This window comes from Tachyglossus aculeatus, chromosome 14 (assembly GCF_015852505.1).
Source record: "Tachyglossus aculeatus isolate mTacAcu1 chromosome 14, mTacAcu1.pri, whole genome shotgun sequence".
Lineage (NCBI taxonomy): Eukaryota > Metazoa > Chordata > Mammalia > Monotremata > Tachyglossidae > Tachyglossus > Tachyglossus aculeatus.
Window position 1 is genome coordinate 47,448,754 of NC_052079.1, and position 120,081 is coordinate 47,568,834.

The 120,081-nt window shown below is 47.7% G+C and overlaps 2 protein-coding genes across 4 annotated transcripts; both read left to right on the top strand.

Moving 5' to 3' along the window:
* Positions 1-2,609: 2,609 nt before the first annotated feature.
* HMOX1 (heme oxygenase 1) lies at positions 2,610-22,074 on the top strand. The gene is made up of 5 exons (XM_038756376.1): positions 2,610-2,674; positions 6,485-6,602; positions 11,826-12,317; positions 14,650-14,749; positions 21,398-22,074. The coding sequence occupies exons 1-5, from the start codon at positions 2,649-2,651 to the stop codon at positions 21,529-21,531; spliced, it is 870 nt and encodes a 289-aa protein (XP_038612304.1). The 5' UTR covers positions 2,610-2,648; the 3' UTR covers positions 21,532-22,074.
* Positions 22,075-26,990: 4,916 nt separating this feature from the next.
* On the top strand, positions 26,991-62,566 carry MCM5 (minichromosome maintenance complex component 5). Of its 3 annotated transcripts, none has more exons than XM_038756549.1 (17): positions 26,991-27,038; positions 34,358-34,532; positions 40,213-40,339; positions 40,419-40,547; positions 43,253-43,425; positions 43,579-43,734; positions 43,877-44,046; positions 44,655-44,826; positions 46,390-46,501; positions 50,906-51,049; positions 53,430-53,495; positions 54,069-54,245; positions 56,383-56,495; positions 56,757-56,885; positions 59,190-59,332; positions 60,414-60,541; positions 62,465-62,566. In XM_038756549.1, exons 2-17 carry the CDS (start codon positions 34,366-34,368, stop codon positions 62,564-62,566), a joined length of 2,208 nt encoding a protein of 735 aa, XP_038612477.1. In that variant the 5' UTR covers positions 26,991-27,038; positions 34,358-34,365. The 3 variants fall into 3 exon arrangements, with proteins under 3 accessions (XP_038612477.1, XP_038612478.1, XP_038612479.1); XM_038756550.1 differs by lacking the exon at positions 26,991-27,038 and adding an exon at positions 31,731-31,735; XM_038756551.1 differs by lacking the exon at positions 26,991-27,038 and adding an exon at positions 33,146-33,165.
* Positions 62,567-120,081: the final 57,515 nt, after the last annotated feature.

Here is a 120,081-nt window from a genome sequence, read left to right on the forward strand (position 1 = left end):
AGGCGCTCAATAAATAGGATGGAATGAATAAATGAGTGAATGCTCTGCACCTAAGTAGGCGCTCAATAAATACGATGGAATGGAATGAATGAGTGAATGCTCCGCACCCAAGTGGGCGCTCAATAAAAACGATGGAACGGAAAGCGCTTAGTCCAGTGCTCTGCACCCAGTAGGCGCTCAGTAAATACGATTGGAATAAATGAGTGAATGCTCCGCACCCAAGGAGGCGCTCAATAAATAGGATGGAATGGAAAGCGCTTAGTACAGTGGTAAGCGCTTAGCCCAGTGCTCTGCCCCCAGTAGGCGCTCAGTAAATACGATGGAATGGAATGAATGAGTGAATGCTCCGCACCCAAGTGGGCGCTCAATAAATACGATGGAATGGAAAGCGCTTAGTACAGTGGTAAGCGCTTAGTCCAGTGCTCTGCACCCAGTAGGCGCTCAGTAAATACGATGGAATGGAATGAATGAGTGAATGCTCCGCACCCAAGTAGGCGCTCAATAAATAGGATGGCATGGAAAGCGCTTAGTCCAGTGGTAAGCGCTTAGCCCAGTGCTCCGCACCCAGTGAGAGCTCAGTAAATACGACGGAATGGAATAAATGAGTGAATGCTCCGCACCCAAGTAGGCGCTCAATAAATAGGAAAGCACGGAAAGCGCTTAGTACAGTGGCAAGCGCTTAGCCCAGTGCTCTGCACCCAGTAGGCGCTCAGTAAATGCGATGGAATGGAATGAATGAGTGAATGCTCCGCACCCAAGCAGGCGCTCAATAAATAGGATGGAACGGAAAGCGCTTAGTACAGTGGTAAGCGCTTAGCCCAGTGCTCTGCACCCAGTAGGCGCTCAGTAAATACGATGGAATGAAATAAATGAATGAATGCTCCGCACCCAAATAGGCGCTCAATAAATACGATGGAATGGAATAAATGAGTGAATGCTCCGCACCCAAGTAGGCGCTCAATAAATAGGGTGGAATGGAAAGCGCTTAGTACAGTGCTCTGCATCCAGTAAGCGCTCAGGAAATACGATGGGAATAAATGAGTGAATGCTCCGCACCCAAGGAGGCGCTCAATAAATAGGATGGAATGGAAAGCGCTTAGTCCAGTGCTCTGCACCCAGTAGGCGCTCAATAAATACGATGGAATGGAATAAATGAGTGAATGCTCCGCACCCAAGTAGGCGCTCAATAAATAGGATGGAATGGAATAAATGTGAGTGCTCAGTAAATACGATTGGAATAAATGAGTGAATGCTCCGCACCCAAGTAGGCGCTCAATAAATAGGATGGAATGGAAAGCGCTTAGTACAGTGGTAAGCGCTTAGCCCAGTGCTCTGCACCCAGTAGGCGCTCAGTAAATACGATGGAATGGAATAAATGAGTGAATGCTCCGCACCCAAGTAGGCGCTCAATAAGTAGGATGGCATGGAAAGCGCTTAGTCCAGTGCTCTGCACCGAGTAAGCGCTCAGGAAATACGATTGGAATAAATGAGTGAATGCTCTGCACCCAAGGAGGCGTTCAATAAATAGAATGGAATGGAAAGCGCTTAGTCCAGTGCGCTGCGCCGAGTAAGCGCTCAGGAAATACGATGGAATGGGATGAATGAGTGAATGCTCCGCACCCAAGGAGGCGCTCAATAAATAGGATGGAATGGAAAGCGCTTAGTACAGTGGTAAGCGCTTAGCCCAGTGCTCTGCACCCAGTAGACGCTCAGTAAATAGGATGGAATGGAATGAATGAGTGAATGCTCCGCAACCAAGTAGGCGCTCAGTAAATAGGATGGAATGGAAAGCGCTTAGTCCAGTGCTCTGCACCGAGTAAGCGCTCAGTAAATAGGATGGAATGGAATGAATGAGTGAATGCTCCGCACCCAAGGAGGCGCTCAATAAGTACGATGGAATGGGATGAATGAGTGAATGCTCTGTACCCAAAAAGGCGCTCAATAAATACGATGGAATAGAAAGCGCTTAGTACAGTGGTAAGCGCTTAGCCCAGTGCTCTACACCCAGTAGGCGCTCAGCAAATACGATGGAATGGAATGAATGAGTGAATGCTCCACACCCAAGTAGGCGCTCAATAAATAGGATGGAATGGAAAGCGCTTAGTCCAGTGGTCTGCACCGAGTAAGCGCTCAGTAAATACGATGGCATGAATGAGTGAATGCTCCGCACCCAAGGAGGCGCTCAGTAAATAGGATGGAATGGAAAGCGCTTAGTCCAGTGCTCTGCGCCGACTAAGCGCTCAGTAAATAGGATGGAATGGAATGAATGAGTGAATGCTCCGCACCCAAGGAGGCGCTCAATAAATAGGATGGAATGGAAAGCGCTTAGTACAGTGGTAAGCGCTTAGCCCAGTGCTCTGCACCCAGTAGGCGCTCAGTAAATACGATGGAACGGAATAAATGAGTGAATGCCGGACTGCCCCGCCCCCTCGGCCCCCGGGGGGTGGCAGCCGTCCTCTCCCGAGCGCTTAGCACAGGGCCGCGCACCCCGTAGGCGTCCAATGAGTAGTCGGGCCGGGGAGGGGTGGGACCGCCCCCCGCCCGCGTGACCCAGGCGCGCTCTATAAAGAGGCCTGCGGGAGGGACTCGGCCAGTCCTTGAGCCGCTCGCCTACGTGCTGGACGCCCCTGCCCGCGGAGCCCGCTGCGATGGACGCCCCCCGGAACCCGCAGAGGTAAAGTCCGGGCTCCCCTCCTTTGCCCCCTTTCCCTTGCCAGCCTCTCTCGGGGTTGGCCTTCCGGCCCTTGAGTAGCCAATCGATCCATCAATCGTACTTATTGAGCGCTTACTGTGTGCAGAGCACTGTACTAAGCGCTTGGGAAGTCCAAGTTGGCAACCTATAGAGACGGTCCCTACCCAACAGTGTCCGGAGTGTCATCCGGACAGTAGTCGTCCGGAGGAGCCACCACAAGAAGGGGGGGGGGGGGGTTGCTAAGCGCTTACTATGTGCTAGGCACTGTACTGAGCGCTGGGGTGGAGACGACCAGAGCGGGTTGGATAGAGGCCCTGTCCCCTGTGGGGCTCGCAGTCTCGGTATAAGAGCGGAGCACTGGGAAAGGAGCTAATAATTGGGGTGGTACTTGTTAAGTGCCTACTATGAGCTAGGCACTGTGTTGAGCGCTGGGGTGGAGACGACATTATTATTATTAATCCCCATTTTACAAATGAGGGAACTGAGGCCCAGAGAATAGTAATAATAGTAACAATAATGACATTTATTAAGCGCTTACTATGTGCTAGGCACTGTGTTGAGTGCTGGGGTGGAGACGACTTATTATTATTAATCCCCGTTTTACAAATGAGGGAACTGAGGCCCAGAAAATAGTAATAATAATAACAATAATGGCATTTATTAAGCACTCACTATATGCAAAGCACTGTTCTAAGCGCTAGGGAGGTTACAAGGTGATCAGGTTGTCCCACGGGGGGCTCACAGTCTTCATCCCCATTTTACAGATGAGGGAACTGAGGCCCAGAGAAGTGAAGTGGCTTGCCCAAAGTCACCCAGCTGGCAAGTGGCGGAGCCGGGATTCGAACCCATGACCTCTGACGCCCAAGCCCTGGCTCTTTCCACTGAGCCACGCTGCTTAAGTGCTTACTATTTGCTTGGCACTGTAGTAAGCACTGGGGTGGAGACGAGCAAAGCGGGTTGGATAGAGTTCCTGTCCCCTGTGGGGCTCGCAGTCTCTGTATAATAATAATAATAATGGCATTTATTAAGCGCTTAGTATGTGCAAAGCACTGTTCTAAGTGCTGGGGAGGTTACAAGGTGATCACAATCTTAATCCCCATTTTACAGATGAGGGAACTGAGGCACAGAGAAGTGACTTGCCCAAAGTCACTCACCTGACAATTGGTGGAGCCGGGATTTGAACCCACGACCTCCGACTCCAAAGCCCGGGCTCTTTCCACCGAGCCACGCTGCTTCTCTATATGAGCAGAGCAAGGGGAAAAGTGCTAATAATTGGGGTGGTATTTGGTAAGCGCTTACTACGTGCTAGGCACTGTACTAAGCAGTGGGAGGGATACTCTTTTAGACTGTGAGCCCACTGTTGGGTAGGGACTGTCTCTGTATGTTGCCAATTTGTACTTCCCAAGCGCTTAGTACAGTGCTCTGCACGTAGTAAGCGCTCAATAAATACGATTGATGATGATGTTACAAGCAAATCGGGTTGGGCACAGTCCCTGTCCCTCATGGGGCTCGCGATCTCAACAGAAGAACAGAAATTGGGGTGGTATTTGTTAAGGATTTATTATGTGTTGGCACTGTACTAAACACTGGGGCGTATAATAATAATAATAATGATGTTGGTATTTGTTAAGCGCTTACTATGTGCCAAGCACTGTTCTAAGCGCTGGGGTAGATACAAGGTAATCAGCTTGTCCCACGTGGGGCTCACAGTCTTCATCCCCATTTTCCAGATGAGGGAACCGAGGCCCAGAGAGGTGAAGCGACTCGCCCGAAGTCGCCCAGCTGACAGGGATTCGAACCCATGACCTCTGACTCCCAAGCCTGGGCTCTTTCCACTGATTCCTGCTGCTTTTTGTCTAAGTAAATCGGGTTGGACTCCCAGTCTCGATAGAAGAGCAGAGCGCTGGGAAAGTGGTTTAAAATAATAATTGTGGCATTTGTTAAGCACTTAGTACGTGCTAGGCACTGTACTGAGCGCTGGGGTAGATGCGCGAGGCTCTGTTTTACTCTTTCAGGCACTTAGGATGCTCTGTGCAAAGCAGGGCCTCAATAAATAAGAGCCCGGGCTTTGGAGTCAGAGGTCATGGGTTCGAATTCCGGCTCCACCACACGTCTGCTCTGTGACCTTGAGCAAGTCACTTCACTTCTCTGAACCTCGTCTGTAAAATGGGGATGAAGACTGTGAGCCCCACGTGGGACAACCTGATCACCTTGTATCCCCCCAGCGCTTAGAACAGTGCTTTGCGCATAGTAAGTGTTTAACAAATATTATTATTATTATTAAATACCGTGGATTGATTGATCAATGTACTAAGCACTGGGAAAATTACTGTAGTATACTCTCCTAAGCTACTGGTACGGAAGGAGTGCTCAATAAATGCCGGGGGTTGATTGATTAATTTCCCCAGGGCTTAGTACGTGACTGTTGTGTACTCTCCCAAGCGGCTAGTGAAGAGTGAGCGCTCAGTAAGTACCACTGATCGATTGGGAGAGTTAGACCCAATCCCTGGGTCTCCCGAGCCTCAAAATCCAAGAATAAGTTGGGAAAGGTTTGGAGTCAGAGCCCTGAGGAAGGCAGGAGAACTGGGAACAACTGGGAAGCCTGGCTCTCCTCTTAGCTCTGCCACCGGATCATGCCCTTTCCTCTCCCGTGCCTCAGTTTCTCCAGCTGTTAGGAAACCAATCCCTTCCCCTTCTACCCTCTGGGAAGAGAGGTTAAAATCAGCTGACTTCCTGTGGAAGTGCCCTTTCCTTTCCCGTGCCTCAGTTTCTCCAGCTGTTAGAAAACCAATCCCTTCCCCTTCTAGCCTCTGGGAAGAGAGGGTAAAATCAGCTGATTTCCTGTGGAAGTGCCCTTTCCTCTCCCGTGCCTCAGTTTCTCCAGCTGTTAGAAAACCAATCCCTTCCCCTTCTACCCTCTGGGAAGAGACGGTAAAATCAGCTGATTTCCTGTGGAAGTGCCCTTTCCTCTCCCGTACCTCAGTTTCTCCAGCAGTTAGAAAACCAATCCCTTCCCCTTCTACTCTCAATCAATCAATCAATCAATCAATCGTATTTATTGAGCGTTTACTGTGTGCAGAGCACTGTAGTAAGCGCTTGGGAAGTACAAGTTGGCAACATATACAGTCCCTACCCAACAGAGGGCTCACAGTCTAAAAGGGGGAGACAGAGAACAAAACCAAACATACTAACAAAATAAAGTAAATAGAATAGATATGTACAATTAAGATAAATAAATAGAGTAATAATAAATAAATAGAGTAATAATAAATAAACAGAGTAATAAATAAATAGATTAATAATAAATAGAGTAATAATAAATAAATAGAGTAATAATAAATAAATATAGAGTAATAATAAATAGAGTAATAAATAAGTAGAGTAATAATAAATAAATAGAGTAATAATAAATAGAGAAATAAATAAATAAATAGAATAATAGTAATACTCTCTGGGAAGAGAGGATAAAATCAGCTGATTTCCTGTGGAAGTGTCCTTTCCTCTCCCGTGCCTCAGTTTCTCCAGCTGTTAGAAAACCAATCCCTTTCTCTTCTAGCCTCTGGGAAGACAAAGGGTAAAATCAGCTGATTTCCTGTGGAAGTGCCCTTTCCTCTCCCGTGCCTCAGTTTCTCCAGCTGTTAGAAAACCAATCCCTTCCCCTTCTAGCCTCTGGGAAGAGAGGGTAAAATCAGCTGATTTCCTGTGGAAGCGCTTTGGAAATCCACGGGCTAAGAAAACAGTTATTTTTTTTGTCGTTGTTCCTGTTTTAAATTTATTTTTCTCTCCCAACAGCTCTCAAGACTTGTCAGAGGCCCTGAAGGAGGCCACGAAGGAAGTCCACGCCCAGGCGGAAAATGTGGAATTCCTGAAGAACTTTCAGAAGGGACAGGTGTCTCGAAGCGGCTTTAAGGTACCTTGGATTAGGGTTAGGGAACGTCTCGATACTCTCCCAAGTGCTTAGCCCAGCGTTCAGCACATAGTAAGCCCTCGATAAATACACTTGATTGATATTGGTTGGGATTCAGAACCGATAGACTTTTAGACTGTGAGCCCGCTGTTGGGTAGCGACCGTCTCTATATGTTGCCAACTTGTACTTCCCAAGCGCTCAGTACAGTGCTCTGCACACAGTAAGCGCTCAATAAATACGATTGATTGATTGATTGATTAGTCCCATCCACCTCCAGCCTGGGGGGATCTTGATGAAACGCTCTTACGGAAGATGACACTCTTGACTTACAGCTAATATGACTTAATAACTTAATATGTTTGGTTTTGTTCTCTGTCTTCCCCCTTTTAGACTGTGAGCCCACTGTTGGGTAGGGACTGTCTCTATATGTTGCCAACTTGGACTTCCCAAGCGCTTAGTACAGTGCTCTGCACACAGTAAGCGCTCAATAAATACGATTGATTGATTGATTGATTGATTATATTGTACTCTCCCAAATGCTTAGCAGCATGGCTCAGTGGAAAGAGCACCGGCTTGGGAGTCAGAGGTTGTGGGTTCTGATCCCGGCTTCACCACTTGTCTGCTGTGTGACTTTGGGCAAGTCACTTCACTTCTCTATGCCTCAGTTCCCTCATCTGTAAAATGGGGATTGACTGTGAGCCCCCCGTGGGACAACCTGATCACCTTGTAACCTCCCCAGCGCTTAGAACAGTGCTTTGCACATAGTAAGCGCTTAATAAATGCCGTTATTATTATTATGGAAGATGGAACTCTGACTTACAGCTAATGACTTCAGAACAGATAATAATTGTGGTGGTGAAGTGCCTCCTAACCAGAAGCAGCGTGGCTCAGTGGAAGGAGCCCGGGCTTTGGAGTCAGAGGTCATGGGTTCAAATCCCGGCTCCGCCAAATGTCAGCTGGGTGACTTTGGGCAAGTCACTTCACTTCTCTGGGCCTCAGTTCCCTCATCTGTAAAATGGGGATTGACTGTGAGCCCCCCGTGGGACAACCTGATCACCATGTAACCTCCCCAGCGCTTAGAACAGTGCTTTGCACATAGTAAGCGCTTAATAAATGCCATCATCATTATTGCTATGTGCCCAGCACTGTACTAAGTGCTGGGATAGACAAGATCATGAGAGAAATGGTATCGAATCCCCATTTTTGCAGATGAGGAAACTGAGGCCCAGAGAAGGGGAGTGGCTTGCCCAGATTCGCGCAGCAGAGCCGGGACTAGAACCCAGGTTTTCTGACTTCCCAGGCCGGTGTTCTTTCCATTAGGCAACACTGCCTCTCATTTTTCTTATTTTTTTAAGCCCTAGTAATAATAATAATAGCATTTATTAAGCGCTTACTATGTGCAAAGCACTGTTCTAAGCACTGGGGAGGTTACAAGGTGATCAGGCTGTCCCACAGGGGGCTCACAGTCTTCACCCCCATTTTGCAGATGAGGGAACTGAGGCCCAGAGAAGTGAAGTGACTTGCCCGAAGTCACCCAGCTGACAAGTGGCGGAGCCGGGATTTGAACCCGTGACCTCTGATTCCAATAATAATAATAACAATAATAATAATAATGGCATTTATTAAGCGCTTACTATGTGCAAAGCACTGTTCTAAGCACTGGGGAGATTACCAGGTGATCAGGTTGTCCCACAGGGGGCTCACAGTCTTAATCCCCATTTTACAGATGAGGGAACTGAGGCCCAGAGAAGTGAAGTGACTTGCCCAAAGTCACCCAGCTGACAAGTGGCGGAGCGGGGATTTGAACCCGCGACCTCTGATTCCAAAGCCCGGGCTCTTTCCACTGAGCCCACAGAATCTTTGAATATAAGATAACTTCCATCCATCTTATGCCTGACTTTCACTTCTGTCTAATGGACATTTTAGGTTTTCTCCAGAAGATGAGAGGAGGTTGAGTGGGTCGGTTTTGTTACTAATTAGCAGCACTGAGTAAACTTGATCTTCCCGCAATTATTTGCTAAGCCCCCGTGCCAGTTGAATAACTCTGTTCCAGTGAGGGTGAGCGCTAAAGTTTGCATCGAAAGTAAAGTATGGGGGGATTCTCTGTAGATTTCAGTTATCCATGCTCACATTCCTTTCCATAGCTAGAGAATAATAAAAAAATCGGCTAGCCTCGTGTAGAGGAGGAGAAAACGTTATTGAAGATGTGGTGGGGCGGCAGAGGGGGGATGCTCTTGGGTTAATAATAATAATAATAATTGTGGCATTTAAATTCTATGTGCCCGGCGTTTTTGTTTTTGATGGCATTTATGAAGCGCTTACTATGTGCAAAGCACTGTTCTGAGCACTGGGGAGGTTACAAGGTAATCAGGTTGTCCCACATGGGGCTCGCGGTCTTAATCTCCATTTTACAGATGAGGTAACTGAAGTACAGCGAAGTGACTTGCCCAAAGTCACCCAGCTGACAATTGGCGGAGCCGGGATTTGAACCCATGACCTCTGACTCCAAAGCCACTGAGCCACGCTGCTTCTCTTAGGCGTTGTACTAAGCCCTGGGGTGGATAAAAACAAATCACGTTGGACACAGTCCCTGTCCCACGTGGGGCTAACAGTCTCAATCCCCATTTTCCAGACGAGGTAACTGAGGCCCAGAGAAGTGAAGCGACTTGCCCAAGGCCACACAGCAGACAGCAGAGCCGGGATCAGAACCCATGACCTGTGCTCTACCCACTATGCCATTCATTCATTCATTCAGTCATATTTAGTGAGCACTTACTGAGTGCAGGGCACTGTACTAAGCACTTGGGAAGGACAAGTCGGTAACGTAGAGAGACGGTCCCGACCCAACAACAGGCTCACGGGCTAGAAGCGGGAGACGGACAACAAAACAAAACCGGCTCCGGTTCGGTCGATGAACGCAGTGAGATGGCTTGTGGATAATCAAAATCCACGGATAATCCAAAAGCCTTCCGTCAGCCATTTCTCCCAGGCCAAGCTTTGCCACTGTTTCCCGCCCATCCTCCAGGTCCCCGGCACAGATTATGGCCCCCAAAGAATCCCCCAACTGGATTCCCCATCCTCTGGATAAATGAGAACTCATCCGCCCAGCAGCAGGAGCAAACGGGGAAGGATTCATTCATTCATCCAATCGTATTTATTGAGCGCTTACTGTGTGCAGAGCACTGGACTAAGCGCTTGGGAAGTACAGGTTGGCAACCCAGCCTCTGGATAAATGAGAACTCATCCGCCTAGCAGCAGGGGCAAACGGGGAGGGATTCATTCAATCGTATTTATTGAGCGCTTACTGTGTGCAGGGCACTGTACTAAGCGCTTGGGAAGTCCAAGTTGGCAACATATAGAGACGGTCCCTACCCAACAGCGGGCTCACAGTCTAGAAGATGGATGGGCGGTCCCTCTAGACCATAAGCTCATTGTGGAAAGGTGAGCAGCATGGCCTGGTGGTTAGAGCCCGGGCCTGGGAACCAGAGGACCTGGGCTCTAATCAATCAATCAATCAGTCGTATTTATTGAGCGCTTACTGTGTGCAGAGCACTGGACTAAGCACTTGGGAAGTACAAGTTGGCAACATATAGAGACAGTCCCTACCCAACAGCGGGCTCACAGTCTAGAAGGGGGAGACAGAGAACAAAACCAAACATACTAACAAAATAAAATAAATAGAATAGATATGTACAAGTAAGATAAATAAATAGAGTAATAAATATGTACAAACATATATACAGGTGCTGTGGGGAAGGGAAGGAGGTAAGATGTGGGGGATGGAGAGGGGGACGAGGGGGAGGGGAATCCTGGCTCGGCCACTTGTCTGCTGTGTGACCTTGGGCAAATAATAAAAATAATAATAATGGTGGTATTTGTTAAGCGCTTTCTATGTGCCAAGCACTATTCGAAGCGCTGGGGTAGATACAAGGTCATCAGGTTGCCCCACGTGGGGCTCACAGTCTTCATCCCCATTTGACAGATAACTGAGGCATACTCTCCAAGTGCTTAGTACAGTGCTCTGCACACAGTAAGCGCTCAATAAATACGACTGGTGGTCGGCCGTGCCCTCTGAGTGCGGACGAGGGTCTCCAACCCGCCCTTGTTCTGTCTAAGAGCTGAGTACAGTGCTCTACACACAGTAAGCGCTCGATAAATACAACTGGTGGTTGGCCGTGCCCTCTGAACCCAGACGAGGGTCTCCAACCCTCCCTTGTCCTCTCCAAGCGCTTAGTACAGTGCTTTGCACACAATAAGCTCTCGATAAATATGACTGGTGATTGGCCGTGCCCTCTGAGCACGGATGAGGGTCTTCAACCCATCCTTGTTCTCTCTAAGAGCTTAGTACAGTGCTCTGCACACAGTAAGTGCTCGATAAATACAACTGGTGGTTGGCCGTGCCCTCTGAACGCAGATGAGGGTCTCCAACCCGCCCTTGTACTCTCCAAGCACTTAGTACAGTGCTCTGCACACAGTAAGCGCTCGATAAATACAACCGGGGGTTGGCCGTGCCCTCTGAACGCAGATGAGGGTCTCCAACCCGCCCCTGTACTCTCCAAGCGCTTAGTACAGTGCTGTGCACTCAGTAAGTGCTTGATAAATATGACTGGTGATTGGCCGTGCCCTCTGAGCGTGGATGAGAGTCTCCAACCTGCCCTTGTACTCTCCAAGCGCTTAGTACAGTGCTCTGCACACAGTACGCGCTCGATAAATACAACTAGTGATTGGCCGTGCCCTCTGAACGTGGATGAGAGTCTCCAACCCGCCCTTGTCCTCTCCAAGCGCTTAGTACAGTGCTCTGCACTCAGTAAGTGCTTGATAAATATGACTGGTGATTGGCCATGCCCTCTGAGCGTGGATGAGAGTCTCCAACCCGCCCTTGTCCTCTCCAAGCGCTTAGTACAGTGCTCTGAACACAGTAAGCGCTCGATAAATACAACCAATGATTGGCTGTGCCCTCTGAGCACGGACGAGGGTCTCCAACCCACCCTTGTACTCTCCAAGCGCTTAGTACAGTGCTCAGCACACAGTTAGCGCTCGATAAATACAACCGATGATTGGCTGTGCCCTCTGAGCACGGACGAGGGTCTCCAACCCGCCCTGGTACTCTCTAAGAGCTTAGTACAGTGCTCTGCACTCAGTAAGTGCTTGATAAATATGACTGGTGATTGGCCATGCCCTCTGAGTGCGGACGAGGGTGTCCAACCCGCCCCTGTGTGTTTCAGCTGGTGATGTCGTCTCTGTATCACATCTACGGGGCTCTGGAAGAGGAGCTGGAGCGCCACAAGGCCCACCCGGCTCACGCTCCCGTCTACTTCCCGGAAGAACTGTCCCGCCAGCCGGCCCTCCGGGAGGACATGGAATACTGGTACGGCCCCAGCTGGAGGGAGGAGATCCCCTTCCCCGAGGCCACCCGCAAGTACGTGGCCAGGCTGCGGCAGCTGGGCCGCGAGGAGCCCGAGCTCCTGGTGGCCCACGCCTACACGCGCTACTTGGGAGACCTCTCTGGGGGCCAGATCCTGAAGAAGATCGCGCAGAAGGCCCTGCACCTGCCCGGCAGCGGGGAGGGCCTGGCCTTCTTCAGCTTCCCCGCCATCGCCAACGCCACCAAGTTCAAGCAGCTCTACCGTTCTCGCATGAACTCCATCGAGATGAGCCCCGAAACCAAGATGAAGGTCCTCGAGGAGGCCCGGGCCTCCTTCCTCTTCAACATCCGAGTGAGTCCGGGGATCCATCTTCGGTTTTCCTCTTTTGTCGGTGGGAAGAGCTTAATACGGTGCTCTGCACACAGTAAGCGCTCGATAAATACAGCGGGTGATTGGCCGTGCCCTCTGAACGCAGATGAGGGTCTCCAACCCTCCCTTGTACTCTCCAAGCGCTTAGTACAGTGCTCTGCACTCAGTAAGTGCTTGATAAATATGACTGGTGATTGGCCATGCCCTCTGAACGCAGATGAGGGTCTCCAACCCTCCCTTGTACTCTCCAAGCGCTTAGTACAGTGCTCTGCACTCAGTAAGTGCTTGATAAATATGACTGGTGATTGGCCATGCCCTCTGATATGTATATAAGTTTGTACATATTTATTACTCTATTTATTTTACTTGTACATATCTATTCTATTTATTTTATTTTGTTAGTACGTTTGGTGTTCTCTGTCTCCCCCTTTCAGACTGTGAGCCCACTGTTGGGTAGGGACTGCCTCTATATGTTGCCAACTTGGACTTCCCAAGCGCTTAGTACAGTGCTGTGCACACAGTAAGCGCTCAATAAATACGATTGATTGATTCGCTGCCCACAACGAGCTTACAGGGTGTATTTAGTTCCGGTCGGGGAACTGGGCTGACTCACTCGGTCTCATGATGAGCATTACTATAGATTGCTCATTATCAAATTGTATATTAGTAACTGCCTAATTGAGACTGCCCTGTCGACATCCGGACTGCCTGGAAACATCCATTAAGTAGGGCACAGCAGCTAGGGAGCTGCCACTGAGTTCTTGCCTGCAGCCTGCTTCGTTATTATTAATAATATATTTTTATATATGGTATTTCTTCAGTACTTACTGTGTGCCAAGCACTGTACTACTAATAATAATGATGGCATTTTTAAGCGCTTACTATGTGCAAAGCACTGTTCTAAGCGCTGGGGGGGGATACAAGGTGATCACATTGTCCCACATGGGGCTCTCAGTCTTAATCCCCATTTTGCAGGTGAGGTAACTGAGGCTCAGAGAAGTTAAGTGACTTGCCCAAGGTCACACAGCAGACACGTGGGGGAGCCGGGATTAGAGGGTAGGTAAAAGATCATCAGGTCAGACGCAGTCCCTGTCCCATATGGTTTCATAGGGTAAGACAGAGAACGCGTATTTTATCTCCATTTTACCTATAAGGAAACTGAAGCGGGGGGTATTAATAATAATAATTTAGATATCATCATCAATCATATTTATTGAGCGCTTACTGTGTGCAGAGCACTGTGCTAAGTGCTTGGGAAGTACAAATTGGCAACATATAGAGACAGTCCCTAACCAACAGTGGGCTCACAGTCTAAAAGGTCAAGATATTTGATATTTGTTAAATATCTTAACAAGATATTTGTTAAGCGCTTACTATGTGCCAAGCATTCACTCACTCATTTATCAATCAATCAATTGTATTTATTGAGCACTTACTGTGTGCAGAGCACTGTACTAAGCGCTTGGGAGAGGACAACACAAAAATAAGCAGACACAATCCAGGCCCAAAACGAGCTTGCAGTCTAAAGGTCTGATGAGACAACACTGTCCCTTTCCCTTCTAATTGGGGAAGCAGCGTGGTTCAGTGGAAAGAGCCCGGGCTTTGGAGTCAGAGGCCACGGGTTCAAATCCCGGCTCTGCCGCTTGTCAGCTGTGTGACTTTGGGCAAGTCACTTCACTTCTCTGGGCCTCAGTTCCCTCATCTGTAAAATGGGGATGAAGACTGTGAGCCCCTCGTGGGACAACCTGATTACCTTGTATCTACCCCAGTGTTTAGAACGGTGCTTTGCACATAGTAAGCGCTTAACAAATACCAACATTATTATTATTAATTCCCTCTAAACTCCACCCATTCATTGCAGATTGTCCTTCCCTGGGAAGGAATCGAAGGGGGAGCAGAAGAGTGCTAAGCATTGCCCTTATGTGGATGTGGGATGGAGGAGCTCAAAAAAGCAGGCTGGGGTGGTCTGCTTCATGGCTCAGTGGAAAGAGCCCGGGTTTTGGAGTCAGAGGTCATGGGTTCAAATCCCAGCTCCGCCAACTGTCAGCTACGTGACTTTGGGCAAGCCACTTAACTTCTCTTTGCCTCAGTTACCTCATCTGTAAAAGGGGGATTAAAACTGTGAGCCCCCCGTGGGACAACCCGATCACCTTGTAACCTCCCCAGCGCTTAGAACAGTGCAGTGCACATAGTAAGCGCTTAACAAATACCATCATTTTTTTTTTTCCCAAAGCCCTTTAAAATGTGGAATTCCGGCTCTGGATGTCTAGAAACCCCTCCAGCTAGAGACAAGTGTTTTGTCTTTCATTCACAGGTGTTCGAAGAGCTGCAAGAATTGGAGTCCCAGAGTGCTGAAAATGACACCAAGCAGCAGAAAGCAGAGCTGCGCAAGAGAAGCAACGACAAGGTGCAAGGTGAGATGCTTTTTTTTTTTTAAAAAAAGGAATTTTTTAAGCGCGTGGAAATGTGCCAGGCACTGTATTAAATACTGGGGTAGGTACAAGCTAATCAGGTTGGGCACAATCTATGCCCCGCATGGGGCTCCCAGTTTTAATCCCCATTTTCTAGGTGAGGTGACCGAGGCCCAGAGAAGTGAAGTGACTTGCCTAAGGTCACACAGCCGACAAGCAGAGGAACCAGGATTAGAACCCAAGTTCTCTGATTCTCAAGCCTGCGCTCTTTCCACTAGGCCACACTGTTTTGCTTTCTTGAAGCGATGAGCATTTTCCTGATGTTTCCGTTGAGGTTGTTGGCTGAAGGGGGAAAAAGTCTTAAGCTTTAACCCCGTCTCTGCCATGCTGCTTCCTTCTCGGACACAACTGTTTCAAAATTGACCCCAGTGCGGGGGAAGCAAGGTAGAGTGACAACAATAATTGTGCTATTTGTAAGTACTTATTATGTGCCAAATCCAGTACTAAGCATGGGGGTAGTTACAAGATATCCAGGTCAGATGCAGTCTCTATCCCACATGTGACTCACGGAATAAGGGAGAGGGAAGAAAAGGTATTTAGTCCCCATTTTATGGATGAGAAAACTGAGGCACAGAGTTGGCAAAACTCACCTGGTGTTCTCTCTTTCTCTCTGTCTCTCTCTGTTTCTCTCTGTCTCTGTTTCTCTCTGTCTCTGTTTCTCTCTGTCTGTTTGTTTCTCTCTGTTTCTCTCTGTCTCTTTGTTTCTCTCTGTCTCTTTGTTTCCCTCTGTCTCTCTGTTTCTCTCTGTCTCTCTGTTTCTCTCTGTCTCTCTTTCTCTGCCTCTGTTTCTCTGCTTCTGTCTCTTTGTTTCTCTCTGTCTGTTTCTCTCTGTTTCCCTCTGTCTCTTTGTTTCTCTCTGTTTCACTGTTTCTCTCCCTTTGTTCTCTCTGTCTCTTTGTTCTCTCTGTCTCTTTGTTTCTCTCTGTCTCTCTGTTTCTCTTTGTTTCTCTCTGTCTCTGTTTCTCTGTCTCTTTTTTTCTGTCTCTGTTTCTCTCTGTCTCTGTTTCTCTCTGTCTCTGTTTCTCTCTGTCTCTTTGTTTCTCTCTGTTTGTCTCTTTGTTTCTCTGTTTCTCTTTGTTTCTCTCTTTCTCCTTGTTTCTCTCTGTCTGTTTCTCTGTCTTTGTTTCTCTCTGTTTCTCTGCCTGTTTCTCTGCCTCTGTCTCTCTGTTTCTCTCTGTCTCTGTCTCTCTGTTTCTCTCTGTCTCTCTGTTTCTCTCTGTTTCTCCTGTTTCTCTTTGTTTCTCTTTGTTTCTCTCTGTCTCTGTTTCTCTGTCTCTTTGTTACTCTCTGTTTCTCTGCCTCTGTTTCTCTGCCTCTGTCTCTTTGTTTCTCTCTGTCTCTTTGTTTCTCTCTGTCTCTCTGTTTCTGTTTCTTTTTGTTTCTCTCTGTCTCTGTTTCTCTGTCTCTTTGTTTCTCTCTGTTTCTCTGCCTCTGTTTCTCTGCCTCTGTCTTTGTTTCTTTGTCTCTCTTTGTGTGTGTGTGTGTGTGTGTGTGTCTCTCTCTCTGTCTCCAGCTGAAACCTGCACTAGAAAAGGTATTTAATCCCCATTTTATGGATGAGGAAACTGAGGCACAGAGTTGGCAAAACTTCCGTGGTGTTCTCTCTGTGTGTCTCTCTCTGACTCTTTGTCTCTGTCTTTGTTTCTCCCTCCCTCTCTCTCTCTCTCTCTCTCTCTCTCTCTCTCTCTCTCTCTGTCTCCAGCTGAAACCTGCACTAGACTTCCTGTTTCCAGAAACGCCAAACGTGTCTGCCCAGCGAAATCTCTGACCTGTGACTCCCCCCCGTATCTCGGGGGACACTGGATTCCCCTTCCAGGGTGCTTGTGTGCAAAGGCTGACACAACCGTCTTTGCCACCCTCTGCTTTCGGGTTCATTTCACAGTTCTCCTTTGCTCATAGATCTCCCAGCACATTGGGCTCCTTCCACCCCAACCCCCTGCTCATCAGTGGAGAGCCAAATAGGCCTTGACAATTCTGCTCCTTTTGAAGTCTGCAGAATTTGTGGCCATTGTCCCTCTTCTGTTGAGGCGCTAGTAGTGCTGTACATCCCCTGTCATTGGCCTGCCTGTCTCTCTCTCTTTTAAAAAAAAAGGTATTTGTTCATCAATCTGGTATTTATTGGGTGCTTACTATGTGCAGAACACTACTAAACTGTTGGGAAAGTACAACACAGCAAGACTAGCAGACATGTTCCCATAATGATCTACGCATTTACTATGGACCGGGCACTGTTCTAATAATAATAACAATGTTGGTATTTAAGCACTTACTATGTGCCAAGCACTGTTCTGAGCACTGAGGAGGTTACAAGGTGATCAGGTTGTCCCACGGGGGGCTCACAGTCTTAATCCCCATTTTACAGATGAGGTAACTGAGGCTCAGAGAAGTTAAGTGACTTGCCCAAAGTCACACAGCTGACAAGTGGCAGAACGGGGATTTGAACCCATGACCTCTGACTCCAAAGCCCAGGCTCTTTCCACTGAGCCACGCTGCTTCTCTAAGCACTGGGATAATAATAATTATTATTATTACGGTATTTGTTAAGCACTTACTATGTTCCAAGCGCTGAGGCGGATACAAGCAAATCCGGTTGGACACAGTCTCTGTCCCACATGGGACTCACACACTTAATCCCCATTTTACAGAGGAGGTAACTGAGGTGCTGAAAAGTGAAAGTGACCTGCCCAGGGCCAAGTGGCAGACCCGTGACCTTCTGACGCCCAGGCTCTATCCACTACGCCGTGCTGCCCCTCATAGTGGAGAAGCAGTGTGGCTCAGTGAAAAGAGCCTGGGCTTTGGAGTCAGAGGTCATGGGTTCAAATCCTGACTCCGCCACTTATTGGCTGTGTGACTTTGGGCAAGTCACTTCTCTGTGCCTCAGTGACCTCATCTGTCAAATGGGGATGAAGACTGGGAGCCCCTGTGGGACAATCTGATCACCTTGTATCTAGCCCAGCGCTTAGAACAGTGCTTTGCACAAAGTAAGCGCTTAACAAATACTATCATTATTATTAGTGTCAGCTGTGGGACCTTGGGCAAGCCACTTAACTTGTCTGCGCCTCAGTTACCTCATCTGTAAAATGGGATGAAGACTGTGAGCCCCACATGGGACAACCTGATCACCTTGTATCCCCCACCCCCAGGGCTTAGAACAGTGCTTTGCACAAAGTAAGCGCTTAACAAATACTATCATTATTATTATTAGTGTCAGCTGTGGGACCTTGGGCAAGCCACTTAACTTGCTGTGCCTCAGTTACCTCATCTGTAAAATGGGATGAAGACTGTGAGCCCCATGTGGGACAACCTGATCACCTTGTATCCCCCCCCTCCAGCGCTTAGAACAGTGCTTTGCACAAAGCAAGTGCCTAACAAATACCATAATCATCATAGATACAAGTTAATCAGGGGTGGACACAGTCCACGTCCCGTATGGGGAACTGTCTTAATCCCCATTTTACAGATGAAGTAACTGAGGCACAGAGAAGCAAAGTGACTTGCCCAGGGTCCTACAGCAGACAAGCGGCGGAGTTTGGATTAAAATTCAGGTCCTTCTGATGCCTAAGCTGCGTTTTATCCACTAGGCCATATTTCTTGCCCCTGCTGCACTTTTAACGCCCGTGGGCTTGGTCCAAGAGACGAAACTGGCTATGCAGCACATAAATAGAGGAAACAGATGGTGGCCCATTTTGACGAAGGGCCAAGTTTCCAAAGGAACTAAAATACTGGAGTGGGAGAATGGCCTAGGCTGAAGAAGGCAGTTCTAGATTGCTATCCTGTGATGAGGCAGCATAAACTCGTGGGAAAATCACAGGACTGCCATCCCTAGTGCTGATGTGTTTTATTCCTATCCTCAGGTCTTACGCACATGTAGATTTATTTCTACATTCATTTACCCTCCCCCCGCCAGACAGTAAGCCTGCTGTGGAAAGGGAACTTGCCTACCAACTCTTTTACGTTGCACTCTCCAAGTGCTCAGTACAGAGTCCTGCCCGCAGTAAGCGCTCAATAAATATGATCGGCCGGGAGTCGGGAGACCTAGTCCCGCCGTTTTTCTGCTTTGTGATCTTAGGCAAGTTACAACTTCTTTGGGCCTCATCTCTAAAATGAGGACAGACATTACAGACGGAGGACTGTATCCGAATCACTTTGATTGCGTCAATCTCAGTCCTTGGAATGGTGTTTGGCACAGAGCAAGCCCTTAACAAATACCGCAACTATCATTAGGGTACCAAGCACTTGGGTAAACATGGGCCTGAATCCAGGGCCGACAATCAATCAATCAATCAATCAATCAATCGTATTTATTGAGCGCTTACTGTGTGCAGAGCACTGTACTAAGCGCTTGGGAAGTACAAGTAGGCAGGCTTAATGTCCATGGACTTTACCATGCTTCTCTTTTCAGCCGACCCACACGAAGTGCTTTTTTTATGGTATTTAAGCCTTACTATGTGTCAAACTCTGTTCTAAGCCCTGGGGTAGATACAAGTGAATTCGTTTGGGCCCAGTTTCTGTCCCACATGGGGTTCACAGCCCAAGTAGGAGGGAGAACCGAGGCGGCGGGAAGGGACGTGATTCGCCCAGTCTCACAGCAAACGTATGGCAGAGCCAGGATTAGAACATATATACCTGTATATATGTTTGTACGTATTTATTACTCTATTTTATTTGTACATATTCATTTTATTTTGTTAATATGTTTTGTTCTCCATCTCCCCCTTCTAGACTGTGAGCCCACTGTTGGGTAGGGTCCGTCTCTATATGTTGCCAACTTGTACTTCCCAAGCGCTTAGTACAGTGCTGTGCACCCAGTAAGCGCTCAATAAATACGATTGAATGAATGAGTGAATGAACCCAGGTCCTCCTTCTCTCCGCTTTGCTCCTCTACGCTGTACAATGGAGTCGGTAGACAAGATTCGTTATGGAGAAATCTGTGATGGTGTGGGGCGGGAGATGGTTCTCGGGTTGGGGGGAGAGGAGGTGAGCTAGTTCTCGTGATCGGAGCCGGAGGAGGCCTAGTAGTCATCAGAAGCGATTTGCTTCTGGGCAAATGCCTGCCAGAGAAGTCCCTGCTGAATCACCTTGCCCCCGCCTGTGCCACCTCGTTACCCTCCTATTAAAACCCAGCCCACACACTTGGCTCCTCTAACGCCTGCCTACTCACTGTACCTCACAATCTCGTCTATCTCACCACCGACCTCTCACCCACATCCTGCTTTTGGCCCGGAATGCCCTCCCTCCACACATCTACCGAGCTAGCTCTCTTCCCCCCTTCAAAGCCCTACTGAGAGCTCACCTCCTCCAAGAGGCCTTCCCACACTGAGCCCCCTTTTTCCTCTCCTCCTCCCCATCCCCCCGCCCTACCTCCTTCCCCTCCCCACAGCTCCTGTATATATGTTTGTACAGATTTACTACCCTATTTTACTTGTCCATATTTACTATTCTATTTATTTTGTTAATGATGTGCATTCAGCTTTAATTCTATTTATTCTGATGACTTGACAATGCCCTCCCTCTGCCCATCCGCCAAGCTAGCTCTCTTCCTCCCTTCAAGGCCCTACTGAGAGCTCACCTCCTCCAGGAGGCCTTCCCAGACTGAGCCCCTTCCTTCCTGTCCCCCTCTCCGTCCCCGGCATCTTACCTCCTTCCCTTCCCCACAGCACCTGTATATATGTATATTTATTACTCTATTAATTTTACTTGTACATATCTATTCTATTTATTTTATTTTGTTAGTATGTTTGGTTTTGTTCTCCGTCTCCCCCTTTTAGACGGTGAGCCCACTGTTGGGTAGGGACCGTCTCTATATGTTGCCAACTTGTACTTCCCAAGCGCTTAGTGCAGTGCTGTGCACACAGTAAGCGCTCAATAAATACGATTGATTGATTGACACCTGTCTGCATGTTTTGTTTTGTTGTCTGCCTCCTCCTTTTAGACTGTGAGCCCGCTGTTGGGTAGGGCCTGTCTCTATATGTTGCCAACTTGTACTTCCCAAGCACTTAGTACAGTTCTCTGCACACAGTAAGCACTCAATCAATCAATCGTATTTAAAAAAAAATACTCAAATACTCAAAAAAATACAATTGAATGGATGCGCTCCCTCCTCATAGTCAACAGAAAATTATTCTCCCCCCGCCCTTCAAGGCCTTATTGAAGGCCCATCTCCTCCAAGAGACCTTCCTTAACTTAAGCCCCCCTTTCCTCTTTCCCACTCCCTTCCACATCACCCTTACTCCCTTTATTCATCCCCCCCTGCCCCAGCCCCACAACATTTATGTTCATATGTCATTTTATTTATTGCTATTAATGCCCATCTCCCCTTCTAGACTGTCAGCTCATTGTGAGCAGGGAATAGGGACTGTCTCTATATGTTGCAAACTTGTACTTCCCAAGCGCATGGTACAGTGCTCTGCACACAGTAAGTGCTCAATAAATACGATTGAATGAATGAAAATGAATGAATGCGTCTGTTTACTGTTATATTGTGCTCTCCCAAGTGCTTAGTACGGTGCTCTGCACACAGTAAGCGCTCGATAAATACGACACAGTGCTGCCGCTCTTACCTTGACACGGTTTGTGTTGTGGTTTCTTTAGGTTCGGCCTCCGGGAAAGGGAATGAGGAATCCCAGAAGCAGCCTCACGTCCTCTCCCCCGTGCCCTTCCTGCGATGGATCCTGACCTTCAGCTTCCTGGTGGCCACAGTCGCCGTGGGCTTTTACGCCATGTGAAGAGGGGTGATCCCCGGCTTCTCTCCATCGCCGACAGACTATCCCCATTGGAGACCCCGTTTCCGCTCTGGACGCTCCCTCCCAATCTTGCCCGTTCCCCCGGCAGCGTATCTGGGACATCTGGAATGATTTTGATTTCTAAAAGAACCACTCCGTCTTCCGGCCAAGGAGGCTCCTCTGCCCTGAACTTTATGAAGCGGGACGTAAAAGTCTCGATGCCAGACGCCCAGTTCTGGCACTGCTTCTCTCCGTTCCTGCAAAGAGCCTGAAACGTCAGTGCCAATGTAGCAACTTCTCCGGGTCTGCCGCCACATTTTGGGCCACAGGCTGATCTAACCCCTCTCCTCCTCACCGTTTGCCTTTTCGGTTTCACCTTAAAATGTTAAAGACTGTTTTCCACCAAGGCTCTGTGCTATTCACTGGTCTCTTTGGGAGAGAGGGATTTTGTTTGTTTGTTTTTTAACCACACCTGTTTTGATATGTCCCTGTCTCCTTTTCCCTGTGTAATTTATATGTATTAATAAATTCCATTGTTTAACAGATGAGTCTTTTTCCTCAGGCTCCAGTTTTTTTTCTTTACCTTCTCCCCCGCCCCCGACCCAAGACCAAGAACGATTCCTTCTCCATCAGTGCTGTTCCTTCTTTGGGAAGCAGACTGGTTCCAAATTCCTTAAATGAGTGGATACTTCAAGCGTTGTTGACGTTTCCCACAGAGTCCGACTGTGAGGTTCAGGGAAGGTGGAGGGGATTCTATCTACTGTGATTGAGCAGGCTGGACTGAGCCAACTAGGAAAAAGCACCACGAAAACCAGAGGGAGGCCAGCAAAAATATTTCCGCCAGATCTGATGTTCCAGTCATTTTGACCTGGGATTTAGCAGGTCTAAAATATTGGCACCCCCTGAAGCATCCTTAAGGCCTTTTGCCCTCTAGGTTATCATTAATAATAATTATTAGTACAGCACACGGTAAGTGCTTAATAAAAAAGACTACTAATAATAGTACTTGTTTACTTATTTTGTGCCAAGTATTGGGGTAGATGAAGATAACCAGGTTGAACAGAGTCCTTGTCCCACATGGGGCTCGGAGAGCCCAAGAGCTAAAAACCTTTTGAGTCGGTCAATCATATTTCCTGAGCACTTACTGTGTGCAGATCCCTGTACTAGGGGCTTGGGAGAGTAAAGTATGACAATAAACATGCATTCCCGTAATAATCTACCACTACTGTTTGTTGTTTTGGCTGAATTTCTCTTATTATTCCTTAGTCTGTCCTCCCCCTGCCCCCGTCCCCAGCCCAATTCCAATGATGAGCTCCTCGGGCCCAGCGACCGGGTTTAAATCAATATCCTTGAATTACCCCAGGGTTCAGAAGAGGGCTTCAGTCCTTCAATAATCAATCAATCAATCGTATTTATTGAGCACTTACTGTGTGCAGAGCACTGTACTAAGCGCTTGTGAGTCCTTTTAGACTGTGAGCCCACTGTTGGGTAGGGACTGTCTCTATATGTTGCCAACTTGTACTTCCCAAGTGCTTAGTACAGTGCTCAGCGCACAGTAAGCGCTCAATAAATACGATTGATTGATTGTGAAGTACAAGTTGCCAACATATAGAGACAGTCCCTACCCAACAGTGGGCTCACAGTCTAAAAAGATAATAAAGATCATTACTATTTCTGCTGTTTCCCCACACACGCAGAAGGAGCCACAGCCCAAAGAAGGCAACAATGCTTTGGGCTCTCAAGATGTTGTTATGATTAATCGGGTTCTTATCCATTATATCAACGAGGGCTTTAAGTAGTACTGAAGTAGCAAAACCATATTTACTCACGTAATTGCCCCCGCTCCAATTTTTCAGGAAGAAATAAAAGATTGGTTTTTTGTAGCACATAATCAATCAATCGTATTTATTGAGCGCTTACTGTGTGCAGAGCATGCATAATCATAAGCAATGTAAGCCAGAGCGGGAGTAGCAGAAGGATGAGAGAGGGGAGTGGATTCATTGAGACTTTTAGACTGTGAGCCCACTGTTGGGTAGGGACTGTCTCTATATGTTACCAATTTGTACTTCCCAAGCACTTAGTACAGTGCTCTGCACATAGTAAGCGCTCAATAAATACGATTGATGATGATGATGATGATTGAGGAACCACTGTACGTAGCACTTGGGATTAAATGGAAATAAAAGGCAGACACTTGAGACTTCCTCTTTCACACACGTACCCTCTTTTTCCATCATCTTTTTTTTCTCCCCCCGGACTTCATTTTGATTTGACCGTGCAAAAGCTCCACCCTCATTTTAATATTATAAAATATATTCCAAAGAGTGAGGCAATTATGCTGAGTAAGAGCAGTAGCATTAGTAATTATGCTAAGTCGGCAACATATAGAGACGGTCCCTACCCAACAATGGGCTCACTGTCTAGAAGGGGGAGACGGACAACAAAACAAAACATTTATTCATTCAATCGTATTTAATATTGAGCGCTTACTGTGTGCAGAGCACTGTACTAAGCACTTGGAAAGTACAATTCAGCAACAAAGAGAGACAATCCCCAGTCTAGAAGGGGCTGGGGGGACAGACCTCGGGACAAGTAAACAGGCCCATTCATTCAATGGTATTTATTGAGCGCTAGCTGTGTGCAGAGCACTGTACTAAGCGCCTGGGAAGTACAATTCAGCAGTCGAGACAATCCCTGCCCACACCGGGCTCACAGTCTAAAAGTGGGGAGACAGACCTCAAAACAAGTTAATAGACATAAATATGGTGATGACGATGGTATTTGTTAAGCGCTTACTATGTGCAAAGCACTGTTCTAAGCACTGGGGGGCTATAAGGCGATCAGGGTGTCCCACGTGGGGCTCACAGTCTTCATCCCCCTTTTACAGTTGAGGTAACTGAGGCCCAGAGAATGATAATAATAATAATGGCATTTATTAAGCACTTATTATGTGCAAAGCACTGTTCTAAGTGCTGGGGAGGTTACAAGGTGATCAGGTTGTCCCACGTGGGGCTCAAAGTCTTCATCCCCATTTTACAGCTGAGGGAACTAAGGCACAGAGAAGTTAAGTGATTTGCCCAAAGTCATACAGCTGACAAGTGGCAGAGCGGGGATTCGAACCCATGACCTCTGCCTCCAAAGCCCGGGCTCTTTCAGAGAAATGAAGTGACTTGGCCAAAATTACACAACTGACAAGCGGTGGGGCTGGGATTAGAACCCAAGACCTCCGACTCCCAAGCCCGGGCTCTTTCCAGTGAGCCACGCTGCTTCTTAAATGAATATTTATTTTATTATTATAATTGATTATATATTACACAGCGTGGCTCAGTGGAAAGAGCCCGGGCTTGGGAGTCAGAGGTCATGGGTTCTAATCCCCGCTCCGCCACTTGTCAGCTATGTGACTTTGGGCAAGACACTTCACTTCTCTGGGCCTCCGTGACCTCATCTGTAAAATGGGGATTAAGACTGTGAGCCCCCCGTAGGACAACCTGATCACCTTGTAACCTCCCCAGCGCTTAGAACAGTGCTTTGCACACGGTAAGCACTTAACAAATGCCATCATTATTATTATTATTAAAATGGGGATGAAGACTGTGAGCCCCACCTGGGACAACCTGATTACCTTGTATCCCCCTGCGCTTAGAACAGTGCTTGGCACATAGTAAGCGCTTAACAAATGCCATCATTATTATTATTAAAATGGGGATGAAGACTGAGACCCACGTGGGACAACCTTATCACCTCCAGCGCTTTGAACAGTGCTTTGCACATAGTAAGCGCTTTATAAATGCCATCATTATTATTATTATTGCATCCCCCCAACGCTTAGAACAGTGCTTGGCGCATAGTAAGCGCTTAACAAATGCCATCATTATTATTATTATTAAAATGGGGATGAAGACTGTGAGCCTCATGTGGGATAAGCTGATCACCTTGTATCCCCCAGCGCTTAGAACAGTGCTTGGCTCGTAGTAAACGCTTAACAAATGCCATCATCATCATTATTATTATATTAAAATGGGGATAAAGACTGTGAGCCCCACGTGGGACAATCTCATTCATTCATTCATTCAATCGTATTTATTGAGCGCTTACTGTGTGCAGAGCACTGTACTAAGCGCTTGATAATAATAATGACATTTTTTTATTAAACGCATACTATGTACAAAGCGCCGTTCTAAGCTCTGGGGAGGATATAAGGTGATCAGGTTGCCCCACGGGGGGCTCACAGTCTTCATCCCCATTTTACAGATGAGGTCACTGAGGCCTAGAGAAGTGAAGTGACTTGCCCAAAGTCACACAGCTGACAAGTGGCGGAGTTGGGATTTGAACCCATGGCCTGTGCCAACTTGTACTTCCCAAGCGCTTAGTACAGTGCTCTGCACACAGTAAGTGCTCAATAAATACGATTGAATGAATGAATGAATGACCTCTGACTCCAAAGCCCAGGCTCTTTCCACTGAGCCAAGCTGCTTCTCTAGCGCTTAGAACAGTGCTTTGCACATAGTAAGTGCTTTATAAATGCCATCATCATTATTATTGTTGTATCCCCCCAACGCTTAGAACAGTGCTTGGCACATAGTAAGTTTTTAACAAATGCCATTATTATTACTATTATAAATTTAATATTTATATTAAAATATAAAGAATAGAACTATAGATCTCTACACTGCCGAGAACAAGAAAAGCAGGCATGAATATCAATAAGCTGTGTGACTTTGGGCAAGTCACTTAACTTCTCTGTGCCTCAGTTCCCTCATCTGTAAAATGGGGATGAAGACTGTGAGCCGCCCTGTGGAACAACCTGATCACCTTGTATCCCCCCAGCGCTTAGAACAGTGCCTTGCACATAGTAAGCGCTTAACAAATGCCATTATTATTATTAATTTAATATTTATATTAAGAATATAAAGAATAGAATTATAGATCTCTATGTACACTGCTAACAAGAAAAGCAGGCATGAATATGAATAAAATGTGTGACTTTGGGCAAGTCGTTTAACTTCTCTGGGCCTCAGTGACCTCATCTGTAAAATGGGGATTGACTGTGTCCCATGTGGGACAACCTGATCACCCAGTATCCCCCCAGCGCTTAGAACAGTGATTTGCACATAGTTAGAGCTTACTGAATGCCATCATTATTTTTATTATTATTATTAATAAATAGAGTTATAGCTCTGTGGGTGTGGCCTATGAGGCCCCATCCGCCATCTTTGGAGCAGCCGGGCTCCTCTCCCTCTCCCTTCTCCTCAGCGTTTTCGCGCCAAATTTCAGGGACGCACAAAATGGGGGCCGGGGTGGGGGCGTGTCAGTGACGTCACCTACCCCCACCAGCCAATCCTCTTCACGCCTGAACCCGGCCCGGAGCCCCCGGGCTCCGTTCGACCAATCAGCGCCCTCCGAGTTCTGGAGAGCCAATGAGATCGCAGGTCGCCTCCGCGGCCGAACGCGCCGGGTCTTTTTTTCCCGCCAAACCCGGCAACAACGGGATCTGTGCTTGGAGGGGAGAGGTGAGTTTTTCCAAATAATAATAATAATAATAATAATAATATTTGTTAAGCGCTTACTATGTGCCAAGCACTGTTCTAAGCGCTGGGGGGGATACAAGGGAATCAGGTTGCCCCACGTGGGGCTCACAGTCTTCATCCCTTTTTAAATAATAATAATAATAATAATGATGGCATTTGTTAAGCGCTTACTATGTGCAAAGCACTGTACTAAGCGCTGGGAAGGTTACAAGGTGATCAGGTTGCCCCATGGGGTGACTCACAGTCTTAATCCCCATTTTCCAGATGAGGGAACTGAGGCCCAGAGGAGTGAAGTGACTTGCCCAAATCAATCAATCAATCATATTGATTGAGCGCTTACTTTGTGCAGAGCACTGTACTAAGCGCTTGGGAAGTACAAGTTGGCAACATATAGAGACGGTCCCTACCCAACAGTGGGCTCACAGTCTAAAAGTTACACAGCTGACAATTGGTGGAGCCGGGATTTGAACCCATGACCTCTGACTCCAAAGCCCGAGCTCTTTCCACTGAGCCACGCTGCTTCTCTTAATAGTATTAATAGTATTTGATAAATACTATTATAATTGTAATAATAGTATTTGAGCCCCCTCCTTCCTCTCCCCCCCATCCCCCCGCCTTACCTCCTTCCCCTCCCCACAGCACCTGTATATATGTTTGTACGGATTTATTACTCTATTTATTTTACTTGTACATACTTATTCGATTTATTTTATTTTGTTAATATGTTTTATTTTGTTGTCTGTCTCCCCCTTCTGGACTGTGAACCCGCTGTTGGGTAGGGACCGTCTCTGTAGGTTGCCAACTTGGACTTCCCAAGCGCTTAGTACAGTGCTCTGCACACAGTAAGCGCTCAATAAATACGATTGATTGAATGAATGAATGAATGAATACTTGTTAAGCTCTTACTATGTGCCAAGCACTGTTCTAAGCGCTGGGGGGGATACAAGGTAATCAGGTTGTCCCCCGTGGGGCTCACAGTCTTCATCCCCATTTTAATAATAATAATAATAATGATGGCATTTGTTAAGCGCTTACTATGTGCCAAGCACTGTTCTAAGCGCTGGGGGGGTTGCAAGGTCATCAGGTTGTCCCACGTGGGGCTCCCAGTCTTCATCCCCATTTTCCAGATGAGGTCACTGAGGCCCAGAGAAGTGAAGTGACTGGCCCAAAGTCACACAGCTGACAAGTGGCAGAGCCGGGATTAGAACCCACGACTTCTGACTCCTAAACCCGGGCTCTTTCAATTAATCAATCGTATTTATTGAGCGCTTACAGTGTGCAGAGGTGCATCTTACCTCCTTCCCTTCCCCACAGCACATGTATATATGTTTGTACATATTTATTACTCTATTTATTTATTTTACTTGTACATATCTATCCTATTTATTTTCTTTTGTTAGTACGTTTGGTTTTCTTCTCTGTCTCCCCCTTTTAGACTGTGAGCCCACTGTTGGGTAGGGACTGTCTCTAGATGTTGCCAATTTGTACTTCCCAAGCGCTTAGTACAGTGCTCTGCACATAGTAAGCGCTCAATAAATACGATTGATGATGATGATGATGATGCAGAGCACTGTACTAAGCGCTTGGGAAGTACACAATGCTTCTCAGTAATTACGGTATTTGTTAAGCGCTTACTATGTGCCAGGCGCTGGGGTGGATACAGACTAATCAGGTTGGACACAGTCCCTTGTGGGGCTCGCCGTCACCATCCCCATTTTACAGATGAGGGAACTGAGGCCCAGAGAAGTGAAGTGACTCGCCCAGGGTCACACAGCAGACCGGTGGCGGAGGCAGGATTAGAACCCATGACCTTCTGACGCCCAGGCCTGTGCTCTGGCCGCCCCGCCAGGGCGAGAGGAGGAGGAAGTTAGAGATCATTTGCCCCTGTGGAATCAATCAATCGTATTTATTGAGCACTTACTGTGTGCAGAGCACTGTACTAAGCGCTTGGGAAGTACAAGTTGGCAACATGTAGAGACAGTCCCTACCCAACAGTGGGCTCACAGTCTAGAAGGGAGAGGCGAAGGGTCTGGGGTGGGGGTCTTTCTGGAAGGACTGGGTCTTAGGGTGTTGATGGAGCAAATAATAATATTAATAACAGTATTAATAATAATACTTATTAAGCGCTTACTATGTGCCCCCTTCTTCCTCTCCTCCTCCCCACAGCACTTGTATAGATTTGTACAGATTTATTACTGTATTTTACTTGTACATATTTACTCTTCTATTTATTTTGTTAATGTTAATGATTTATTGGGCGCTTGCGGTGTGTAGAGCTCTGTACTAAGCGCTCAGAAAGTACATTCGGCAACAGATAGAAACAATCCCTAGCCAACAACGGGCTCACACTCCGATCCAGTGTCATCTTCACCAGCCTTTTCCCTTTGGGATCTTGTCTGTGTGCATTGTGTTTGTAATTGTTGTGATATTGTTTAAGCGCTTACTATGTGCCAAGCACTTACTATGTGCCAAGTGCTCCGCTGGGCACTGGGCCCTACTGAGCGCTCACCTCCTGGACCGAGCCCCCTTCTTCCTCACCTCCTCTCCACAGCACTTGTATAGATTTGTACAGATTTATTACTGTATTTATTGTACTTGTACATATTTACTATTCTATTTATTTTGTTAATGATGTTAATGATTTATTGAGCGCTTGCAGTGTGCAGAGCTCTGTACTAAGCGCTCAGAAAGTACATTTGGCAACAGATAGAAACAATCCCTAGCCAACAACGGGCTCACACTCTGATCCAGTGTCATCTTCACCAGCCTTTTCCCTTTGGGATCTTGTCTGTGTGCATCGTGTTCGTAATCATTGTGATATTTCTTAAGCGCTTACTATGTGCCAAGCGCTTACTATGTGCCAAGCGCTCCGCTAGGCACTGGGCCCTACTGAGCGCTCACCTCCTGGACCGAGCCCCCTTCTTCCTCACCTCCTCCCCGCAGCACTTGTATAGGTTTGTACAGATTTATCACTGTATTTATTTTACTTGTACACGTTTACTATTCTGTTTATTTTGTTAATGATAATGATTTATTGAGCGCTTGCGGTTCGCAGAGCTCTGTACTAAGCGCTCGGAAAGAACAATTCGGCAACAGATAGAAACAATCCCTAGCCAACAACGGGCTCACACTCTGATCCAGTGTCATCTTCACCGGCCTTTTCCCTTTGGGATCTTGCCTGTGTGCATTGTGTTCGTAATCGTTGTGATATTGTTTAAGCGCTTACTATGTGCCAAGCGCTCCGCTAGGCATTGGGCCCTACTGAGCGCTCACCTCCTGGACCGAGCCCCCTTCTTCCTCACCTCCTCCCCGCAGCACTTGTATAGGTTTGTACAGATTTATCACTGTATTTATTTTACTTGTACACGTTTACTATTCTGTTTATTTTGTTAATGATAATGATTTATTGAGCGCTTGCGGTTCGCAGAGCTCTGTACTAAGCGCTCGGAAAGAACAATTCGGCAACAGATAGAAACAATCCCTAGCCAACAACGGGCTCACACTCTGATCCAGTGTCATCTTCACCAGCCTTTTCCCTTTGGGATCTTGCCTGTGTGCATTGTGTTTGTAATCGTTGTGATATTGTTTAAGCGCTTACTATGTGTCAAGCGCTTACTATGTGCCAAGCGCTCCGCTAGGCACTGGGCCCTACTTAGAGCTCACCTCCTGGACCGAGCCCCCTTCTTCCTCACCTCCTCCCCACAGCACTTGTATATATTTGTACAGATTTATTACTGTATTTATTGTACTTGTACATATTTACTATTCTATTTATTTTGTTAATGATGTTAATGATTTATTGAGTGCTTGCAGGGCGCAGAGCTCTGTACTAAGCGCTCGGAAAGTACAATACAATAGAGACAATCCCTGCCCGATAGGGGTCAGAAGGGCATGAGTTCACTCATTCATTCACTCAATCGTATTTATTGAGCACTTACTGTGTGCACAGCACTGTACTAAGCGCTTGGGAAGTACAATAATAATAATAATGATGGCATTTGTTAAGCGCTTACTATGTGCAAAGCACTGTTCTAAGCACTGGGGAGGTTACAAGGTGATCAGGTTGTCCCCCGGGGGGGCTCACAGTTTTAATCACAGTTTTGAAGCAGCGTGGCTCATTGGAAAGAGCCCGGGCTTTGGAGTCAGAGGTCATGGGTTCAAATCCCGGCTCCGCCAATTGTCAGCTGTGGGACTTTGGGCAAGTCACTTCACTTCTCTGGGCCTCAGTTCCCTCATCTGTAAAATGGGGATTAAGACTGTGAGCCCCAAGTAGGACAACCTGATCACCGTGTATCCTCCCCAGCGCATAGAACAGTGCTTGGCACATAGTAAGCGCTTAACAAATGCCATTATTCAAGGCCCTACTGAGAGCTCACCTCCTCCAGGAGGCCTTCCCAGACTGAGCCCCTTCCTTTCTCTCCCCCTCGTCCCCCTCTCCATCCCCCCATCTTACCTCCTTTCCTTCCCCACAGCACCTGTATATATGTATATATGTTTGTACATATTTATTACTCTATTTATTTTACTTGTACATATCTATTCTATTTTATTTTGTTAGTATGTTTGGTTTTGTTCTCTGTCTTCCCCTTTTAGACTGTGAGCCCACTGTTGGGTAGGGACTGTCTCTCGATGTTGTCAACTTGTACTTCCCAAGCGCTTAGTACAGTGCTCTGCACACAGTAAGCGCTCAATAAATACAATTGACTGATTGATTTAATCCCCATTTTCCAGATGAGGGAACTGAGGCCCAGAGAAGTGAAGTGACTTGCCCACAGTCACCCGGCTGGCAAGTCGCGGAGCCGGGATTTGAACCCCTGACCTCTGACTCCAAAGCCCGGGCTCTTTCCACTGAGCCCCGCTGCTTCTACTGCAAGTCGGCAGCAGTTTCACTGAGTTATATGTTTTATGTTGCCAACTTGTACTTCCCAAGCGCTTAGTACAGTGCTCTGCACACAGTAAGCGCTCAATAAATATGATTGATGATGATGAGTTCCAGTCCTGCCTCCTCCACTTTGCTGCGTGTCCTGGGGCTCACAGTCTAGAGGGGAAAGGAGACCAGCTGTTTCAACCCCCATTTTACAGATGAGGAAACTGAGGCCCAGTGTTGGGTAGGGACCGTCTCTATATGTTGCCAACTTGTACTTCCCAAGTGCTTAGTACAGTGCTCTGCACACAGTAAGCACTCAGTAAATACGATTGATTATCTCTGTTAGGGCAGGTGAATTCTGATTTTTAATGAGGAAGAGTTTTAATAAATGCAGGCTTCAGGTAGGGAGTAGCGGCAGGGGAGTTTCAGCTCGGCCAATCCCCATGAACATCTTTTTCAATGCCACTGATTGATTGATAAGAATAATAATTGTCCTTTCCAAGCGCTTAATCAATCAATCAATCAATTGTATTGAGCGCTTACTGTGTGCAGAGCACTGGACTAAGCGCTTGGGAAGTACAAGTCGGCAACATATAGAGATATATAAATATTTATTTATTATTACTCTATTTATTTTACTTGTCCATATTTATTCTACTTATTTTATTTTGTTAATATGTTTTGTTTCGTTCTCTGTCTCCCCCTTCGAGACTGTGAGCCCGCTGTCGGGTAGGGACCGTCTCTAGATGTTGCCAACTTGGACTTCCCAAGCGCTCTGCACACAGTAAGCGCTCAATAAATACAATTGATTGATTGATAAAACCGTGAGGCCCCCCCATGGGACAACCTGATCACCTTGTAACCTCCCCAGCGCTTAGAACAGTGCTTTGCACATAGTACACATAGCACATAGTTTGCACATAGTATATGTTGCCAACTTGTACTTCCCCAGTGCTCAGTACAGTGCTCTGCACACAGTAAGCGCTCAATAAATACGATTGATTGATAGTAAAGGCTAAACAAATACCATTATTATTATTATTACTCTATTTATTTATTATTACTCTATTCAATTATTATTACTCTATTCATTTTACTTGTACATATCTATTGTACTTATTTTATTTTGTTAATATGTTTTGTTTTGTTCTCTCTCTCCCCCTTCGAGACTGTGAACCCGCTGCCGGGTAGGGACCGTCTCTATAGGTTGCCAACTTGGACTTCCCAAGTGCTCTGCACACAGTAAGTGCTCAATAAATACGATTGATTGATTGATTGATAAAACCGTGAGGCCCCCCCCCCCCGTGGGACAACCTGATCACCTTTAACCTCCCCAGCGCTTAGAACAGTGCTTTGCACATAGTAAGCGCTAAACAAATACCATCATTATTATTATCACTCTATTTATTATTACTCTATTCATTTATTATTACTCTATTTATTATTACTCTATTTATTTATTATTACTCCATTTATTATTACTCTATTATTCTGTTTATTTATTTTACTTGTACATATTTATTCTACTTATTTTATTTTGTTAATATGTTTTGTTTCGTTCTCTGTCTCCCCCTTCTAGACTGTGAGCCTGCTGTCGGGTAGGGACCGTCTCTATATGTTGCCAACTTGGCCTTCCCAAGCACTCTGCACACAGTAAGCGCTCAATAAATGCGATTGATTGATTGTTGATTGATAAAACCGTGAGGCCCCCCCGTGGGACAACCTGATCGCCTTGTAACTTCCCCAGCGCTTAGAACAGTGCTTTGCACATAGTAAGCGCTAAACAAATACCATCATTATTATTATTACTCTATTATTACTCTATTCATTTATTACTCTATTTATTATTACTCTATTTATTTTACTTGTACATATTTATTCTACTTATTTTATTTTGTTAATATGTTTTGTTTCGTTCTCTGTCTCCCCCTTCTAGACTGTGAGCCCGCTGTCGGGTAGGGACCGTCTCTAGATGTTGCCAACTTGGACTTCCCAAGCGCTCTGCACACAGTAAGCGCTCAATAAATACGATTGATTGATTGATTGATAAAACCGTGAGGCCCCCCGTGGGACAACCTGATCACCTTGTAACCTCCCCAGCGCTTAGAACAGTGCTTTGCACATAGTAAGTGCTGAACAAATACCATCATTATTATTATTACTCTATTATTACTCCATTTATTATTACTCTATTTTATTTGTACATATTTATTCTACTTATTTTATTTTGTTAATATGTTTTGTTTTGTTCTCTGTCTCCCCCTTCTAGACTGTGAGCCCGCTGTCGGGTAGGGACCGTTTCGATATGTTGCCAACTTGGACTTCCCAAGCGCTCTGCACCCAGTAAGCGCTCAATAAATACAATTGATTGATTGATTGACTGAGGAAACTGTAGTTTTCTTGCTCAGCTTGACCGTCTCTCTTTCGTGGTCAGGTTCGATCATGTCCGGCTTCGACGACCCAGGCATCTTCTACAGCGACAGCTTCGGGGGGGATCCCGCCACCGATGAGGGCCAGACCCGGAAATCCCAGCTGCAGCAGCGATTCAAAGAGTTCCTGAGGCAGTATCGGGTGGGCACCGACCGCACTGGCTTCACCTTCAAATACAGGTAAATACAGGATTGTCTTCATCCCCATTTTACAGATGGGGGAACTGAGGCACAGACAAGTTAAGTGACTTGCCCGAGGTCACACAGCTGACAACTGGCGGAGCCGGGATTCGAACCCATGACCTCTGATACACCTAGAGCTCTCCACAGCAAACAAATATCCTCACTAGTCCCCTGTAAAGAGATGAGCCGAATAATAGTATTTATTGAGCACCTACTGTGGGCAGAGCACTGTCCTAAGGGCTTGGGAGTGGTAGAAATAATAATAATGGTGGTATTTGTTAAGCACTTACTATGTGCAAAGCACTGTTCTAAGCGCGGGGGAGGATACAGAGTGATCAGGGTGTCCCACGTGGGGCTCACAGTCTTAATCCCCATTTTACAGATGAGGGAACTGAGGCACAGAGAAGTGAAGTGACTTGCCCAAGGTCACACAGCTGACAACAGGCTGAGCTGGGATTCGAACCCATGACCTCTGATACACCTAGAGCGCTCCACAGCAAACAAATATCCTCACTAGTCCCCTGTAAAGAGATGAGCCGAATAATAGTATTTATTGAGCACCTACTGTGGGCAGAGCACTGTCCTAAGTGCTTGGGAGCGGTAGAAATAATAATAATGAAGGTATTTGTTAAGCACTTACTATGGGCAAAGCACTGTTCTAAGCGCGAGGGAGGATACAAGGTGATCAGGGTGTCCCACGTGGGGCTCACAGTCTTAATCCCCATTTTACAGATGAGGGAACTGAGGCACAGAGAAGTGAAGTGACTTGCCCAAGATCACACAGCTGACAACTGGCGGAGCTGGGATTCGAACCCATGACCTCTGATACACCTAGAGCTCTCCACAGCAAACACATATCCTCACTAGTCCCCTGTAAAGAGATGAGCCGAATAATAGTATTTATTGAGCACCTACTGTGGGCAGAGCACTGTCCTAAGGGCTTGGGAGCGGTAGAAATAATAATAATGGTGGTATTTGTTAAGCACTTACTATGTGCAAAGCACTGTTCTAAGCGCGGGGGAGGATACAGAGTGATCAGGGTGTCCCACGTGGGGCTCACAGTCTTAATCCCCATTTTACAGATGAGGGAACTGAGGCACAGAGAAGTGAAGTGACTTGCCCAAGGTCACACAGCTGACAACAGGCTGAGCTGGGATTCGAACCCATGACCTCTGATACACCTAGAGCGCTCCACAGCAAACAAATATCCTCACTAGTCCCCTGTAAAGAGATGAGCCGAATAATAGTATTTATTGAGCACCTACTGTGGGCAGAGCACTGTCCTAAGTGCTTGGGAGCGGTAGAAATAATAATAATGAAGGTATTTGTTAAGCACTTACTATGGGCAAAGCACTGTTCTAAGCGCGAGGGAGGATACAAGGTGATCAGGGTGTCCCACGTGGGGCTCACAGTCTTAATCCCCATTTTACAGATGAGGGAACTGAGGCAAGAGAAGTCAAGTGACTTGCCCAAGATCACACAGCTGACAACTGGCGGAGCTGGGATTCGAACCCATGACCTCTGATACACCTAGAGCTCTCCACAGCAAACACATATCCTCACTAGTCCCCTGTAAAGAGATGAGTCGAGTAATAGTATTTATTGAGCACCTACTGTGGGCAGAGAAGTATCCTAAGGGCTTGGGAGCAATAGGTAATAATAATAATAATAATAATGGTATTTGTTAAGCGCGTACTATGTGCAAAGCACTGTTCTAAGCGCTGAGGAGGTTACAAGGTGATCAGGTTGTCTCTAGATGTTGCCAGCTTGGACTTCCCAAGCGCTTAGTCCAGTGCCCTGCACACAGTAAGCGCTCAATAAATACGATTGATTGATTGATTGACAGCTGGCAGAGCCGGGATTGGAACCCATGACTTCAGACTCCAAAGCCGGGGCTCTTTCCCACTGAGCTAGGCTGCTTTAGTAATCATTCTAAGTAATTAATGAAATAAATCGGAGTAAATGTGTGCAAATAAAAAAGCCCGTGCGCTTTCCACTGAGCCACGCTGCTTCAATAATCACTCTAAGTAATTAAATAAAATAAATCTAATAAATATGTGCAAATAAAAAAGCCCCCGCTCTTTCCACCGAGCCAGGCTGCTTCAGTAATCACTCTAATTAATGAAATAAGTGGAATAAATATGTGCAAATAAAAAAGCCTGCCACTTTCCACTGAGCCAGGCTGCTTCAATAATCACTCTAAGTAATTAATGAAATAAATGGAATAAATATGTGCAAATAAAAAAGCCCGCGCTCTTTCCACCGAGCCAGGCTGCTTCAATAATCACTCTAATTAATAATAATAATGATAATGAGGGTGGCATTTATTAAGCGCTTACTATGTGCAAAGCACTGTTCTAAGCGCTGGGGAGGTTACAAGGTGATCAGGTTGTCCCTCAGGGGGCTCACAGTCTTAATCCCCATTTTACAGATGAGGTAACTGAGGCACAGAGAAGTGAAGTGACTTGCCCAAAGTCACACAGCTGACAATTGGCAGAGCTGGGATTTGAACTCATGACCTCTGACTCCAAAGCCTGTGCTCTTTCCACTGAGCTATGCTGCTTCTCCAATTAATGAAATAAATTAATAGATGAAATTCACTAATTCGTTAATTAATGAAATAAATCGAATAAATATGTGCAAATAAAAAAGCCCGCGCTCTTTCCGCCGAGCCAGGCTGCTTCAATAATCACTCTAAGTAATGAATGAAATAAATGGAATAAATATTGCAAATAAAAAAGCCCACGCTCTTTCCGCCGAGCCAGCCTGCTTCAATAATCACTCTAAGTAATTAATGAAATAAATTGAATAAATATGTGCAAATAAAAAAGCCCACGCTCTTTCCGCCAAGCCAGGCTGCTTCAGTAATCACTCTAAGTAATTAATGAAATAAATCGGAATAAATATGTGCAAATAAAAAAGCCCCTGCTCTTTGCTCCGAGCCAGGCTGCTTCAATAATCACTCTAAGTAATGAATGAAATAAATCGAGTAATCACTCTAATTAATTCATGAAATAAAATAAATCAAATAAATATGTGCAAATAAAAAAGCCCGCGCTCTTTCCGCCAAGCCAGGCTGCTTCAATAATCACTCTAAGTAATGAATGAAATAAATAGGAATAAATATGTGCAAATAAAAAAGCCCGCGCTCTTTCCACCGAGCCAGGCTACTTCAATAATCACTCTAAGTAGTGAATGAAATAAATCGAGTAATCACTCTAATTAATTCATGAAATAAAATAAATCAAATAAATATGTGCAAATAAAAAAGCCCGCGCTCTTTCCGCCGAGCCAGGCTGCTTCAATAATCGCTCTAAGTAATGAATGAAATAAATGGAGTAAATACGTGCAAAGAAAAAAGCCCGCGCTCTTTCCGCCAAGCCACGCTGCTTCAATAATCACTCTAAGTAATGAATGAAATAAATCGAATAATCACTCTAGTTAATTAATGAAATAAAATAAATCGAATAAATATGTGCAAATAAAAAAGCCCATGCTCTTTCCGCCGAGCCAGGCTGCTTCAATAATCACTCTAAGTAATGAATGAAATAAATGGAATAAATATATGCAAATAAAAAAGCCCGCGTTCTTTCCGCCGAGCCAGGCTGCTTCAATAATCACTCGAAGTATTGAATGAAATAAATCGAATAATCACTCTAATTAATTCATTAAATAAAATAAATCAAATAAATATGTGCAAATAAAAAAGCCCACGCTCTTTCCGCCGAGCCAGGCTGCTTCAGTAATCACTCTAAGTAATGAATGAAATAAATGGAGTAAATACGTGCAAATAAAAAAGCCCGCGCTCTTTCCGCCGAGCCACGCTGCTTCAATAATCACTCTAAGTAATTCATGAAATAAATGGAATAAATATGTGCAAATAAAAAAGCCTGCGCTCTGTCCGGAGCCAGGCTGCTTCAATAATCACTCTAAGTAATTAATGAAATAGATCGGAATAAATATGTGCAAAGAAAAAAGCCCGCGCTCTTTCCGCCGAGCCACGCTGCTTCAATAATCACTCTAAGTAATTAATGAAATAAATGGAATAAATATGTGGAAATAAAAAAGCCCGCTCTCTTTCCGCCGAGCCAGGCTGCTTCAGTAATCACTCTAAGTAATTAATGAAATAAATGGAATAAATATGTGCAAATAAAAAAGCCCGTGCTCTTTCTGCCGAGCCAGGCTGCTTCAATAATCGCTCTAAGTAATTAATGAAATAGATTGGAATAAATATGTGCAAATAAAAAAGCCTGCGCTCTTTCCGCCAAGCCAGGCTGCTTCAATAATCACTCTTAAGTAATTAATGAAATAAATGGAATAAATATGTGCAAAGAAAAAAGCCCGCGCTCTTTCCGCCGAGCCAGGCTGCTTCAATAATCACTCTAAGTAATGAATGAAATAAATCGAATAATCACTCTAATTAATTCATGAAATAAAATAAATCAAATAAATATGTGCAAATAAAAAAGCCCGCGCTCTTTCCGCCGAGCCAGGCTGCTTCAATAATCACTCTAAGTAATGAATGAAATAAATAGGAATAAATATGTGCAAATAAAAAAGCCCGCGCTCTTTCCGCCGAGCCAGGCTGCTTCAATAATCACTCTAAGTAATGAATGAAATAAATCGAATAATCACTCTAATTAATTCATGAAATGAAATGGAATAAATATGTGCAAATAAAAAAGCCCGCGCTCTTTCCGCCGAGCCAGGCTGCTTCAGTAATCACTCTAAGTAATGAATGAAATAAATGGAATAAATATGTGCAAATAAAAAAGCCCGCGCTCTTTCCGCCGAGCCAGGCTGCTTCAATAATCACTCTAAGTAATTAATGAAATAAATGGAGTAAATACGTGCAAATAAAAAAGCCCGCGCTCTTTCCGCCGAGCCAGGCTGCTTCAGTAATCACTCTAAGTAATGAATGAAATAAATCGAATAATCACTCTAATTAATTCATGAAATGAAATGGAATAAATATGTGCAAATAAAAAAGCCCGCGCTCTTTCCGCCGAGCCAGGCTGCTTCAGTAATCACTCTAAGTAATGAATGAAATAAATGGAATAAATATGTGCAAATAAAAAAGCCCGCGCTCTTTCCGCCGAGCCAGGCTGCTTCAGTAATCACTCTAAGTAATGAATGAAATAAATGGAATAAATATGTGCAAATAAAAAAGCCCGCGCTCTTTCCGCCGATCCAGGCTGCTTCAATAATCACTCTAAGTAATGAATGAAATAAATGGAATTAATATGTGCAAATAAAAAAGCCTGTGCTCTTTCCGCCAAGCCAGGCTGCTTCATTAATCACTCTAAGTAATTAATGAAATAAATCGAATAATCACTCTAATTAATTAATGAAATAAAATAAATGGAATCAGTATGTGCAAATAAAAAAGCCCGTGCTCCTTCCGCCGAGCCAGGCTGCTTCAATAATCACTCTTAAGTAATGAATGAAATAAATGGAGTAAATATGTGCAAATAAAAAAGCCCGCGCTCTTTCCGCCGAGCCAGGCTGCTTCAATAATCACTCTAAGTAATGAATGAAATAAATGGAGTAAATATGTGCAAATAAAAAAGCCCGCGCTCTTTCCGCCGAGCCAGGCTGCGAGTTCGAAGCACGTCTCCTCTTCCTTTATCTGCTTCTCGTTGTCTTTCCCCGTCCGTCCCCTCCGGCCCCGGCGCAGGGATGAGCTGAAACGCCATTACAACCTGGGCGAATATTGGATCGAGGTGGAGATGGAGGACCTGGCCAGCTTCGACGAGGACTTGGCCGACCACCTGTACAAGCAGCCCGCGGAGCACCTGCAGCTGGTGAGGACCCCCCAGTCCGCGAGCAGGGAGGGACGGGGCGGGAGCGGGGGTCGGTGACGTCCAGTCCACCCTCCCGCAGCTGGAGGAGGCGGCCAGAGAGGTAGCGGACGAGGTGACCCGCCCGCGGCCCGCCGAGGAGGAGACCCCGCAGGATATCCAGGTCATGCTGAGGTCCGACTCCAGTCCCGCCAACATCCGCAGCCTGAAGGTGAGCCGGGGCAGCTTGGACTTCCCAAGCGCTTAGTACGGTGCCCTGCGCGCAGTAAGCGCCCAATAAGTACGATCGAATGAATGAATGAATGAAGGTGAGCCGGTAGCGGGCCGGGACAATCGAGCGGAAGGACCGTCTCTGTATGTTGCCAGCTTGGACTTCCCAAGCGCTTAGTACAGTGCTCTGCACGCAGTAAGCGCTCAATAAGTACGATTGAATGAATGAATGAAGGTGAGCCGGTAGTGAGCCGGTAGCCAGCCGGAGGGCCGGGGCAGTCGAGCGTAGGGACCGTCTCTATATGTTGCCAACTTGGACTTCCCAAGCGCTTAGTAATAATGTTGGTATTTGTTAAGCGCTTACTATGTGCAAAGCACTGTAGTACAGTGCTCTGCACGCAGTAAGCGCTCAATAAATACGATTGAAATGAATGAATGAAGGTGAGCCGATAGCCGGCCGGAGGGCCGGGGCAATCGAGCGGAGGGACCGTCTCTATATGTTGCCAGCTTGGACTTCCCAAGCGCTTAGTACAGTGCTCTGCATGCAGTAAGCACTCAATAAATACGATTGAAATGAATGAATGAAGGTGAGCCGATAGCCAGCTGGAGGGCCGGGGCAATCGAGCGTAGGGACCGTCTCTATATGTTGCCAGCTTGGACTTCCCAAGCGCTTGGTACAGTGCTCTGCACGCAGTAAGCGCTCAATAAATACGATTGAATGAATGAATGAATGAAGGTGAGCCAGTAGCCAGCCGGAGGGCAGTGCCAATCGAGCAGAGGGACCGTCTCTATATGTTGCCAGCTTGGACTTCCCAAGCGCTTAGTACAGTGCTCTGCACACAGTAAGCGCTCAATAAATACAATTGAATGAATGAATGAATGAAGGTGAGCCGATAGCCAGCTGGAGGGCCGGGGTAATCGAACAGAGGGACCATCTCCATATGTTGCCAACTTGGACTTCCCAAGCGCTTAGTACAGTGCTCTGCACGCAGTAAGCGCTCAATAAGTACGATTGAATGAATGAATGAATGAATGAATGAAGGTGAGCCGGTAGCCAGCCGGAGGGCCGGGGCAATCGAGTGGAGGGACCATCTCTATATGTTGCCAACTTGGACTTCCCAAGTGCTTAGTACAGTGCTCTGCACACAGTAAGCGCTCAATAAATACGATTGAATGAATGAATGAGCGGGCCCGGACAGTCGGTTTGGGCGGCAGTGGGGGAAGCACGGTAGGTTTGGAGAAAGTTCGGAGGATAAGGGGGCGGGGGGTTCGTTCATTCATCCAATCGTATTTATTGAGCACTTACTGTGTGCAGAGCACTGGACTGAGCACTTGGGAAGTACAAGTCAGCAACAGATAGCGACGGTCCTTACCCAACCGCGGGCTCATGGTCTAGAAGGGGGAGACAGAGAACAAAACAAAACATATTAACAAAATAAAATAAATAGAATAAATATGCACAAATAAAATAAATAAATAAGCATTCATTCATTCAATCGTATTTATTGAGCGCTTATTGTGTGCAGAGCACTGGACTAAGCGCTTGGGAAGTACAAGTCGGCAACATATAGAGGCGGTCCCTACCCGACAGCGGGCTCACAGTCTAGAAGGGGGAGGCATACAGCAAAACAAAATAAATAGAATAAGTATGTACAAATAAAATAAATAGATATTCATTCATTCAATCGTATCTTTTGAGTGCTTACTGTGTGCAGAGCACTGGACTAAGTGCTTGGGAAGTACAAGTTGGCAAAATATAGAGATGGTCCCTACCCAACAGTGGGCTCTCTGGGGAAGACAGAGAACAAAACCAAACATATTAACAAAATAAAATAGAATGAATATGAACAAATAAAATAAATAAATGAATAGAGTAATAAATCCGTACAAACATATATACATATATACAGGTGCTGTGGGGAGGGGAAGGAGGTAAGTCGGGGCGGATGGGGAGGGGGAGGAGTAGGGACAAGAGACGCTGGGGGACTATGATCTGGGCAGCGACGTCTAGTATAGGGTGAAGGTGGGGAGGAGCTGGAGGCTGACGGATTGATTCATTCATTCAATCGTATTTATTGAGCGCTTACTGTGTGCAGAGCACTGGACTAAGTGCTTGGGAAGTCCAAGTGGGCAACATGTAGAGACGGTCCCTACCCAACAGTGGGCTCACAGTCTAGAAGGGGGAGACAGAGAACAAAACCAAACATATTAACAAAATAAAATAAATAGAATAGATATGTACAAGTAAAATAAATAGAGTAATAAATCTGTACAAACATATATACATCTATACAGGTGCTGTGGGGAGGGGAAGGAGGTAAGGTGGGGGGAATGGGGAGGGGGAGAGGAAGGAGGGGGCTCAGTGTGGGAAGGCCTCCTGGAGGAGGTGAGCACTCAGTAGGGCCTTGAAGGGAGGAAGAGAGCTAGCTGGGCGGATGGGCAGAGGGATTGGGGGCATTCCGGGCCAGGGAGAGGACGTGGGCCGGGGGTCGACTTAGGGACAGGCGAGAACTAGGCCTAATGGTGAGGAGATTAGCGGCGGAGGAGCTTAGGGTGCGGGCTGGGCTGGAGAAGGAGAGAAGGGAGGGGAGGTAGGAGGGGGCGAGGGGATGGACAGCCTGGAAGCCTGGGGTGAGGAGGGTGAGGCGGATTCACGCCGTGTTGTGACGAGAGCTCCCGATGCCCCGTGGCCTCTCTGCCCGCTAGTCGGACATGATGTCCCACCTGGTGAAGATCCCCGGGATCATCATCGCGGCCACCGCCGTCCGGGCCAAGGCCACCCGCATCGCCATCCAGTGTCGCAGCTGCCGCAATACGATCACCAACATCGCCGTGCGGCCCGGCCTCGAGGGCTACGCCCTCCCCAGGAAGTGCAACACGTGAGGCGCACGGGGGGCGCGGGAGGAGGGGGACATGGGAGGGGGTGAGCGGCCTGGCGGGCCAGCCTGCCTCCCCCTGCCCAGGCTGGGCGCCCCGCCAGGGGCGGGGGGTACGCCGGCGCTGGGGTGACTTCCGGGGCCCGGTTCCCATAGAGACGCGGCGGGTCGCCCCAAGTGTCCCCTGGACCCCTACTTCATCATGCCGGACAAATGCAAGTGCGTAGATTTCCAGACCCTGAAGCTGCAGGAGTCGCCGGACGCCGTGCCCCACGGCGAGATGCCCCGCCACATGCAGCTCTACTGCGACAGGTGACGGCCCGGAGGGCGGGGGGGGTGTAGCCACCGGCTCCTCCTTCGTTCCTCTGCTTTTTCTCCCTCCCGTTCCAGTGCCCTCTCTTCCCACCCCCTCCAGTGCCCCGTGTCCAGCCTGACCCGCTCTCCCTTGGCCCAGGTACCTTTGCGACAAGGTGGTCCCCGGGAACCGCGTCACCATCATGGGCATCTACTCCATCAAGAAGTTCGGCCTGTCTGCCTCCTCCAAAGGCCGAGACCGCGTGGGCGTGGGCATCCGCAGCTCCTACGTCCGGGTCTTGGGGATCCAGGTGGACACCGACGGCTCGGGTGAGGCCCCTCCCAGAAGGCCTCAGGAAGGCCTGAGTTGCCAACTTGTTGCCGCCTTGTACTTCCCAAGCGCTTAGTACAGTGCTCTGCACACAGTAAGCGCTCAATAAATACGATTGATTGATTGATTGAAAGGAGGTGGGGAGAAGGGCCACTGACTGGCCAGTCTGGGGCCCAGGCTGGTCCGGCACCACGCTGCTGCCCAGTAGGCATCAGATGGGATTTGGGTACCTCTGGGATCCCCCTCTCACCCCGTTTTGTGAGTTTGCTTCTAAGGAGCGGGCGGCTCGGTTTCCCCCAAGTGGCTTTTTGGCAGTCACACTTGGGGTTTCTGGAACTAAACTTCCCATCCACCCATAAGGCCGCCTCCCGAACACGGGACTTGGGGAATCCCGGGCAAGACGGCCTCAGCTCTGCCTCCCATTCCCTGGAATGGCGATTAGCAGAGCGTCAGGGTTTGGGTGATTCCGGGGCCGATCCCCTCTGTGGCCGGAGATCCCTGTCGGGAGCGGCGTGGCACTTTGGCGGATCCTGGGTCGGGCAGAAGTGCCAGGGCCGGGGACCCGGGCCGGGGGGCTCACCCCATTCCTGCCTCCCGCACTGTGCAGGCCGTAGCTTCGTGGGCACAGTGACCCCTCAGGAGGAGGAGGATTTCCGCCAGCTGGCAGCCCTGCCCGACGTCTACGAGACCATCTCCAGGAGCATCGCGCCCTCCATCTTCGGCGGCACCGACATGAAGAAGGCCATCGCTTGCCTCCTCTTCGGAGGCTCCCGCAAGAGGTCATTGTCGGGGGCCGATCGATGGGCCGGGGGCGGGGGGGCCTGATGGCTTCTCACTCAATTTAGGGGAGCCCGTGTCCAGGACTCTGGGGCTTGTGGGGAGCCACGGGCTGGGGAGGGATGCAGGAACTGGAGCCCCAGTAGTTTACTTTCTTTTCCCCCCCTTCCTCAACAGTTCATCCTTTTTTTTTTTTTTTCTTTGCTCTGCACCGTAAAAGGGATTTTAGAAATTCAGGAAACATCCTCCTTTGTCTTGCCATAGTTTCAAATTCAGAAATGTGGGTAGTCCAGTCGAAACAGGCAGCTTTGAAGGAGACTGTGAGCCCTCTGTTGGGTAGGGACCGTCTCTCTATGTTGCCAACTTGGACTTCCCAAGCGCTTAGTTCCAGTGCTCTGCACACAGTAAGCGCTCAATAAATACAATTGATTGATTGATTGACAGGGCTTGGGGTCGGCCGGCGGCTGAGGCAGAACGGGCCCCCGTGTCCGGCAGGCAGTGCTGCCCTGGGAGTTGCCACTTGTCCCTTCCTCCTCTGCCTCCGCTTCAGGGTCTGGACCCCGGCTCTGGCCTCGGGGCTCCCCTTCGGCTCGGTGACCAGCTGCTTAGAGGTGCTTAATTTGGGGACAGTTGTATGGAGACCCCTCCCACCGCACCGGGCCTTTGTCCTCAGGGGGCTTCTGACCCTGTGAGACCTTCCCTTCTGCGTCCCCCTGACTCGCTCCCTTTCTTCATCCAGCCCCACAGCACTTTCATTCAGTCATTCATTCATTCAGTCATGTTTATTCACTCATTCAATCATATTTATTGAGCTCTTACTGTGTGCAGAACACTGGACTAAGCGCTTGGGAAGTCCAAGTTGGCAACATCTAGAGACGGTCCCGACCCAACAGCGGGCTCACAGTCTAGAAGGGGGAGACAGACAAAAAAAAAACCATAAAAACAAAATAAAATTATGTCTATTGAGCACTTAACTGGGTGCAGAACACTCTACTAAGCGCTTGGGAAGTCCAAGTTGGCAACATCTAGAGACGGTCCCGACCCAACAGCGGGCTCACAGTCTAGAAGGGGGAGACAGACAACAAAACAAAACATATTAACAAAATAAAATTAAGTTTATTGAGCGCTTAACTGGGTACAGAACACTCTACTAAGCGCTTGGGAAGTCCAGGTTGGCAACATCTAGAGACGGTCCCGACCCAACAGCGGGCTCACAGTCTAGAAGGGGGAGACAGACAACAAAACAAAACCTAATAACAAAATAAAATAAAGTTTATTGAGTGCTTAACTGGGTGCAGAGCACTGTACTAAGCGCTTGGATATTACAATTCGGCAGCAGATAGAGACAATCCCTCCCCAACAGCGGGCTCACAGTCCACGTCTGTCATGTCTTCATTTTTATTAACAGCCGTCTCTCCCCCTCGACTGTAAATTCGTTGTGGGCAGGGAATGCTTTTGTTATTGTTGTATCGTGCCCTTCCAAACGCTCAGTACGGTGCTCTGCGCATAGTAAGCGCTCAATAAATGCGAATGAATGAATGACCCTGTTCCTCGTGTCTCCGCAGGCTCCCTGACGGGCTGACCCGCCGTGGGGACATTAACTTGCTGATGCTGGGAGACCCGGGCACAGCCAAGTCTCAGCTGCTCAAGTTTGTCGAGAGATGTTCTCCCATCGGGGTACGTTCTTCCCTTCTCCCCGACACCGCGGACCGCTCCTGCCTGTTTCCCTCTTTTTCCTGTCGCGTTTCACCTCTCCGGGGCCAGGGGAGGAGAGAGGGGGAGAAAGTACAACGCGAAACAGGGACTGTGGCCATCCCGATTGTCTTTGCACTTAGTGCGGAGCCTGGCAGAAAACTGGCACTAAAAAACTACCATAGTTTATGGCTGTTATCATTATTAAGTCCTGCCAGCTGCCGAACGGAGAGATAATAATAATTGTCGTATTTGTTAAGCACTTCCTGTGTGCCAGGCGAAGGTCTAAGCGCTGAGGTGGATACAGGCAAATCGGGTTGGACACAGTCCCGGTCCGACATGGAGCTCCCAATCTTAATCCCCATTTTGCAGATGAGGTAACTGAGGCCCAGAGCAGTGAAGCGACTTGCCCAAGGTCGCGCAGCAGATCCGTGGCAGAGGCCTGGTGGCACCATCCCTGGATTTGTTCATTCAGTCATTTATTGAGCGCTTACTGTGTGCAGAGCATTCATTCATTCGTTTGTGTTTATTGAGCGCTTACTGTGTGCAGAGCATTCATTCATTCATTTGTGTTTACTGAGCGCTTACTGTGTGCAGAGCACTGTACTAAGCGCATGGGAAGTACAAGTTGGCACCATGTAGCCAGGCTTCAGCAGCGTGGCTCAGTGGAAAGAGCCCGGGCTTTGGAGTCAGAGGTCATGGGTTCAAATTCCGGCTCCACCAACTGTCAGCTGTGTGACTTTGGGCAAATCACTTCACTTCTCTGGGCCTCAGTTTCCTCATCTGTAAAATGGGGATTAAGACTGTGAGCCCCCCACGGGACAACCTGATCACCTTGTAAACTCCCCAGCGCTTAGAACAGTGCTTTGCACATAGTAAGCACTTAATAAATGCCATCATTATTATTGTTATTATATGGCCACGCTTCAGCAGCGTGGCTCAGTGGAAAGAGCACAGGCTTTGGAGTCAGAGGTCATGGGTTCAAATCCCGGCTCCGCCAATTGCCAGTTGTGTGACTTTGGGCAAGTCACTTAACTTCTCTGGGCCTCAGTTACCTCATCTGTAAAATGGGGATTAAAACTGTGAGCCCCCCCGTGGGACAACTTGATCACCTTGTAGCCTCCCCAGCGCTTAGAACAGTGCTTTGCACATAGTAAGCACTTAATAAATGCCATCATTATTATTGTTATTATATGGCCACGCTTCAGCAGCGTGGCTCAGTGGAAAGAGCACAGGCTTTGGAGTCAGAGGTCATGGGTTCAAATCCCGGCTCCGCCAATTGCCAGTTGTGTGACTTTGGGCAAGTCACTTAACTTCTCTGGGCCTCAGTTACCTCATCTGTAAAATGGGGATTAAAACTGTGAGCCCCCCGTGGGACAACTTGATCACCTTGTAGCCTCCCCAGCGCTTAGAACAGTGCTTTGCACATAGTAAGCACTTAATAAATGCCATCATTATTATTGTTATTATATGGCCACGCTTCAGCAGCGTGGCTCAGTGGAAAGAGCACAGGCTTTGGAGTCAGAGGTCATGGGTTCAAATCCCGGCTCCGCCAATTGCCAGTTGTGTGACTTTGGGCAAGTCACTTAACTTCTCTGGGCCTCAGTTACCTCATCTGTAAAATGGGGATTAAAACTGTGAGCCCCCCGTGGGGCAACTTGATCACCTTGTAGCCTCCCCAGCGCTTAGAACAGTGCTTTGCACATAGTAAGCGCTTAATAAATGCCATCATTATTATTGTTATTATATGGCCACGCTTCAGCAGCGTGGCTCAGTGGAAAGAGCACAGGCTTTGGAGTCAGAGGTCATGGGTTCAAATCCCGGCTCCGCCAATTGCCAGTTGTGTGACTTTGGGCAAGTCACTTAACTTCTCTGGGCCTCAGTTACCTCATCTGTAAAATGGGGATTAAAACTGTGAGCCCCCCGTGGGACAACTTGATCACCTTGTAGCCTCCCCAGCACTTAGAACAGTGCTTTGCACATAGTAAGCGCTTAATAAATGCCATTATTATTGTGAGAAGCAGCATGGCTCAGTGGAAAGAGCCCGGGCTTTGGAGTCAGAGGTCGTGGGTTCAAATCTGGGCTCTGCCAAGTGTCAACTGTGTGACTTTGGGCAAGTCACTTAACTTCTCTGGGCCTCAGTTCCCTCATCTGTAAAATGGGGATGAAGATGGTGAGCCCCCCGGGGGACACCCTGATCACCTTGTAACCTCCCCAGTGCTTAGAACAGTGCTTTGTACATAGTAAGCGCTAAAAAATGCCATTATTATTATTACCACCCCTGGATTCATTCATTCAATCATATTTATTGAGTGCTTACTGTGTGCAGAGCATTCGTTCATTCAATCGTGTTTATTGAGCGCTTACTGTGAGTAGAGCACTGTACTAAGCACATGGGAAGTGCAAGTCGGCAACATATAGAGTTCCAGACTGTGAGCCCACTGTGGGGTAGGGACTGTCTCTATATGTTGCCAACTTGGACTTCCCAAGCGCTTAGTCCAGTGCTCTGCACACAGTAAGCGCTCAATAAATACGATTGATTGATTGATATAATCAGAGATATAGAGATGGTCTCTACCCAACAATGGGCTGTCAGTCTAGAAGGGGGAGACAGACAACAAAACAGAACAGGAAGACAGGTGTCAGTACCGTCAGAATAAATAGAATTATAGCTGTATTCACTAAGCACTCGGGAAAGTACAATTCAGCAATAAAGAGACAATTCCTGCCCACACTGGGCTTACCGAGTGACAGTGGGCAGGCCCTTAGTTTCATGAAATCATTGGTGGTGGAGAGGTCTTCTCAATCAATCAATCGTATTTATTGAGCGCTTACTGTGTGCAGAGCACTGTACTAAGCGCTTGGGAAGTCCAAGTTGGCAACATATAGAGACGGTCCCTACCCAACAGTGGGCTCACAGTCTAGAAGACTCCTTTCACCGAAGGTGGAAGCTTAGCGAAGTCTCAGTCGGGAAAGGGCTCTGGGCTCCAGGCTCTTTGGAGGAAAAATTTCACAGAAATGCAAACTAGAATCGGTGACCCTTCGCTCTCGTGCTTGGATTTGTACCCTTGGGAGCCCGAGGTCACAGGTTCTAATCTTGGCTCCGCCACGTGTCTGCTGTGTGCCCTTGGGCAAGTCACTTGACTTCTCTGAGCCTCCGTTCCCTCATCTGTAAAATGGGGCTGAAGACTGTGAGCCCCACGTGGGACAACCTGATCACCTTGTATCCCCCCTCAGCGCTTAGAACAGTGCTTTGCACATAGTGAGCGCTTAATAAATGCCATCATTACTATCATAAATGCCATCATTACTTTTAGACTGTGAGCCCACTGTCGGGTAGGGACTGTCTCTATATGTTGCCAATTTGTACTTCCCAAGCGCTTAGTACAGTGTTCTGCACATAGTAAGCGCTCAATAAATACAATTGATGATGATTACCCTTTAGTCGCCCCACGGCACTTAAGTCCATACCCACAATTTAGCGTAATGTTTCTCCGTCTAGACCGTAAGCTCTCTGTGGGCAGGAAATGCGTCTGCTGTATTGTTTCATTGTGTTCTCATTCATTCAGTCGTATTTATTGAGCGCTTACTGTGTACTAAGGGCTTGGGAAGTCCAAGTTGGCAACATATAGAGACGGGCCCTACCCAACGGCGGGCTCACAGTCCAGGAGCCCAAACGCTTAGTACAGTGCTGTGCACACAGTAAGTGCTCAATAAATACTGCAGATTGATTGATCCCGGTGAACTAAGCGCTTGGGAAGTCCAAGTTGGCAACATATAGAGACGGGCCCTACCCAACGGCGGGCTCACAGTCTAGAAGCCCAAACGCTTAGTACAGTGCTGCGCACACAGTAAGTGCTCAATAAATACTGCAGATTGATTGATCCCGGTGAACTAAGCGCTTGGGAAGTACAAGTTGGCAACATATAGAGACGGGCCCTACCCAACGGCGGGCTCACAGTCTAGAAGCCCAAACGCTTAGTACAGTGCTGTGCACACAGTAAGTGCTCAATAAATACTGCAGATTGATTGATCCCGGTGAACTAAGCGCTTGGGAAGTACAAGTTGGCAACATATAGAGACGGGCCCTACCCAACGGCGGGCTCACAGTCTAGGAGCCCAAACGCTTAGTACAGTGCTGTGCACACAGTAAGTGCTCAATAAATACTGCAGATTGATTGATCCCGGTGAATTCCCGGCCTCACCCGGGCCAGGGGAAGGGGGGGAATTGATCCATCCTCACTGTGTCTCTGAGCCTGCCCGGAGTGAGCTCAGCAGAGGGGTTTGGATGGAGGCCAGAAAGCTCCCCGTGGGTCCTTGGTCACCTCTCACTGACTACTGGCCATCTTGTCCTCCTCCTCCTCTTCCTCCCGTGTCCGGCTGTCGCAGGTGTACACCTCGGGGAAAGGTAGCAGCGCAGCGGGGCTGACGGCGTCCGTGATGAGAGATCCCGCGTCCCGGAATTTCATCATGGAGGGGGGGGCCATGGTCCTGGCGGACGGAGGCGTCGTCTGCATCGACGAGTTCGACAAGGTGAGGCCCGGCGTGATGGAGGGGTCGCCGTAGGGGTGGCGGGACCTCCTGAGGCCTGCCCAGACGGGGAGGCGGACCAGCCGGGGACCAGGTGGGGGAGAGGGGCAGGACAGTTGTACCCCAGAGGGCCCTTTTGTGGTGTTGTGGCTTTTAATGGTATTTGTTAGCGCTTAGTACAGTGCTCTGCACACAGTAAGCGCTCAATAAATACGACCGATGATGATGTTAGGCGCTTACTGTGTACCAGGCACTGGGATAGGTTTAAGCTAATCGGGTTGGACACGGCCCGTGTCCCACATGGGGCTCACAGTCTTCATCCCCATTTTACAGCTGGGGTAACAAGCCCAGAGAAGCGAAATGACTTGCCCCGGGTCATCCAGCAGACAAGTGGCGAAGCCGGAATTAGAGGTTTAATTTTTCTGGAAAAGGACAGGAAAGAAAGGGAGGCATGAAGAGGGAGGAGCAGGTGGCGAGTTAGGGGAGAAAGAGGGGCTCCTGGAATTCCTCTTCCTTCTCTAGGAAGACTTTGGCTGGAAGAGGAAGCAATGCCACCCAAATCCCATCTGGGATCTCTACTTTGTATTTTGTGTTTGCCTGCGGCTTGAAATCCTTGGCACGATTATATCCTCGTCAGCGTCTCCTTCGTGGAGGGCCCCTGTGGGACATGGCATGGCCCTCTTCTAGTTCCTTGTGGTCTGGGATGGGCTAGACTAGACACAGCACCTGCCTGCCGAGGAACAGGATTGCCTAGTGGGTACAGCACAGGCTTGGGAGTCAGAAGGACCTGGGTTCTAATCCCGGCCCCTCTACTTGTCTGCTGTGTGACCTTGAGAAAGTCACTTCGCTTCTCTGGGCCTCAGTAAAATGAGCATTAGGACGGTAGCCTCGTGTGGGACGTGGACTGTGTCCAACCTGATGATCTTGTATCTGTCCCAGCGCTTAGAACAGTGTTTGGCGCGTAGGAAGCACTTCATCATCAATCGTATTTATTGAGAGCTTACTGTGTGCAGAGCACTGTACTAAGCGCTTGGGAAGTACAAGTTGGAGCACTTCACAAGTACCATTAAAAAAAAAAGAAAGACACCGGCCTGAGGATCAGGAGATCTGGGCGCTAATCCCAGCTCTGCCATTTGACTGCTGGGTGATTTTGGGCAAGTCCATTTACGCTCCTGTGGGCAGGGAATATGTCTGCCAACTCTTGTAGTCTCTCAGGTGCTTAGTAATAATAATAATGATGGCATTTATTAAGTGTGTACTATGTGCAAAGCACCGTTCTAAGCGCTGGGGAGGTTACAAGGAGATCAGGTTGTCCCTCGGGGGGCCCACAGTCTTAATCGCCATTTTACAGATGGGGGAGCTGAGGCCCAGAGAAGTGAAGTGACTTGCCCAAAGTCACACAGCTGACAATTGGCAGAGCTAGCATTCGAACCCATGACCCCCGACTCCAAAGCCCGGGCTCTTTCCACTGAGCCACGCTGCTTCTCTAATACGATGCTCTGCGCACAGTAAGCACTCAATAAATCCATCGATTAATTGATTGACCTCAATTCTCTATGCCTCAATTTCCTCACCTGTAATATAATAATAATAATAATAATAATGATAGCATTTATTAAGCGCTTACTATGTGCAAAGCGCTGTTCTAAGCAGTGGGGAGTTTACAAGGTGATCAAGTTGTCCCATGGTCTTTATCCCCATTTTTACAGATGAGGGAACTGAGGCAAAGAGAACTGAAGTGACTTGCCCAAAGTCACCCAGCTGTCCAGTGGCGGAGCTGGGATTTGAACCCATGACCTCCGACTCCAAAGCCGGGGCTCTTTCCACTGAGCCACGCTGCTTCTCTGGGCCGTCATTTTACAGACGAGATAACTGAGGCCCAGAGAAGTGAAGTGATATGGGGATCAAATACCTATTCTCCCCTCGTGTTCAAAGTCCAATGAGGGGCAAGGGACTCTGTCCGATCTGATCATCTGGAATCTACCCCAGTGCTTCATAAGTGCTTAACTGATGCCATCATTCAACCGGTGGTATTTATTGAACGCTTACTGTGAGCAGTCCAGTGCAGGCATCGTTAGTAGTATCGCTGTTATCATATTATGAACTCAACAAACGGCTCCACAGCCGTGACTGCAATAGCCTTTTTACAAATAGATAAGAATAATAAATAATGATGGCATTTATTAAGTGCTTACTGTGTGCAGAGCACTGTTCTAAGCGCTGATGGTCGGACTCATCGCAGGTCCGGGCTGAGCCGGGCAGTAGGGAGAGGGGATGCCAGGCGGGCGCTCTGGGCCATGGCACGGATGCCCTGGTCGGGACGGGGGCCCTGGGGCTGGCGTGAACGAGAGCCCCATTTCCCGCCCCGCTTCCCCCCGGACAGATGCGGGAGGATGACCGGGTGGCCATCCACGAAGCCATGGAGCAGCAGACCATCTCCATCGCCAAGGTGATTGCCCTGCCCCTCCTCTGTGTCCCGCCTCCCTCCCTCAATGCCGGGTTGATTCCCGTACCCCCTCCTGTGCCCCGCCTCCCGCCCTCATTGCCGAGGTGATTCCCCTCCCCATCCTAATGCTAATAATAATAACGACTGTACTTCAAGCGCTTACTATGTGGCAAGCACCCTTCTAAACGCTGGGGTAGATAAAAGGTAATCAGGTTGTCCCACGTGGGGCTCACCATCTTAGCCCTCATTTTACAGGCGAGATCACTGAGGCCCAGAGAGGTGAAGTGACTTGCCCAGAGTCACACAGCTGACAAGTGGCGGAGCTGGGGTTAGAACCCACGACCTGATTCCCAAGCCCGGGCTCTTGCTGCTATGCCACGCTGCTTCTCACGCTGTCCTCTCTGCCCCCCTGCCCCTCCTCTGTACCCTCTGACCACCCCGGGCTGCTCCCTCGCCGCCACCGCCTCCCCCGTTGCGGGGGCCAAGGCGGGGTGAGACCCTCCCGGGCAGGCCGGGCAGCCCGTGCCCACGGTGCCAGGAGGCGCTGAGCGGGATCTGGGTCTCCCCCCGCCCCAGGCCGGCATCACGACCACCCTGAACTCCCGCTGCTCGGTGCTGGCCGCCGCCAACTCGGTGTTCGGGCGCTGGGACGAGACCAAAGGCGAAGAGAACATCGACTTCATGCCCACCATCCTGTCGCGGTTCGACATGATCTTCATCGTCAAGGACGAGCACAACGAAGAGCGAGACATGGTACGGTGGGACCACCCCTGCTGTAAGAGGGGGCTCCTCTTTCTCTCTAACCTCCCTTTTTTCACCTCAGAGCACTGCCCTGCTTTATACGGTGCTCTTAGTCCAGTGCTCTGCGCACAGTAAGCGCTCAATAAATACGATTGATTGATGGATTGATTGCCCTGGACTTTCTCCTGAGGTGACAAGGTGAAGCAGCGTGGCCCAGTGGATAGAGCGTGGGCCTGGCAGACAGGAGGACCTGGGTTCTAATCCCGGGTCTGCCACTTGATGGTGATGATGGTATTTGTTAAGCGCTTACTATGTGCCAAGCACTGTTCTAAGCACTGGGGAAAATACACGGTAATCAGGTTGTCCCCCGTGGGGCTCACAGTCTTCCTCCCCCTTTTACAGATGAGGTGACTGAGGCCCAGAGAAGTGACTTGCCCGAAGTCACACAGCTGACAAGCGTCGGAGCCGGAATTAGAACCCACAACCTCTGACTCCCAAGCCCGGGCTCTTTCCACTGAGCCACGCTTGTCCGCTGGGTGACCTGGGGCAAGTGACTTCACTTCTCTGGGCCTCACTTAGCTCGTCTGTAAAATGGGGATGAAAACTGTGGGCCCTGTGGGAGACAGGGACGGGGTCCAACCTGATCAACCTGTATTGACCCCAGCGCTTAGTACAGTGTCTGGCACATAGAAAGTGCTTAACAGATGCCATTTAAAAAAAAAAATGGTGCCACCCCCAGCCGTAGCCCGGGGCGGCAAGGTTTGGGAGCGGTGGCAGCCGTGCCACTTGGATGGCAGCGATGGCTCGTGGGAATCTCCCGCCCACTTCCGCCCACTCCCGCTGGGAAGAGAGAGCAGCTCCCAGATGGAGTCACTGTGGGGTTCGGGGATCCTGAACAGAGCCCGGATAGCGGGGTGCCCCTCAAAACCTCCGGTTGGCCAGTGGGAGATCAGTCAGTCCATCAATCAGTGGTATTTACTGAGTGCTTACTATGTGCAGAGCACTGTACTAAGCGCCTGGGAGAGTACAGTGCTCTGCACACAGTAAGCGCTCAATAAATACGATTGAATGAATGAATGAAGTAGCAGGCACGTTCCCGGCACGTAACGAGCTTACGGTTCAGAGCGGGGACTGTACGCTCTAGACTGTAAGCTCGTTGTGGGCAGGGAATGCGTCTGTTACAGTGTTCTGTTGTAGTCTCCCAAGCACGTTGTACAGTGCTCTGTGCACGGCGGCTGCTCAGTAAACCGACTGAGACGGATATTAAAATGAATAAATAAGTAATTTGTAATCGGTCAAACTGATTCTCCTGTCCATCCAACGTGCTCCTGTATATATGTATATATGGTTGGACATATTTATTACTCTATTTATTTTACTTGTACATAGCTATCCTATTTATTTTATTTTGTTGGTATGTTTGGTTTTGTTCTCTGTCTCCCCCTTTTAGACTGCGAGCCCACTGTTGGGTCGGGACTGTCTCTATGAGTTGCCAATTTGTACTTCCCAAGCGCTTAGTCCAGTGCTCTGCACATAGTAAGCGCTCAATAAATACGATTGATGATGATGATGATGGTGCTCCCAGCTGGCAGTCTGTCTCTGTTCATTGGCACCTCCAGCTTGGAGCAGGGGAGAGCAAGGGGATAATAATAATAATAATGGCATTTATTAAGCGCTTACTATGTGCAAAGCACTGTTTTAAGCGCTAAGTAAGTAATCAATCAATCAATCGTATTTATTGAGCGCTTACTATGTGCAGAGCACTGTACTAAGCGCTTGGGAAGTACAAATTGGCATCACATAGAGACAGTCCCTACCCAGCAGTGGGCTCACAGTCTAAAAGGGGGAGACAGAGAACAGAACCAAACATACCAACAAAATAAAATAAGTAGGATAGAAATGTGCAAGTAAAATAAATAAATAAATAGAGTAATAAATATGTACAACCATATATACATATATACAGGTGCTGTGGGGAAGGGAAGGAGGTAAGTAAGGCTCATCTGATGGTCATTGATGGGTTCTGGGGCGCGGGGGTGGGGAATTTTGAGTACATTCGGGGACCAAAGAAAGGGTTTTGGCGGGAGAGATGGGGTGTTGGGGGGGACACCTCCGTCCCGAGCTGCCTGTGGGTGTCCCCCCCCCGCAGACCCTGGCCAAGCACGTGATCACCCTGCACGTGAGTGCCCAGACGCAGACGGAGGCCGTGGAGGGCGAGGTGGACTTGAGCAAGCTGAAGAAGTTCATCGCCTACTGCCGCCTGTGAGTCTCCCCCGAGGAGCCGGGGGCACCTCCTCGCATCCTTCGCCGTGCGCCCGCCGGGGGGGAAAGCTCTCGGTCACCAGAACTTTGGCTCTGGGGGCTTTTTGGGCACTGAGGGCCGCCTCGCCAGAATCGTCCCGCCGGCCCCGTGGCCGGGAAAGAGGCCGGAGCGACCAGTTCACGGATTGGATCGGGATCGGGGAGGGATTTTCCGAGCCTCACGGCCCCCCTGGTTGTCGTCCTCGTGTTCCCCCGGCACAGGAAGTGCGGCCCCCGGCTCTCGGCCGAGGCGGCGGAGAAGCTGAAGAACCGCTACATCCTGATGCGCAGCGGGGCCCGACAGCACGAGCGTGACAGTGACCGCCGGTCCAGCATCCCCATCACCGTCAGGTGAGCGGCGGGCACGGGGTGGCACGGGGCACCTCGGAGTCCCGGGGGGGTGGCCCCCTTCGCCGCCGCTCCGGCATCCCCATCTCCGTGTGCTGAGCGGCGGGCACAGGGCAGCCACCTTGGCCACCGCCTTTCCAGCCTCCCCATCACCATGCGGTAAGCGCTGGGTAAGAATAATAATGCTAATGATGGCCTTTGCTAAGCGCTTACTGTGTGCCAAGCACTGATCTGAGCGCTGATGCAAGACGGGGCTAGAAGCCAGGAACAGAACACGGGCATCTTGGCAGAATGTGACTGCTTCATAATAATAATGATGGGATTTATTAAGCACCTGCTATGTGCAGAGCACTGTTCTAAGCGCTGTGGAGGTTACAGGGTGATCAGGTTGTCCCACGGGGGGCTCACAGTCTTCATCCCCATTTGACAGATGGGATAACTGAGGCCCAGAGAAGTGAAGTGACTTGCCCAAAGTCACACACCTGGCAATTGGCAGAGCCGGGATTCGAACCCATGGCCTCTGACTCCAAAACCCAGGCTCTTTCTGGGCTGCTTCCAGGGAAGCAGCGTGGCTCCGTGGAAAGAGCCCGGGCTTTGGAGTCAGAGGTCATGGGTTCGAATTTCGACTCCACCACATGTCTGCTGTGTGACCTTGGGCAAGTCACGTCAAATGGGGATGAAGACTGTGAGCCCCTCGTGGGCCAACCTGATCACCTTGTATCCCCCCCCAGCGCTTAGAACAGTGCTTTGCACATAGTAAGCGCTTAATAAATGCCATCATTATTATTATTATTATTATTATTATTATTATTTCCACTGAACCCCGCTGCTTCTCTCCTTCATGGTGCTGGCTCCTCCCCTTCCCCATTCTTCCCTCTTTAGTCTGTGCCTCTGTCTCTCCTTCTCAGTGGGCCTCTCAGGTTTTCCGAGTCCTGAGCATTCCCTTACCTTCCAACCTCAGGGATGACCCGTGTTTCTCCCCAGAGCCTGGCTCAGCTTGACCGGCCCAGTTCCACAGGCTGGACTCAGCTGTGGCCTTTCTTCTCCCCACCCCTCCTCTCTGCCAGAGCCAGGCTCATGATGACAAGTTTGGAAGAACCTCGGGGGATTGGGCTCTAAGTTCCCCAAGGAGGAAGTTGAGAAGCTGGTCTCAGGACCATTCCCTTTCCCTCAACACAGGGGCAAATGGGACAAGGGCACAGTATCCCCACCCATCCTCCTGTCTCCCCACCCCTCTTCCTCCAGTTTCTCGCCCTTAATACCACCCATCCTCCCATCTCTCCACCCCTCTTTCTCCAGTTTCTCACCCTTAATAATACCACCCATCCTCCCATCTCCCCACCCTTCTTCCTCCAGTTTCTCTCCCTTAATACCACCCATCCTCCCATCTCCCCACCCCTCTTCCTCCAGTTTCTCGCACTTAATAATACCACCCATCCTCTCATCTCCCCACCCCTCTTCCTCCAGTTTCTCGCCCTTAATAATACCACCCATCCTCCCATCTCCCCACCCCTCTTCCTCCAGTTTCTCGCCCTTAATAATACCACCCATCCTCCCATCTCTCCACCCTTCTTCCTCCAGTTTCTCTCCCTTAATACCACCCATCCTCCCATCTCCCCACCCTTCTTCCTCCATCATCATCATCAAACGCATTTATTGAGCGCTTACTATGTGCAGAGCACTGTACTAAGCGCTTGGGAAGTACAAATTGGCAACATATAGAGACGGTCCCTACCCAACAGTGGGCTCACAGTCTAAAAGGGGGAAACAGAGAACAAAAACAAACATACTAACAAAATAAAATAAATAGAATAGATATGCACAAATAAATTAATTAAATAAATAAATTTATTTATTATAATGAATATTATAATATATATATAATTATGTATATGATTATAGTAATAATTTATTACTATTATAATAAATAACACCATCCATCCTCCCATCTCCCCACCCCCCTTCCTCCAGTCTCTCTCCCTTAATAATAATAATAATGGTATTTGCTAGGTGCTTACTAGGTGCCAAGCACTTTTTTTTTCTGGTTTTTTTGATGGCATTACTATGTGCCAAGCACCGTTCTAAGCACTGGGGTAGATTCAAGGTAATCAGGTTGTCCCACACGGGGCTCACAGTCTTCATCCCCGTTTTACAGATGAGGTCACTGAGGCCCAGAGGAGTGAAGTGACTTGCCCCAAACTGACAAGGGGGCGGAGCCGGGATTAGAACCCACGACCTCTTGACTCCCAAGCCCGGGCTGTTTCTGTTAAGCCTCTCTCTCTCTCCCTCCCATCCCTTTGGTTCCAGGCAGCTGGAAGCCATCGTGCGCATCGCCGAATCCCTCAGCAAGATGAGGCTGCAGCCCTTCGCCACCGAGGCGGACGTGGAGGAAGCGCTGAGGCTGTTCCAGGTGTCCACGCTGGACGCCGCCATGTCGGGGACCCTCTCGGGTAAGGGAGGACTTGGGCTACGCCTTCCCTGGCTCTAGGTCGCTCTCCCCTCCCACCTCCCCCCTGTCTGGGCGGACCAGGCCCCGGCACGTGCCCACCCAACCCATCCCCTGCCCTCAGAGTGGCCCTGGCACTGTGTCTGACAGCATAGAGAAGCAGCGTGGCTCGGTGGAAAGAGCCCGGGCTTTGGAGTCCGAGGTCATGGGTTCAAACCCCGGCTCCGCCGCTTGTCAGCTGTGTGACTTTGGGCAAGTCATTTCTCTGAACCTCAGTGACCTCATCTGTCAAATGGGGATTAAGACTGTGAGCCCCACATAGGACAACCTGATCACCTTGTAACCTCCCCAGCGCTTAGAACAGTGCTTTGCATATAGTAAGCGCTTAACAAATGCCGTCATTATTATTGTTATTATTATTTTCCATGCCTCAGTTCCCTCATCTGTAAAAGAGGGATGAAGACGGTGAGCCCCCTGTGGGACAACCTCATCACCTTGTCACCTCTCCAGCGCTTAGAACAGTGCTTTGCACATAGTTAGCGCTTATCATCATCATCATCATCAATCGTATTTATTGAGCGCCTACTGTGTGCAGAGCACTGTACTAAGCGCTTGGGAAGTACAAGTTGGCAACATACAGAGACAGTCCCTACCCAACAGTGGGCTCACAGTCTAAAAATTATTAAATGCCATTATTATGATTATTATTATGGGGCACCCTCCGTCTCCTCTTCCCGAGAAGCAGCATGGCCTATTTGAAAGAGCCTGCCCTGGTAGTCAAAGGACCTGGGTTCTAATCCTGGGTCCGCCACATTCCCGCCATGTGTCTGTGGGCGAGTCACTTCACTTCTCGGCGCTTCAGATTGAGTGGGGGTTCAATCCCCGTTCTCCCTCCTATTTGGACTGCGAGCCCTCTGTGGGACTTGATGACCTTCAATGTACCCCAGCGTTACTCCAGTGCACGTAGTAAGCGCTCACCAAAAACCTTAATGAGGAGGCTGGGGTTCGGCGATGGGGGTGGGCTAATGGGCTCCGGGGCTCGGTCAGAGGGTCCGCTTCCCGACGAATCCGGCACCATCCGGCAGGGGTGGAGGGCTTCACCACGCAAGAGGACCAGGAGATGCTGTCCCGGATTGAGAAGCAGCTGAAGCGCCGCTTTGCCATTGGCTCCCAGGTGTCAGAGCACAGCATCGTCCAGGATTTCACCAAGCAGGTGCGGGGCGGAAGCGGGGGCCTGGGGAGGCGGGCCGCAGGAAGGAGTGGCGCCCCGAGGGCCCCGGACCAAGCTCCCAGCCTTGCTGCTCTGTTATCTTTCCTGCCCTCACTATCCTGGGGAGAGTCTGCAGAACTGGTTCTCTCTACTCTCCCCTTCCTCTTGGGTTTCCCTCCTCTCACCCCTTCTCCCCATTCTTCCCTGTCCTCAGATTCCCCTCTGCTCTCCACTTCCCCTCAGGTTCCCTTCTGCTGTCCCCTCATGCTTCCCTCTGCTCTCCCCTTCTCCTCAGGTTCTCCTCTGCTCTCCCCTTTGGACTCCCCTCTGCTCTCCCCTTCCCCTCAGGCTCCCCTCTGCTCTCCCCTGTCCCCTAGGACTGACTCCCCTCTGCTCTCCCCTGTCCCCTAGGACTCCCCTCTGCTCTCCCCTGTCCCCTAGGACTCCCCTCTGCTCTCCCCTGTCCCCTAGGACTCTCCTCTGCTCTCCTCTCCTCTGCTCTCCCCTGTCCCCTAGGACTGACTCCCCTCTGCTCTCTCCTGTCCCTTAGGACTCCCCCTGCTCTCCTCTTCCCCTCAGGCTCCCTTCTGCTGTCCCCTCATGTTTCCCTCTGCTCTCCCCTTTGGACTCCTCTCTGCTCTCCCCTGTCCCCTAGGACTCCCCTCTGCTCTCCCCTGTCCATTAGGACTCCCCTCTGCTCTCCTCTTCCCCTCAGGCTCCCTTCTGCTGTCCCCTCATGTTTCCCTCTGCTCTCCCCTTTGGACTCCCCTCTGCTCTCCCCTGTCCCCTAGAACTGACTCCCCTCTGCTCTCCCCTGTCCCCTAGGACTGACTCCCCTCTGCTCTCCCCTGTCCCCTAGGACTGACTCCCCTCTGCTCTCCCCTGTCTCTTAGGACTCCCCTCTGCTCTCCTCTTCCCCTCAGGCTCCCCTCTGCTCTCCTCTTCCCCTCAGGCTCCCTTCTGCTGTCCCCTCATGTTTCCCTCTGCTCTCCCCTTTGGACTCCCCTCTGCTCTCCCCTGTCCCCTAAGACTGACTCCCCTCTGCTCTCCCCTTCCCCTCAGGCTTCCGTCTGCTCTCCCCTGTCCCCTCAGGGCTCCCGCCTGCTCTCCCCTGTCCGCTAGGGTCTGGTCCCCCTCTGCTCTCCCCTTCTCCTCAGGTTCCCCTCTGCTCTCCCCTTTGGACTCCCCTCTGCTCTCCTCTTCCCCTCAGTCTCCCCTCTTCTCTCCCCTTCCCCTCAGGCTTCCGTCTGCTCTCCCCTGTCCCCTTAGGGCTCCCGCCTGCTCTCCCCTGTCCCCTAGGGTCTGGTCCCCTCTGCTCTCCCCTTCTCCTCAGGTTCCCCTCTGCTCTCCCCTTTGGACTCCCCTCTGCTCTCCCCTTCCCCTCAGATTCCCCTCTGCTCTCCCCTTTGGACTCTGCTCTCCCCTGTCCCCTAGGGCTCCCGTTTGCTCTTCCCCTTGGAACCCCCTTTACTCTCCCCTTCCCCTCAGGTTCCCCTCTGCTCTCCCCTTTGGACTCTCCTCTGCTCTCCCCTGTCCCCTAGGGCTCCCGTTTGCTCTCCCCTGTCCCCTGGGCTCCCCTCTGCTCTCTCCTTCCCCTCCAACTCCCCTCTGCTCTCCTCTGTCCCCTAGAACTCCCCTCTGCTCTCCCCTGTCCCCTAGGGCTCCCCTCCACTCTCTTCTTTCCCTCAGGTTCCCTTCCACTCTCCCCTCACGCTTCCCTCGGGTCTCCCCTTCCCGTCATCGCCGGCTCCGGGGCTTTTTGTGTCGGGAGGGTGGCTTGGGGTTGAGAAGAAAGGGAGACATTGGGGCGGGGTGCTATCCTGAGGTACCCCCTACAACCCACTTAGATCCCTTTGGGCAAGAAGAGGAGGTAGGGGGTGAGGGAGGATGGGGCTTCCCGAGATGTGCCCCTCTCGCCCCCCGCAGAAATACCCCGAGCACGCCATCCACAAGGTCCTGCAGCTCATGATGCGAAGGGGGGAGATCCAGCACCGGATGCAGCGGAAGGTCCTCTACCGTCTCAAGTGACCTCTGACCCCTGCCCGCCCGCCCGCCCGCTTGCCCAAGCTGGCCGCTTCCCTCCCGCTAAGGTCGCCGCTCCCGGCCCGGTCTCCTGGGTCCCGATATTGTTGGGGGTCTCCCCACAGCCCCCCGGCCCCGCCACCAAGGACAAGGGACCCCTCTTCGGAGAAGGGCCGGGCGCTGCTACCGCTTCCTCTCAGCCACCCGCCCGGTCTGGCCTTGCCTTTGCGGCTATCTCACACATTTGTTACGTTAATAAATTGTTTTTTGGAGCCCCCCGACTCCCTGTGCCTTTTCTAGACTGTGAGCCCACTGTTGGGTAGGGACCGTCTCCATATGTCGCCAATTTGTACTTCCCAAGCGCTTAGTACGGTGCTCTGCACACAGTGAGCGCTCAATAAATACGATTGATTGATTGACCTCGTCACACGCGGGGACGTGGACTCGCTCCCGGAAGATTGGAGAAAAGTCGGCTCGTGTCCGGGGGCCCTGGGCAGCATGGGTCAGTGGAAAGAGCCCGGGCTTGGGAGGCAGAAGTTGTGGGTTCTAATCCCGGCTCCGCCACTTGTCAGCTGGGTGACTTTGGGCACTTCTCTGGGCCTCAGTTACCTTATCTGTAAAATGGGGATGAAGACTGTGAGCCCCAAGTGGGACAACCTGATCACCTTGTATCTACCCCAGTGCTTAGAACGGTGCATGGCACATAGTGCTTAACAAATACCCTTATTATTACGATGATGATGGTGATTATTGTCTCATTTGTTATCTCATCTGTAAAATGGGGATGAAGGCTGTGAGCCCCAAGTGGGACAACCTGATCACGTTGTATCTACCCCAGTGCTTAGAACAGTGCATGGCACATAGTAAGCACTTAACAAATACCATTATTATTATTATGATTATTATTATTGTCTCATTCGTTTCCTCATCTGTAAAATGGGGATGAAATCTGTGATCCCCAAGTGGGACAACCTGATCACCTTGTATCTGCCCCAGCACTTAGAACGGTGCATGGCACATAGTAAGCGCTTAGCAAATACCCTTATTATTATTACAATGATAATGATGATTATTGTCTCATTCGTTACCTCATCTGTTAAATGGGGATGAAGACTGTGAGCTCCAAGTGGGACAACCTGATCGCGTTGTATCTACCCCAGCACTTAGAACAGTGCATGGCACATAGTAAGCACTTAACAAATACCCTTATTATTATTGCGATTATAATTATTGTCTCATTCGTTCCCTCACCTGTAAAATGGGGATGAAGACTGTGAGCCCCAAGTGGGACAACCTGATCACCTTGTATCTCCCCCAGCACTTAGAACGGTGCATGGCACATAGTAAGGGCTTAACAAATACCATTATTATTATTACTATTAATAAAATTATTGTCTCATTCCTGTGCTTCCTCTACCAGGGCGCATCCCCCCCACTCCCTTCCCCAGATATGAAAGGAGCTCTTCTTTGGGGGCTTGTCACTGGGCCCTGGGAAGCAGCGGAGGCAAGCAGTACCCGATTTCTTCCCTCTCCGGTGGGAGAACATCCTACCCACCCAGAGAGGGGGCATCATCATCATCATCATCATCAATCGTATTTATTGAGCGCTTACTATGTGCAGAGCACTGTACTAAGCGCTTGGGAAGTACAAATTGGCAACATATTGCATTGGCATCTGTCCCGCTTGGTTTTCCAGTGCGCTGAGGCCCAAAGACACTCCCAGATCCCCGGCTGAGGAATTAGAAACAGCCAAGGTGGGTTGGGGGGGGTTTATAGCTTTCCCCCCCAACCCCACTCATCTCTCCCAGCTATGCTCTGGGCAAAGAGACCAAATCCCAGAATAATAATAATAATAATAATGGCATTTATTAAGCGCTTACTATGTGCAAAGCACTGTTCTAAGCGCCTTGGGGGATACAAGGCTCTTCTAGACCGTGAGCCCACTGTTGGGTAGGGACTGTCTCTATATGTTGCCAACTTGTACTTCCCAAGCTCTTAGTCCAGTGCTCTGCACACAGTAAGCGCTCAATAAATACGATTGAATGAATGAATGAATGAAAGGTTGTCCCACATGGGGCTCACAGTCTTAATCCCCATTTTACAGATGAGGGAACGAATGAGACAATCATCGTAATAATAATAATAATGATGGTAATAATAATGATGGTAATGATGATAGAGAAGCAGCGTGGCTCAGTGGAAAGAGCACGGGCTTTGGAGTCAGAGGTCATGGGTTCGAATCCTGACTCCACCACATGTCTGCTGTGTGACCTTGGGCAAGTCACTTAACTTCTCTGAGCCTCAGTTCCCTCATCTGTAAAATGGGGATTAAGACTGTGAACCTCACGTGGGACAACCTGATCACCTTGTAACCTCCCCAGTGCTTAGAACAGTGCTTTGCACATAGTAAGTGCTTAATAAATGCCATTATTATTATTATTTGTTAAGCGCTTACTATGTGCAAAGCACTGTTCTAAGCGCTGTGGGGGATACAAGGTGATCAGGTTGTCCCACATGGGGCTCACAGTCTTAATCCCCATTTTACATAATAATGATGGTATCTGTTAAGCGCTTACTATGTGCAAAGCACTGTTCTAAGCCCTGGGGAGGTTACAAGGTGATCAGGTTGTCCCACGGGGGGCTCACAGTTTTAATCCCCATTTTACAGATGAGGTCACTGAGGCCCAGAGAAGTTAGGTGACTTGCCCAAAGTCACACAGCTGACAGTTGGCGGAGCCAGGATTTGAACCCATGACCTCCGACTCCAAAGCCCGGGCTCTTTCCACTGAGTCACGCAGCATAGCGTGGATAGAACACAAACCCGGGAGTCTGAAGGACTTGGGTTTTAATCCCACCCCTGCCATTCATTCATTCAATCATTTATTGAGTGCTTATTGTGTGCAGAGCACTGCACTAAGCGCTGATCTTGGGCAAGTCACTTCACTTCTCTGTGCCTCAGTTTCTTCATCTGTAAAATAGGGGTTAAGACTGGGAGCCTCACGTGGGACAGGAACTGTGTCCACCCTGATTAGCTTGACTCTGCCAGCGCTTAGCACAGTGCCGGGCACAGAGTAAGTGCTCAACAAACGCCATAAAAAGGGTCAGCAGAGAGCCTGAAGGTCTACGAGTGTGTTTTCCTTCGGCTAGGTGCTTTCTGCTTCATTATCATCATCATCAATTGTATTTATTGAGCGCTTACTGTGTGCAGAGCACTGTACTAAGCGCTTGGGAAGTACAAGTTGGCAACATATAGAGACAGTCCCTACCCAATAGTGGGCTCACAGTCTAAAAGCAGTGATTTTGCTTAAATCACTGCCAAGCTTCCGAGTTGATAGCCAATCGATAGAACTTATCGAGCATCCCCACTGTGCAGACCACTGTAGTGGACGCCTGAGCGAGTTAATATTAGATGCCCTGGGAATCTGGTGCGGGAAAGGAGCATTGAGTTAAATTGCAGGTTGAAGAAAGGCCCAGGAGGAATTTCTGCTAGTGAGGACAAGCCCCCAAAGAAGAGCTCCTTTCATATCTTGAGCGCTTACCGTGTGCAGAGCACTGTACTAAGCGCTTGGGAAGTAGGGAAGCAGCGTGGCTCAGCGGAAAGAGCCCGGGCTTTCAAGTCAGAGGTCATGGGTTCAAATCCCAGCTCTGCCACTTGTCAGCTGTGTGACTTTGGGCAAGACATTTCACTTAACTTCTCTGTGCCTCAGTTCCCTCATCTGTCCCTCCCTCATCTGGGAGAAGCAGCGTGGCTCAGTGGAAAAGAGCCCGGGCTTTGGAGTCCGAGGTCATGGGTTCAAACCCCGGCTCCGCCGCTTGTCAGCTGTGTGACTTTGGGCGAGTCACTTCACTTCTCTGAGCCTCAGTGACCTCATCTGTAAAATGGGGGTTAAGACTGTGAGCCCCCCCACCGTGGGACAACTTGATCGTCTTGTAAACCCAGCGCTTAGAACAGTGCTTTGCACGTAGTAAGCGCTTAATAAATGCCATCATTATTATTATTATAGTAAGCGCTTAACAAATACCATCATTATTATTATCTGCCAAATGGGGATGAAGACTGTGAGCCCCCCGTGGGACAACCTGATCATCTTGTAACCTCCCCAGCGCTTAGAACAGTGCTTCACACATAGTAAGCGCTTAATAAATGCCATAATAATAATAATAATAATTATTATTATTATTGTTATAGTAAGCGCTTAACAAATACCATCATTATTATTATCTGTCAAATGGGGATGAAGACTGTGAGCCCCCCGTGGGACAACCTGATGACCTTGTAACCTCCCCGGCGCTTAGAACAGTGCTTCGCACATAGTAAGCACTTAATAAATGCCATTATTATTATTATAGTAAGGGCTTAACAAATACCATCATTGTTATTATCTGTCAAATGGGGATGAAGACTGTGAGTCCACCGTGGGACAACCTGATCATCTTGTAACCTCCCTGGCGCTTAGAACAGTGCTTCACACATAGTAAGTGCTTAATAAATGCCATCATTATTATTATTATTATCATAAGCGCTTAACAAATACCATCATTATTATTATCTGTCAAATGGGGATGAAGACTGTGAGCCCCCCATGGGACAACCTGATCATCTTGTAACCTCCCTGGCGCTTAGAACAGTGCTTCACACATAGTAAGCGCTTAATAAATGCCATCATTATTATTATTATTATTAGAGTAAGCGCTTAACAAATACCATCATTATTATTATCTGTCAAATGGGGATGAAGAACTGTGAGCCCCCCCGTGGGACAACCTGATCACCTTGTAACCTCCCCAGGGCTTAGAACAGTGCTTTGCATATAGTAAGCGCTTAATCAATCATATTTATTGAGCACTTACTGTGTGCAGAGCACTGTACTAATAAATGCCATTATTATTATTATAGTAAGCGCTTAAATACCATTATCATTATTATCTGTCAAATGGGGATGAAGACTGTGAGCCCCCTGTGGGACAACCTGATCACCTTGTAACCTCCCCAGGGCTTAGAACAGTGTTTCGCATATAGTAAGCGCTTAATCAATCATATTTATTGAGCACTTACTGTGTGCAGAGCACTGTACTAATAAATGCCATTATTATTATTATAGTAAGCGCTTAAATACCATCATCATTATTATCTGTCAAATGGGGATGAAGACTGTGAGCCCCCCGTGGGACAACCTGATCACCTTGTAACCTCCCCGGTGCTTAGAACAGTGCTTGGCACATAGTAAGCACTTAATAAATGCCAGTATTATTATTATTATAGTAAGTGCTTAACAAATACCATCATTATTACTATCTGCCAAATGAGGATGAAGACTGAGCCCCCCGTGGGACAACCTGATCATCTTGTAACCTCCCCGGCGCTTAGAACAGTGCTTCACACATAGTAAGCGCTTAATGAATGCCATCATTATTATTATTATTATTATTATAGTAAGCGCTTAACAAATACCATCATTATTATCTGTCAAATGGGGATGAAGACTGTGAGCCCCCCGTGGGACAACCTGATCACCTCGTAACCTCCCCGGCGCTTAGAACAGTGCTTCGCATATAGTAAGCGCTTAATCAATCGTATTTATTGAGCGCTTACTGTGTGCAGAGCACTGTACTAATAAATGCCATTATTATTATTGTAGTAAGAGCTTAACAAATACCATCATTATTATTATCTGTAAAATGGGGATGAAGACTGTGAGCCCCTCCGTGGGACAACCTGATGACCTTGTAACCTCCCCGGCGCTTAGAACAGTGCTTCGCATATAGTAAGTGCTTAATCAATCGTATTTATTGAGCGCTTACTGTGTGCACAGCACTGTACTAATAAATGCCATTATTATTATTATTATAGTAAGCGCTTAACAAATACCATCATCATTATTATCTGCCAAATGGGGATGAAGACTGCGAGCCCCCCGTGGGACAACCTGATCACCTTGGACTGTGAGCCCAATGTTGGGTAGGGACCGTCTCTATATGTTGCCAACTTGGACTTCCCAAGCGCTTAGTACAGTGCTCTGCACATAGTAAGCGCTCAATAAATACGATTGATTGATTGTAACCTCCCGGGCGCTTAGAACAGTGCTTCGCACATAGTAAGCGCTTAATAAATGCCATCATTATTATAGTAAGCGCTTCACCATTGTTATTCTTACCAATTGTAGTGTACTCTGCCGAACGCTCAGCGCAGTGCTCTGCACACCGCGAGCACGTGGTGGACGCCACCGATCGGCCCGTTGCAGCTGCAGGCCGCTGCCGGGCACCAGGGGGCACCATTCACCCATTCAATCCTACTTATTGAGCGCTCCCTGTGTGCAGAGCACTGTACTAAGCGCTTGGGAGGGACAAGTCGGCAACCGAGGCAGGACAGAGCATCATCCCACACCTCTGGGACCATCCCCTTCCCTCCCTATGTTTTGGGGAAGTCGGGCAGACCCTTGTACACATTTATTACTCTATTGAGAAGCAGCATGACTCAGTGGGAAAGAGCCCGGGCTTTGGAGGCAGAGGTCATGGGTTCAAATCCCGTCTCCGCCAAATGTCAGCTGGGTGACTTTGGGCAAGTCACTTCACTTCTCTGGGCCTCAGTTCCCTCATCTGTAAAATGGGGATGAGGACTGTGAGCCCCACGTGGGACAACCTCGTCACCTCATAGTAAGTGCTTAATAAATGCCATTTATTATTATTTATTTATTTTACTTGTCCATATCTATGCTATTTATTTTATTTTGTTAGTATGTTTGGTTTTTGTTCTCTGTCTCCCCCTTCTAGCCCGTGAGCCCACTGTTGGGTAGGGACCGTCTCTATATGTTGCCAACTTGGACTTCCCAAGCGCTTAGTCCAGTGCTCTGCACACAGTAAGCGCTCAATACATACGATTGATTGATTGATTGACCCTTATCTCCAAACCCAGAGCCGCTTCTAGACTGTGGGCCCACTTCTAGACTGTGAGCCCACTGTTGGGTAGGGACCGTCTCTCTATGTTGCCAACTTGGACCTCCCAAGCGCTTAGTCCAGTGCTCTGCACACAGGAAGCGCTCAATAAATACGATTGAATGAATGAATATAGAGCCAGAGGGGCTCTGAAGAGCATCTGGTCCCGTCCTCGGGGGCCACAGGCCCTGTATGATGTTGCCGATTTGTCCTTCCCAAGCGCTTAGTCCAGTGCTCTGCACACAGTAAGCGCTCAATAAATACGATTGAATGACTGAATGTATTCCAAGTCGGCATCTCCCCTCCAGTCTGCCGCTGGCCCTCTAGACTTTGAGCTCGTTGTGAGTAGGAATGTGTCCATTTGTTGTTATATTGTACTCTCCCAAACGCTTCGCAGCGTGGCTCAGTGGAAAGAGCACCAGCTTGGGAGTCAGAGGTCGTGGGTTCTGATCCCGGCTCCGCCACTTGTCTGCTGTGTGACTTTGGGCAAGTCACTTCACTTCTCTGGACCTCAGTTCCCTCATCTTTAAAGTGGGGACTTTACACTTTAGCAAATTAGCAAATAATAACGATGGCATTTGCTAAGCGCTTACTATGTGCCAAGGACTGTTCTAAGAACTAGGGGGGTTACAAGGGGATCAGGTTGTCCCACGTGGGGCTCACAATCTTCATCCCCATTTGACAGATGAGGGAACTGAGGCGCAGAGAAGTGAAGTGACTTGCCCAGAGTCACACAGCTGACAAGTGCCGGAGCCGGGATTTGAACCAACGGGATGGAGATTTCTGGAGCCCAGAGACCCCTTAAGCAGCGTGGCCCAGTGGAAAAGAGCCCGGGCTTTGGAGTCAGAGGTCGTGGGTTCAAATCCCGGCTCCGCCAATTGTCAGCTTGGTGACTTTGGGCAAGTCTCTTCACTTCTCTGGGCCTCAGTTCCCTCGTCTGTAAAATGGGGATTAAGACTGTGAGCCCCCTGTGGGACATATCTATTACTCTGTTTATTTATTTATTTATTTATTTTACTTGTCCATATCTATTCTATTTATTTTATTTTGTTAGTATGTTTGGTTTTGTTCTCTGTCTCCCCCTTTTAGACCGTCAGCCCACTGTTGGGTAGGGACCGTCTCTAGATGTTGCCAACTTGGACTTCCCAAGCGCTTAGTCCAGTGCTCTGCACACAGTAAGCGCTCAATAAATACGATTGATTGATTGATTGACAACCTGATTACCTTGTATCTACTCCAGCACTTAGAACAGTGCTTGGCACATTGTAAGCGCTTAACAAATGCCAATATTATTGTTATTATTAAGCGTGGGATCAGGCTTCTGCCCCCCCCCGTCCCCCGCCTCAGGTCCTTTGAGGATTTGGTGGGAGAGGAGGCTCTGAAGGAAAGAGGGGGGGGATGTGGAGAGCCATTTTTCTGTTGCCAAGGCAACCAGCGGGGTTGAGGGGGGTGGGCCGCGCTCCTTTTCCCCATGCCCGCTTTATTTTAGAAAGTTTGGCAGCAGCTCGGCTTTGTGTCGCTGCCATCCCGCCGGCCAGCCGCTTTGGGGTCTCCGAGCAGTTGAGCCGCTGCCTGTGGGTTAGGGAAGTCGGGCCAGATAATAATGATAATAATAATAATGGTGGCATTTGTTAAGCACTTACTATGTGCAAAGCACTATCTATCCTATTTATTTTATTTTGTTAATACGTTCGGTTTTGTTCTCTGTCTCCCCCTTCTAGACTGTGAGCCCACTGTTGGGTAGGGACCGTCTCTATCTGTTGCCAACTTGGACTTCCCAAGCGCTTAGTACAGTGCTCTGCACACAGTAAGCGCTCAATAAATGCGACTGATTGATTGATAAGGTGCTCAGGTTGTCCCACGTGGGGCTCACAGTCTTCATCCGCTTTTTACAGATGAGGGAACTGAGGCACAGAGAAGTTAAGTGGCTTGCCCAAGGTCACACAGCAGACTATCAATCAATCAATCAATCAATCAATCATATTTATTGAGCACTTACTATGTGCAGAGCACTGTACTAAGCACTTGGGAAGTACAAATTGGCAACAAATAGAGACAGTCCCTACCCAACATTGGGCTCACAGTCTAAAAGGGGGAGACAGAGAAAAACAAAACAAAAGCAAACATACTAACAAAATAAAATAAATAGAATAGATATGTACAAGTAAAATAAATAAATAAATAGAGTAATAAATATGTACAAACATATATAAACATATATACAGGCGCTGTGGGGAAGGGAAGGAGGTAAGATAAGACAAGTGGTGGAGCTGGGATTCGAACCCTTGACCTTTGACTTCCAAGCCCAGGCTCTTTCCACCGAGCCACGCTGCTTCTCTAGATAATAATAATAATAATAATGGCATTTATTAAGCGCTTACTATGTGCAAAGCACTGTTCTAAGCGTTGGAGAGGTTACAGGGTGATCGGGTTGTCCCACGGGGGGCTCACAGTCTTCATCCCCTTTTTACAGATGAGGGAACTGAGGCACAGAGAAGTTAAGCGGCTTGCCCAAGGTCACACAGCTGACAAGTGGCAGAGCTGGGATTCGAACCCTTGACCTTTGACTCCCAAGCCCAGGCTCTTTCCACTGAGCCACGCTGCTTCTCTAGATAATAATAATAATAATAATAATGGCATTTATTAAGCGCTTACTATGTGCAAAGCACTGTTCTAAGCGCTGGAGAGGTTACAGGGTGATCGGGTTGTCCCACGGGGGGCTCACAGTCTTCATCCCCATTTTACAGATGAGGGAACTGAAGAGCCCACTGTTGGGTAGGGACTGTCTCTATATGTTGCCAACTTGTACTTCCCAAGCGCTTAGTACAGTGCTCTGCACACAGTAAGCGCTCAATAAATACGATTGATTGATTGAGAGACCGAGGGGCCTGGAGGCGGATTGAGCTCACGTCTGGGGGGGGCCAGGCCTGAGCCCCAGCTCTACCTGGAAAGCTCGGCCAGCTCACTTAACCACTCAAGGACTCAGTTTCCTCACCTGTAAAATGGGCGGAAGACACCTGCTCTCTCTACCTCTTAGATTGCAAGCCTCAAGCAAGTCAGGAACTGAGTCGTTTCTTTTTTTTTAAGGTATTTGTTAAGCGCTTACTATGGGCCAGGCACTGTACTAACTGCTGCAGCGTGGCTCAGTGGAAAGAGCCTGGGCTTTGGAGTCAGAGGTCATGGGTTCAAATCCCGACTCTGCCAATTGTCAGCTGTGTGACTTTGGGCAAGTCACTTCACTTCTCTGGGCCTCAGTGACCTCATCTATAAAATGGGGATGAAGACTGTGAGCCCCCCATGGGTCAACCTGATCACCTTGTAACCTCCCCAGTGCTTAGAACAGTGCTTTGCACATAGTAAGTGCTTAATAAATGCCATCATTATTATTATTACTAAGTGCTGGAGTAGATGCAAGGCAATCAGGTTGGAAACAGTCCAATTTTATTTTTTATGACACTTTTTAAGCACTTACTATGTGCCAGGCACTGTACTAACTGCTGGTTAGTAGATGCAAGGTAATCAGGTTGGACACAGTCCAATTTTATTTTTTATGACATTTTTAAGCATTTACTATGTGCCAGGCACTGTACTAACTGCTGGTTAGTAGATGCAAGGTTTTGGACACAGTCCAATTTTATTTTTTATGACTTTTTAAAGCACTTACTATGTGCCAGGCACTGTACTAATTGCTGGTTAGTAGATGCAAGGTAATCAGGTTGGACACAGACCAATTTTATTTTTTAAGACATTTTTAAGCGCTTACTATGTGCCAGGCACTGTACTAACTGCTGGCTAGTAGATGCAAGGTAATCAGGTTGGACACAGTCCAATTTTATTTTTTATGACATTTTTAAGCGCTTACTATGTGCCAGGCACAGTACTAACTGCTGGCTAGTAGATGCAAGGTAATCAGGTTGGACCCAGTCCAATTTTATTTTTTATGACATTTTTAAGCACTTACTATGTGCCAGGCACTGTACTAACTGGTGGTTAGTAGATGCAAGGTAATCAGGTTGGACACAGTCCAATTTTATTTTTTATGACATTTTTAAGCGCTTACTATGTGCCAGGCACTGTACTAACTGCTGGTTAGTAGATGCAAGGTTTTGGACATAGTCCAATTTTATTTTTTATGACTTTTTTAAGCACTTACTATGTGCCAGGCACTGTACTAATTGCTGGTTAATAGATGCAAGGTAGTCAGATTGGACACAGTCCAATTTTAGTTTTTATGACATTTTTTAAGCGCTTACTATGTGCCAGGCACTGTACTAACTGCTGGTTAGTAGATGCAAGGTAATCAGGTTGGACACAGTCCAATTTTAGTTTTTATGACATTTTTTAAGCGCTTACTATGTGCCAGGCACTGTACTAACTGTTAGTAGATGCAAGGTTTTGGACACAGTCCAATTTTATTTTTTATGACTTTTTTAAGCACTTACTATATGCCAGGCACTGTACTAACTGCTGGTTAACAGATGCAAGGTTTTGGACACAGTCCAATTTTATTTTTTACGACATTTTTTGAGCACTTACTATGTGCCAGGCACTGTACTAACTGCTGGTTAGTAGATGCAAGGTAATCAGGTAATCAATTTTATATTTTACTGTATTTGTTAAGTGCTTAATGTGTGCCAGGCACTACTCTAAGCACTGGGGGAGAGTCAAGCTAATCAGGTTGGGCACAGTTCACATCCCACATGGGGCTCATAGTCTTAATCCCCATTTTAACTGAAGCACAGAGAAGTGAAGTGACTTTCCCAAGGTCACACAGCAGATAAGAGGCGGAGCTAGAATTAGAACCCAGGTCCTTCTGACTCTATCCGATAGGCAACATTGCTTCTCATTATCCAACTACCTTATACCCACCCCGGTGCTTGGCACAGAGTGAGTGTTTAATGAGCCCCGTAATCATCAGGGCAAGCCAGGATTGGAGCAGGATGTCCTTTTCTACTTCTGCCTCTGCTCTCTCTATAATAATAATAATAATAATGTTGGCATTTGTTAAGCGCTTACTATGTGCAAAGCACTGTTCTAAGCGCTGGGGGGGATACAAAGTGATCAGGTTGTCCCATGTGGGGTTCACAGTCTTAATCCCCATTTTCCAGATGAGGTAACTGAGGCTCAGAGAAGTTAAGTGACTTGCCCAAGGTCACACAGCAGACACGTGGCGGAGCCAGAATTCGAACCCATGACCTCTGACTCCAAAGCCCGTGCTCTTTCCACTGAGCCACGTGGGACAACCTGATCACCTTGTTAACTTCCCCAGTGCTTAGAACAGTGCTTTGCACATAGTAAGCGCTTAATAAATACCATCATCATCATCATCACTCTCTAACCCTAGCCAGAAGACCCTGGTGGAAAAAGCACAGGATTTGGGAAGGCTGGCTTCTAATCCTGGCTTTGCCACGTGCCTGCTTTGCGACCTTAGGCAAGTCACTTCTCTGTGCCTCAGTTTCCTCATCACTTAAATGGGGATTCGATACTTGTTCTCCTTCTCCCTTCCCCCTAGACTATGAGCGTCATGTGGGACAGAGAGTGTACCTAACTTAATTATCTTGGATCAACCCTCTCTGCAAAATGGGGATTCCCTACTTGTTCTCTCTTCCACTTTGTGAGTCCCGCAGCGTGGCTCAGTGGAAAGAGCACAGTCTTTGGAGTCAGAGGTCACGGGTTCAAATTCCGGCTCTGCCAGCTGTCAGCTGTGTGACTTTGGGCAAGTCACTTAACTTCTCTGGGCCTCAGTTCCCTCATCTGTAAAATGGGGATTAAAACTGTGAGCCCCCTGTGGGACAACCTGAACACCTTGTAACCTCCCCAGTGCTTAGAACAGTGCTTGGCACATAGTAAGTGCTTAACAAATACCATCATTATTATTATTAGTATTATTATCTTGTATAGTGCTTGGCACCTAGTAAGTGCTTAAATACCATTCTTCTTATTATTGTTATCTTTTTTATTGCTATTACCCTGACCCCTAAATTGGACATCGGGAAAAAGCCCCACACTGACAGCTGGGGTCCGGTGGGTCCCCTCGGCCGGGGGGGCCTTCAATGAGTCCTTAAAAAGGAAGCAAGACCTGGTGGAAAGTCTGCCGGTCCCCATTCTAATGCCAGTTTTGTTACTTGTTTGCTGTGTGAATTGGGGAAGTCACAACCTCTCTGGGCCTCCGTTTCCTCTGCTGTAAAATTGGCATTCAGTGTCTGTTCTCCCTCTCCCATTGACTGCGAGCTCTGTGTGGGACGGGGACTGTATTCAACCTGTTTAGCTTGTATCTACCCCAGTGCTTAGGACAGTGCCTGGCGCAGTGCTTAACAAATGCCATAAAAACCAAAATTAAAAAAAAAAAGGTTTCATGACTGCTACTTTGCAGGTGGTTGGCCTTGCAGGAGGAATGGAAGGATTTGGGTCTGCTGCACTGCCTATTTGTTAAAAGTCAGCAAACGACCCCTCCTTCCCCCCTTATAATAATAAAAACAGTAATAATTTGTTAAGTGATTACTATGTGCCAAGCACTGTGCAAGATAATCAGGTCCCACGCTCTGGACATATCACTCCCCTCCTCAAAAACCTCCAATGGCTACCGATCAATCTGCGCATCAGGCAGAAACTCCTCACCCTGGGCTTCAAGGCTGTCCATCACCTCGCCCCCTCCTACCTCACCTCCCTTCTCTCCTTCTACTGCCCAGCCCGCACCCTCCGCTCCTCCACCACTAATCTCCTCACTGTACCTCGCTCTCGCCTGTCCCGCCATCGACCCCCGGCCCACGTCATCCCCCGGGCCTGGAATGCCCTCCCTCTGCCCATCCGCCAAGCTAGCTCTCTTCCTCCCTTCAAGGCCCTACTGAGAGCTCACCTCCTCCAGGAGGCCTTCCCAGACTGAGCCCCCTCCTTCCTCTCCCCCTCCTCCCCCTCTCCATCCCCCCAACTTACCTCCTTCCCTTCCCCATAGCACCTGTATATATGTATATATGTTTGTACATATTTATTACTCTATTTATTTATTTATTTATTTTACCTGTACATAGCTATTCTATTTATTTTATTTTGTTAATATGTTTGGTTTTGTTCTCTGTCTCCCCCTTCTAGACTGTGAGCCCACTGTTGGGTAGGGACTGTCTCTATGTGTTGCCAACTTGTACTTCCCAAGCGCTTAGTACAGTGCTCTGCACAGTAAGCGCTCAATAAATACGATTGATGATGATGATGATGATGGAATGCCCTCCTTCCGCACATCCACCAAGCTAGCTCTCTTCCTCCCTTCAAGGCCCTACTGAGAGCTCACCTCCTCCAGGAGGCCTTCCCACACTGAGACCCCTCCTTCCTCTCCCCCTCTTCCCCCTCTCCACCCCACTGCCTTACCTCCTTCCCCTCCCCACAGCACCTGTATATATGTCTGCACATATTTATTACTCTATTTTATTTGTACATATTTATTCTATTTATTTTATTTTGTTAGTATGTTTGGTTTTGTTCTCTGTCTCCCCCTTCTAGACTGTAAGCCCGCTGTTGGGTAGGGACCATCTCTATGTGTTTCCAACTTGTACCTCCCAAGCGTTTAGTCCAGTGCTCTGCACACAGTAAGCACTCAATAAATATGGTTGAATGAATGAACGAATGTCCACATTTCAAGTAGGAGGGAGAACACCTATTGAATCCCCATTTCACGGATAGAGAGAACTGAAGCTTAGAGAAGTGAAGTCACTTGCCCAAGGTCACACAGAGAAGAATAAGTCTAGATTTTAAGCTCGCTGTGGTCAGGGAATGTGTCTGTTTATCGTTCTATTGTACTCTCCCAAGCGCTTAGTACAGTGCTCTGCACACAGTAAGCGCTCAATAAATACGATTGAATGAATGAACGAATGTTCCCAGTTCAAGTAGGAGGGAGAGCACCTATTGAATCCCCATTTCACGGATAGAGAGAACTGAGGCTTAGGGAAGTGAAGTCACTTGCCCAAGGTCACACAGCGAAGAATAAGTCTAGATTTTAAGCTCGTTGTGGTCAGCGAATGTGTCTGTTTATCGTTCTATTATACTCTCCCAAGCGCTTAGTACAGTGCTCTGCACACAGTAAGCGCTCAATAAATGCAATTAACTGAATAGGTGTTGGAGCGGGATTGGAAGCCAAGGCCCCTGGCTCCCAGGGCCAAGATGTTTCCCAAGGCCACGCTGCTTCGCTGCTGGTGCTTCCCTTCCTCTTTCCCTCTGTCCCCTCCTTCCCCTCGCACTCCCTGCTTATCTCAGCCTCCCCATTCCGCTTCTCCTGACATTTTTTCCTTCTACTTCCTCCTTTTTGCCTTTCCTTTGCCCCTTTTCTCCCCCCCGGCCCCACCTGCCTTTTCCGGCTCTGTGGATCCTGCAGGCAGAGGCCAAGAACCTGCAGAATTCCTTCCCTGTGTCCTTGGGGGAGTTCTCTACCCAATCAATCGTATTTGAGCACTTACTGTGTGAGGAGCACTGTACGAAGTACGTGAGAGAGTACAACAGAACAGAGTTGGTAAACACGTTCCCTGACCAAAACAAGGGGAAGACAGACTTGGATATAAATGAAAGAAATCACGGATAGGGGCAGGAGTGCTGTGGGGCTGAGGGAGCGGTGAATGAAGGGAGCAAATCGGGGGGATGCAGAAGGGAGGGGGAGAAGAGGAAATGGCACTTATTAAGCGCTTACTATGTGCAAAGCACTGTTCTAAGCGCTGGGGAGGTTACAAGGTGATCAGGTTGTCCCACGGGGGGCTCACAGTCTTAATCCCCATTTTACAGATGAGGGAACTGAGGCCCAGAGAAGTGAAGTGACTTGCCCAAAGTCACACAGCTGAAAATTGGCAGAGCCGGGCCATTATTATTATTATTATTATGAGGGCTTAATCAGGGAAGGCCTTTGGGAGGAGATGGGCCTTCAATAAGACCCAGCCTAGAGCCCCAGCTGTGGCCTTTCACTCCTGAGGAGATGGGGTAGGGTAAAGTGAAGCCGATTCCATTCCTGCTCTAGCGACGGATGGACCGGGCCGCCTGGATTTACTGGGTAATTGAGTTTTTCTATTACGGCTTTATTTATTGTACTACTTATAAAATGACTAACAAGATGAGAGGATTGGTTTCTGCGGGTTTATTTGAAGGTGAAGAGATCTGTGTACTGGAGGAGGCACTGAACAGGTAATTTTTTTTTTCTCCCGTGGTACTTGTTAAGCCCTTGGCATGCATCAGGAACTCTCCTAAGCGCTGGGATGATAATAATAATGATGGCATTTATTAAGCGCTTACTATGTGCAAAGCACTGTTCTAAGCACTGGGGAGGTTACAAGGTGATCAGGTTGTCTCACGGGGGGCTCACAGTCTTAATACCCATTTTACAGATGAGGTAGCTGAGGCACAGAGAAGTTAAGTGACTTGCCCAAAGTCACACAGCTGACAATTGGTGGAGCTGGGATTTGAACCCATGACCTCTGACTCCAAAGCCCGTGCTCTTTCAACTGAGCCACACTGCTTCTCTAGGTAGAAAGATACAAGATAATCAGGTTGGATACAATCCTTGGTCCACCTGGGGCTCACAGGATGATGATGATGATAATAATAATAATAATAATAATAATGGCATTTGTTAAGTGCTTACTATGTGCAAAGCACTGTTCTAAGTGCTGGGGAGATACAAGGTGATCAGGTTGTCCCACGTGGGGCTCACCGTCTTAATCCCCATTTTACAGATGAGGGAACTGAGGCTCAGAGAAGTTAAGGAGGGAGGAGGATTTACTCTCCAATTTACCAATGTGATAAAGGAGGCACAGAGAAGTGAAGAGCTTTGTCCAAGATCTCACAACAGACAAGTGGCCGAGCCAGAATTAGAACTCAAGACCTCTGGCTCCCAGGCCAGGGCTTGTTCCACTAGGCCTCAGTTGCTAAATCGGAGTTCAGACTCATCGAATCAGCCCACAGATACCAGGAATACTGAATAATTGGAGTCCAGTCAGTCGAGGGTATTTATTAAGCTCTTACTTTGTGCAGGACACTATACTAGCGTTGGAGAGAGACCCGAGGATAAACACTAAAGGGATCCAGAGAGAAGCTTCTCTCTGGTGAAATCCTAGAGAGAGGTCTGGATTTTTCTGGAGAAAGGTATTTTCTGGAACAAGGCCCTGGGAGTTTCCCAGCTAAATTCCCAGCTGGTGGGAAGGGAGGCTCTGCCACTTGTCAGCTGTGTGACTCTGGGCAAGTCACTTAACTTCTCTGTGCCTCAGTTCCCTCATCTGGAAAATGGGGATTAAGTCTGTGAGCCCCACGTGGGACAACTTGATTACCTTGTATCTACCCCAGCGCTTAGAACAGTGCTTTGCACATAGTAAGCGCTCAATAAATACGATTGAATGAATGAATGACTGTGCATCTAGCTTTATTTCTGTTTATTCTGATGACTTGACACCTGTCCACATGTTGCCAACTTGTACTTCCCAAGCACTTAGTACAGTGCTCTGCACATAGTAAGCGCTCAATAAATACGATTGAATGAATGAATGAATGACTGTGCATCTAGCTTTATTTCTGTTTATTCTGATGACTTGACACCTGTCCACATGTTTTGTTTTGTTGTCTGTCTCCCCCTTCTAGACTGTGAGCCTGCTGTTGGGTAGGGACCGTCTCTAGATGTTGCCGACTTGTACTTCCCAAGCGCTTAGTACAGTGCTCTGCACACCGTAAGCGCTCAATAAATACGATTTACTACTATTTACTACCAAGCGCTTAATAAACGCCATCAAAAAAGAAAAAGGGGAGAGGAGCTGGATTCAGGGGAAGGGGGTGGAGTTTTCTGACCCCTGGGAGGGAGTCATTTCCAAGACATAACATTACCCACTGTCGCTGCTCCTTAGGGGATCGAAAGTCTCAAAAAATTGTCGGAAAATTAAAGGAAAGCTCTCCAGTGTGTATGTGTGTGCATGCATGTGCGCAATTGTGTGTGCATGTCTTTGTGTGTGCCTGTGTCTGACACGGTCTCTCTGCTGGGCGGCTGACATGCTGAGGGGCCTCTTGGAGGAGATGGGCTTTCAACCAGGGTTTGAGGGTGCGGAGAGTAATCGTCTACTGGATACGAGACTGAGAAACCTGTTTGCTGAATCAAGTCACCCAAGTGACATCAACTCAGTTTCTTCATCTGTAAAATCAATCAATCAGTCGTATTTATTGAGCACTTACTGTGTGCAGAGCACTGTACTAAGCGCTTGGGAGGTACAAGTTGGCAACATATAGAGACAGTCCCTACCCAACAGTGGTCAATACTCATTCTCCCTCTCCAATGGAGATAACAATAATAACGATAGCATTTATTAAGCGCTTACTATGTGCAAAGCACTGTTCTGAGGGCTGGGGAGGTTACAAGGTGATCAGGTTGTCCCGCAGTCTTATTCCCCATTTTACAGATGAGGTAACTGAGGCAGAGAGAAGTTAAGTGACTCACCCAAAGTCACACAGCTGACAATTTGCAGAGCCGGGATTTGAACCCATGACTTCTGACTCGAAAGTCCGTGCTCTTTCCACTGAGCCACGCTGCTTCTCAGGGAGTCTTTTAGACTGTGAGCCCACTGTTGGGTAGGGACTGTCTCTATGTGATGCCAATTTGTACTTCCCAAGCGCTTAGTACAGTGCTCTGCACATAGTAAGCGCTCAATAAATACGATTGATTGATTGATTGAGGATGGTTGGCAAGAGACACACAAGGAAAGGTGAACAAAAGTGGAATCAATCAATCAATCAATCGTATTGAGTGCTTACTGTGTGCAGAGCACCGTACTAAGTGCTTGGGAAGTACAAGTTGGCAACATATAGAGACGGTCCCTACCCAACAGTGGGCTCACAGTCTTAAAGGGGGAGACAGAGAACAAAACCAAACATACTAACAAAATAAAATAAATAGAAAGCCCACGATGATGATGAACGTGAAAAGAGTCACTTCCCCTTCCCTTCCCCAGCACCTTTTCCTCTGTGTCCACTCCCTTGCTCCACAACTAGAGAAGCAGCTTGACCTAGTGGAAAGAGCAGGAGCCTGGGAATCAGGGGACCTGGGTTCTAATCTTGGCACGTAGTCAGCGCTTAACAAATACCATTTTTGTCATTATTCTAATCCCCGGTTTTCCAATTGCTTGCTGTGTGACTTCGGGCAAGTCGCTTAACTCCTCTGCGCCTCACTTCCCTCAACTGTTCAATCCCCTTCCATCCTACTTAGGCTGTGAACCCCACGTGGGACAGGGATTGTGTCCAACCTGATAAACTCTTGCCTATCCCAGCGCGCAGAACAGTGCTTGACGCATAGTTAGCGCTTAAGAAATGCCATAAAAAAAATTCCCCACCTAGGCTTGATGCCATCCCGGAGATCCCATCCTGGTGCGGGCCTATCTCAAGCGAATAACAGGCCACCCACCTACCCACCGCCTCCCCATCCCAACCCCTTCCCACCCATCACTGCTCCAGAAAGTCAAACGGGGTTGTCTTGGCAACCAAAGTTTCCAAGTCAAGCGAAGTTCCGACAAATGTTTGTGATGGAAAATGACACCCAGGAACAAATGGAGCAGGTTGCCTTGGCGACTGGAATATTTAAGTCAAACTTAGTGTGCCTAAAATGCAAAAGATTATCCTTAGCAAGTCAAATAAACTTTGTCTGTTTGCCAGGTAGCTGCCTGATGCCAACCACACACCATTTATTTAGTAGACATCGCTTATGACTAAGTATAACTCTGCCTAATTGTTTTATGTGTCTATTAATCTGTTATTATTCATATTTCTCTGACACATGACAGAGTAACCCTGCAATTTTCATTAGCTCTTGCTCAGCTCTATAGGTTTCCAGTTTGGATGTTCCGCCCTGGTTAATTTTGGAATTTGAGATTGCTTTTTGTCAGCCTCCTGGAACGCGGATGATCCCGTTGGGTTTACCTGGTTACGGTGTTTTCCCCATTCTGCTCTCTCATCTTCTCCGCTCATCTTCTTTAGGGGTACACCCGGAAACTTGTTCGGAGACACTATATTTTCCAACAGGGGCTAGTTATTGTGTGAGTTCAGGACCCCCACATGTGCTTGGAGGGAGGGAGGGAGAGAGAGAGAGCGAAAGGGGAGAGAAAGAGAGTTGGAGCCGTCACTCTACTGAAGGAGAACTCAGTGAACTTTTGGCTGAGCCCTGGAGAAGTCAGCCTTCTTCCTTAGTGGCCCCAGAAATGAAGAAATGGTCCCCGAGAAGCAGTATAGCCTAGCGGATAGAGCACGGGCCCGGGAATCAGAAGGACCTGGGTTCTAATCCTGCTCCGCCACTTGTCTGCTGTGTGATCTTGGGCAAGCTACTTCACTTCTCTGGGCCTCGGTTCCCTCATCTGTAAAATGGAGATTAAGACAGTGAGCCCCACGTGGGACAGGGACTATGTCCGCAGCGTAGCTCAGTGGAAAGAGCACGGGCTTTGGAGTCAGAAGTCATGGGTTTAAACCCCGGCTCCGCCACTTGTCAGCTGTGTGACTTTGGGCAAGTCACTTAGCTTCTCTGTGCCGCAGCTACCTCATCTGTAAAATGGGGATTAAGACTGTGAGCCCCCCGAGGGACAACCTGATCACCTTATAACCTCCCCAGCACTTAGAACAGTGCTTTGCACATAGTAAGCGCTTAATAAATGCCATCATTATTATTAACTTGTATCTACCCTAACACTTAGTAGAGCACCTCGCAGATAGTTAGTACTTAACAGACAAACAAATATCTAGTGGAAACTTCTCAGGAGGCAGGGAGTTTGAGTGCTCTTTAAGGTGTATGACATTAAGCATCCTTAGAACAGTGCTTTGCACATAGTAAGCGCTTGATTAATGCCATTATTATGTGTCCCCAGTGCTTAGAACAGTGCTTAACACATAGTAAGCGCTTAACAAACTCCATTAAAAGTAAAGGTAACAATGATAGCATTTATTAAATTCTTAATATGCGACAAGCACTGTGGCACGTACAAGATAATCCGATCGGATCAAGTCCCTGATCCACACAGGGTTCATAGACAAAGAAAGTGGCAGAGCAGGTATCTTATCCCCAATTTACAGAAGAAAAAACTGAGGCACACGAAGGTGACATGACTTAGCGGAACGTAGAGGGAGTCAGGGGATTTGGGTTCTAATCCTGGCTCCGCCGCTTGCCTGCTATATTACCTTGGGCAAGTCACTTTGCTTCTCTGTCCCTCAGTTCCCTCATCTGTAAAATGAGGATGGAAGTTGGGGGAAGGAAAGGAGACCTCAACCCCTGAAACCCCATTCCCCATTCTTATTTTTTCTATTTGTTAAGCGCTTACTATGTGCCAGGCACTGTACTGCCCTGGAGTAGATACAGACTAATTAGGTTGATCATCATCAATCGTATTTATTGAGCGCTTACTGTGTGCAGAGCACTGTACTAAGCGCTTGGGAAGTACAAGTTGGCAACATATAGAGACAGTCCCTACCCAACAGTGGGCTCACAGTCTAAAAATGTTGATGATGATGATGACGGTTTTGGGGGGAAGGAAAGGAGACCTCAACCCCTGAAACCCCATTCCCCATTCTTTTTTTCTCTGTTAAGCGCTTACTATGTGCCAGGCACTGTACTGCCCTGGAGTAGATACAGACTAATTAGGTTGATGATGATGATGACGGTATTGGGGGGAAGGAAAGGAGACCTCAACCCCTGAAACCCCATTCCCCATTCTTTTTTTTTTTAAATGATATTTGTTAAGCGCTTACTATGTGCCAGGCACTGTACTGCCCTGGAGTAGATACAGGTTTATGATGATGGTGATGGTATTTGTTAAGCGCTTACTATGTGCCAAGCACTGTTCTAAGTGCTGGGACACAGTCTCTGTCCCACATGGGGGCTTAACCCCCCATTTTACAGATAAGATACCTGAGGCATAGAGAAATGAGGCAAATTGCCCAAGGTCACACAGCAGACAGGTGGCAGAGCCGGGATTAGTACAGTGCTCTGCACAGAGTAAGCGCTAAATAAATACGGTTGAATGAATAAATTATTAGAACGCAGGTCCTTCTGATTCCCAGGACCATGCTCTCTCCACTAGTTCATGCTGCGCCTCGATCTTACCTCCTTCCCTTCCCCACAGCACCTGTTTATATGTATATATGTTTGTACATATTTATTACTCTAGTTATTTATTTTACTTGTACATATCTATTCTATTTATTTTATTTTGTTAGTATGTTTGGTTTTGTTCTCTGTCTCTCCCTTTTAGATTGTGAGCCCACTGTTGGGTAGGGACTGTCTCTATATACCTTCCCAAGCGCTTAGTACAGTGCTCTGCACACAGTAAGCGCTCAATAAATACGATTGATTGATTGATCGATTGATCTGCCCCGGCTAAGGTCTCCCCAGCGTCCCTGGGTCAGTGTCTGGGCTTTCAGACCGCAGCATGGCTCAGTGGAAAGAGCACGGGCTTTGGAGTCAGAGGTCAGGGGTTCGAATCCCGGCTCCACCACAAGTCTGCTGTCTGACCTTGGACAAGGCACTTAACTTCTCTGAGCCTCAGTTCCCTCATCTGTAAAAATGGGGATTAAGATTGTGAGCCCCACGTGGGACAACTTGATCACACTGTATCCCCCCCCCCCAGCACTTAGAACAGTGCTTTGCAGGTAGTCAGTGCTTAACAAATGCCATCATTATTATTATTATTATAGGTCGGTTGTCCTTTCCTCATTCTCCAGGCTGGCGTGCAGCATGGTGCTTCTGAGCTCCTTCGGGGAAATATTTACACTAGTGTGTCATGTGGGATGCGTACTCCCGGCTCCTCCGCTCTCATTCGGTTAAACAAATGGAAGTCGCTTAATGAAAAACACTCCCCCGTGCATCTCTGCCTCCTGGCATCCTGGCCCAGGGGAGACACTGAGATGGTTTTCGGAAGGAGGCGGAGGCGGGGAAGGCTTGGTCCTTGGAGAGCCCAAGACAGAAGGAAGAGTTGGTGCCTACCTCGAGGACAGAAACAGCTTGTGTGAACTGCCTTAACAATTCATGAGCCCGTCTTGTGTGTCCCGTCTCAGCGTGCGGGGGTAGAGGTGCTTCCCACTCACTTTCCAGAGTGAAATTCAAGAACCTCTCCATCCTCCTCCAGCCCCCAAGCCCCAGCCTTCTGCTGATGTGTCTTTGTACACATCTATAATTCTATTTATTTATAGAATAAATAGTCCTCTAGACTGTGAGCCCACTGTTGGGTAGGGACCGTCTCTATATGTTGCCAACTTGTACTTCCCAAGCGCTTACTACAGTGCTCTGCATACAGTAAGCGCTCAATAAATATGATTGATTGATTGATTTATATTGATGCCTGTTTACTTGTTTTGATGTCTGTCTCCCCGCCTCTAGAATGTAAGTCCATTTTGGGCAGGGATGACACGCAAATTCGTGAAGTGTTCCAAACTTTTTCTGAGAGCTCACCTCCTCCAGGAGGCCTTCCCAGACTGAGCCCCTTCCTTCCTCTCCCCCTCGTCCCCCTCTCCATCCCCCCATCTTACCTCCTTCCTTTCCCCAAAGCACCTGTATATATGTATATATGTTTGCACATACTTATTACTCTATTTTACTTGTACATATCTATTCTATTTATTTTATTTTGTTAGTCTGTTTGGTTTTGTTCTCCGTCTCCCCCTTTTAGACTGTGAGCCCACTGTTGGGTAGGGACTGTCTCTATATGTTGCCAACTTGCACTTACCAAGAGCTTAGTACAGTGCTCTGCACACAGTAAGCGCTCAATAAATACAATTGATTGATTTATTGCTGTGTTGTACTTTCCAAGCGCCTAGTACAGTGCTCTGCACACAGTAAGAGCTCAATAAAAACCACTGAATGACGGGAGCCCAGGTGCTGGAAGGAGTTGAACGTACCTGGGGGAGTCTATGTTTAATCTCGCAGGCCCAGTGGTGCTGGCGTTTATAAGCCCGTCTCCAAACATTGTTGAGCCACGTAATAATAATTGTGGTATTTGTTAAGCGCTTACTATGTGCCAAGCATCATACTAAACACTTGGGGGGGGCGGTGGTAACAAACAAATCGGGCTGGACACAGTCCTTGTCATGACGAGCTTGTATTTTTCCCAGCGCTTAGTACAGTGCCGGGAACAAAGTGCTTAAAAAATGCCATAGCAGCATGGCTCAGTGGAAAGAGCACGGGCTTGGGAGCCAGCGATCGTGGGTTCAAATCCCGGCTCTGCCGCACGTCAGCTGTGTGACTTTGGGCAAGTCACTTAACTTCTCTGTGCCTCAGTTCCCTCATCTGTAATATGGGGATTAAGACTGTGAGCCCCACATGGGACAACCTGATCACCTTGTATCCCTCCAGCGCTTAGAACAGTGCTTTGCACATAGTAAGCACTTAACAAATACCATTATTATTATTCTCTGTGCCTCAGTTACCTCATCTGTAAAATGGGGATGACTGTGAGCCCCACGTGGGGCAACCTGATCACCTTGTATCCTCCTCAGCGCTTAGAACAGTGCTTTGCACATAGTAAGTGCTTAACAAATACCATTGTTACTATTGTTATTATTCTCTGTTCCTCAGTTCCCTCATCTGTAAAATGGGGATTAAGACTGTGGGCCCCACATGAGACAACCTGATCACCCTGTATCCCTCCAGTGCTTAGAACAGTGCTTTGCCCATAGTAAGCACTTAACAAATACTCTTCTTCTTCTTTCTTCTTTCTTCTTTCTTCTTCCTTCTTCCTTCTTCCTTCTTCCTTCTTCCTCCTTTCTCCTTTCTCCTTTCTTCTTCCTTATTCCTTCTTTCGTCTTCTTTTTTCTTCTTCTTCTTCTTCTTCACTCACAATGGGGTAAAATGGGGATGACTGTGAGCCCCACGTGGGGCAACCTGATCACCTTGTATCCTCCTCAGCGCTTAGAACAGTGCTTTGCACATAGTAAGCGCTTAACAACTGCCATTATTATTATTATAATAAAAAAATTGGATTGGGTCCAACGGGATTAGCTTGTACCTTCCCCAGGGCTTAGCACAGTGTCTGACAGTCAGTAAGCGCTTAACAAATGCCATAAAAGAAGAGCACTGTCCATCTCAGAGGATGATAAATAGACAGAAATCAATGGCCCCCAGGGGCTGCAGAGCGTGCTTGGGCTGGAGGATCCTCCCCACGCCACTGCCGCCGCTGTGGTCAGGAGAAGGGCCGGGTGATGAGTCTCTCCCTCTGCCTGTTGGCCCCGGTCTGAGGGCCCTTGCTCCCTCGGCCCTTTGCTGACCTCCAGCAGACGCCCCAGATGTCCTGGCCCATCCCCAGCTCCTCCCCGCCGCCTCTTGCCCTGGGTTAGGGAGCTGGGGAAAATGCCACAAAGTCTTTGTGTACACGCCAGAGGACCTCCCAGGGGTCTTGAATCCTCCCAGCAGGAGACCGGGGGCACCCATCCAGATGGCCTTCGGGTGACCCACGCCGCCTCCTCCTCCTCCAAGTCAGTCAGTCAATCGTATTTATTGAACACAGGCCTGGGAATCCGAAGGGCCTGGGTTCTAATCCCAGCTCTGCCACTTCATCATCATCAATCAATCAATCAATCAATCGCATTTATTGAGCGCTTACTATGTGCAGAGCACTGTACTAAGCGCTTGGGAAGTACAAATTGGCAACACATAGAGACGGTCCCTACCCAACAGTGGGCTCACAGTCTAAAAGGGGGAGACAGAGAACAGAACCAAACATACCAACAAAATTAAATAAAAAGGATAGAAATGTACAAGTAAAATAAATAAATAAATAAATAAATAGAGTAATAAATATGTACAACCATATATACATATATACAGGTGCTGTGGGGAAGGGAAGGAGGTAAGATGGGGGGATGGAGAGGGGTGACGAGGGGGAGAGGAAGGAAGGGGCTGATAAATCAATCGTATTTATTGAGCGCTTACTGTGTCCAGAGCACTGTACTAAGCACTCTCCATCCCCCCATCTTACCTCCTTCCCTTCCCCACAGCACCTGTATATATGTATATATGTTTGTACATAGTTATTACTCTATTTATTTATTTATTTTACTTGTACATATCTATTCTATTTATTTTATTAGTATGTTTGGTTTTGTTCTCTGTCTTCCCCTTTTAGACTGTGAGCCCACTGTTGGGCAGGGACTGTCTCTATATGTTGCCAATTTGTACTTCCCAAGCATTTAGTACAGTGCTCTGCACACAGTAAGCGCTCAATAAATACGATGATGATGATGATGAAGTTGGCAACACAGAGACAGTCCCTACCCAACAGTAGGCTCACAGTCTAAAAGGGGGAGACAGAGAACAAAACCAAACGTATTAACAAAATAAAATAAATAGAATAGATATGTACAAGTAAAATAAATAAATAAATAGAGTAATAAATATGTACAAACATATATACATATATACTGGTGCTGTGGGGAAGGGAAGGAGGTATGATGGGGGGATGGAAGGGGGACGAGGGGGAGAGGAAGGAAGGGGCTCAGTCTGGGAAGGCCTCCTGGAGGAGGTGAGCTCTCAGTAGGGCCACTTCTCTGCGCTGTGACCTCAGGCAAGTCGCTTCACTTCTCTGGGCCTCAGTTCCCTCATCTGGAAAATGGGGATTAAGAGTGTGAGCCCCAGGGTACCTGATTAACTCGTTGTCTATCCCAGCGCTTACAACAGTTATAAACTTATAATTGTGCTTGCTGCATAGTGAGCGCTTAACAAGTACCGAGAGAAGCAGCGTGGCTCAGTGAAAAGAGCACGGGCTTTGGAGTCAGAGGTCATGGGTTCAAACCCCGGCTCCGACAATTGTCAGCTGTGTGACGTTGGGCAAGTCACTTAACTGCTCTGTGCCTCAGTTACTTCATCTGTAAAATGGGGATGAAGGCTGTGAGCTCCCCGTTGGACAACCTGATCATCTTGTAACCTCCCCGGCGCTTAGAACAGTGCTTTGCACATAGGAAGTGCTTAATAAATGCCATTAAAAAAGTACCATAATAATAATGATCATTATTGAGTGCATACTGTGTGCAGAGCACTGTACTAAGCTCTTGGGAAGTACAAATCGGCACATATAGAGATGGTCCCTACCCAACAACGGGCTCACAGTCTAGAAGGGGAAGACAGAAAACAAAACAAAACAATTGTCTGATGGTTTCCGTCCAGCTGTCTCTCCTCTTTTTTCCCTCAGAGTTTGGGTGGCTTGAAATGGCTCAGAAGGACACAGGGTGAACAAGGGGCTGTGATAGGGTTTTTTGCGGGGAGTGGGGGGCTCCCAGTGAGCTCCCTCCCCTCTGATAGAGGCCCTCCTACCCCTCCCCTATTCGGAAGCAGCTCCTAGCAGAAAAATTCCAAACCTGTTTATAACTGACAGGCTTTCTGGGTGAATGCTCTTTTTATTGATTGATTTTTAACGGTATTTGTTAGGCGCTTACTATGTGCCAAGCACTGCACCAATGGCTGGGGTAGATACAAGCTAATCAGATTGGACACAGTTTGTGTCCCAAACTGGGCTCACAGTCTTAATCCCTGTTTTACAGATGACGTGACTGAGGCTCAGTGAAGTGAAGTGACTTACCCAAGGTCACACAAGCGGCGGGGCTGGGATTAGAACCCAGGTCCTTCTGGCTAATTGGAAGCAGCTCCTGGGAGAAGATTCAAAGACTGTTTATAATTAACAGGTTTTCTGAGGGAATGCCCTTCCTACCACCAATGCCCACCGTTCTCCGGACTCTTCTGCCACAGACGAGCCGGCCTGGAAAAGCCAAGCTTTTCTGCTCCCTATTTTAGCTCTTGCCATTTTCAAATCCTCATAAAAATCACATCTCCTCCAAAAGGCTCTCCCCAACGAAACCCTCATTGAGAAGCAGCGTGGTTTAGTGGATAGAGCACAGACTTGGGAGTCAGAATGACCTGGGTTCTACTCTCGGCTCCTCCAGAAGTCTGCTGGGTGACCTTGGGCAAGTCGCTTAACTTCCCGAGGCTCCAGCACATAGTAAGCGCTTAACAAATACCATTAAAAAAAAAAACGAAACCAAAAAAAAAACACATAAATTTTTCAGGCCAGAAGTCTCAGGATCAAGACTTGTCTTTCGAAATCTTCATCTCCAGCCCTGATCTCTCTCCCTCTGTGCAGTCTCACATTTCCTCCTGCCTTCCAGACATCTCCACTTGGATATCCTCCAGTCACTTCAAGCTCAACATGTCCAAAACTGAACTCCTTATCTTCCCACCCAAACCCTGTCTTCCCCCTGACTTTGCCGTCACTGTAGACGGCACCACCGTCCTTCTTGTCTCACAAGCCTGTAACATCGGCATTGTCCCTTACTCCTCTCTCTCATTCAACCCACATATTCAATCCATCACTAAATCCTGTTGGTTCCACGTTCACAACATCGCTAAAATCTGCCCTTTCCTCTCCATCCAAACCGCTACCACGTTAATGCAGTCACTTCTCCTCTCCTACCTTGATTCTGGCCTTCCAACCTCCTGTCTCTCCCCACTCCAGTGCATCCTTCCCTCTGCTGCCTGGATCATTTTTCTACAGAAACGTTCAGGACATGTTTCCCCACTCTTCAAGACAGGTTTCCCCACTCTTTAAGAAAATCCAGCAGTTGCCCAACCACCTGCGCATCGAATAAAAACTCCTCATCATTGCCTTCAAAGCACTCAATCGCCTCCTTCTATAACCCAGCCTGCACACTTTGTTCCTCTACTGCTAACCTTCTCACTGTACCTTGATAATAATAATAATAATAATGGCATTTATTAGGCGCTTACTATGAGCAAAGCACTGTTCTAAGCGCCTTGATCTCGTCTATCTCACCGCTGACCGTTTGCCCACATCCTGTCTCTGGTCTTGAATGCCCTCCCTCCTCATATCTGAGAGAAAATTACTCTCCCCCACCTTCAAAGCCTCATTGAAGGCCTCCAAGAGGCCTTCCCTGACTAAGCCCTCCTTTCCTCTTCTCCCACTTCCTTCTGTGTCTCCCTGACTTGCTCCCTTTATTCACTCCCCCGCCCAGCCCCACAGCACTTATGCTCATATCCGTAGTTTATTTTTATTAATGTCTGTCTCCCCCTCTATCATCAATCATATTTATTGAGCGCTTACTGTGTGCAGAGCACTGTACTAAATGCTTGGGAAGTACAAATTGGCAACGTATAGAGACAGTCCCTACCCAACAGTGGGCTCACAGTCTAAAAGGGGGAGACAGAGAACAAAACCAAACATACTAACAAAATAAAATAAATAGAATAGGTATGTACAAGTAAAATAAATAAAAATAAATAGAGTAATAAATATGTACAAACATATATACCTGATCACCTTGTATCCTCCCCAGCACTTACAACAGTGCTTTGCTCAGAGTAAGCACTTAACAAATGCCATAAAATAAATAAATAAATAAAAAATATGATTGAATGAATGAACAAACTTGTCAGTCAGTCACATAAGTGCTCAATAAATACGATTGAGTGAATGAATCATCCTTCAGGCCCCTCATTCAGTCAACCGGTATATCCTACCATTTTTCCTCCACATTTTCCAGCTCCCTTCCTTCGATCAACGGTATTTATTAATCACCTTTCTGCATGGGTCCCTCCCCTGAGATAATTACCACCAAAGCTCAAACAGACATCAGATCATCCATCTTTCCACAAGTTTCTCTGCCCTCCAACTCTCTCCGCTCCAGTCTGCTTTATCTGCTGCCCTTTAGGGTCAGTTATAGGCTCTTTGTGGGCAGGGAATGTGTCTGTCTAATGTTATTTTGTACTTTCCCAAGCACTTAGTACACAGTAAGCGCTCAATAAATATGATTGAATGGATGGAAGCATTCATCACATCAGCTCAATAAGACATTTGGTTGACATGCTCACCAAGTGGAACACAAGGCCAGTTAGGCATTGATAATAATAATAATAATAATAATAATAATAATGGCATTTATTAAGTGCTTACTATGTGCAAAGCACTGTTCTAAGCGCTGGGGGGACACAAGGTGATCAGGTTGTCCCATGTGGGGCTCACAGTCTTAATCCCTATTTTACAGATGAGGCCCAGAGAAAGTAAGTGACTTGCCCAGAGTCACACAGCTGACAAGTGGCGGAGCGGGGATTTGAACCCATGACCTCTGACTCCAAAGCCCGGGCTCTTCCCACTGAGCCACGTGATCTTTTCAGCCAAACCAGCAACCACGGATGGGATCTCACCCCTAGGAGCGTCACCTTAGAAGGTGAAGGCCAGCTAATATATATTCACAAGAGGCATACCTTCGGAAGCGGGACGAAGTGTAACGACTTCCAGTTTGGAGAGGATTCATTCCGTGAGGGAGAAGGGAAGTTGAGCTGATGAGGACGGTGTGTCCTTCGGCACACCGAAGTGCCGGAAGGCCAGGAAGGGAGATTCAGTCATGGGATTGTTTCCGTTTCCCTCTTGACATGCTTTTCAACAAAGGCGTGAGGGGAGGTGAGATGTAGAACCAGGCCTAGGATCTGTGCAGTGTCGAAATGATCCAGTCCTGACGCCTTCCGGCCTTGCTCTCCTCTTTGGGAGCATTTATTGAAACCCCTGCTTCTCCAGTGTGACCTATTTGCCCGGCCTGAGAGCGAGAGTCTGAGGGAGGGGGAGAGGAGAACGCCAGGACCGGAAAACTAGAACAGAGGGTCAAAGCGAGAGGAAGAGAGAAGCAACTGTTTAGAAGCAGAAACATCTGAAAGACAAGAGGAGGGGAGCAGGGAGATAGAAAACAGAAAGAATAGGGAAGAATGAGACCTGGAAAAGAACAGAATGAAGGGAAAAGAAAAAGACGAATAAGAGAGGTAATAAAGGAGCAGCATGGCCTAATGGAAAGAGCCCGGGCTGGGAGTCAGGGAATCTGGGTTAATAATAATAATAATAACTGTAGTATTTGTTAAGCACTAAGTGCCAAGTTCTGTTCTAAGCACTGGGGTAGGTACAAGGTAATCAGGTTGGACAAAGCCCCTGTCCCACGTGGGATTCAGCATCTTAATCCCCATTTTACAGATAAGGGAACTGAGGCACTGAGAAGCGAAGTGACTTGCCCAAGGTCACACAGCAGACACGTGGCAGAGCCGGAATTAGAACCCATTTCTTCTGACTAACAGGCCTGGGCTTTTTCCACTAGGCCATGCTGCTCTGCCCCTTTGCCTGCTGTGTGACTTTGGACAAGTCATTTAACTTTCTTGTGCATCGGTTATCTTCATCTGCAAAATGGGGATTAGATAATAATAATGATAATGATGGGATTTATTAAGTGCTTACTATGTGCAAAGCACTGTTCTAAGCGCTGGATAATAACAATGATGATGGTGTTCATTTTATTTTTTTAATGGCACTTATTAAGCGCAACGTGCTTACAGTGTGCACGCAATGTGCTTAGTACAGTGCTCTGCACACAGTAAGCGCTCAATAAATGCGATTGATTGATGTGCAAAGCACTGTTCTAAGCGCTGGGGAGGTTACAAGGCGATCTGGTTGTCCCACAGGGGGCTCACAGTCTTCATCCCCATTGTATAGATGAGGGAACTGAGGCACAGAGAAGTGAAGTGACTTGCCCAAAGTCACACAGCTGACAGTTGGCAGAGCCGGGATTCAAACCCGTGACCTCTGACTCCAAAGCCTGTGCTCTTCCACTGAGCCAGGGAGATACCTCCTTAGACTTGAGCATTGGGTGGAACAGATACTGTGTCTAACCTGATTTACCTCAGAGCTTAGGATAGTGCTCAGCTCGTGGTCAGTGCTTACCAAATACCCCTATTGCTATTATTATTATTATTAATATTAATCAATAGATCAATGGTATTTATTGAGCACTTACTCTGTGCAGAGCACTGTACTAAACACTTGGAATAATACAATAGCACTAGTAGACACGGTCCCTTCCCTCAAGGAGCTTGAAGTCTACACTGTACTAAGCCCTTGGAAGAAATCAATAGTGTTAACAAGACATAATGGCTAGAGCACAGGCCTGGGATTCAGAAGGTCATGGGTTCTAATCCCGGCTCTCCCACTTGTTTGCTGCGTGACCGTGGGCAAGTCACTACAGTTTTCTGGGACTCAGTTCCCCCAGCTGTAAGATGGGGCTTGAGATTGTGAGCCCCACGTGGGATGGGGACTGTGCCCAACCCGATTTGCTTGTATTATAATAATAATAATAATAATAATAATGGCATTTAATTAAGTGCCTACTGTGTGCAAAGCACTGTACTAAGCGCTGGGGAGGTTACAAGGTGATCAGGTTGTCCCATGGGGGGGGTCACAGTCTTAATCCCCATTTTACAGATGTGGTAACTGAGGCCCAGAGAAGTGAAGTGACTTGCCCAAAGCTGACAATTGGCGGGGCCGGGACTTGAACCCATGACCTCTGACTCCCAAGCCTGTGCTCTTTCCACTGAGCCACCCCAGTGCTTAGAGCCTGGAACACAGTAATAATAATAATAATAATAATAATAATAATAATAATAATAATAATAATAACAATGGCATTTATTAAGTGCTTACTATGTGCAAAGCACTGTACTAAGCGCCGGGGAGGTTACAAGGTGATCAGGTTGTCCCATGCGGGGGCTCACAGTCTTAATCCCCATTTTACAGATGCGGTAACTGAGGCCCAGAGAAGTGAAGTGACTTGCCCGAAGTCACACAGCTGACAATCGGTGGGGCCGGGATTGGAACCCCTGACCTCTGACTCCGAAGCCCGGGCTCTTTCCACTGCGCCACGCTGCTCTCTCAGTAAGCGCTTAACAAAGACCACGATCATCATCATCATCAAGAGAAAGAGAGAGGCAGGTCCTCGGCATTTGTAATCTGCTCCTTCGGCAGCCATCTGTCTTGAGAGAAGAGTGAAGCTTTTGTCACTCGGCGGCCTGGTCTCTTCTTGTGCCGCTCGGCCCTGGCTAGCCGGGTGGTGAGGAATGCCGGTCCCCAGAGAAATCATCTTGCCAGAGTTCTGGAAAAAAACTCTGCCCTCACTCAGCATAACAAGAGCAGCCTGGCCCAGCGTCCTCTAATAGACCTTGCCCTGAACCACCATCTCAGAGGGATCACCTTTTAAACTGTCAGCCCACTCTTTTAGACTGTGAGCCCACTGTTGGGTAGGGACCGTCTCTATATGTTGCCAACTTGCACTTCCCAAGCGCTTAGTACAGTGCTCTGCACACAGTAAGCGCTCCATAAATACGATTGATGATGATCACCTAACTCCCTGCCCTTTTCCAATTCGACTACGCTGCAGACTGTCCTGAGAAGATGCAGGCTGGCTTGGCACAATAACGGGCTTTATTTCATCCTAAGTGAGAGGAAATATGCCATGAAAATAAAGATCAATTGTGCCTCCCTCAGTGGGTTGGAGAGAGCGGAGGGGGAACGGACCTGTTTTTAGAGCTCTCCATCTCCTCTCCGAGGTTTTAGACTGACCTCCTCCCACACCCAAGCTGGCCTCAGATTTTCGTGCTAAACTCTGCTGCTTTTGCAGTGGACCTGTGTCCACTACCATCTTTTAGACCGTGAGCCCACTGTTGGGTAGGGACTGTCTCTATATGTTGCCAACTTGTACTTCCCAAGCGCTTAGTACAGTGCTCTGCACACAGTAAGCGCTCCATAAATACGATTGATGATGATCACCTAGCTCCCTGCCCTTTTCCAATTTGACTATGCTGCAGACTGTCCTGAGAAGATGCAGGCTGGCTTGGCACAATAACGGGCTTTATTTCATCCTAAGTGAGAGGAAATATGCCATGAAAATAAAGATCAATTGTGCCTCCCTCACTGGGTTGGAGAGAGCGGAGGGGGAAGGTGCCTGTTTTTTAGAGATCTCCATCTCCTCTCTGAGGTTTTAGACTGACCTCCTCCCACACCCAAGCTGGCCTCAGATTTTCATGCTAAACTCTGCTGCTTTTGCAGTGGACCTGTGTCCACTACCATCTTTTAGACCGTGAGCCCACTGTTGGGTAGGGACTGTCTCTATATGTTGCCAACTTGTACTTCCCAAGCGCTTAGTACAGTGCTCTGCACACAGTAAGCGCTCAATAAATACAATTGATGATGATGATCTCCGTAGAGGTATCACTACCAGCAGTAACACCACTAGTGTGACCCTGGGTAAGTCATTTAACTTTTCGGTGCCTCAGTTTCCTCTTTGTAAAACGGGGGTTTGAATTCAGAGGGGGGCTGGGCGGCGCCGCTTCCTCTCGGCCACCCGGCCCGGTCTGGCCTTGCCTTTGCGGCTATCTCACACGTTTGTTACGTTAATAAATTATTTTTGGGAAACGCCGCCCAACTCCCTGTGCCTTTTCTAGACTGTGAGCCCACTGTTGGGTAGGGACTGTCTCTATATGTTGCCAACTTGTACTTCCCAAGTGCTCAGTACAGTGCTCTGCACACAGTGAGCGCTCAATAAATACGATTGATCGATTGACCTCATCACGCGCGGGGACGTGGACTCGCTCCCAGAGGGTGGGAGAAAAGTCGGCTCGTGTCCAGGGGCCCTGGGCAGCGTGGCTCAGTGGAAAGAGCCCGGGCTTGGGAGGCAGAAGTTGTGGGTTCTAATCCCGGCTCCGCCACTTGTCAGCTGGGTGACTTTGGGTACTTCTCTGGGCCTCAGTTACCTCATTTGTAAAATGGGGATGAAGACTGTGAGCCCCAAGTGGGACAACCTGATCACCTTGTATCTACCACAGCGCTTAGAACGGTGTATGGCACATAGTAAGCTCTTAACAAATACCATTATTATTATTATTATTATTTATTATTATTATTATACCCATTCTCCTTCCTACTTAGAATGTGAGCTCCGTGCGGGACGGGGACCGTGTCTGAACTGATAGACATATATCTGCCCCAGAGCTTAGTACAGTGGTTGGCCCAAAGTCAATGCTAGTATGACCTCTGAATCCAAGCCAATGCTCTTTCCTCTAGGCTATGTTGCATCACTGGAATGTGCAATTACTTTAGACAGCAACTATGGGTCTTGGGGTTCATTTATTTTAACGTCTTCCTTCCCTCCAAGACTATGGAGCTCCTTGTACTCAGGGGATGTGTCTACCAAATCTACTGGAGAAGCAGCGTGGCTCAGCAGAAAGAGCCCGGGCCTTGGAGTTAGAGGTCATGGGTTCAAATCCTCGCTCCGCCGCTTGTCAGCTGTGTGACTTTGGGCAAGTCACTTCACTTCTCTGGGCCTCACTTACTTTATCTGTAAAAATGGGGATTAAAACTGTGAGCCCCCCGTGGGACAACCTGATTACCTTGTAACCTCCCCAGTGCTTAGAACAGTGCTTTGCATATAGTAAGCGCTTAATAAATGCCATTATTATTATTATTATTATTACTGTATTTCCAGCATGGTCTAGTGGTTAGAGCATGGATCTAGCAGTTAGAAGAACCTGGATTCTAAGCCCGGCTCTGCCATTTGTCTGCTGTGTGACCTTGGGTAAGTCACAGCCCTTCTCTGTGCCTCAGTTCCCTCATCTGTATAATGGGGATTAAGACTGTGAGCCCCACGTGGGACAGGGACTGTGTCCCACTTGATTAGCTTATATCTACCCAAGCATTTAATGCGGTGTCTGGCACATAATAAGCTCTCAATAAATACCACTGATGGATTGATAGCACTTTTGATCATTTTGGACCGTTTCATCCTTATCTGGATTCCGATCCCAGCTCTGCCTCTTGCCTGCAGTGTGACTTTGGGCAAGTCCCTTAACTTCTCAGTGCCTCAGTTTCCTCACGGTAAAATGGGGAGTCAATACCTGTTCTCCCCCCTACTTGGAATGTGAGCCCTGTTTGGGACGGGGAATGTGACTGACCTGATTAATTTGTATCTACAGAGTGCTTAGTACAATGCTTGACACAAAGTAAGTGCTTAATAAATACTACAGTTGTTGAATAAATAACATCAATAGAATGGTGTAGAAGGCCTCGTGGAAGGAGCACACGACTGGGTGGCAAAGGACTTGGGTTCTAATCTTGACTTTACCATGTGCCTGCTGTCTGTCAGTGACCTGGGGAAAATCTCCTTCTTCTTGCCAAATCCAATGGCTTCTACTCTATCCTAATCCTCCTCAACCTCTCAGCTGCCTTCGACATTGTGGACCACTCCCTTCTCCTCAACATGCTACCCAACCTCAGCTTCACAGACTCCATCCTCTCCTGGTTCTCCTCTCATCTCTCCGGCAGTTCATTCTCAGTCTCCTTTGCGGGCTCCTCCTCCCCCTCCCATCCCCTTACTGTAGGGGTTCCTTAAGGGTCAGTTCTTGGTCCTCGTCTGTTCTCTATCTACACTCACTCCCTTGGTGAACTCATTCACTCCCAAGGCTTCAACTATCATCTCTACACTGATGACCCCCAAATCTACATCTCTGCCCCTGCTCCTACTCTCTCTCCCTCCCTTCAAGCTCGTGTCTCCTCCTGCCTTCAGGACATCTCCATCTGGATGTCTGCCCGCCATCTAAAACTCAATATGTCCAAGACTGAACTCTTTATCTTCCCTCCCAAACCCTGCCCTCTCCCTGACTTTCCCGTCACTGTAGACGACACTACCATCCTTCCCGTCTCGCAAACCTGCAACCTTGGTGTCATCCTCAACTCTGCTCTCTCGTTCACCCCTCACATCCAATCTGTCACCAAAACCTGCCGGTCTCACCTCTGCAACATCGCCAAGATCCGCCCTTTCCTCTCCATCCAAACCACTACCTTCCTGGTTCAATCTCTCATCCTATCCCGACTGGATTACTGCATCAGCCTCCTCTCCAATCTCCCATCCTCCTGTCTCTCCCCACTTCAGTCTATACTTCACGCTGCTGCCCGGATCATCTTTGTGCAGAAACGCTCTGGGCATGTTACTCCCCTCCTCAAAAATCTCCACTGGTTGCCAGTCAACCTAACGCATCTAGCAAAAACTCCTTACTCTCGGCTTCAAGGCTCTCCATCACACCTCCCTTCTCTCCTTCTCCAGCCCAGCCCGCACCCTCCGCTCCTCTGCTGCTGATCTCCTCACTGTTAGGCCTCGTTCTCGCCTGTCCCGCCATCGACCCCTGGCCCACGTCCTCCCCCTGTCCTGGAATGTCCTCCCTCCACCAATCCGCCAAGCTAGCTCTCTTCCTCCCTTCAAAGCCCTACTGAGAGCTCACCTCCTCCAGGAGGCCTTCCCACACTGAGCCCCCCTTTTCCTCTCCTCCTCCCCATCCCCCTCTCTGCCCTACCTCCTTCCCCTCCCCACAGCATCTTTATATGTGTTTGTACATATTTATTACTCTATTTATTTTACTTGTACATATTTACTATTCTATTTATTTTGTTAATGATGTGCCTTTAGCTTTATTTCTATTTATTCTGATGACTCAACACCTGTCCACATGTTTTGTTTTGTTGTCTGTCTCCCCCTTCTAGACTGTGAGCCCGTTGTTGGGTCGGGACCGTCTCTATGTTGTCAACTTGTCCTTCCCAAGTGCTTAATACAGTGCTCTGCACACAGTAAGTGCTCAATAAATATGATTGAATGAATGAATGAATGAAAATCTCTTAGCCTATCTGTGTCTCAGTTTTTTCATCTGTAAAATTAGGATTCAAAACCTGTTCCCTGACCTACTTAGTCTCTGAGCCCCATGTAGGACAGGAATTGTGCCTGACCTGATTATCCTGTATCAACCTCAGCGCCTAGGACAGTTTTTGGCACACTGTAAGTGCTTAACAATTGCCAAAATTATTCTTGTATCGCTAGTAACTATGGCATCTGCTAACTGCCTATTAAAGGTGCTAAACCCTTGCATAGATCCAAGATAATCAGATCAGACACAGTTCCTGTCCCCCAGTCTAAAATGGAGGCCTTACCCCCATTTTGCTAATGAGGAACTGAGGCCCAGGGAGGTGAAATGACTTATCCAAGGTCATCCAGTGAGGCAAGGGGTAGATCCAGGGTTAAAATCTGGGTCTCCCGACTTTCAGCCCCATGTGCTTTCCGTTGAACCATGCTGCCTCCCTCGCTAGGGTTACTGGTTCCTCTCCCTCCCTCACACCCCAGAATATCTGTTCTTTCCTCTCAGGTGCCTGTGAGTTTCCCAGCTGACGGGTGAACTAACCTTTCATTCATTCATTCAATCATATTTATTGAGCACTCACTGTGTGCAGAGCACTGTACTAAGCGCTTGGGAAGTACAGGTTGGCAACATATAGAGACGGTCCCTACCCAACAACAGGCTCGCAGTCTAGAAGGGGGAGACAGACAACAAAAACAGACCTCTCAGGGACCCAGAGACCCAGGTTCTCTCCTTCCTTATGGTTTGGATGGTTAGGCGCTTACTATGTGTCTAGCACTTTGTCAGGCCCTGTTCTAAGCGCTGGGGTAGATACAAGGTAATCGGGTTGGACATAGTCCCTGTTCCACGTGGGACTCACAGTCTGAATCCCCATTTTTCAGATGAGAAAGTTGAAGCCTGGAGAAGTGAAGTGACTTGCTCGAGTCACGTAGCACACAGGTAGCGGAGCGCTTAGTACAGTGCTCTACACACAGTAAGCGCTCAATAAATACGATTGAATGAACAAATGAACCAACGACCTCCTGACACCCAGGCCGAGGCTATACTGCTTCTGCTGCTTATAGATGAGAAGAGGGCTATTTTTGATCTCTTTGAGGTGTTGAAGTAACTTATCCTGGCCACTTATCAGAGGCCTGTGTTCGTGACTACACTTGAAGCAGACCTCGGGCTAGCGAGAGACAAATTGGAGGGGAATCTGTAGCTATTCTGGGCTACTTGGGACCATGTTTTGACCTTCACTTTCAAGCCAGCTCCTGCCAAGCAATCTCCTCTTCGGGCTGGGAGGGAAACAGAAAATGCCAGCTGCCAGCTGGCTTGATATTGAACCCAGGCAAGAGCCGTTAGTGATTTGGTTTGGTTATAGGTTGTGTTTTGGGGAGGTTTTTTTAATGGTATTTGTTAAGCGTTTACAATGCGTCAGGCCCTGTTCTAAGTGCTAGGCTACATACAAGCTAATCAGCTTGGACACAGTCCCCGTCCCGCATGGGGCTCCCAGTCTTAACCCCCGTTTTACCGATGAGGTAACTGAGGCTCAGGGAAGTGAAGCGAGTTGCCCAAGGTCACAAAGAAGCAGCGTGGCTCAGTGGAAAGAGCCCAGGCTTTGGAGTCAGAAGTCATGGGTTCAAATCCCTGCTCCACCAACTGTCAGCTATGTGACTTCGGGCAAGTCACTTAACTTCTCTGTGCCTCAGTTACCTCATTTGTAAAATGGGGATTAAAACTGTGAGCCCCCCGTGGGACAACCTGATCACCTTGTAACCTCCCCAGTGCTTAGAACATGCTTTGCACATAGTAAGCGCTTAACAAATACCATTATTATTATTATTAAGTGGCTGAGCCGGGATTAGAACCAACATCCTTCTGACTCCAGGCCCGTTCTCTATCCATTAGGCTGGATCCACGGCTCTCCAGGATCACGGGGGTGATGCCCCTGTCCTCTCCCATTTCTGACCTCTGTCCCAGCTCTTGAATCCCCCCAACCCTCCCTGACCTCTCTCTGTTTGCCTTTCTTCCCCTCCTCATCATCTCAATGTTACAACTCCCCAAATGGAAACGGGTTTTACTCAATGCTGGCTGTAACTCAGAGCCCATTGCAAAACTCTTTTTTAAAAAAATTGCCCTTTCCCCAGCGTTCACGGGGACAAGAACAGTTTGTGACCGTACAGCGATTAATGTAACTGAATGAGCAGGAGTTAGAAAGTAGGCACTGGAATGGAGTAACTCTCCCCAGGATCGGGTCACGTTGCCTTGGCCCGCCAAGTCGGAGATAAAAGGAAAACTGACACGGAACTACAAGGTGCGACTCACCATCTACCTGGAACTCCAAATGACATAGGAGCCAGCCTCTGGGCTCGAGGGCCATTTGAGGAACGCCGAGGAAGACAAGAAGGTAAGCCACAGGCAGAAAAAAAGGAAGGCTCTGGTTTCCAAGAAGATCATACCTCTCCTGCAGAGTCATTAGGCAAACCTCCATGAAGTTATCCCAGCCTGGGATAACCCATCATAATCAAGCCATGGTATTCATTAATAATGATGGTATTTGTTAAAGCGCTTACTAGGGCACTGTTCTGAGCGCCGGGGGAGATACAAGGTAATCAGGTTGTCCCACGTGGGGCTCACAGTCTTAATCCCCACTTGATGGGATTAAGGCACAGAGAATCAATCAATCAATCAATCAATCAATCGTATTTATTGAGCGCTTACTGTGTGCAAAGCACTGTACTAACCGCTTGGGAAGTCCAACTTGGCAACATATAGAGACAGTCCCTACCCAACAGTGGGCTCACAGTCTAAAGGGGGAGACAGAGAACAAAACCAAACATACTAACAAAATAAAATAAATAGAATAGATATGTACAAGTGAAGTAACTTGCCCCAAGTCACACAGTTGACAGGTGGTGGAGCCGGAATTAGAACCCACGACCTCTGACTCCCAAGCCTGTGCTCTCTTCACTAAGCCACGCCGCTTCTCACTAAGCCATGCTGCTTGTGAGTACCTACCGTACGCAGAGGACTGTACTACGCGCTTGGGAGATACAAGAGGAGGTAACGTGGGTTGGTGCAAAGAGACCCCCAAACTTGTTCCCCTTTTGTCTTCAAGCTCTGGACTTCTTTGGACAACTTCGAAATTCAGGTGTTCTGACATCTCCAATTCTATACCTAACTCTCCACACCCCAATACACCACAATGAACGTCTACACCATCACAAAATGTTCAGCTTCTCAATCTTTTCATTCATTGAATCGTATTTATTGAGCACTTACTGTGTGCAGAGCACTGTACTAAGCACTTAGGAAGTACAAGTTGGCAACATATAGAGACAGTCCCTACCCAACAGCGGGTTCACAGTTAGACCAAAAGGAAGCCAGCCCCCAGCTCATTTTCCCTCAGAATAATAATAATAATAATAATGGCATTTATTAAGCACTTACTATATGCAAAGCACTGTTTTAAGCGCTGGGGAGGTTACAAGGTGATCAGGTTGTTCCATGTGGGGCTCACAGTCTTCATCCCCATTTTACAGATGAGGTAGAATAACTCGCTTTCTCCCTCACTGTCCACTCAGTCAATCAGTGACTTTTATGGGGTGCTTACTCTTTACAGAGCATTGTATTAAGCACACAAGAAAATACAATACAATAGAAGCAGCATGGCTCAGTGGAAAGAGAACGGGCTTTGGAGTCAGAGGTCATGGGTTCGAATCCCGACTCCACCACATGTCTGCTGTGTGATCTTGGGCAAGTCACTTAACTTCTCTGGGCCTCAGTTACCTCATCTGTAAAATGGGGATTAAGACTGTGAGCCCCACATGGGACAACCTGATCACCCTGTATCCTCCCCAGCGCTTAGAACAGTGCTTTGCACATAGTAAGTGCTTAACAAATGCCAATTATTATTATTATTATTATTATTATTATTATTATTATTATTACAATAGGTTAAGCATTTATTTATCTATCTTTATATTCGGTTTCTTCCCCTACCTATAATTTATTTTTGTGTCTGTCTCTCCCCCCGCCCACCCCAACTGGATTGTAAGCTCCCTGAGGGCAGGAATCATGTCTACTTACTCTAGCGTACTCTCCCAAGTGGTTAACACAGTGCTCTGCACACAGTAAGTGCTCAATACATACCATAGATTGATGGCTTGATAAGACAAGATCCCTGCCCTCCAGTATTTTCTACATTCTGAGCCCCCCCTCACCCTCAGCAATCAATTAATCAATCAATCAATCACATTTAATCATAGAGAAGTAGTGTTGTCTAACAGATAGAGCACAGGCCTAAGAGTCAGAAGGACCTGAGTTCTAATCCCAGCTGCACCACTTGTCAACGATGTGACCTTGGTAATCCACTTCATTCATTCATTCAGTTATATTTATTGAACGCTTACTGTGTGCAGAACACTGTACTAAGCACTTGGAAAGTACAATTTAGCAACATTTAGAGACTTCACTGCTCTGTACCTCAGTTCCCTCATCTGGATAATGGGGATTGAGACTGTGAGCCCTATATAATAACGATGGCATTTATTAAGCGCTTACTATGTGCAAAGCACTGTTTTAAGCTCTGGGGAGGTTACAAGGTGATCAGGTTGTCCCACGGGGGGCTAACAGACTTCATCCCCATTTTACAGATGAGGTAACTGAGGCCCAGAGAAGTTAAGTGATGCGGAAAGTCACACAGCTGGCAATTGGTGGAGCTGGGATTTGAACCCATGACCTCTGACTCCAAAGCCCAGGCTCTTTCCACTGAGCCACACTGCTTCTCCTTATGGAACATAAACTGTGTCCAACCTGATTAGCTTGTACCTACTCCAGTGTTTAGTACAGTGCCTAGCAAATAGTAAGTGCTTAATAGATACCATCAAAAAAATTGAGCTTTTCCTATGTGCATAGCATTGTACTAAGCGCTTGGGAGAGTACAACATAACAATACAAAAGACATATTTCCTGCCCAAAACGAACTTACAGTTTGGAGCAGCATCTTTTGGCCCCAGACACCCTCTCAGAGATTGTAATAGCTCCCCCAGAACCCCTCAGGTTTTGGAAATGGCCTCACACCTTACCACCCTTGAGGCCAAAGGAACCACTGGGCTCACCATAATAATTGTGACCTTTGTGAAGCGCTTAGTATGTGCCAGGCACTATACTAAGCACTGGGGTAGGTACGAGCAAATCGAGTTGGATAAAGTCCCTGTCCCACATGGGGCTCACAGTCATAATCCCCATTTTCCAGATGACATAATAGAGGCCCGGGGAAGTGACTTTCATTCAATCGTATTTATGGAGCGCTTACTGTGTGCAGAGCACTGTACTAAGTGACTTGCCTAGGTGGCAAAGTGGAGATTAGAACCCAGATCCTTCTGACACCCAGGCCCAAGCTCTATCCGTAAGGCCAAGCTGCTTCACTAGGCCTTCAAGGTCACCGAATCATCATCATCATCATCAATCGTATTTATTGAGCGCTTACTATGTGCAGAGCACTGTACTAAGCGCTTGGGAAGTACAAATTGGCAACACATAGAGACAGTCCCTACCCAACAGTGGGCTCACAGTCTAAAAGGGGGAGACAGAGAACAAAACCAAACACACCAACAAAATAAAATAAATAGGATAGATAGGTACAAGCAAAATAACCGAATGTAAAGACAGGGGCACTGTGGGAATGGAGCATCACACAGCCCTAAGGAAAGAGTTGGCCCAGTCTTTCCGAAACAATTTGGAGAGAACAGCAAGCATCCGAGGATGTGGCAACGATCCACCTAGATGAGGGACTCCAGCTGCGCTCAAGACAACATTTTCCAGACCGCAAAGCGTGTTTTCCGGCCGCGACGTTTAGCACGGACTAACGGACTGTCCTTCGCCGGAGGATAACATTGAGAAATCCCTTTCCACTTTCCTTCCAGGGCAAGAAATCCTGTTAAACAATTTATGTATTCTCTAAGCAACACGCAGCCTCTCTCTTCCAGTTGATCTTCATGCCGCTGTTATGGGATCAAGTTTTATTATTGCGGCTCCCCAGAAAAAGAGACGAGGGCCTAGAGAGGTTAAGTGAATTGTTTGTGTTCTCATCCACCAGATGCTAGGAATCCCATGGAAGCTAAGCGTTCAAAAATGGAAAACACACGGGCCTGTAAATCAGCAGACTTGGGACTTAAGTCCTGGGCTCACAACTGTCCTGCTGTGTGACCTTGGGTGAGTCAGTTAACTTCTCTGGGACTCAGTCTCCTCACTTATAAAATGGAGATAATAAAGAGGTTCTCCCTTTCTCTTAGGCTTGGTGCTCTGTGTGGGATAGGGATCATGGCCAAACTGAGTTATGCGGAAACTACTCTAGCTAATGGCCCAGAGTAAATGCTTAATAATATTTTTTTAATAATAATAATAATGTTGGCATTTGTTAAGCGCTTACTACGTGCAAAGCACTGTTCTAAGCGCTGGGGGAATACAAGGTGATCAGGTTGTCCCACGGGGGGCTCACAGTCTTCATCCCCATTTTACAGATGAGGGAACTGAGGCATAGAGAAGTTAAGTGACTTGCCCAAGGTCACACAGCAGACATGTGGTGGAGCCGGGATTCGAACCCATGACCTCTGACTCCAAAGCCCGGGCTCTTTCCACTGAGCCACGCTGCTTCTCCAATGGTAAGCACTTTAATGGTAAGCACTTACTATGTGCCAGGCACTGTACTAAGCACCGAATTACATACAAACTAGTGAGGTTAGACACAATCCCAAGTCCCACATGGGGCTCACAGTCTTATCCCCCTTTTACAGATGAGGTCACTATGGCACGGATAATTTAGTAATAATGATAACAATAATAATAATAGTGGTGTCAGGTGCTTACTATGTGCCAGGCACTGTACTAAGTGCTGGGGTGGACACAAGCAAATCGGGTTGGACCCAGTCCCTGACCCACGTGGGGCTCACAGTCTCAATCCCCATTTTCCAGATGAGGTAACTGAGGCACGGAGAAGTGAAGTGACTTGCTCAAGATCACAGAGCGGACAAATGGCGGAGCCAGAGTTAGAACCCAGGCCCTTCTGACTCCCTTCTGGCTTCTCACAATCGTTATTTTTAGAAATGCAAAGCGGCAGGGTTATTATAATTAATGAGCATTTTAAATTAATAGTCATTGATTTAATTAATGTAATTTTAATTAACGAGAATGAGAGAGAGCCCGCCATGACTCTAAGTTTCCAGTGACTGACGCAAGTGCCGCTGTTTGCTCCGGGTCGCTCTGTGGGGTGAAGGAGAGGGAGGTGCATTGCAGTGGAAAGAGCTTGGGTTTTGGAGTCAGAGGTCATGGGTTCAAATCCCCGCTCTGCCAATTGTCAGCTGTGTGACTTTGGGCAAGTCACTTAACTTCTCTGGGCCTCAGTTATCTCATCTGTGAAATGGGGATTAAGACTGTGAGCCCCCTTTGGGACAAGCTGATCACCTTGTAACCTCTCCAGCACTTAGAACAGTGCTTGCACATAGTAAGCGCTTAATAATTGCCATTATTATTATTATTATTATTATTATTATTATTATCAGAATCCCCCTGTCATCTGGAGAACTCAAGAACTGAAGAGTTGCCACTTGCTGCTAACTGGTCTTCTGGGTCCTGATTGACTGGGATGGAAATATTTCAAGTGACCCCGGAGCACTGATGGGCTGGGACGAGGCTCCTCCTAACGCTGGTGGCATCTTCAATGGTAGCTAAGAAGGAAGAAGAAGAATAGAGAAGCAGCGTGGCTCAGTGGAAAAAGCCCAGGCTTAGGAGTCAGAGGCCATGGGTTCAAATCCCGACTCCGCCAGTTGACGGCTGTGTGACTTTGGGCAAATCACTTAACCTCTCTGTGCCTCTGTGACCTCACCTGTTTGGTTTTGTTCTCTGTCTCCTCCTTATAGACTGTGAGCCCACTGTTGGGTAGGGACTGTCTCTATATGTTGCCAACTTGTACTTCCCAAGCGCTTAGTACAGTGCTCTGCACACAGTAAGCGCTCAATAAATACGATTGATTGATTGATTGATCTGTAAAATGAGGATAAAGACTGTGAGCCACCCCGGGACAATCTGATCACCTTGTAACCTCCCCAGAGCTTAGAACAGTGTTTTGCACATAGTAAGTGCTTAATAAATGCCATCATTATTATTATTATTATTATAGACATTTGGGGCCTGATCTGTACTCTCCCAAGCGCTGAGTACAGCGCTTTGCACACAGACAGTGCTCAGTAAATACGATCGAATCAATGAATTGACTAAAGGTGATCTGTCACCTTGGGAGCTACCTGAGCTGAGAGGAGGAAAGTGTTTCAGAATCAATTGGCCACTCAGAACAGGGATTAACTGAGGGGTTTTTAAAGTCTTGAAGGCAGCAGTCTGAGTGCCAGTTGGCCAGAGAAAAGGCCCTCCACTGGGTTTAAAACTTCTGGAGAACTGACAGACTGGAGAGGGAAGCGCTTTATTAATGTTCAACACATATTCGAAGTCTCCTGGGTGAGAACCAAAACATGAAAATAACATTGTTTATTAAGCACTTACCATGTAACAAGCATTTATTCATTCAATCGTATTTACTGAGCACTTACTGTGTGCAAAGCACTGTACTAAGGGTTTGGGAGAATACAAAGAGACTAGCGCATTCTGCTAAGCACTGAGGTAGGTGGAAGATAATCACAGCAGACACAGCCCTGTCCCACTTGGAGCTCCCAATCTATGAGGGAAGGAGCATGTCTTTTATCCTTATTTTACAAATGAGGACACTGAGACACAGAGAGGTTAAGTGAGAAACATTTGAGAAACAGCACTGCCCAGTGGATAGAGTCCGAGCCTGGGAGTTAAGAGGGCCTGGGTTCCAATCCCAGATCTTCCACTTGTTTGCTGTGTGACCTTGGGTAAGTCACTTCCCTTCCTCTAATAATAATAATAATAATAATAATAATAATGATGGCATTCATTAAACACTTACTACGTGCAAATAATAATGACATTTATTAAACACTTACTATGTGCTTACTATGTGCAAAGTGCTGTTCTAAGTGCTGGGGAGGTTACAAGGTGACCAAGTTGTCCCATGGGGGACTCACAGTCTTAATCCCCATTTTACAGATGAGGGAACGGAGGCACAGAGAAGTGAAGTGACTTGCCCAAAGTCACACAGCTGACAATTGGCAGGGTGGGGATTTGAACCCATGACCTCTGACTACAAAGCCCGGGCTCTTTCCACTGAGTCACGCTGCTTCTCTGTGTGCCTCATCTGGAAAATGGGATTAAATCTCTGTTCTCCCTCCCACTTTGATTGGGAGCTCCATGTGGGACAGGGACTGTGTCCAACCTAATTAACTTGTACCTTCCCCTGCACTTAGAAAATTTTTAAACTCATAGTAAGTGTTTAAATACCATAAAAAAATGTTGCTGTGATTCTAGCTAGGTTCCGAGTTCCAGAAGCATCTCGAGTGCTGATTGGCCACAGCTACTTGCTAAATGTTGGAATAATAATAATACTGATGGCATTTGTTAAGCACTTACTGTGTGCCAAGCGCTGGGGGAAGATACAAGGAGATCAGGTTGTCCCACGTGGGGCTCCCAGTCTTAATCCCCATTTTACAGATGAGGTAACCGAGGCACAGAGAAGTGAAGTGACTTGCCCAAAGTCACACAGCTGACCAGTGGCGGAGCTGGGATTAGAACCCATGACCTCTGACTCCCAAGCCCGGGCTCTTTCCACTGAACCATGCTGCTTCCCAAGCCTCTTCCCAAGCCTCCTGAGGGTTGTTTTAGTCAGTTAGCCAGTCAGTCTGTCAATCGTATTAATTGAGCACTTACTGTGTGCAAAGCATTCATTCATTCAATCGTATTTATTGAGCGCTTACTGTGTGCAGAGCACTGTACTAAGCGCTTGGGAAGTACAAATCAGCAACATATAGAGACGGTCCCTACCCAAAAACGGGCTCACAGTCTAGAAGGGGGAGACAGACAACAAAAGCACTGTACTAAGCTCTTGGGAGAGTACAAAACAACAATAACTGAGCTCGGTTGAGGGAGGTTTGGCTAGATTCAAGAAGCAGCATAGCCTGGTGGAAAGAGCACAGGCCCAAGAGTCAGAAGACCTGGATTCTAATCCTGACTCTAGTGTTTGCCTACTGAGTGAGTTTGGGCAAATCGCTCCACTCTCTGGGCCTCAGTTTCCTCAATTGTAAAATGTGGACTCAATACCTGCTCTCCCTCCTACTTAGAATGTGAGACCCATTTGGGTCACGGCCTAGGCCCCACAAGTTATATCTATAGTAGCACTTAATAAGGTTTTTGGCACATAATACCATAATTATTATTACATGAAAAAGGGACTTTTGCTCTTTATCATTCTGGCAACTGATTGCAAATCTCCCCCTTCAAGACTGTGACCCCATTGTTGGGTAGGGACCGTCTCTATATGTTGCCAACTTGTACTTCCCAAGCGCTTAGTACAGTGCTCTGCACACAGCAAGTGCTCAGTAAATATGATTGAATGAAATAGGATGGGGGGAAAAGCCCATCTGGGCCCCTTCCTCAAGACAGAGACCCCCTTCTTCCTGCCGGTTAGATCTTTCAGTGCTTAGAACAGTGCTCAGCACTTAGAACAGTGCTTTGCACATAGTAAGCACTTAACAAATACCATCATTATTATTATTCTTATTATCTTTCATTGAGCAGCCCGCTACTGACCACCAGGCAGGGGTTTTTTGTTTGTTTGTTTTTAAATGTTATTTAAATGCTTTCTGCGTACAAGGCAATGTCCTAAGCACTGGACTAGATACAAGGTAATCAGTTTAGACACAGTCCATGTCCCACACGGAACTCACAGTTTTAAATCCCATTCTACAGATGAGGAAACTGAGGAAAAGGGAAGTGGAGTGACTTGCCAAGTTCATCACACAGCAGACAAATGGAGGAGCTGGGATTAGAACCCAGGTCCTTTTCACTCCCTGTAAACTCAATGTGGATTAAGAGCAGGCAAGCAGCGAAGCAGGAATAGAACCCAGGTCCTCTGACTCCGAAGACTGCGCTCTTTCTACTAGGCCACACTGCTTTTCAATACAAAATGACAGAGTTGGCCAGTACATTTCCTGCCCCGAAGGCACTTGCTGTCTAGTGGATGTGACTCCTGAGGCTCAGTGGAAAGAGCCCGGGCTTTGGAGTCAGAGGCCATGGGTTCAAATCCCGCTCCGCCAATTGCCAGCTGTGTGATTTTGGGCAAGTCACTTCACTTCTCTGTGCTTCAGTTCCCTCATCTGTAAAATGTGAGCCCCCCTGTGGGACAACCTGGTCACCTTGTAACCTGCCCAGTGCTTAGAACAGTGCTTTGCACATAGTAAGTGCTTAATAAATGCTATCATTATTATTATTATTATTCTTAAGTGGGAAGGTTGGACATAGGTAAGGAATCCAATCTCTCTCCGTGTAGGGTGACTGCAAAACTCAGCCTCCTGCAGTCTAATCAATCAATCAATCGTATGTATTTTTTTTTATAATGGCATTTATTAAGCGTTTACTATGTGCAGAGCACTGTTCTAAGCGCTGGGGAATTTACAAGGTGATCAGGTTGTCCCACGTGGGGCTCACAGTCTTCATCCCCATTTTACAGATGAGCGCTTACTGTGTGCAGAGCACTCTACTAAGCGCTTGGGAAGTACAGGTCGGCAACACATAGAGACAGTCCCTACCCACCAGCGGGCTCACAGTCTAGAATTATCTAGAATTATAAATTATCAATTCCGCCGACCCCACTTCTTCTTGGGCTCTCTCCCGACGGTTCTGTCAAATTTCCACTAAAAATAAAGACAATAACAGGCAGCAGAAAAGGAGCCTAAAGGCTGCGATCCCCAAATGCTCTTTTTTTTTCTCCAATTCAGGGATCCTTGAAGGGCTCCTCTGGCCCGGTGCTTTCGCTCTCTGCTTTCTCCGGCCCACGTCATCCCCCGGGCCTGGAATGCCCTGCTCCCTCTGCCCCTCCGCCAAGCTAGCTCTCTTCCTCCCTTCAAGGCCCTGCTGAGAGCTCACCTCCTCCAGGAGGCCTTCCCACACTGAGCCCCTTCCTTCCTCTCCCCCTCGTCCCCCTCTCCATCCCCCCATCTTACCTCCTTCCCTTCCCCACAGCACCTGTATATATGTATATATGGTTGTACGTATTTATTACTCTATTTATTTATTTATTTATTTATTTTACTTGTACATTTCTATCCTATTTATTTTATTTTGTTGGTATGTTTGGTTCTGTTCTCTGTCTCCCCCTTTCAGACTGTGAGCCCACTGTTGGGTAGGGACTGTCTCTATGTGTTGCCAATTTGTACTTCCCAAGTGCTTAGTACAGTGCTCTGCACATAGTAAGTGCTCAATAAATACGATTGATTGATTGATTGATTTCCCTCATTCTCTGAGAGCTGTTTGTGCCCTGTCAATAAGCCATCGCTGCCGCGACCCCCGATGACCCTTCCCACTGTCCAGCACCTTGAGGTCACCCTCCCTCATCGATGACACACGCTCACTGCCCTGGCAACCTGCTGACGCCACGGATGAAGGGGGATTGATTCGATTCACAGCTCTTGTCCGTGAGAGGGACGTGCTCTTACACCCCCTGGACAGAGCACCTAGGGAGGCTGAAATAATAATAATTAATCATTATTCATTCATTCATTCAATCGTATTTATTGAGCGCTTACTGTGTGCAGAGCACTGGACTAAGCGCTTGGGAGGTACAAGCTTGCAACATATAGAGACGATCCCTACCCAACAGCGGGCTCACAGTCTAGAAGCGGGAGACAGACGACAAAACATATTATCAAAATAAAATAAATGGAATAAATATGTACAAGTAAAATAAATGGAGTAATAAATATGTACAAACATACATACATACTCATTCATTCATTCAATTGTATTTATTGAGCGCTTACTGCGTGCAGAGCACTGTACCAAGCACTTGGGAGGTACAAGTTTGCAACATATAGAGACGGTCCCCACCCAACAGCGGGCTCACAGTCTAGAAGGGGGAGACAGATGACAAAACATATTATCAAAATAAAATAAATAGAATAAATATGTACAAGTAAAATAATGGTACTTCATTCATTCATTCAATTGTACTTATTGAGCGCTCACTGTGTGCAGAGCACTGGACTAAGCGCTTGGGAAGTCCAAGTCGGCAACATCTAGAGACGGTCCCTACCCAACAACGGGCTCACAGTCTAGAAGGGGGAGACGGAGGACAAAACAAAACATGGAGGCCATCAGAACAAATAGAATTAAAGCTAAATGCACATCATTAACAAAATAAATAGAATAGTAAATATATACAAGTAAAATAGAGTGATAAATCTGTACAAACGTATTTACAGGGGCTGTGGGGAGGGGAAGGAGGTAGGGCGGGGGGGATGGGGAGGAGGAGAGGAAAAAGGGGGCTCAGTGTGGGAAGGCCTCCTGGAGGAGGTGAGCTCTCAGTAGGACTTTGTAGGGAGGAAGAGAGTTAGCTTGTCTAGTTGAACAAGAGTACTTGTTCAGCACTTACTCTGGGCCAAGCACTGTTCTAAGCAGCAGGGTAGATACAAGTTCATCACGGTCCCTGTCACTCCTGGGGCTCACACTCTTAATCCCCATTTTACAGACGAGGGAACTGAGGCCCAGAGAAGTGAAGTGACTTGCCCAAAGTCACGCAGCAGACACATGACTTAAGCTCATCTGTAGACTGTAAGCTAGTTGTGGACAGGGAATGTGTCTGTTTCTTGCTCCGTTGTGCTCTCCTAAGTGCTTAGTAAAGTGCTCTGCACACAGTCAGTGCTCAGTAAATGCGATTAAATGAAAACTGTAGCGGAGCTGTGATTAGAACCCAGATCCTTCTGAATTGCATCTGCCCGGCTCTATCCACTAAGCCACGCTGCCTCTCTGAAAGTGCAGGTGTGATGGAAGCAGCGTGGCTCAATGGAAAGAGCCCGGGCTTTGGAGTCAGAGGTCAGGGGTTCAAATCCCGGCTCCACCAATTGTCAGCTGTGTGAATTTGGGCAAGTCACTTCACTTCTCTGTGCCTCAGTTACCTCATCTGTAAAATGGGGATTAAGACTGTGAGCCCCCCGTGGGACAACATGATCACCTTGTAACCTCTCCAGAGCTTAGAACAGTTTTTTGCATATAGTAAGCGCTTCATAAATGCCATTATTATTATTATTATTATTATTATGGAAGGGGAGCCTGGAAACAGTCAGCCAAGAGGATAAGGGTTTGAATCCTTTTTAAAATCACATTTCCTCCAGGAGGCCTTCCCTGACTAAGCGCTCATTTCCCCTCCCTGCCCGCCCCTCGGAGTCGCCTTTGTGCTTGGCTGTGTACTCCATAAGCAAAGTTTTTGATGGTATTTGTTAAGCGCTTCCTATGTGCCAGGCACTGTACTAAATGCTGAGGTAAATACGAGATAGATTGGACACAGTCCCTGTCCCACATGGGGATCCCAGTCTTAATCCCCATTTTCCAGATAAAGCCCTCCAAACATATGTGGGCTGTGTTGTAGGAGAGAAGGGAGGTGAGGTAAGAGGGGGGCAAGGTGATGGAGTGCTTTAAAGCCAATGGTGAGGAGTTTTTGTTTGATAAGATAAGGTCGGGGGGGTGACATGTCCTGAACGTTTTTGTAGAAAGATTCATTCATTCATTCATTCAATTGTATTTATTGAGCGCTTACTGTGTGCAGAGCACTGTACTAAGCGCTTGGGAAGTACAGGTTGGCAACATCTAGAGACAGTCCCTACCCAACAATGGGCTCACAGTCTAGAGGGGGGAGACAGACAACAAAACAGAATATGTAGACAGGTGTCAAAATCATCAGAACAAATAGAATTAAAGTTATAGGCACATCATTAACAAAATAAGTAGAATAGTAAATATGGACAAGTAAAATAAACAGAGTAAAAAATCTGTACAAATATATATATACAAGCGCCGTGGGGAGGGGAAGGAGGTAGGGTGGGGGGGATGGGGAGGAGGAGAGGAAAAAGAGGGCTCAGTATGGGAAGGCTTCCTGGAGGAGGTGAGTTCTCACTAGGGCTTTGAAGGGAAGAAGAGAGCTTGTTTGGCGGATGTGTGGAGGGAAGGCATTCCGGGCCAGGGGAAGGACGTGGGCCGGGGGTCGACGGTGGGGCAGGTGGGACAGAAAGATGATCCGGGCAGCGGAGTGAAGTATGGACTAGAGTGGGGAGAGGCAGGAGGTTGGGAGATCAGCAAGGAGGTTGATGCAGTAATCTAGGTGGGTTGGGATGTGATTGTATTAACATGGGATCATGGAAGAAGCAGTGTGGCTCAGTGGAAAGGGCACGGGCTTTGGAGTCAGAGGTTATGGGTTCGAATCCCAGCTCCACCACAAGTCTGCTGTGTGACCTTGGGCAAGTCACTTAACTTCTCTGAGCCTCAGTTACCTCATCTGTAAAAATGGGGATTAAGACTGTTAGCCCCACATGGGACAACTTGATCACATTGTATCCCCCCCAGTGCTTAGAACAGTGCTTTGCACATAGTAAGTGCTTAACAAATGCCATCATTATTATTATTATTGTTATTATTACCATCTAAAGGGGAGCAAGAATAGCTACTGAACCCCCATTTTATGGATGAGGAAAATGAGGCACAGGGAAGTGAAATGACTTGATCAAGGTCACATAGCAGGGAAGGAGCTGGGATAAGAACCCAGGTCCTCTGACTCCCAAACCCAGGCTCTAACCATTAGACCATGCTGCTTCTCCCCATTGTGCTGGAAACACTAGTAATAATAATAATAATGGCATTTATTAAGTGCTTACTATGTGCAAAGCACTGTTCTAAGCACTGGGAGGCTACAAGGTGATCAGGTTGTCCCACAGGGGACTCCCAATCTTAATCCCCATTTTACAGATGAGGTAACTGAGGCACAGAGACTTGCCCAAAGTCACACAGCTGACAAGTGGCGGATCCGGGATTTGAACCCATGACCTCTGACTCCAAAGCCCGTACACTTTCCACTGTGCCATGCTACCAGATATTATTGATATCAGAGAAGCAGCTTGGCTTAGTGGAAAGAGCCCGGGCTTGGGAATCAGAGAGTGTGGGTTCAAATCCCGGCTCCGCCACTGATAGCTGTGTGACTTTGGGCAAGTCACTTGACTTCTCTGTGCTTCAGTTCCCTCATCTGTAAACTGGGGACTAAGACTGTGAACCCCATGTGGGACAACCAGGTAACCTTGTATCTACCCCAGCACTTAGAACGGTGCTTGGCACATAGTAAACACTTAACAAATACCATCATCATTATTATTATTATAGTGAAAAAAATTCCTCTCATTCTTTAGAATGGGCTTTGAACTTTAAAAACCCGATTATGCCCACAAGAGAGTTAATCTCTCTCACACTGTTGTTTTGTATTCAACTTTCCACTCTAAAAAAATCACCTTCTTCTGGGTTATTTTCTCCTTTCCCTCTCTCCACCTCTTTTCTCTCCCCTCTCTTATGCCTTTGTGGAAAGAAAGGACATAGAGTTCTTCAACTAAATTAGTGGGTCTGAGCACAAACACAAGAACCAAAGAAGGACCCGGAAATCAGCCCTAAGAAGAGTAAGTGCAGTGTGTCAGACTCTGGACGTCAGCATTGCCCCAGGGACGAGGGAGCTTGGGTTGGAGCTAGTCATAAATGGCTTCAGAAATAATCACCCTGTTTGCACAGACTCCTCCCAACTCTTGGTCGGGCCAGGATGTTGGGACTGATCTGGAGCGGAAAAGCAATTTTTTAAAATCCTCTTCATTAATCGATCAATCAGTGGTACGCCTTGAGCGCTTACAATGTGCAAGGCCGCCACCTAAAACTCAAATTGTGCAAGACTGAGCTCCTTATCTTCCCTCCCAAACCCTGTCCCCTCCCTGACTTTCCCGTCACTGTGGATGGCACTACCATCCTTCCCGTCTCACAAGCCGGCAACCTTGGTGTTGTCCATGACTCCGCTCTCTCGTTCACCCACACATCCAACCCGTCACCAAAACCTGCCTGTCTCACCTTCATGACTTCGCCAAGATCTGCCCTTTCCTCTCCATCCAAACCGCTACCTTGTTGGTACAATCTCTCCTCATATCCCGACTGGGTTACTGTATTGGCCTCCTTTCTGATCTCCCATCCTCCTGTCTCTACCCACTTCAGTCTATACTTCACTCTGCTGCCCGGATTATCTTTCTACAGAAACGCTCTGGGCACATCACCACCCCCTCCTCAAAAATCTCCATTGGTTGCCTATCAACCTTCACATGAAGCAAAAACTCCTCACTGGGCATCAAAGCTCTCCATCACCTCTCCCCCTCCTACCTCACCTCCCTTCTCTCCTCCAGCCCAGCCCTCACACTCCGCTCCTCTGCCACCCATAACCTCCTCACTGGGCCTCATTCTGGCCTGTCCCACCATCGACCCCCGGCCCACATCCTACCTCTGGCCTGAAATGCCCTCCCGCCACACATCCACCAAACTAGCTCTCTTCCCCCCTTCAAAGTCCTACTGAGAGCTCAACTCCTCCAGGAGGCCTTCCCAGACTGAGCACCCCCCTTTCCTCTGCTCCTCCTCCCCTCCCCTTCGCCCCTACTGCCTCCCTCTGCTCTACCCCCTTCACCACCCCACAGCATTTGTGTATATTTGTACATATTTAGTATTCTATTTATTTTATTAATGATGTATATATATCTATAATTCTATTTATTTTGATGCTACTGACACCTGTCTACTTATTTTGTTTTGTTATCTGTCTTCCCCTTCTAGACTGTGAGCCCATTGTTGAGTAGGGATTGTCTCTGTTGTCAAATTGTACTTTCCAAACGCTTAGTACAGTGCTCTGCACCCAGTAAGTGCTCAATAAATGCAATTGAATGAATGAATGAAGGCACGTTGTCCTAAATACATACACTGTACGAAGCGCTTGGAAAAGTACAAAGCCGCAGAGTTGGTAGATGGGATCCCTGCCCACGAGGAGCTTGCAGCCTACTCCGAGAGAGAGACATCAAAATAGAGAAGCAGCGTGGCCTAGTGGATAGAGCCCTGGCCTGGGAATCAGAAGGACCTGGATTCTAATCCTGGCTCCACCACTTGCTGGCCGTGCGACCTTTGGCAAGTCACTTAACTTCTCTGTGCCTCAGTTCCCTCATCCACAAAACGGGGATTAAGACTGTGAGCCCTCTGTGGGATAGGGACTGTGTCCAACCTGATTATCTTGTACCAACTCCAGTGCTTAGAACGGTGCCTGCCACATAGTAAGCACTTAACAAATACCACAATTATTAATATTAGATGAGGGATAGGGGAAACAAAAGTATGTAAAAATACATACGTTTTGTGGGGCTGGGGTAACGATCAAAGTGCTTGAAGGGAACACAGCCAAGTTCCTAGCTGACAAAGAGAGGAGGGTGGATTGGGAAAATAAAAGGGATTAGTCTGGGAAGGTCTATTGGAAGAGAGGTGATTTTAGGGGGATTTTGAAGGTGAAAAGAGGGGTGGACTGTCGGATCTGAAGGGGGTGGGATTCTCAGGCTCAAGGGAGAAGGTAGGCGAGGGGTCGGCTGTGGGATAGGCGAGATCGAAGTACAGTGAGTAGGTTGGAGTTGGAGGAGCAGAGCGTACGGGTTGAGTTGTAGGAGGAGATCAGCGAGGTTAGAGAGGAAGATAAAATAAGCTCTCTTTAAATGAGAAGTTCATCTATGCTCACCTGGTGGGTGTTCATTTTTCCGGAGATGCGTTCTCGCTACTAGTGAAGTGGTGTTTGTTAAGCACTTACTGTGTACCAAGTACTGTGCTAAGCACTGGGATACATATAAGATGATGAGGTCAGCCATAATCCCAGCCCCACTCCGGGCTCCCCATCTAAAGGGGAGGGAATCCCCATTTTACAAAGGAAGAAACTAAGGTACCAAGAAGTTAAGTGACTTGCCCAGGTTCACCCAGCAGGAAAAGGGCAGAGATCATCATCATCATCATCAATCGTATTTATTGAGCGCTTACTGTGTGCAGAGCACTGTACTAAGCGCTTGGGAAGTACAAATTGGCAACATATAGAGACAGTCCCTACCCAACAGTGGGCTCACAGTCTAAAATGGGGATTAAAACCCAGGTTTCCTGACTCTCAGAACTGTGCTCTTTCCACTAGCCCCTGCTCCTTTTTCCTGCTGTGAGGACTGCAAAAATCATAAATTTCCTCCAAGTATCCTGTTGCCATATAAGAGACAGAATATTGGGCTAGTGATCTGTTGGCCTGATCCACAAAATGGCTTTGGTTTCGTTCTAGATGTCTGTAAACTCCTTGATAGCGGGGTTGGTGCCTACCAGCTCTATAATAATAATAATAATAATAATAATAATAATAATAATGATCACAATAATAATAATGGTATTTGTTAAGTGCTTACTATGTGCCAAGCACTGTTCTAAACACTGGATCATATGGTATTCTTTCAAGTGCTCAGTACAGTGCTCTGCACACAATAAGTGCTAATGAATACCACTGAATGATTCTGATGTTCCCCCCTCATCCGGAGTCACAGGACTGCCCTTTTGGGTAGCCTGATGCATTTTTTGAGGCGGCTTCCAAACTTGAGCAGAACTGTACAGATGGAAGGGACCTCAAGAGGTCATCCGATCCAATCTTCTGCCTCCGGGCAGGATATGATGGAGATCCTCCATGCAATGTCACTGAGGCACTGGTCTATTGAAAAATTTGCAAAACCCCAAACCGGTGTCTTAATCGCTGTTGATTTTTTACCGTCATAAACCTCTTCTCTTAGAGGAGAGCATCAGCAATGCTAAAATGAGTCAGGCCATTGGGTCATCCAGTCCACAATTCTTCCCGTAAGAGGAACACAAAGGCAACTTGGAGGAAAGGTGACTTCATGACTTCCTGTGATAATGAATTTCATATGTTCAGCTCCTTATCGCCTACTGCTTGCAGAGGGTTTCCTTTTGTTCTTTTTGAATGATAATCAAATCCAACTTCAACGAGCATTCCCGACTCCGCATACTGTGGATTCGGAACAAATCTGAGCTTGCCCTTTCCGGA

What these genes read in the sequence shown, in the direction of transcription:
- MCM5 (XM_038756549.1), top strand. Translation starts at nt 34,366, where the DNA reads ATGTCCGGCTTCGACGACCCAGGCATCTTCTACAGCGACAGCTTCGGG. An exon ending in ATGCAGCTCTACTGCGACAG is followed by an intron (nt 43,735 to 43,876) that starts GTGACGGCCCGG and finishes CCCTTGGCCCAG; the next exon opens with GTACCTTTGCGACAAGGTGG. An exon ending in TCCAGGATTTCACCAAGCAG is followed by an intron (nt 60,542 to 62,464) that starts GTGCGGGGCGGA and finishes CGCCCCCCGCAG; the next exon opens with AAATACCCCGAGCACGCCAT.
- HMOX1 (XM_038756376.1), top strand. Translation starts at nt 2,649, where the DNA reads ATGGACGCCCCCCGGAACCCGCAGAG. An exon ending in GCCCCCCGGAACCCGCAGAG is followed by an intron (nt 2,675 to 6,484) that starts GTAAAGTCCGGG and finishes CTCTCCCAACAG; the next exon opens with CTCTCAAGACTTGTCAGAGG. An exon ending in TGTCTCGAAGCGGCTTTAAG is followed by an intron (nt 6,603 to 11,825) that starts GTACCTTGGATT and finishes TGTGTGTTTCAG; the next exon opens with CTGGTGATGTCGTCTCTGTA.